The sequence below is a fragment of the Theropithecus gelada genome, chromosome 1 (genome assembly GCF_003255815.1).
Source record: "Theropithecus gelada isolate Dixy chromosome 1, Tgel_1.0, whole genome shotgun sequence".
Taxonomy (NCBI): Eukaryota; Metazoa; Chordata; class Mammalia; order Primates; family Cercopithecidae; genus Theropithecus; species Theropithecus gelada.
Window position 1 is genome coordinate 82,435,187 of NC_037668.1, and position 124,111 is coordinate 82,559,297.

A 124,111-nucleotide genomic window follows, 5' to 3' on the forward strand; every position below is an offset into this window, starting at 1 on the left:
CAGGCTGCAGGGAGCTATGACCATGCCACTGCACTCCAGCCTGTGTGACAGCAAAACCTTGTCTAAGAAAGAAAAGGAAAGAAAAGAAAGGAAGGAAGGAAGAATGTGCCAGAGGCATGTGAACCAGAGCAACTCTGTCTTGAACAGGAGCTGGGTAAAATGAGGCTGAAACTTACTGGGCTGCATTCCCAGACGGTTAAGGCATTGTAAGTCACAGGATGAAATAGGAGGTCAGCAGAAAATACAGGTCATAAAGACCTTGCTGATAAAACAGATTGCAGTAAAGGAGCCGACCAAAACTCACCAAAACCAAAATGGCCACGAGAGTGACCTCTGGTCATCTTCACCGCTACACTCCCACCAGTGCCATGACAGTTTACAAATGCCATGGCAACGTCAGGAATTTACCCTATATGGTCTAAAAGGGGAGACTTGAATAATCCTCCCCCCCTCATTTAGCATATCATCAAGATATAACCATAAAAATGGTCAACTAGCAGCCCTCTGGGCTGCTCTGTCTATGGAATAATCTTTTTTTTTGAGACGGAATTTCACTCTTGTTGCCCAGGCTGGAGTGCAATGGTGTGATCTTGGCTCACCACAACCTCCGCCCCCCAGGTTCAAGCGATTCTCCTGCCTCAGCTTCCCAAGTAGCTGAGATTGCAGGCATGTGCCACCACGCCCAGCTAATTTTGTATTTTTAGTAGAGACAGGGTTTCTCCCTGTTGGTCAGGCTGGTCTTGAACTCTCAACCTCAGGTGATCCGCCAGCCTCGGCCTCCCCAAGTGCTGGGATTACAGGCGTGAGCCACTGCACCTGGCTGCCATTCTTTTATTCCTTTACTTTCTTAATAAACTTGCTTTCACTTTGCACTGAGGACTCGCCCTGAATAATTTCTTGTAAGAACCCTCTGTTGGGGTCTGGATGGGGGCGCCTTTCCTGTAACAAAGGAAGTCAGGAAGGAGGGAGGGAGAAGGAAGGGAGAAGGAAGGGAAGGAAGAAAGGAAGAAAGAAAGGAAAGAAAGGAAGGAAAGAAAAGAAAGGAAGGAAGGAAGGAAGGAAGAAAGAAAGAAAGGCTAGGTGCTGTGGCTCATGCCTGCAATCCCAGCACTTTGGGAGGCTGAGGTGGGCTGATCACTTGAGACCAGGAGTTTGAGCCCAGCCTGACCAACATGACTCTACTAAAACCCCATCCCTACTAAAAATACAAAAATTAACCAGGCATGGAGGGCACAGGGCTTGTAATCCCAGTTACTTGGGAGACTGAGGCATGAGAATCACTTGAACCTCAGAGGTGAAGGTTGCAGTGAGCCGAGATCACACCACTGCACTCCAGCCTGGGTAACAGAGCTAGATTCTGTTAAAAAAAAATAAAATAAAATAAAAAAAAAGAGGCCGGCCGCTGTGGCTCACACCTGTAATCCCAGCACTTTGGGAGGCCGAGGCGGGTGGATCACGAGGTCAAGAGATCGACACCATTCTGGCTAACATGGCGAAACTCCGTCTCTACTAAAAATACAAAAATTAGCTCGGCATGGTAGTGTGCGTCTGTAATCCCAGCTACTCGGGAGGCTGAGACAGGAGAATCGCTCAAACCTGGGAGGCAGAGGTTGCAGTGAGCCGAGATTGCGCCACTGCACTCCAGCCTGGCTACAGAGCAAAATTCCGTCTCAAAAAAAAAAAAAAAGAAAGCCAAACTGGGTGTGGTGGCTCACACCTGTAATCCCAGCACTTTGGGAGGCTGAGGTGGGCAGATTACGAGGTAAAGAGTTTGAGACCGGCCTGGCCAACGTGGTGAAACCCCCGTCTCTACTAAGAATACAAAAATTAGCCAAGTGTGGTGGCAGGTGCCTGTAATCCCAGCTACATGGGAGGATGAGGCAGGAGAATTGCTTGAACCTGGGAGGTGGAGGTTGCAGTGAGCTGAGATTGCGCCACTGTACTCCAGCCTGGGTGACAGAGCAAGACTCCATCTTGAGGAAAAAAAAAAAGAAAGAAAGCTGGGCACAGTGGCTCATGCTTGTAATTCTAGCACTTTGGGAGGCAGAGGCTGGTGGATCGTTTGAGACCAGCCTGGTCAACATGGTGAAACCTCATCTCTACTACAAATACAAAAAATTAGCTGAGTGTGGTGGCAGGCACCTGTAGTCCCAGCTACTTTGGGAGGCTGAGGCAGGAGAACCGCTTGAACCTGGGAGGCCGAGGGTGCAGTGAGCTGAGATCAAGCCACTGCACTCCAGCCTGGGTGACAAGAGAGAAACTCCATCTAAAAAAAGAAAAAAAATTTTTGCCAGCTGTGGTGGCACACACCTGTAGTCCCAGCTACTTAGGAGGCTGAGGCAGGAGAATTGCTTGAACCTGGAAGGCAGAGGTTGCAGTGAGCCGAGATCATGCCACTGTACTCCAGCCTGGGTGACAGAGCAAGACTCTGTCTTGGGGAGGCGGGAAAAAAAAGAAAGAAAGAAAACTGGGCACTGTGGCTCACGCCTGTAATCCCAGCACTTTGGGAGGCCGAGGTGGGCAGATCACCTGAGGTCAGGAAGTTCGAGACCAGCCTGGTCAACATGGCAAAACCCCATCTCTACTAAAAATACAAAAAATTAGCTGAGCATGGTGGCAGGCACCTATAGTCCCAGCTACTTTGGGAGGCTGAGGCAGGAGAATCGCTTGAACCCAGGAGGCGGAGGGTGCAGTGAGCTGAGATCATGCCACTGGACTCCAGCCTGGGTGACGAGAGAAACTCCATCTCAAAAAAAAAAAAAAAAAAAAGAAAGAAAGAAAATTTTGCTGGTCGTGGTGGCACATGCCTGTAGTCCCAGCTATTCAGGAGTCTGAGCAGGATAATCACTTGAACCTGTGAGGCAGAGATTGCAGGGAGCCAAGATTGCGCTACTACCCTCTAGCCTGGGTGACAGAGTGAGACTCTGTGAAAGAAAGAAAGAGAGAGAGAGAGAGAGAAAGATAGAGAGAGAGAGAGAGAGAGAGAAATAAAAGAAAAAAGAGGCCGGGCGCGGTGGCTCAAGCCTGTAATCCCAGCACTTTGGGAGGCCGAGGCGGGTGGATCACGAGGTCAGGAGATCGAGACCATCCTGGCTAACATGGTGAAACCCTGTCTCTACTAAAAATACAAAAAACTAGCCGGGCGTGGTGGCGGGCGCCTGTAGTCCCAGCTACTCGGAGGCTGAGGCGGGAGAATGGCGTGAACCCGGGAGGTGGAGCTTGCAGTGAGCCGAGATCGCGCCACTGCACTCCAGCCTGGGCGACAGAGCGGGACTCCGTCTCAAAAAAAAAAAAAAAAAAAAAAAAAAAAAAAAAGAAAAGAAAAGAACAGAACTATGTTTAAAGGAGACAAGAGCTTCCCAGATCCAGGGGAACCAGGTCTGGAGAAGGCATGGAGTAGGCTGGCAGAGCCACCTGAATGCCTTTTGTTTCTTGGTGCCCCTATTTCTTTTCTTTTCTTTTTGTTTTTTTGAGACAGAGTCTCTCACTCTGTTGCCCAGACTAGAGTGCAGTGGCACAATTTCGGCTCACTGCAACCTCTGCCTCCTGGGTTCAAGCGATTTTCCTGCTTCAGCCTCCCGAGTAGCTGGGACTACAGGCGCCTGCCACCTCACGCCCAGCTAATTTTTGTATTTTTAGTAGAGACAGGGTTTCACCATATTGGCCAGGCTGATCTCGAACTCCTGACCTCACGATCCGGCCGCCTCGGTCTCCCAAAGCGCTGGAATTACAGGCATGAGCCACTGAGGCCGGCTGGTGCCCCTCTTTCTTTTCCTTCTTCATGCTCGTCCCTTTTATTTGCCTCTCTGCAGCCCAGTTTCCTCTGTATTTTCTGGGCTCCAAGGGGACCATAACCTCCCCTGCAGCATTTACACATTGCACATCTTGGAAGCTTTATTCCCAGGGTAAGAGAGAGAGTCCGATTGGCAGAGCGTGGACCACGGTCCATCTGAATCCCCTGTGATGAGGGAGGGTGTGTGGGGTACACACAGGAGAGCAGTGGTAGTGAGCTGAGCAGGTAGCTCTGCAGGCACCCACCATGGGCATGAAGAACCTGGGCACCAAACTAAGGAATTGATTTTTGAGGTGAGGCGAGTTTTAAGCCAAGGAGTAGCAGAATTCAGCTTGCAGTTTTGCTAGTTTTGGTGGCTCAGTTAGGGTGGAGGAGGGCTGGAGGGGCCAGCGAGGACACAGCAAGAAAGCTGCGCCTCCTGTGTAATGTGGTGTTTGGGGGCACAGAGTCCCCTGAGGAGGAAGCAGTGGCCACCCTGCCTCCCCTCTGGGCCATTTTTGCTCCCCCCACCCAGGCCTGCTCTGACTCATTCATCCACTCATTCTGAGAACTTGCTTCGCACCAGGCCCTGTGCTGGGGCTGAAGCCCTGCCCAGGAGCTCAGTGCCATGGGGGAGACAGGACAGGGACACAAACTTCAAGCACGTTAGGAGGTTGGTGTGCGAGAAAGGAGGGTCAGAGGAAGCGCCACAGGAGACCAAGGGGGCCAAAGTCAGTCGGGGGTGGTGGGAGCAAGGGTCTGGGCCATATCCCGCAGAGTTTTGATGCAGGCCTGGAAGAACAGGTGGAAGTTGAAAGCATGGAGCTGGGATGAAAGGCTTTCCAGGTGGAGGAATGGCACAGGCCAAGGAACAGAGCTGGGAACATTTGAGGCGTGGCTGGGGATGCAGGCAGTTCTATTGCAGGGTGTGTGGAGTGGAGTGATGGAGACGAGACTGGAGGAAGGTAGGGAGCTTCTTCTGTGGAAGTTCATAGGCACAATCATAGTGGCTATTCATAGGCACAATCATAGTGCACTATAGTCTTGAAGTTCAGAATTCTCCCACCTCAGTCTCCTGAGTCACTGGGACCACAGGTGTGCACCACCACGTCTGGCCTATGCTGTGGCAGTGGGGAGCCACTGGCTATGAGCAGAAAGGGATGTGGTCGGTGTTTCCCTTCAGGACGCTGATGGCATGGGTTCTATACATTAAACCAGGGGGAGAACCCTCGGGCCTTCAGAGTGCCAGGGTCTTGGGGAGATGCCCACAGAAATGCCCATTGCTGTGTCCCAGGGCATTTGGCAGCACGACTGGGTGGTTGATGAGGCCAGGAGTAGTATGTGCAGGTACAGGGTAGCCGTGGCAGCCGTCACATGGCGGAGGACCTGCAGAAGCTGCTGATGGCTGGAAGGTAATTAACAATTGTAATCACTCCTGTCATGACATCATTAAACTCCAATTGTGCTGGCTGGGTGGCTGATAGATGGGCCTGGGAGTCACAGCTGGGGGCGGGGGACAGTCAGCATCATTTGTCAGCAGGCAGAAGACCAGCAGTGGGGGCCAGGTCTCTCTATATGGGGGCGCTGGTGGGCCCTGAGGTGCACCCTCTACAGGCCCAGACTCCATAGTGTCTGATAGTAAGTCTGGGCTGGACGATTTTGAGAAATCATGTAGTAGAGGTGTCCTGGGTGGGGGTGCTGAGGGAGGGCAGAGGTCGTGGGGTGCCAGGCATATCCCCTTGCTTCAGACCTCTCAGAATTCTTTTTACTTTTTTTTTTGAGACAGGGTCTCACTCTGTTGCCCAAACTGGAGTACAGTGGCGTGACCTTGGCTCACTGTAACCTCCGCCTCCCAGACTCAAGCGATTCTCCTGCCTCAGCCTCCCAAGTAGCTGGGATTACAGGTGCACACCACTACCGCCTGGCTAATTTTTTTTTTTTTTTTTTTTTTTGAGACAGAGTCTCACTCTGTCACCTAGGCTGGGGTGCAATGTTACGCGATCTCGGCTCACTGCAACCTCTGCCTCCCAGGTTCAAACGATTCTCCTGCCTCAGCCTCCCAAGTAGCTGGAATTACAGGCACCCAATGCTACACTCAGCTAATTTTTTTTTTTTTTTTTTTTTTTGAGATGGAGTCTCACTCTGTCACCCAGGCTGGAGTGCAGTGGCCCGATCTCAGCTCACTGCAAGCTCCGCCTCCCAGGTTCATGCCATTCTCCTGCCTTGGCCTTCCAAGTAGGACTACAGATGCCTGCCAACATACTAATTTTTTGTATTTTTAGTAGAGACAAGGTTTCACCATGTTAGCCAGGATGGTCTCGATCTCCTGACCTCATGATCGGCCCACCTTGGCCTCCCAAAGTGCTGGGATTACAGGTGTAAGCCACCGCGCCCGGCTACACTCAGCTAATTTTTTAGTTGAGACAGCGTTTCACCATGTTGGTCAGGCTGGTCTTGAACTCCTGACCTCAGGTGATTCACCTGCCTCAGCCTCCCAAAGTGCTGGGATTACAGAGGTGAGCCACCACGCCTGGTCCACACCTATTTTTTCTTTCTCTCTATTTCTCTTTGGGAAGGGAGACAGAGTCTTGCTCTGTTGCCCAGGCTGGAGTACAGTAGCATGATCTCACTTCACTGCAACCTCTGCCTTCTGGATTCAAGCAATTCTTATGCCTTATCCTCCTGAGTAGCTGGGCCTGCAGGTGCGCACCACCATGCCTGGCTAATTTTTGTATTTTTGGTAGAGATGGAGTTTCACCTTGTTGGCCAGGCTGGTCTCAAACTCCTGACCTCAAGTGATCCACCCGCACTGTAACCCCAAAGTGCTGGGATTACAGGCGTGAGCCACTGCACCCACCCTCCTCTTTTCTCTTTCTAAATGGAAATGTCATCCCTGTTGATTTTACATAATTATTGAGAAAGAACTCCAGACAATATGAAGGAAGCATAAGTCCTCTATGATCCCATTCCCTAGCTATAACCATTGTTAAAAGTTTTGTTAATGTCCCAATTCCAAGGGTTCCTGGAACTACCATCCAGATTCATGCCAAGATCCTTACTGTTCTGTGGGGCTATCTCAGTAACCTCGCAAGAAATCTGCCTGTTTGGTTAAAAATAGGTTGATGCTTTTCCTTCCAGGTGTGGTCAAACTCAAGAAATAGGAGACTTTCCCTCCAGCTGCAATCTACCCACTTCCACCCTATCCACACGAGGCTGGTTGCATAGGTCAAAGCCTGCTATTTTCATTCCAGATAAGCTCAGGAACAAGCTGTAATGTCCCAGCTTCTGCTGGTTCTTGGTGTTGCCAAAAGTGGAAGCTGGACAAGAAGGCTCTGTTTCACCAGGTTCCTGGCTTGATTGCTTGGGTGGTGGGGAGGAAGGAGAAAGATCTAAATTGCATAAAGAAGCAGCAGGAAGGCTGAGTGCAGTGGTTCATGCCTGTAATCTCAGCCCTTTGGGAGACCAAGGTGGGCAGATCATGATGTCAGGAGATCGAGACCATCCTGGCTAACATGGTGAAACCTCGTCTTTACTAAAAAATATAAAAATTAGCTGGGCATGGTGGCATGCACCTGTAGTCCCAGCTACTTTGGAGGCTGAGGCAGGAGAATTGCTTGAACCTGGGAGGCAGAGGTTGCAATGAGCCGAGATTGCACCACTGCACTCCAGCCTGGCAACAGAGCGAGACTCCGTCTCAAAAAAAAAAAAAAAAAAAAACAAAAAAAAACCCAAAAACCCAGCAGGAATTGGGGATCTGTACCCAGCTGGGCAGAGGGTAGAAAGAAAAAAGGCATAGGTATGTAAGTGTGTGTTGCAGGGGTGTCTCCTCCTGCCTCTATTTCCCCTTCTCGGCCCATAGTTGAAGGTATGTTGGAATGAACATTCTCAGTCTCTCTCTCCACTACTCCTGTTTATTCCACATTTCATAGATAAAAATCACAGGGAGGTAGGTGATCTTGGGGTAGAATCACTGCTTTAAAATGTGGTGTATTTGGGCCAGCTGTGGTGGTTCACGCCTGTAATCCCAGCATTTGGGAGGCTGAGGCTGGTGGATCACAAGGTCAGGAGTTTGAGACCAGCCTGACCAACATGGTGAAACCCATCTCTACTAAAAATACAAAAATTAGCCAGGCGTGGTGGTGGGCGCCTGTAATACTAGCTACTCAGGAGGCTGAGGCAGGAGAATCGCTTGAACCCGGGACGTGGAGGTTGCAGTGAGCCGAGATCATGCCACTGCACTCCAGCCTGGGTGACAGAGCGAGACTCTATCTCAAAATAAATAAATAAATACATACAATAAAATAAAATGTGGTGTATTTGGAGCCAGGCGCAGTGACTACGACTGCAAACCCAGCACTTTGGGAGGCTGAGGCGGGCGAATCATTTGAGGTCAGGAGTTTGAGACCAGCCAGGCAACATGGCGAAACCCTGTCTCTCCAAAAAATACAAAAATTAGCCGGGCATGGTGGCGTGCACCTGTAATCCCAGCTACTGAGGTGGGAGGACCACTGGAGTCTGGGAGATCAAGGCTGCAGTGAGCCAAGATTGTTCCACGCACTCCAGCCTGGGTGAGAGTGAGACCCCACCTCAAAAAAAAAAAAAAAAAAGAAAAAGAAAAAAGCCAGGCGCGGTGGCTTACAACTGTAATCCCAGCACTTTGGGAGGCCGAGGCCGGCGGATCATGAGGTCAGGAGATCGAGACCATCCTGGCTAACACGGTGAAACCCTGTCTCTACTAAAAATACAAAAAGTTAGCCTGGGCCGGGCGCGGTGGCTCAAGCCTGTAATCCCAGCACTTTGGGAGGCCGAGACGGGCGGATCACGAGGTCAGGAGATCAAGACCATCCTGGCTAACACGGTGAAACCCCGTCTCTACTAAAAATACAAAAAACTAGCCGGGCGAAGTGGCGGGCGCCTGTAGTCCCAGCTACTCGGGAGGCTGAGGCAGGAGAATGGCGTAAACCCGGGAGGCGGAGCTTGCAGTGAGCTGAGATCCGGCCACTGCACTCCAGCCTGGGCGACAAAGCGAGACTCCGTCTCAAAAAAAAAAAAAAAAAAAAAAAAAAGTTAGCCTGGCATGGTGGCAGGCGCCTGTAGTCCCAGCTACTTGGGAGGCTGAGGCAGGAGAATGGCGTGAACCCAGGAGGCGGAGCTTGCAGTGAGCCGAGGTGGCGCCACTGCACTCCAACCTGGTGGACAGAGCGAGACTCTGTCTCAAAAAAAAAAAAAAACCAAAAACCCCAAACCAACCAACAAACAGAAACAAATAAAACAAAATGTGGTGTATTTGGAGAGAGGGGGTGTCTGGTTATTTTGTGCTTTGTATCAAGTTAGCCCAAAACTTAGTGGCATAAAACAATCAAGCATTGTTCTCGCAGATTATGTGGAACTGCGAGCTGGGCAGTTCTTACTTGGAGTCTCTCCCTTTGATTTATAGGCCTTCAGGTGAAGTGCAGGCAGCCTCTAGACGGCAGATTCTGTCCTTTTTTTTTTGACGGTTGTTGGGGTCAGAGGACTGTTGTCCTGCAGTCTGTGCCAGTAGCTGGGGATAGGTAGAAGGCCCCCATTGACCAACATAGCCTGATTAATAATACAGCCGATTGTTCCCTGCAACCTTCCCAGGGCTCCAGAGGCCCATGGGCAGCAGGTAGGTGATGGGGCTTCCCTACGGACAACATGGGTGAGGAGGGAAGGGTTAGCAGAGTCCTGTGAGCTTGTGAGAGGAACATGGCCTGAGAGAGGGACACTGTGAGGGGATGGCTGATTAATGTTCCTGACAGTGACATCTGACAAGGGCTTTGGAGACATTTCCTGCTGCAGACCCGTGTGCTTCTACTGCCCTGAATTCTCAGAATACATGACTACACACAGTAGTCTTGAGGACTTAAATTACGCTTCCTGTGGTAGCCAGCCTCCAGGATGGCCCCAGTGACCCACACGTCCTTGTGTAGTTCTGTCCAACACTGAATCAGGGCTGGCCCTGTGGGACCAATAGCATAAGATGAAAGTGAAGATGTAACCCCCAAGGCTGGGTCATAAAAGGCATTGTAGCTTCTTCTTTGGATCCTTGGGTCTCTCGCTCTGGGGGAAACCAGCTACCATGCTATGAGAACACTCAAGTGACCTTGTGGAGAAGCCCCCAGGGAGAGTAGCGGAGGCCCTTGGCCAGCAGCTGGCACCTGCCCGCCAGCCATGTGAATGGGTCACCTTAGAAGTACATCTTCAGGTCTGGTCAAGCCTTCAGATAACCGCAGACCTGGCTGACATCTGCCTGCAGCCGCATGAGAGGCCCCAAATGAGAAGTGCCCAGCTTCCTGAAGTCCTGACCCACAAAAATTTGTAAGCATAATAAACAATTGTGTTATATCACTCAAATTTGATATTATTTGTTGCACAGCATGTGATAACTGCATACCCCCTTAGTTCAGGCTGCTATAACAAAATAGAGTAGGGTAATATATAAACAATAGAAATTTATTGCTCAAAGTTCTGGAGGCTGGGAAGTCCAAGATCAAGGGACCAGCTGATTTAGCATCTGGTGAAGGCTCTCGGCTTTTTTTTTTTTTTTTTTTTCCAGATAGAGTCTTGCTCCGTCGGCTGGAGTGCAGCGGTGTGATCTTGGCTCACTGCAACCTCTGCCTCCTGGGTTCAAGCGAGTCTCCTGCCTCAGCCTCCTGAATAGCTGGGATGACAGGCACATGCCACCATGCCCAGCTAATTTTTGTATTTTTAGTAAAGACAGGGTTTCACCATGTTGGCCAGGATGGTCTCGATCTCCTGACTTCGTGATCTGCCTGCCTTGGACTCCCAAAGGGCTGGGATTACAGGCATGAGTCACCATGCCTGGCCCAGCTCTCTGCTTTAAAGACGGTGTCTTCCTGCTATATCCTTACATGGTCGAAGGGGCAAGCTAACTGTCTGGGGCCTCTTTTTTTTTTGAGACGGAGTCTCACTCTGTCACCCAGGCTGGAGTGCAGTGGTGCAATCTTGGCTCACTGCAACCTCTGCCTCCCAGGTTCAAGCAGTTCTCCTGCCTCAGCCTCCTGAGTAGCTGGGATTACAGGCGCCTGCCACCACATCCAGCTAATTTTTATATTTTTAGTAGAGACGGGGTTTCACCATGTTGGTCAGGCTGGTCTCAAACCCCTGACCTCGTGATCTACCCACCTCGGCCTCCCAAAGTGCTGGGATTACAGGCATGAGCCACTGCGCCTGGCCAGGGGCCTCTTTTATAAGGGCACTAATCCCATTTATGAGGGTAGAGCCCTCATGACCTAATCACCTCTTAAATCCTCCACCTCTTAATGTTATCACACAATATTAAGGATTCTGTTTTAACATACGAATTTTGGGAGGGGACAAACATTCAAACCACAGCACCCCTATTTCCAAATACCCCAGAGGAAGATTACCCTTGAGAGGGAGAGGGAGGGGAGGCAGATGAAGGGGACAGAAGGATAGAGTTCCCATATCCCCCATGATGCTGGGGGAGAAATCCAATACTCAATCAGCCTGGACCCCTTTGACACGGTCCTCTCCAATGTTGGGTTCATGCAAGAGGGTTCTGTAAAGTTTCTTAGGATGAGAGAGGGGTGAGAATTCCTGCAGCACAATTAGGCCAAAGTTACATTATCAGAGAAAATATGTAGACACAGTGAGGGTTTTCAGCAGGAAACTAGTTTTTGAGGTGTGGGATGTGTCTGATTTTTTTTTTTTTTTTTTTTTTTGAGATGGAGTCTCGCTCTGTCGCCCAGGCTGGAGTGCAGTGGCCAGATCTCAGCTCACTGCAAACTCCGCCTCCCAGGTTTACGCCATTCTCCTGCCTCAGCCTCCCAAGTAGCTGGGACTACAGGCGCCCGCCACTGCGCCTGGCTAGTTTTTTGTATTTTTTAGTAGAGACGGGGTTTCACCATGTTAACCAGGATGATCTCGATCTCCTGACCTCATGATCTGCCCGTCTCGGCCTCCCAAAGTGCAGGGATTACAGGCTTGAGCCACTGCGCCCGGCCAAGGGATGTGTCTGATTTTTTAGATGCATGCAGAGAGAGCCAACTGCAACCCATACACCATGGCCTCCTCCATTACCACCCACAGGACCCAAAGCTTCTGCCTCCCCTCAGTAGACAACCTGGCAGAGAAGAAAATGCCTTTGACTCAGAAGATGACAGGGACTGTGAATTCACAAGATTTAACAGGCGATCTGGGACATTTGGGACTTAATGGGAGCAAAGGAGAGGAAGGGAAGAGTCCTGGAGTGCAGGAGTGGGGAGGGGTAAAAACAAAAGAGACAGGGAAGAAAGGCATTTGAAAAAAGGGTTCTACTAGAAACATACTTGAAAATCATCTATCGGCCGGGCGCGGTGGCTCAAGCCTGTAATCCCAGCACTTTGGGAGGCCGAGACGGGTGGATCACGAGGTCAGGAGATCGAGACCATCCTGGTGAACACGGTGAAACCCCGTCTCTACTAAAAAATACAAAAAACTAGCCGGGCGAGGTGGCGGGCGCCTGTGGTCCCAGCTACTCGGGAGGCTGAGGCAGGAGAATGGCGTAAGCCCGGGAGGCGGAGCTTGCAGTGAGCCGAGATCGCGCCACTGCACTCCAGCCTGGGCGACAGAGCAAGACTCCGTCTCAAAAAAAAAAAAAAAAAAAAAAAAAAAAAAAAAAAAAAAAAAAAAAAAGAAAATCATCTATCTAGATGAATCCCTTCAGGCTTCCCCTACCCTCATTTTGTAGAAGAATGGGGGGTGCCTTAAGTTGTGTTTTCCCATAAACAGATCCCACTACAAGGATTAGAATGCAAGCTTGTTTGGGACAGAGAGGGGCAAGTAAGACGAAGGGAAGACAGTGATGAAGGGTGTGTGATCAGGCTCATTACCATATTGGGGCTCTGGGTAAAACAGACCCCATCTTGTAATCCCACCCAAGAGGCAAAGAAGCTGGGGTATATATCCTCCAACTGCCACTGGTCATTGCTGAGAGCTGATTCTGGACCCTTCTGGCCTGCCCTACAGCATACCTGGGGCAGAGAGAAAGCCCCCTGGGAGATTTGAGTTGCAGGCTTTCAGCTTGTTCTGGAGTGAGGACAAGATGGGATCCTGATGCTTTGTACAGCCAGCTGGCTCACATCCGAGTGCCCAGCCTTGGAGGTCTTTCTCATGCAGTCAGTAGGCCCATATCCTTGGCTGCAGAAAGCAAAGCCTGAAGAAGTTGGTGTGTCAAAGATTGGATGCCTGGTGAGTATTGCTGGATGCTTGCTGCGGGGAAGGGCTCAAGGTGGAAGTTAAGTCAAATTGGCTCAAACCCTGACTCAATTCCTTCCTCTGTAATTCATATTAGGCATATCTCCTTTCTCAGCCTTAGCTGCAAAATGGGGTCGATAATCCTTACCCTGCTTGCCTTTAAAACTTACAACACTTGGCTGCTCATGGTGGCTCACACCTGTAATCCCAGCACTTTGGGAGGCCGAGGCAAGCGAATCACTTGAAGTCAAGAGTTCAAGACCAGCCTGGCCAACATGGTGAAACCCCGTCTCTACCAAAAATACAAAAATTAGCCGGGCATGGTGGCGTGTGCCTGTAATCCCAGCTACTTGAGAGGCTGAGGCGCGAGAATCACTTGAACCCGGGAGGCGGAGGTTGCAGTGAGCTGAGATTGCCCCACTACGCTCCAGCCTCGCGAGACAGCAAGACTATCTCCAAAAACAAACAAACAAACAAACAAACAAAAACAGACAAGAAAAAAAGAAACCTTAGAACACTGTAGTGGATATTGGTAGTTTGCCTCCTGGTCCCTATCCAGTCCTCCTCCTTCTGACATTTAGGGGTCGCCACTCCGTATTGTCGGTCCAAGTGGTTTGGGTGGGACTCCACCCCTGGATCCAGCCAATCTGAACATACCATTCTGCTGGCTGTGGTGATTGGCTCAGAGATAAGCATGTGACCTGAGTCCATCCAATCAGAGTGAGTCCCAGTGCTACCTTAGGCGCTCTTGGAAAAGCCCCAGGCCGGGCTCCGTGGCTCACATCTGTAATCCCAGCACTTTGGGAGGCTGAGGCGGGTGGGTCATGAGGTCAGGAGGTTGAGACCAGCCTGGCCAATATGGTGAAACCCCATCTCTACTAAAAATACAAAAATTAGCCGGGCGCGGTGGCGGGCGCCTGTAATCCCAGCTATTCGGGAGCCTGGGGCAGGAGAATTGCTTGAACCCGGGAGGTGGAGGTTGCAGTGAGCTGAGATCGCGCCACTGTACTCCAGCTTGGGTGACACAGCAAGACTCCGTCTGGAAAGAAAAAAAAAGAAAAGCCCCTCTTTCCTGGTGGACTTGACTGAGATGTGATGTGAAGCTGGAGCCGCTGCTGCTCTGTCATCATTATGTGGATCCTTAGAGTGAAGCCAACACACAGGGGCCAGTAAGAGAAGGGGTGGAGAAAGACGGCTTGGTGACTTGGCTGGAGCCCCTGAATCAGCCATGCCTGAAGCAGCACAACACCCTTGGGCTTCCCAGTGATGTGGGCCAGTGAATTTCCTCTTTGTTGAGGCTTGCTTGTGTTGGATTTTCTGTCACTTACAACAGAAAGATTTTTAACTGGTAGTACTGGACGCCATGTTTCTTTGTTTTTGTTTTTTAAGAGATGGGATCGGCCGGGTGCAGTGGTTCATGCCTGTGATCCCAGCCTTTGGGAGGCCGAGGCGGGCGGATCACCTGAAGTCACAAGTTCGAGACCAGCCTGGCCAACATGGTAAACCCTGTCTCTACTAAAAATACAAAAAAAATTAGCAGGGCGTGGTGGCACATGCCTGTAATCCCAGCTACTCGGGAGGCTGAGGCAGGAGCATCGCTTGAACCCAGGTGACAGAGGTTGCAGTGAGCCAAGATGGCGCCATTGTACTCCAGCCTGGGCAACAAGAGTGAAACTCCATCTCAGGAAAAAAAAAAAAAAAAAGATGGGATCGCACACCTGTAATCCCAGCACTTTGAGAAGCTGAGGTGGGTGGATCACTTGAGGTCAGGAGTTCGAGACCAGCCTGGGCAACATGGTGAAACTTAGAACTTTAAAATTTAGTACTTTAAAACTCTATAAAAAATACAAAAGTTAACTGGGTGTGGTGGTGCATGTCTGTGGTCTCAGCTACTCAGGAGGCTGAGGTGGGAGAATCACCTGAGCCTGGGAGGCAGAGTTTACAGTCAGCTGAGATGGTGCCACTGCACTCTAACCTGGGTGACAGAGCCAGACCCTGTCGCAGAGAGAGAGAGAGAGGGAGAGAGAGAGAGAGAGAGAGAGAGAGAGAGACAGAGAGAGACAGAGAGAGACAAAGAGAAGGAGAGAGAGATGGAGTCTTGTTCTGTCGCCCAGGTTGGAGTATAGTGGCACGATCATAGCTCACTTCAAGCTTAACCTCTCCTGAGTAGCCAGGGCTACAGGTGTGTGCCACCATACCTGGCTAATATATACACACATACACACACACACACAAATTTTGTATATATATATATACACACACAAAATAGTAGAGGCGGGAGTCTCACTATGTTGCCCAGGCTGGTCTTGAACTCCCGGGTTCAAGCGATCTGCCTGCCTTAGCCTCCCAAAGTGCTGGGATTACAGGTGTGAGCCACCTCCCCCAGCCATGTTGATGTGAGCTAAGACTGGAACTGCAGGGTTTTTCTTTTCCGTCGAGACACGATCTCATTCTGTTGCCCAGGCTAGAGTGAGGTGGTGCTATCACAGCTCACTATAGCCTCAACCTCCTGGACTCAAGTAATTCTCCTGTCTCAGCCTCCTGAATAGCGTGCCACCACACCCGGCTAATTTTTGTATGTTTTTGTAGAGATAGGGTTTCTCCATGTTGCCCAGGCTGGTCTTGAACTCCTGAGCTCAAGTGATCTTCCCACTTTGGCCTCCCAAAGTGCTGGGATTATAGGCGGGAGCCATTGTGTCTGGCAGGTTTTTTGTTTTATTTTTTGCTTAGAAGATTGTGTATGAGACCCATCAGTCCTAGGCCAGAGGAATGCTCTGGAGTGTTTATTGAATAGGTGAATGTGTGAGTCATCTGACTTGTGGTCTTCTATTATCACTTTGGTGAATGGACATGAGAGTAGCTAAAAGGAGAGGCTGGAAGAGATTGTAGAATTTTGTGGAGAAAAATTCATTCTTTTCCTGAGGGAGGGCCAAAGCCTGCAGTCATGATGGAGTTGGAGAAAGGTGTGAAGGGCCAGGCCAGGAGCCCAGGGAGACGAGGCCTGAGAGAGGAGGCTGAGAGAGGAGGTGAGAGTTCCTTGCAGGCAGCCCAGCCCCTCCCAACTGCAGCAGAGGGAGGGAACCTAGAACAGAAAGAGCTTGGGCTCTCCATCTGACAGCCCGTTCAAATGCTTGCTCTTTTGGTGACAGAGCCTGTGTCACTCTGCCTCACATGGCTGTGACGTTGGATCAGTTCACCTTGTGTCCCTAGCTGCCTGGCACAGAGGGGGCCTCAGAACCAACTCATGGAGTAAGGTGGCTGCTGACTGGGCTAGTCCCTTCCTAGGGAGAACGGCATTTGTGTTAGAGTCCCAGTTGCATGTCTCTCTCTTCTATCCATCTTCTTTCTCATCAGTATTCAATTTTTCTTCTCAGCCCTGTGGAACGAAGCCTGTGAACAGCCCATTTTCACTCCTGAAGCAGTTGGTCCCCCACAAAAAAATTATTTTCTTCAAAACAGATGAAAATCCCCTTTCCCTCCCCCTGCTCCTGCAGCATGTGGTCATGGAGGCAAAGAAATCAGCCCTTCCTCTGCCACTTACCAGCTGTGTGGTCCTGTGCAAATGTCTTAGCTTCTCTGAGCCTCTGTTTCCTTTCTGTAGAGTGAAGATAATTCATTATTTGTGAGATTATGTAAGGATTAAATAATACTGTATGTGGAAGGGCTGAACACAGTACTTGGCACAAAGTTGGGTGCAATAAGAGAATTCCCTTCTTCCAGCCTCCATCAAGCGTAGCACTGGACTAAGAACGCTTCTGTGAATTGATCTCGCGTGATCCCACATGTCCATTACTTGTGTGTGTCCATGTGTGTGCACATCCATGTACATTGTACCTATGGATATGTGCGTGCTATGTTTGTGTGCATCTGAGTGTGGGTATGTGTAAACAGACACATGCGTATGTATGTTTGTCTGTGCACATGATCGTGTGTGTGCGTGTGTTTTCCCAGCACTATTAGTAGGAAGCTGTAATTATACTTTATGGCAGCAGCAGCAGCAACAGCAGTGGCGGTGGCAGCTCTGTTCCCCCAGCTATTAAGCTGCCTCCCTCCACTCATCTGGGGGTGGGGAGCTGGAGCCACTGCCCGCCCTCCCCATCCCTGCATGCTGCATGAACACCCAGCCACCCCACTTTCTCACCATATGCCTGTCTTTTACAGTTCTTTGGTGCATGGTGCTCATCAAGTGGCTAATTAGCTAAATGAATTAATTGACATCCATACGTGTAATTAGCAAATGGTTATAAGCAGCTATTCTCCTTGGGATGTCTAAAATTCTAAGGGTCAGATGCTGGGAGGGTTACTTTAGTGAGTGAATAAGAGATAAGAGCAGCCAGTGTAAGTGCCTGGGGGGCTCTATGAACTTGATGGCCTGGCTGTGGGGGGATGGGACCCAGGAAGGAGGGAGGAGGTGCTTATGAGCCTGGTAGGGGGAAACTGACTCCATTCACCAGGAATCAGGAGCCTCAGGTTCTGGCCCTATTTATGCGACTTTCTCTATGACCTTGAGTAAATCCCTTCCCTGCTCTGGGTCACAGTCTCTGCTTCTGATGGGGATGGACGGGACCAGCTGATCTCAGGACTCTCCCTGCTCTGATATCCTTCCTTGCCTTAAGCCAAAGTTTCTAATAAGAAACAGGGCTGTGTAGAGATGGGGCGAAGTGCCCCCTTTCTTTATTCCATGGCATACCACTACTGTGCTCTCCCACTTGTAGGTTTTGGTACATGCTGTGCCCCTGCTCCTAATGCCTGGTCCACCTTCTCTGCCTTTAAGATCATGTAGAGCAGCGCTGTCCAGTAGATTGTCCTGAATGACAGATATGTTCTGTATCCCTACTATCCCATATGGCAGCCACGAGCCACATGTAGCTGCTGGGTCCTTGAAATATGACTAGTGCAACTGTGGGGCAGAATTTTTAATTTATTTACTTTTAATTCATTTAAATTTAAATAGCCACATGTGGCTTGTGGCTATCGTATTGGGCAGTGCAGCTCGAGCTCCTTTAAGATCCAGTTCATTCATTCATTCATTCATTCATTCATTCATTTTCTAATTAATTCATTCATCCAACAAATATTTTTTGAGTATCTGCTGTGGCCAGGCACTGGGGAGACTATTGAGAATAAGCCGGCATGACCCTTGCCCTCATGAAGCATTTGTCGTGGGAAGGGATAGGAGAGACAGGAGAGAGAACAAGAACTAGACAAAATAATTGGAAGTTATAATAAAAGCTAGAAAGAAGCAAGGGGCTGAGACAGAGAATAGAAAGCCTGGGGCAGCCTTTTTCTTTTTTCTTTTTTTTTGAGATGGCAGCCAGCCTTGGTCAGAAAGGTGTCTCTGAGGAGGAGCCATTAAGCTGAGACCCAGGGGTGAGAAGGAGCTTTCCAAGGACAGTGTGTGTGTTTATGTTGGGGGGTGCAGGGGCTGCTCCAGGCAGAGGGCCCAGCAGTGCTGCGGTGGAGGCAGGAGAGAGCTGGGTGAGTCTGAGGAAATCAGTGGGGTTGGAGTGTAACGAGTGTGGGACGAGGCCAGGAAAAGAGGGGCAGGGGCCAGATGAAAGACCATGGGGAGGACTATGGATTTTGTCATAAGGGCAGCAGAGGTCACTAAAGGGCTCTAGACAGGGGCACATCTTCGGAAGTTGACCTGGCCACTTGCTAGGGCTGGGTTGGAGGGAGCCCTAAGTGAAGGTGGGTGATGGTCGTCTAGGGAAGGGGAACTGGCCAGGGTGGTACAAGATGCCACTACAGGGGCCAGGCGTGGTGGTTCACACCTATAATCCCAGCATTTTGGGAGGCCAAGGTGGGCGGATCATTTGAGGTCAGGAGTTTGAGACCAGCCTGGCCTACATAGTGAAATCGTGTCTCTACTAAAAATACAAAAAAAATTAGTTGGGTGTGGTGGCACACACCTGTAATCTCAGCTATTTGGGAGGCTGAGGGGAGAATCGCTTGAACCCGGGAGGCAAGATTGCAGTGAGCCGAGATCGTGCCACTGCACTCCAGCCTGGGTGACAGAGCAAGACTCTGTCTCAAAAAACAAAACAAAACAAAACAAAAAAACTTTGTTGGATTTGTTTCAAAAGAAAAAAAAAAAAGATACCACAACACCTCTACCTGGAAGCTTTCCCTGGCTTCCCCGGGCTGGACCAGGTTCCTCTCTGTGCTCCTGCCACCCCCAGGCCTGACTGTGTCATGGCACTTTCACCCCTTGCTATCACCATTTATTAAGGTCAGACCCACCAGATGTGGGCCTTCCCCCACGTGGCCATGTCTGATTCTCTGTCTCCACCTCGGTCAGCCCCGGCTCTGGTGCAGAGCAGTGTTAAGCAGACACAACCTCTCCCCAGCTCGGCCTGGGGGTCCTGCATCTCCTGGGAAGAGGCTGCCTGGGAAGCTAGCAGTGATGATGGGAGAGAGGCCTGGGTCTTTGCCAGCTCTGCAACCCTGGGCCCCTGCCTTCTCTGCTACCTCACCTGCCTTGTGGCAGCACTGTAGAGCTTATAGAGCCTCTTTTCCATCTGTGGCCTTAGCGACTCTCCAAAAAGCCCTGAGATGGAGGTGAAGAAGTAATCCTTTTCCCCATTTTACAGATAAGCAAACAGGAGCCCAGAGAGGCCAAGTGCCTAGGCCTAGAGCAGGGCCCCTCCAGCTCTCTGAAGGCTACCAAACACAGTGGTTAAGTGTACAGCTTTGAGGTCAGAAGCCTGATTTGAATGCTGGCTGTTACTTTCTTAGCCGTGTGGCTTCAGGCAAGGTACTTAATCTGTGTGAGCATGAGTGTCCTCATTCAGAAAATGAGTTTTTTAGTAAAAATACAAAAACATTAGTTAGGCATGGTGGCACAAGCCTGTAATCCCAGCTACTCGGGAGGCTGAGGCAGGAGAATCGCTTGAACCTAGGAGGCAGAGGTTGCAGTGAGCTGAGATTGTACCACTGCACTCCAGCCTGGGCGACAGAGCAAGACTCCGTCTCAAAACAAACAACAACAAAAACCAGTGCTAACCATAAATGATTGGTATAAGCTGGGCATGGTGGCTCATGCCTGTGATCTCAGCCCTTTGGGAGGCTGAGGCTGGGAGTTCAAGGTTACAGTGAACAGTGAATTATGATAGCGCCACTGCACTCCAGCCTGGATGACAGAGCAAGACCTTGTCTCTAAAAATACATACATACATACATACATGCAGACATACATAGAAGATTGATATAGTTGACTACATTAAAACCCAGAACTTCTTTTTCTGAAAAGGAATCTTAAAGTACAAACACTCCAGAGGGCTGGGTGAGGTGGCTCACACCTGTAATCCCAGTATTTTAGGAGGCTGGGGTAGGAGGATTGCTTGAGCCCAGGAGTTTGAGAACAGCCTGGACAACACGGTGAGACTCTGTCTCTACAAAAAAAAAAAAAAAAAAAAAATTAGCCAGACGTAGTGGTGTGTGCCCGTAGTCCCAACTACCCAGGAGATTGAGGTGGGAGGATCTCTTGAGCTTGGGAGTTCCAGGCTGTCCTGCACTGTGTTATTGCTACTGCACTCCAGCCTGGGAGACAGAGAGAGACCCTGTCTTAAATCAAACAAACACCACAAAGAAGATGTTTGTAATGCATACAACCAATAACAGATAGGTATCAAGAATATGTAAAATTATGTCTAGCCTTGAAAAAAAAAAGACTGGCCGGGTGAGGTGAGTCACACCTGTAATCCCAGCACTTTGGGAGGCTGAGGCGGGCGGATCACGAGGTCAAGAGATTGAGACCATCCTGGCCAACATGGTGAAATCCCGTCTCTACTAAAAATACAAAAAAAAAAAAAAAAAAAAAAAATTAGCCAGGCACGGTGGCGTGTGCCTGTAGTCCCACTACTTGGGAGGCTGAGGCTGAATAATCACTTGAATTCAGGAGGTGGAGGTTGCAGTGAGCCAAGATGGCACCACTGCACTCCAGCCTGGGCGACAAAGTGAGACTCTGTCTCAAAAAAAAAAAAGACTATAGTAAGAAAAAACAACCAGCCCAGTCAAAAAAAAAAAAAAAAAAAGAGGCAGTGGGGGAAAAAAATGACCAAATAGTTCAATATGTATAACCAATAAACTTCTGAAGAGATGCTCACCTTACTAGTAATCAGGGAAATGAAATTCAAGACAATTAAATACCATTCTACATCTGAATGGCCAAAATGGAAAAGTCTGACAATTAAAGAGGCTGTGGATCAATGGGACTGCTTATACATTGCTGGTGGGAGTATAAATTGGTACGACTGCTTTGAAAACCAATTTATCATTATTATTTTATACCACTGGACATTTTTATATATCCCAGGAATTCCACTCTAGATGTACTCAAGAGAAACTCTTGTACAGCACCAGGAGCCATGTATAAGAATATTCCTTACAGCAATCTGTGGTAGCAAAACAGCAATAACAAAACTCCCAACTCCATCAGGGAAAAAGAATAAGAAATATGAATTCAGGATAGTGATTCCTTGGGGGTGAGATGGGGAGAAGAATATAGGTAGATTAAATTTGTCACTGATGCTATAAAATTTTGGTGGTAGGTTCACAGATCTTCATTATATTATTAAAAATAAATGGGGCTGGGTGTGGTGGCTCATGCCTGTAATCCCAGCATTTTGGGAGGCTGAGGTGGGAGGATCACTTGAAGCCAGGAGTTTGAGACCAGCCTGGACAACATAGCGAGACCCTGTCTTTACAAAAAATCAAAAATTAGCTGGGTGTGGTGGTGTGTGCCTGTAGTCTTAGCTGCTCAGGAGGCTGAGGTGGGAGAATCACTTGAGCCTGGGATGTTGAGCCTACAGTGAACTGCCCTCCAGCTGGGACAACAGAGTGAGACCTTGTCTCAAAAAAAATAAATAAATAAAATAAAAATTAAAAATAAATGGATGCAGGCCGGGCGCAGTGGCTCATGCCTGTAATCCTGTAATCTCAGCACTTTGGGAGGCCAAGGCAGGTGGATCACAAGGTCAGGAGATTGAGACCATCCTGGCTAACTTGGTGAAACTCCGTCTCTACTAAAAATACAAAAAATTAGCCGGGCGTGGTGGCGGGCACCTGTAGTCCCAGCACTTTGGGAGGCTGAGGCAGGAGAATGGTGTGAACCCAGGAGGCAGAGCTGGCAGTGAGCCGAGATTGCGCCACTGCACTCCAGCCTGGGCGACAGAGCAAGACTCCTTCTCAAAAAAATAAATAAATAAATAAATAAATAAATAAAAAATAAAATAAAATAAAATAAAATAAATAAATGGATGCAGATGGTTGTGGAGAAGCTCTCTTGACAGGATCCGCAAGTTTGCCGGTGACGCAGTGAAGCTGGAGTGGATGCTGACAGAACAAATGTTCAATGCACAGAATGGAAAGTAGTGCAGCCCTGAGGCTGGACTCCAGTTCTGCACTGCCGGCCAGCTGGGGTCTGACTGCACATGGCTTCTGATGAATCTTGCGTTTTTTACAAATTGGAGCAGGGACAGATCATAGATTTCCGATTTTATGTAAAATTTTGCCATACATTAAAGCAGTCACTTAAAAAAAAGGATGCTTGTCAAAACCCAAAGAATGTATAAGAACCCTAATGTAAGCTATGGACTTTAATTAATAGTAATATATCAGTATTGGCTCATCAATTGAAATAAATGCACCCTACTAATTCAAGATTTTAATAATAAGGGAAATTGGAGTGGGGAATAAGGGTATATGGGAACTCTCTGTGCTTTTCACTCAATTTTTCTGTAAACCTAAAACTGCTAAAAAAGTCTATTAATTAAATAAATTAAAAAGTGGATAAACAAATGAAGAATAAATAAATATAAAAGACAGCTATGAGTGTGTTGAGCCAAGGATTATGATTAATCCAATTCTATGCATCTGAGAGTTATTAAAAACAAATAAGTAAATCAAAGACAAACAGATTCCCAGAATGGAACCCAGAAAAATCTAACATTATGAAATAAAAGTAAGATCCTATGCTTTGCACTCAGATATCAATTATGTAAACAGAATGTGGAGATTAACAGGGATTCATATAGGAAGAGTTCTAGAAGTTTTCATTGATAATGCAATGATCTTTTGTTGTTGTTTTTATTTTTTAATTTTTATTTTTATTTGAGACAGGGTCTTGCGCTGTCGCCCGGGCTGGAGTGCAGTGGCGTGATTGCAGTTCACTGCAAACTCTGCCTCCCAGGCTCAGGTGATTCTCTCATCTCAGCCTCCCGAGTACCTGAGACCACAGGTGGGTGCCACCATGCCTGGTTAAGTTTTGTATTTTTTTGTAGAGATGGGGTCTTACCATGCTGCTCAGGCTGGTCTTGAACCTCTGAGCTCAAGTGATCCACCTGCCTTGGCCTCCCAAAGTGTTGGGATTACAGGTGTGAGCCACTGTGCCTGGCCCGTTGTTTTTAAAGATGACAAAAATATAGTCTCAGGCTGTTTGAATATTATTACTAATTGAGTTTAAAATGGTGTTCTGACAATATTTATTTATTATTATTTTTTGAGATGGAGTTTCACTCTTGTTGCCCAGGCTGGAGTGCAATGGCGTGATCTCAGCTCATTGCAATCTCTACTTCCCAGGTTCAAGCAATTCTCCTGCCTCAGCCTCCCGAGTAGCTGGGATCATAGGTGCCCACCACCATGCCTGGCTAATTTTTTTGTATTTTTAGTAGAGACAGGATTTCACCATGTTGGCTAGGCTAGTCTCAAACTCCTGACCTCAGATGATCCACCCGCCTCGGCCTCCCAAAGTGCTGGGATTACAGGTGTGAGCCACTGGGCCCAGCTGACAATATTTATTTATTTTTAAAATTTCCCCTTCTTAACAAGACTACACTAAAATGACAGCAAAGAAAATAAAAAGGTACAAACCCACAATAATGAAGAGGCTGGAAGGGAAAGATATCAGTAAATAAGAAATTTCAACAAATTGTAGCAGTTAACCAATATAAAAGACATAAAAGAGATAGAGGAGTAGCCTAGCGTACTGCGGAGGTGGATGCAGCTAAGGAGGAAGGTGGTATGTCTTGCAGAACTGACTGACATGGTTTGGCTCTGTGTCCCCACCCAAATTTCATCTCGAGTTGTAATCCCCGCATGTTGGAGGAGGGGCCTGGGGGGAGGTGATTGAATCGGGGGGTGGTTCCCCCATCCTGTTCTCATGACAGCGAGGGAGTTCTCATGATATCTGGTTGTTTGATAAGTGTTTGGCAGTTCTCCCTTCACTTTCTCTCTCCCGCCACCATGTAAGACATACCTTCCTTCCCCTTTGCCTTCCTCCATGACTGTAAGTTTCAGGAGGCCTCCCCAGCCATGAGGAACTGTGAGTCAATTAAATTCCTTTTCTTCATATATTACCCAGTCTCAGGTAGTATCTTTACAGCAGTGTGGAACTGGACTAATATACCAATAGTCACAGGACTGAAGGTGAGGATAAGACTTGGGCAGAGAGTTAGGGATTCAATGAACGTCCTGTTGCATCTGAATGCCCAGAAACTAGGTATCTACCACACAGGAACACCATTTGAAGACTCTCCTCCAAATAAATTGGATGGTCCCAGAAAAAAGACCTTTGTAAAAAGCCCTCTGGGGTCTCCCAGCATCATGACCTGTTTCCTACCCCAAATCCTGAATCTGCCTGCTAGTAAGCCTCACCCTATTCAGACAGAGCTCCCAATCTATTGTCTCATTCTGAAATATGAACTGACAGCTCATCAGCATACATTTGAGAAAAGTCTGCATAAAGCAAAGGTCAGAAATAACCCTAGAGGAAACAGAACTCATTCAGGAGACAGAAGAGAACTCTAAAATACTTAATGTCTTCAGAGAGATTCAAAGTCATGCTTGCTTTGGCAGCACGTATACTAAAATTGGAGATTCAAAGCCATCTTTGAATAGATGCTTTGAAAAAGGAACAGACTGGCTGGGCCCAGTGGCTCACGCCTGTAATCCCAGCACTTTGGAAGGCTGAGGCGGGCGGATCATGAGGTCAGGAGTTCGAGACCAGCCTGATCAACATGGTGAAACCCTGTCTCTACTAAAAAAAATAAAAATAAAAAATTAGCTGGGCATGGTGGCACTCACCTGTAATCCCAGCTACTCAGGAGGCTGAGGCAGGAGAATTGCTTGAACCCGGGAGAGGCGAGGTTGCAGTGAACAGAGATCATGCCACTGCACTCCAGCCTGGGCAACAGAGGGAGATTCCGTCTCAAAAAAACCCAAAAAAACAAAAACAAAAAAAACCCAAAAAACAAAAACAAAAGAAAAAGGAACAGACTGGCCAGGTATGGTGGCTCACACTATCCCCAGCACTATGGGAGGCCAAGGTGTGTGGATCACCTGAGGTCAGGAGTTTGAGGCCAGCCTGGCCAACACGGTGAAACGCCATCTCTACTAAAAATACAAAAATTAGCCTGGTGTGGTGGTGCGTGCCTGTAATCCCAGCTTCTCAGGAGGCTGAGGCAGGAGAATCGCTTGAACCTAAGAGGCGGAGGTTGCCGTGAGCCGAGATTGCACCACTGGACTTCAGCATAGACGACAGAGCAAGACTCCGTTTCAGGGGAAAAAAAAAAAAGATAGAAAAAAGAACAAACTAAACAAGAATGGCAACCAAAAGAAAGTATCCTTGAAAAGTAAAAAGTATGACTGCTAAAATAGAAAAGTAAAATCATCTTTTAATGAAAATCAAATATTCCAGAAATTAAAATGAGACAAAACAATGGAAATAGCAGCGGAAAGATAAGAGATATAAAGAGTTCAATAACAAACTAATAGGCATCAGGGATAGAACAGAGGAACTTATCAAATAAATAATATAAAAGAATTTCCAGGCCGGGCGCGGTGGCTCAAGCCTGTAATCCCAGCACTTTGGGAGGCCGAGACGGGCAGATCACGAGGTCAGGAGATCGAGACCATCCTGGCTAACATGGTGAAACCCCGTCTGTACTAAAAAATACAAAAATCTAGTTGGGTGAGGTGGCGGGCGCCTGTAGTCCCAGCTACTCGGGAGGCTGAGGCAGGAGAATGGCGGGAACCCGGGAGGCGGAGCTTGCAGTGAGCTGAGATCCGGCCACTGCACTCCAGCCTGGGCGACAGAGCGAGACTCCGTCTCAAAAAAAAAAAAAAAAAAAAAAAAAAAAAAATTTCCTGGACATAAATCTATTGTTGGAAAGGGCCTACCAAGCGCCCAGAAGAATGAATGAAATGAGGCTCACATCTAGAAACATCATCAAGACTTCAGAAAACCTATGATAAAGAGAAACCCCTAAAAGCTTCTGGAGAGAAAAAAATAATCCAGATTACTTACTGTGTTAGGATTAGTTTCAGTTGCAAGAGACAGACTTCCTCAAATATCAATGGCTTAAGTAAGGCAAATGTTTACGTAATAATAAGGCAAATAAGGTAAAAGTCTTCCTCTTTCTCACATGCAGTAAACACAGGCAATTCAGGCTGGTATAACATCTCCATGACCACCAGAAACCTGGCTGCTTCTTTCTTGAGTTTCCACCATCCCCAAAATGCTGCTTTCACCTATGGTCCAAGATGGCTGCTTGGGCACCTGCCAACATGTTTATATTCCAGGTAGCAAGGAGGAGATAGCAGGGGAGAAAGGCATGACCCTCCCTGCTTTAAGAATGCATCCCAGAAGCTGTATACACCACTTTCATTGACATCCTACTGGTCAGATCTTGGTTATCTGCATATCTTCTGGTCACACTTAGATGCAGGGAAGGCAGGCACATGCAGTCTTTATTTTGAGTGACACATGCACGGTTAAAATTCAGGATTCTAATAGTGAAGAAGAAAAACAATAGATATTAGGGGATGATCAGAAGTCTCTGTGTCACATTTACAAAGGAAAATAGTCAGAATGGATTTGTTTTGGAGGCAGAGTCTCACTCTGTCACCCAGGCTGGAGTGCAGCGGTGAGATCACAACTCACTGCAGCCTTGACCTCCCAGGCTCAAGCAATCCTCCTGTCCCAGCCTCCCAAGTAGCTGGGACCACAGGTGTGCACCATTATGACTGGCTAATTTACAAAAAAATTTTTTTTTTGTAGAGATGGAGTCTCCCTATGTTTCCCAGGCTGGTCTCGAACTCCTGGGCTCAAGAGATTCTCCTGCCTTGGCCTCCCAAAGTGCTGAGATTACAGACGTGGGCCACTGCATTTGGCTCCTCCTTGATTTAAATGTGTGTATCTTGGTCCAGCAGCATTTGTTGGGTGTGCTGGTTGTTTTCCTATAGTCTCCCAGCTCTAAGCTCACCCTTGTGTATTATGGTCTGTTTTGACCAAAACTCAGCAAACCACCATTTCCCAGGTATCCTTGCCAGTTGGCTTTCTGTTAGATTCTTCCACTGGGAGGAACTGGCAGATGATCTTGAGGTAAGAGGAGAAACAGGACTTCCCTTCAGCAACAAGGGACAGCGATGGCTTCAGCCTCTGGCTTCTTTTGGCTGTCTCAGCACGAGCCATATCCAGTCCCCTCAGAAGTTTCAGTGCCATCTGGCCACACCTCTAAGCGGTGTGAAGACCATTTCCCCAGAGGTCACATCCCCAGCTACTCAGATGTCCACACACCAGCCGTGTGATGCCCCTTCAAGGTCTGTAGCAGCCATCCAGGGCCTCCCCTCCAAGCACTTAGGTTCTGGTAGCCATGCCTCTTCCATTTTATTCCCCTGATTTGGCACTTACTATTATCTGACTAATTCAGTCCCAGGAGTGGCAGCTGCTTTTTGCAGTTACTAATATCAGGGTGATATTGATATCCCGTTTTGTTTTTGCAAACTCCCAATATCTGTGTAACACTAGTTCCCTACATTAAATCACCTGTGTCTGAGATTCCTTAGTTTCTGTTTTCCTGGACCTGATACAGTGGGAAAGCCACCTCTTTAGCTCCCTTTCTCGGAATTATTTTGTCCAGTTGAAAGATTTACTGGATGCTATACTCTTTTTTTTTTTTTTTTTTTTTTTGAGACGGAGTCTCACTCTATCGCCCAGGCTGGAGTGCGGCGGCCCGATCTCAGCTCACGGCAAGCTGCGCCTCCCGGGTTTACGCCATTCTCCTGCCTCAGCCTCCTGAGTAGCTGGGACTACAGGCGCCCGCCACCTCGCCCGGCTAGTTTTTTGTATTTTTTAGTAGAGACAGGGTTTTAGTAGAGACGGGGTTTCACCGGGTTAGCCAGGATGGTCTCGATCTCCTGACCTCATGATCCGCCCGTCTTGGCCTCCCAAAGTGCTGGGATTACAGGCTTGAGCCACCGTGCCCGGCCGGATGCTATACTCTTAACTGGACCTTTACTGTGAGATGCTGTAATGCATTTAGAGGTTTTATTTTATTTTTTTGAGACAGGTTCTGCTGCCCAGATCATGGTTCACTGTAGGCTCAAACTCCTAGGCTCAAGGGGTCCTCCCACCTCAGCCTCCTGAGTAGCTGGGACCACAGGTATGCCACCATGCCTAGCTAATTTTTAAATTTTTTTGTAGAGATGGGGGTCTCACCATGTTGCCCAGACTGGTCTTGAACTCCTGGGCTTAAGTGATTCTCCCACCTTGGCCTCCCAAAGTGCTGGGATTACAGGCTTGGTCCAGTGTCTGGCCACACTTAGAGGTTTTAACAAGAGGGTGACGGCAATACTTCTGCTTCTGCTTAGGCTTTTTTACTCAAAAATCCCTTCACGTTCATCTGCTACAGATTGAGATTGAGAAGTAATCCTATAAATCCTGATTTCTGGATTCTTTCTGTTTCATTTCATTCTTGCTGGTAAACTGGCCAATTATTTTCTGAGGCTAATAATTTTTGGAGTACCTTGCCAAATATAGCCAACAGCAACCAATACACACTACTAATGTTCTGTTGCTAGCCCCCCCCCTTTTTTTTTTTTTTTTGAGGTAGACTGTCCCTCTGCCATCTAGGCTGGAGTGCAGTGGCATAATCTTGGCTCACTGCAACCTCCGCCTTTGAGCTCAAGCGATTCTCCCACCTCAGCCCTCGAGTAGCTGGGGCTATAGGTGTGCACCACCATGCTTGGCTAATTTTCATATTTTTAGTAGAGACAGCATTTAACCATGTTGGCCAGGTTGGTCTTGAACTCCTGACCTCCAACGATCCGCCTGCCTCGGCCTCCCAAAGTGTTGGAATTACAGGCGTGAGCCACCATGCCTGGCCATATTTCAGGTTTGGTTACAGTGCCACTCCACTTCTGGTACCAATTTCCACATCAGTTGGGAGAAGCTAGGTTATGAAGAGTTAACAAACACCCCTATAATCTCAATGGTTTACCACCAACGAAGGTGGTAATGAATGAGGGTATTTGTGAACAGCACTGATGATCACCATACCAGTAAACTTAGAAAGCAACCAGGCCAGATTGATTAGGAGGATGGAGGGCTCTGAGAAGATAAAAAGGGGATCCGTTAGACCATCTGACATGATAGAGCACGGAGAAGTGCAAGTGTCCAGACCTAATGAATGAGAATAACTTAAGGAAAACAGTACAAGAGAAAAGAAAGTGGAAACTCTGGGAAAAACAAACTGCTCTATAAGAAAGGAAGGGAAATGATAGTACCTAATTTGTCTCTGAAGTAAATTAGTTATTTATCAGCTATTCTCATAGCTGATAATAATGTAAATGCTGCCAGGTGCGGTGGCTCACGCCTGTAATCCTAGCACTTTGGGAGGCTGAGGCAGGCAGATCACTTGAGGCCAGGAGCTCGAGACCAGCCTGGCCAACATGGTAAAACCCCATCTCTACTAAAAGTACAAAAATTAGCTGGATGTCGTGGCACACACTTGTAATCCCAGCTACTCGGGAGGCTGAGGCAGGAGAATCACTTGAACTCAGGAGGTGACGGTTGCAATGACCTGAGATTAAACCACTGCACTCCAGCTCTGTGCAACACAGCGAGACTCTGTCTAGAAAAACAAAAAACAAAAAACAAAAAAAAAACTAGCCGGGCATGGTGGCGCACACCTGTAGCTACTCGGGAGGCTGAGACAAGAGAATTGCTTGAATCCAGGAGGTGGAGGGTGTAGTGAGCCAGGATCATGCCATTGCACTCCAGCCTGGGCGACAGCTAGACTCTGCCTCAAAAAAAAAATAAAAAAATAAAAAAATAAAAATAAAATAAAAAATAAAAATAAAATAAAAGTAACATACATTTTGTTTTGTTTTGTTTTGTTTGAAACAGGGTCTCACTCTGTCATCCGGGGTGCAGTGGTGTGATCATAGCTTACTGCAGCCTCGACCTCCGTGGGTTCAGGTGATCCTCCTACCTCAGCTTCTCAACTAGCTGGGACTACAGGTGGGTGCCACCACGCCCGGCTATTTTTTTGATTTTTTTGTAGCGACGAGGTTTTGCCATGTTGCTCAGGCTGGTCTCAAACTCGTAGGCTCAAGCATAGTGAGCTAGTTAGTGGCAGAACTGGATTCAAACACAGGTCTTTTGACTTTCAGTCTAGGTCTCGTCTCGCTTGCTCCACAAGCTACTCAATAAACATTTATTGAGCACATACTTTGGTCGGGATATGGTGCCAGGTGCTAGGGCCAAGATGAATAAGTCCTCTTGTATTGTTCATAGACTGCACACAGTCTAGAGCCTATTTTTTAAAATTGACCCATAAAAATCATATGTGGCCTGGCATGGTGGCTCATGCCTGTAATTCCAGCACTTTGGGAGGCCAAGGCAGGCAGATCATGAGGTCAGGAGATCAAGACTATCCTGGCCAACATGATGAAACCCTGTCCCTGGTAAAAATACAAAAATTAGCTGGGCGTGGTGGCGTGTGCCTGTAATCCCAGCTACTCGGGGGGGTGGTGGGGCTGAGGCAGGAGAATCCCTTGAACCAGGGAGTCAGAGGTTGCAGTGAGCCAAGATTGTGCCACTGCACTCCAGCTTGGCAACAGAGCAAGACTCTGTCTCAAAAAAAAAAAAAAAAAAATGTATTTATGGTATACTACATGATTGTTTGAAATATATATACATTGTGGAATGGCCAAATAAGCTAATTAACATACATATTACCTCACATATTTATGTATTTGTAGTGAGAACATATGTCATTGGTATTTTGATAGGGGTTGGATTGAATCTGTAGATTGCTTTGAGTAGTATGGACACTTTAATAATATTAATTCTTCCAGTTCATGAACATGGGATATCTTTCAATTTATTTGTGTCTTCTTCAATTTCTTTCATCAATGTTTTTAGAGTTTTCAGTGTACAGCTCTTTCACCTCATTGGTTAAATTTATTCTTAAAATAAAATAATACAGTTTGAAATAATGCATGGGTCAAGAAGTCATAAGAGAGATAAGAAATTATTTCAACCTGAGTGAAAATACAGTGTTGGCCAGATGCAGTGGCTCACACCTGTAATCCCAGCATTTTGGAAGGCTGAGGTAGGCAGACCACTTGAGCTCAGGAGTTTGAGACCAGCCTGGGCAACATGGCAAGGCCCCATATCTACAAAAAAATGCAAAAATTACCTGGGCCTGGTAGCATACATCTGAAGTCCCAACTACTCAGGAGGCTGAGGTGGATCACTTGAGCCTGGGAGGTGAAGGTTGCAGTGAGCCAAGACTGCACCACTGCACTCCAGCCTGGAAACAGAGCCAATCTGGTCTCAAAAAAAAAAAAAAAAAAAAAAAAAAAAAAAAAAAAAAAAAAAAAAAAGAAGAAGAAGAAGAAGAAGAAAAAAGTTAATTCAGCTAAGGCAGTGTTTGAGGAAATTATATAGCATTAAACACTTAAATTAGAAAAAAGGAAAGGTCTCTTATAAATTACCTAAGCTTCCATCTTTACAAAACCAGAAAGTGGCAGAATAGAGGATATAATAAAGATAAATTAATAAACATAAGACAAAAAGGCAATAGGCAAAATCAATGAAACAAAAATTGGATACTTTGAGAAGATTAATGAAATTGAGCAACTGGCTGATTAGGAAAAAGCAAGAAGACATAAATTATCAGTCTCAGAAATGATAGATTTCTACAGATTTGATGGACATTAACTAGGTAATAAGGAAATACCGTGAGTAACTTTATGCCAATAAATTTCAAATTTTTGATGAAGTAGAGAAAGATACAAAGCACCAAAGCTCATTAAAGAAGAAATAGGTAAGCCGGGCGCGGTGGCTCAAGCCTGTAATCCCAGCACTTTGGGAGGCCGAGACGGGCGGATCACAAGGTCAGGAGATCGAGACCATCCTGGCTAACATGGTGAAACCCCGTCTCTACTAAAAATACAAAAAACTAGCCGGGCGAGGTGGCGGGCGCCTGTAGTCCCAGCTACTCGGGAGGCTGAGGCAGGAGAATGGCGTAAACCGAGGAGGCAGAGCTTGCAGTGAGCTGAGATCCGGCCACTGCACTCCAGCCTGGGTGACAGAGCAAGACTCCGTCTCAAAAAAAAAAAAAAAAAAAAAGAAATAGGTAACTTATATAGCTCTATATCTATTAAATAAATTGAACATGTAGTATAAAAATTTCCCATGAGGCTGGGCGTGGTGGCTCACGCCTGTAATCCCAGCACTTTGAGAGGCTGAGGAGGGCAGATCACGAGGTCAGGAGATTGAGACCATACTGGCCAACACAGTGAAACCCTGTCTCTACTAAAAATACAAAAATTAGCTGGGCGTGGAGGCTCGTGCCTGTAATCCCAGCTACCTGGGAGGCTGAGGCAGGAGAATCGCTTGAACCCGGGAGGCGGAGGTTGCAGTAAGCCAAGATCATGACACTGCACTCCAGCCTGGTGAAAGAGCGAGACTCCGTCTCAAAAAACAAACAAACAAACAAACAAAAGTTTCCCACGAAGCTTACTTCACATAATGATGACTTTGCTGGTGAATTTTATCAAACATTTAAGGAATAAATAATAACAATTCACAAACTCATTTGGGAATTGAAAAGAAGGTAACACTTTCCAACTCATTCTATGAGGTTAGCATCACCCCGATATCACAACCAGATAAAAATATTACGAAGAAAAAAATCTGCAAAACAATATCCATAATTAAATAGATGCAAAAAATTTCAACAAATCAACACCACTAATATATAAAAAGTAAGATACATCATTATACAATGCATAATCCCAAGAGTGAAAGATTAGTTTAGTATTTGAAAATTATTCAGTGTAATTTACCATGTTAATTTACTAAAAAGGAGAAACCACATGATCATCTCAATAGATACAGGAAAGCATTTGGTGAAATCCAATATCTATTCATGACAAAAACTTGCAGCAAACTAGGAATAGAAGGAAGGGAACCTCTGAAACCTGATAAAGTGCATCTACAAAAAAATCTCTCTCTAATGTTATGCTTAATTATGAAAGAGTGAGTGCCCTTCTCCCTTAGATCAGAAACAATGCAAGGATGTCCTGCTTTTCCCACTTCTGTTCAATGTCATGCTAGAGTGTGTAATCATACTATGGAACTGTGATAATGAAATCCAGAATAAAGAAGATGCTATCCAGAATAAAGAAGGGAGTTAATCTCTACACAATAAATGAATTTCTAAATTGGGAGAAATCTAAAAATAAATAAATGAATAAAAATAAAGGCATACAGAGTGGAAATGAAGAGGTAAAACTGTATTTGCAGACAACATGGTCATCTATAAAGAAAATTCTAAAGAATGTACAAAGTACTGCTAAAAGTACGTGAGTTTAGTAAGTTTCAAGACACATACTCAACATACAAAAATCAATTGTATTTCTACATGCTGATAACCTTCTGCTTGAAATTGAAATGTTAAAAGTACATTTATGATAGTATTAATATGGGAAATACTTAGTGACAAATTTGCCAGAAGATACGCAAGACCTGGATCATTAAATTCTCTCTTCCCCCTGCCATCATGTCTAAGTCAGAGTCTCCTAAAGAGCCCAAACAGCTGCAGAAACTCCTCACTGGAGGGTTGAGCTTTGAAACAACTGATGAGAGCCTGAGGAGCCACTTTGAGCAATGGGGAATGCTCATGGATCATGTGGTCATGAGAGATCCAAACACCAAGTGCGCCAGTGGCTTTGGGTTTGTCACATATGCCACTGTGGAGGAGGTGGGTGCAGCCACAAATGCAAGGCCACACAAGGTGGATGGAAGAGTTGTGGAAACAAAGAGAGCTGTCTCAAGAGAAGATTCTCAAAGACCATGTGCCCACTTAACTGTGAAAAAGATGTTTGTTGGTGACATTAAAGAAGACACTGAAGAACATCACCTAATAGATTATTTTGAACAGTTTGGAAAAATAGAAGTGATTGAAATCATGACTGACCGAGGCATTGGCAAGAAAAGGAGCTTTGCCTTTATAACTTTTGACAACCATGACGGCGTGGATAAGACTGTCGTTCAGAAATACCATATTGTGAATGGCCACAACTGTGAAGTTAAGAAAGCCTTGTCAAAGCAAGAGATGGCTAGTGCGTCCTCCAGCCAAAGAGGTTGAAGAGGTTCTGGAAACTTTGGTGGTGGTTGTGAAGGTGGTTTTGGTGTGAATGACAACTTTGGTCGTGGAGGAAACTTTAGTGGTCATGGTGGCTTTGGTGGCAGCCAGGGTGGTGGTGGATATGGTGACAGTGGGGATGGCTATAATGGATTTGGTAATGATGGAAGCAATTTTGGAAGTGGTGGAAGCTACAGTGATTTTGGCAATTACAACAATCATTCTTCGGATTTTGGACCCAAGAAGGGAGAAAACTTTGGAGGCAGAAGCTCTGGCCCCTACGGTGGTGGAGGCCAATACTTTGCCTAACCACAAAACCAAGGTGGCTATGACAGTTCCAGTAGCAACAGTAGCTATGCCAGTGGCAGAAGATTTTAATTACTAACAGGAAAGAAAGCTTAGCAGGAGAGGAGAGCCAGAGAAGGGACAGAGAAGCTACGGGTTACAACAGATTTGTGAACTCAGCCTAGCAGGGCCTAGCTGCTATAAAGAAGACATGGTTTAGACCATACTTATGTGTATGGGCGAAAAACTTGAGGACTGTATTTGTCACTAATTGTGTTAACAGGTTATTTTAGTTCCTGTTCTGTGGAAGGTGTAAAGCATTCCAACAAAGGGTTTTAATGCAGATTTTTTTTTGCACCCTTGCTGTTGATGCGAAATGTAATGGTCTGATAATGATGCTGAATAAATGCATCTTAAAAAAAAAGATATGCAAGACCTGTAGCTTGAAATCACAATACACTGCTGAGAGAAATTAAAGAAAATCTAAATAGATAGAGAGATATACCATGTTCATGAATCAAAATTATTAATCTCAGTTCTCTCCAAATTAACCTATAGATTCAACATAATCCCAACCAAAATCCAAGCAGGCTTTTAAAAAAGAAATGGATGAGCTGATTCTAAAATTTAAGTAAAATGCAAAGGACTCAGAATAGTCAAAACAACTTTGAAAAAGAAAAACCAAGTTGGAGGACCTACACTACTTGATTTCAAGATGATAGAGTAATCAAGGAAATGTAGTATTGGCTTAAACATAGACATATAGGGCCAGGTGACGTGGCTTACTCCTGTAATCCCAACAGTTTGGGAGGCCGTGGCAGGTGGATCACCTGAGGTCGGGAGTTTGAGAGCAGTCTGGCCAACATAGCGAAACCCTGTCACTACTAAAAATACAAAAAAATTAGCCAGGCATGGTGGTGCACACCTGAAGTCCCAGCTACGTGGGAGGCTGAGGCACCAAGATTGCTTGAACCCAGGAGGCAGAGATTGCAGTGAGCTGAGATTGCACCACTGCATGCCAGCCTGGGCGACAGAGCAAGACTCCATCTCAAAACAAAACAAAACAGTAGACATGTAGATTAACACAACCAAAATACAGAGTCCAAAAACAGACCCAAGCAATTGAGTCTTACTCAAGACTGGAGCTCCTGTGCTTAAGCAGTCCTTGTGCCTCAGTCTCCTGAGTAGCTGGGACTACATGCCACTATTAGGCACTTATTTAAGACAAATAAAAGTACACGTCTGCTGGGCGCAGTGGCTCATGCCTGTAATCCCAGCACTTTGGGAGGCCGAGGCAGGCAGATCACCTGGGGTCAGGAGTTCGAGACCAGTCTGACCAACATGGAGAAACCCCATCTCTACTAAAAATACAAGATTAGCCAGGTGTGGTGGTGCATACCTGTAATCCCAGCTATTTGGGTGGCCGAGGTGGGAGAAGCACTTGAACCTGGGAGGCGGAGGTTGCAGTGAGCCAAGATCATGCCATAGCACCCCAGCCTGGGCCACAAGAGCGAAACTCCATCTCAAAAAAAAAAAAAAAAAAAAAAGCGCACGCCTACACACAGATTTGAACACAAATGCTCATACCAGCTTTATTTGTATGCTAGCCAGTAACTAGAAAAAACCAAAAATCCATCATCAATAGGCGAATGGATAAGCAAATTCTGTTATATTCATACCATGGCATTCTGCTCAGCAATAATAAAAGAGAACAAATTATTGATATATGCAACAAAACATATGAATTGCTAAATAATTATGCTGAGTGAACAAAGGCAGACAAAAATAATACATACTGTATGCTTCCATTTATATAGAATTCTAGAAAATGAAAACTAATCTAGGGAGAGAAGGCAGATTGTTATTTGCTTGGGGATGTGGGGAAGCGGGCAGTGTAGGGCCATGAGGAAACTTTGGCAGTGATGAATATGTTCATTACCTTGACATGGTGATGAATGAGATGATGGAGATATATACATATATATACACACACACACGTATATATATGTAATTTATATGCATATGTATATATTATAAAAGTATATCAAAACTCAAATTGCACACTTTAAATATGTGCAGTTAATTAACTATATCTCAATAAAGCTATTAAAAACAAAACAGGCTGGGAGTGGTGGCTCATGCCTGTAATCCCAGCACTTTGGGAGGCCGAGGTGGATGGATTACGAGGGCAGGAGATCGAGAGGCCGAGGTGAGTGGATCACGAAGACAGGAGATCAAGACCATCCTGGCCATCATGGTGAAACCCCGTCTCTACTAAAAATACAAAAATTAGCTGAGCATGATGGTGAGCACCTGTAGTCCCAGCTTCTCAGGAGGCTGAGGCAGGAGAATTGCTTGAACCCGGGAGGCGGAGGTTGCAGTGAGTCGAGAAAGAAAAGGAAAGCGATTGGCTAAATAAATGGAAATAAATCCACATAAAGAAATACTGTGTAGCAATAAAAATCATGGAAAGGCTCAGCATAATGGTTCACGCCCGTAATCCCAGCACTTTAGGAGGCTGAAGAGGAAGGATCACTTGAGGCCAGGAGTTCAAGTCCAGCCCGGACAGATGGGTAGATCCCATCTCTACGATTGAAAAAAAAAAAAAAAAGAAAGAAAATCATGAAAAGATAATTGTTTAATATTTGATAATTAAGAGAAAAAGCAGATTACAAAATAGTATACCCAATATGGTTAATCTGAGTATTCTCAGGATTCACCACTTGATGAGAGTGGCACATTAAAATTAAATCATGGTTTATGCAGACCAGATTCATCTTGCCAGTGTGGGAATTCCCCTTCTCAGCACAGTCCATCTGCCCCATATGTTTCTGGGTGTTCCCACATGTGCCTCACTTGCACTTGGAAAGTGATCTAAGATGTCCTTTTGTAACAGAACGAGCCACAGACAAAACTTCTTAGGCACCGGATTAAAGAAGGAAGAGGTTTTTATTCGGCCCGGAGCATAGGCACTTTGCTGTTGCTGACACCTGGGGCCTCTGCTGAGTTGAGACTCCAACACTGATGAGGACAGCTGAGCAAGAGACGGCTGGAGTGGCCATCCAGGGTGCTGCCAAAGCCCTGCGCACGGGGTGTTCATCATTCTGCCATGACGCTGAACCCTTACCGTGCTCTCAGAAGATGGTGGAAGCAAGTGACAAAGGCAAGGCCCCCGTTTTGGTTACACTGAGAGGCCCTCCACAGGAGGACTGCTTGGGCCCCAGGTGGCCAAGCTCAGAACAGCTGCTCTCTTTGTACATAAATTGCCCTTTTCTCCCCAGAGTTGCCAGGGCAGGATGAATTCAGGTGCCAGCCTTTGTGGGTGCCTGGAATGCCTAGCCCCCTCTGAATCCCTGGTTCTGGTGTGTGGAATGCACTCTACTTGCCAAGTGTCTCCTCCTCCGGGGATTCACTTCCTTCTTAGAAGGGATCACCACTGCGTTTTGTCAGGACCCTTCTAAGTTTGCCAGCTGAGCCTAGATCCCAAACATGACAATGATGGATGTTTTTCTTTTTCTTTTTTCTCTTTTTGAAACAGTTTTGCTCTTGTCGCCCAGGCTGGAGTGCAGTGGCGCGATCTCAGCTCACTGCAAGCTCTGCCTCTCTGGTTCAAGCAATTCTCCTGCCTCAGCCTCCCCAGTAGCTGGGATTACAGGCGCCTGCCACCACACCCGGCTAATTTTTTGTATGGTTAGTAGAGATGGGGTTTCACCATGGTTGCCAGGCTGGTCTCGAACTCCTGACCTCCGGTGATCCACGTGCCTCGGTCCCCCAAAATGCTGTGATTACAGGCGTGAGCCACCGCGCCCGGCCTGATGGACGTTTTTCTGCGCGGCTCTTTTGAGACGGTGATCACACATTGTAGATTTCATATCATCTCTTACATAACAATACATACACGGGGGAGGGAGGGGTACCACCGTCTCTTACCAACCGCGTCTGCGTCTGCCAGCTCTAGTCTAGCTTCTCTCTGAGGAAAGACATGGGCGGTATGCATTTGTTTTGTGCTGTGCAAAACTATCCACTTTTTTTCCCCCTTTCTATCAACACCCATGAGGGCAAGGACGGTGCATCCTGCTCAGAACGTCATCCCAGGACACAGTGCAGGGTCTGGCACATAGTAGGTGCTCAGTCAAGGTGTGAACGAATAGCAAATATCCCTTTGGAAGGCTGAGTGGCCGGTTCCGCATCGCAGAAGGCGGCTCAGGGGCGCTCCGCCCGGACCTTGCCTGGTGCGGCCGCCCGCGTTTCCGCCTGTGCCCAGCGCCCGGGGATTGACGCCTTGCGGGTGGGGAGCCTGGCGCCGGCGGGGCCCGGGCCTGTGTGATGTGCAGGCTGGGCAGCCCCGGGTGCCGCACCCTCGCCAGGGAGGGGCCGGGAGGGGCAGAGCCGTCCAGGAACTCTGCCGCGCCGCCGCCTCCGCGCCTCCCTTCAGCCTGCCCGCAGCTTCCCGCCTCCGGCTGTGCTCTGGGACGTCGCACTGGGCTTGTTTCTGAGCCCCTCCACGCGGACTCGCTCCCCCGACGCCCCCAGCGGGCTCCCTCGGCCTCTGCCCTGCACGCCGCCCGGGGCGGAGCCTCCCATCCTTTGGGTAAGAGCCGCTTCCCTGCCCACCGCCGGGGAAGGGCCACGTTTCTTGGGCTCCTCCTCCGCTCCAGCACGCTGCCTGGGGAGATCAACCTGTAACCTGGCGCTGGTCTCCAGACAGACAGGTGCTGCCTTGCACGGTCTTGCTGTCAGGCTGGGGCATGAAGCACCCTGGGATTTATGCTGGGACGGGTCTCTCACTAGGGTTGGGGCGGGCTGGGGTCACCCGGCACGGCGCGCTGCAGAGGCTAGCTCCGGAGAGGACCTGGGGGCGCAAGACTCAGAGGCCAGAGGGTGCAGCCTCTGCTGACTCATCTGGGGACTGGACGGCTGGGAGGAGTGCTAGCCCCCGTTGTGAGCAATTCGAGAGCCAGTGCCAAATCCGGGAAGTCACTCTGGATCCAGAAGGCCAACTGGGCCAGCGAGGGGATTCCAGTCCCCAAAGGAGGAGGTGGTGAGAGAGGGAGAGGGAGGACATATCTGAGGCCCCTAGGCAGGATGAGTTCAAGGCTGGGCCCCACAGCCTGCTCATCCATCCTGAATCTGGGCTCCCGGACTTGGCGTTCCCGCCCTCCATCCCCACCAGGCTGTGTCTTCTTTCCCCCTCCCCTGGCTTCTCACTGCTCTCCTTGCCCCAGCTTCTCCATAAAGAAACGTGGCTGTGAGGAGCTCCAGGCTTTGAAGCCAGGTCACCTCCACTTCCTCTAGTGCTGGTATCACTAACCCCTTCCTCTATCCTTCCTTCCTTTGTCCCCCTCCCCCACATTTATCCCACAACTTCCTTTATTCTGTCATGCCATGCCTAAGGGGCCCCTAGGAGGGGGCCAGGGGCAACTGGGAGTTTTTAGTTTGGAGAACAGGAGGGAATGAGAACGTTGTTGCGTCCACACATTCTCTTGAGCATGCATTTACACATGCATTTACTTCTTTTCACTCACACATACATTCCTTCATTCTTTTGCAGTTACTCATTCATTCATTTTCTGGACACTTACTGAGCCTCTACTATGTTCAAGGCCCTGAGTGTTCAGGCGGAGGGGCCAGGATACTCTGATGGGTCAGTCCCATCCCTGATGCTGGCTAGCTCAAGGTCAAAAAGGGGGAATTACCACAAATCAGTCCAATTTAAGAGAAAATGCTCCGAGAAAGGGCTGTGAAGTGTGTGTGTTGTGTGTGTGTGTGTCTGTGTGTGTGCACAGGCGTTGGGGCACATAGCGGGAGAATGTAATTCCACTTGGGAGGGGCCAAGAAGGCTTCCTGTAGGCAGTGGCATTTGAGCTGGCCTTGATGGTGGGCAGGGTTTAGATGTAGACTTATTAAATGGGCATCGGGGTGGAGGGAACAGAAGAAACAAAGGGCACTCCAGGGGTGTGAGGGAGCAGTGGGCATTTCTATTAATGGCATGAGGGGATCAGAAGAAAGAAGTCTGGACAGGGAGGCCAGGGCTGAGTGGAGGACAGGAGAGAGGAGCAGCCTTGTTCTGAGCAGCCCAGAGCCACAGTCATGGCAAGACCCTTCTGGCCCTTGTGTGTGTGTGGAGCTGTACGTTCTGGTAGGAGCTGCAGGAGTTCGGCTAGGACAGTACTGTAAGTGGAAGTTGGTGTAGATGGTGTCAGAGGTCCCTCCTCCTCAGAGAGTCTGTGGTCCTGTCTGGGAAGGCCAAAGACCCAGGAGAGGGAATTCCTGGGAGTTTGGTTATTTATTTATTTATTTATTTATTTATTTATTTATTTGAGACGGAGTCTTGCTCTGTCGCCCAGGCTGGAGTGCAGTGGCCGGATCTCAGCTCACTGCAAGCTCCGCCTCCCGGGTTCACGCCATTCTCCGGCCTCAGCCTCCTGAGTAGCTGGGACTACAGGCGCCCGCCACCTCGCCCGGCTAGTTTTTTGTATTTCTTAATAGAGACGGGGTTTCACCGTGTTAGCCAGGATGGTCTCGATCTCCTGACCTCGTGATCCGCCCGTCTCGGCCTCCCAAAGTGCTGGGATTACAGGCTTGAGCCACCGCGCCCGGCCCGAGTTTGGTTATTTATTCACTCATTCATTTCCTCTTTTGCCTTTAAACCCACTCATTCATTCATTTATTCTTCACTTAGTCACTAAACTCTTCCTCTGGGCAGGCCTTGTGCTGGAGACTCAGATGACTCAGAAGAGGTCCCTGCTCATGTGAGCTCCCAGTCTGGTGGGAGAGACAGACCCGTGCCTGACAGCGACAACCCAGAATCACTGTGGAATATAAGTGGAGATAATTTCATTGTGTTTTGTCACTGAGTGGGGAGGCAGAGTTAAGACATGGACCAGAAGAATTAATGCAGATGTTTGGCCTCCAGCCAGAAAGGCCTGATCTGTGGGGCCAGGTGAAGAAGGTTGTAGTCTGGGAAAATGAGTGTTTGAAAGAGAAAATCCTCTGGGTTCACAGGTGTGAAGAGGCAGGCTTTCTCTGGATGTGAGACTCCCCAGAGGCCCACTCAGGGACTGGGCCTTTGGGCTGAGGGCACCACAAGCTCCCCTCACACTAGAGATGAGCCTGTGGGATTTGGGAGCCCCTAGAGAATTTTTTGGCTGGTCAGCATAAGCTGTAAGCAGGTTGAGGAGGGTGATGGTAAATTTGTGGGCTTTGGACTTAGGTCAGGGTTCAAGTCCCGATGTTCCCTACCCATTGATGTGACTTTGGACAAATGACTTAATACTCTTTGCCTCCATTTTTTCCTCTACAGGAAAATAATAATCATAGTATCTTCCTTTTAGGGTGAGGCCTAAAGGCAATAACATACACGATGTGCTTGCACAGTGCTGGGCATTGAAAAGGGCTGTAATGACAGGGTTATAATGACAGTGACTATGATGATGACAGTGACATACCATCAAGTGCTGCCTTTAAAATCTCTGGGCCTTGGCTGGGCATAGTGGCTCATGCCTGTAATCCCAGCACTTTGGGAGGCCGAGGTGGGCAAATCACTGAGGTCAGGAGTTTGAGAACAGCCTGGCCAACATGGTGAAATCCCATCTCTGCTAAAAAATATTAAAAAACAAAATTAGCCAGGCCTGGTGGCACGTGCCTGCAACCCCAGCTACTCAGGAGCCTGAGGCAGGAGGATCGCTTGAACCCAGGAGGTGGAGGTTGCAGTGAGCTGAGATTGTGCCACTGCACTCCAGCCTGGGTAACAGAGTGAGACTCTGTCAAAAAAAGAAAAGGAAAGAAAAAAAATCTCTGGGCCTCATTGTCCCCGTGTGTAAAATGGGAGGGCTGACCTAGCTCGCCAGTTCTCCAAGCGCGGTCCCTGGATCAGTGGCATCGGCATCCTTTGGGATCTTGTTAGAAACACAGATTCTTGGGTGCTACTTCAGTTCTACGGAATCAAAAACTGTGGGGACAGGGCCCAGCAATCTGTATTTTAACAAGCCCTCCAGGTGATTCTGGTGCAGGCTAGAGTTTGAGAACCACAGACCTCTTCTTGATCCACTGTTCCGGACTGTGATCCAACCATGTGTGTTTCATGCCTCTTGCACAGAGTGTCCGAGTCTGCAGTGTGGTGGGGAGGGGCACAGAGATGGGTAAGATGTGGTCCAAGCCCTTGGGAGGTTCCTGGAGGAGTTGGAAAGGAGTGAATATACCCATGGGAACATTCACTGGAGTAACAGACTGCACAGAGCTGTCGCGGTGACACAGCAGTGAGCTCTGTAATAGACAGCGGAGAGAGAAGAGGGAACTTCGTGGGCTGCAGGGGGCCCTGTTGAAAGATCTAGCTCTCTGCTGCTTGTTCCTGACACTAAGATTGATTCAGCCTTTCTGGAAGTCCTCTTGTTAGTCTAACGGAAGCCTCTCTCATTTCATACCTTGCTGTGTGGGGGGTGGACAGGGCTCTGGACTTGAGTTCAGGAGTGTGATTCTAGCCAACTTCCTCACTGTGTGTCTTTGGGAGGCTCACTTTCCTCCGGACCTCAGTTTAGCCATATGTAAGATGTGGGGGTGAGCCAAATCCAGTGAGTGTGAGGCATTGCAGTTGTCTGGAGAGAGGGTAGACTTGGGGGCCAGGAGCTCTCTGGGTTTTCGTTCCTCCTTCTGCAGAGGGAGGATTCTGAAATTGCCCTGGCTGCCTGTCAAGCTATCTTGGGGACCCAGTAAGATGAACTGTCCCCTCTTTGGGCTGGTTTCCTTACCATCCAGGGAAGTCTCATGATACCTGTCCAGTCTACCTCACGTGGCTTTCCTCATGTCGAGTGTACTCATCATTCCATCATTCTCAGAGGCTCCTTGATGCCTAAACCCCAACGTCTGGCATTCGAACCCTCCATGACAGGTTCCCAGCTTTCCTGCAAGGCGATGCTCCTCACAGCCTGTGACTGCCTCCTGTTCTGTGCCTGTCAGGCCTTCCACCTCACCCCTCTTCTTAGCCTATCCAAGCCCATTCAGTCTTCAGGCCAGGTCTAGCACTACATCCTCCAGGAAGCCTCCAGGATTGCCCCAATCCTCAGGGCCATCCATGGGCCATCTTGCAGTCTTTTAAGGTGTGACTTTAATTTCTCATTTGTAGACACGGAATGGCTGACCACTGACAAGCTGTTTGAGGGCAAGGCCTGAGCTCATGGGGATGAACATTATTAAAGTCCTTGACTTATGGAGCAGGGAGGCCCAGAGAAAGGAGGGAACTTGCTCAGAGTCACGTGGTACATTAGTGAAAGAAGGAGAACCCAGGCCTCTTAGGCAAGACAGGCCCGGAGGAGGCATGATTAGATCTATGGTGAATGAGCGAGAGGCCCTGAGGATGGAAGGAAGGCTGTGGCCTCGGAATCCAGCTGGGCTGTCTCAGCTGGGCTGTGCACTCACTGGCTGTGCCACCTGGGGCATGTTACCTACCCTTCCTAAGGAATCTTGCCAGTGGGGTTGGAGGAGGACCAGTCCAAGGCCTGGCACACGGCAGGTGCTTGGTTATTACGGGGTGCATGCTATTACTTTCCATGTACTTGTCCATCCCAGCCCCCATGCCTGAATCCTTTCCCTGCCCCCCTCCCCACCCCTCACTTCCCTTAGCCACCAAGCACTCATTGTCCTGTCCTTAGTCCAACGTGAGTGTCAAGACCTCCTGATCAATCCTGTGGGCAGAAGTCAGAGAGAGAAGGGAAAACGCTGGTGGTCTCTCAGTTGGTGGTGGCTAGAGAGAAACTGGAGTGGGTGTCCCAAGGGGCTGAAGCCTGCATGGCCGCTGGGGTGGAATTTGGCAGATGCCACTTTTAGAAAAGTCACACTGCCTATTTAAAGGAAGTGAGGGGTGTGTCCTGTCCCCAAACAGCAACTGCTGGATGCCTGCGGCCTGGAGCTGAGAAGCTGGTGGGCAGCGCTCCCGGGGTGAAGAATCCTAGCAGGTGGGTCTGGTATCTCTCCGGGAGGTTGCTGGCAGCTCCCTGGCCTCCTGCCACCTTCCAGCCTGACCCTTTGTGGATGGATGGAAGCCTCATGGCTGTTTTGCCTATCTGCTGGCTGGGATGAGGGACCTGGACGCCCCCGCCAGCCCCCTTCCCCGGGAGTGATCACAGCGCCAAGAGACACTGTTGGCAGGATGATGGGCTTTGGGACTGGGGGTGCCTGGAGTTTGACTGGGGCTGGGTGCCCAGTGGGCGGGCACAGGCTCCTTGACGTGTCTGTGGCCTAGCTGGCAGTCCCGTCCTTCTTCTCCGCTAGGCGGGCACTGGAGCTTTCTGTGCAGGGCTCCTAGGAGAAGGGGGGCCGAGGGAAGTCTGAAGAGAGGCGGGACGCGGGGTGATCACAGCTGGCTCTGGTGGGCGGGCAGGAGCTGGGGAGGAGGAGCAGGAGAGGCCCACAGGCTTCATTTGGAGCGGGGCCTGGCTGTTGCTCAGGTGACCAGCTTTTGTCTCTGGGAGGGTGCTGCTTTCCCCGGCCACCCGGCGCGATGATCCAGAATGTCGGAAATCACCTGCGACGGGTATGGAGGGTGGGCTGGGGCAGCGGGAGGGCTCTGGAGGCTGGGCACCCAGAAAGAGATTGACGTTTCCATTTTAACTCATACGCTCTGCATCTCCTCACACTCTCCACGGGCCATTTTCTAGCTCTTTTGGAAGGAGAAATCGCAGAGCCCCTGGGCTGGTTTATTATCAGCAGCAGTCTCCAAACAGGCTCCAGGGGCTGTCAGATCCCCTACGGGCTGGCTGTGCTCAGTGGAATCACCTTCAGCAAGTGTTGGCCTCTGGAATTCTATTTGGTGGGCGTATGTTTCTCCCTGCAGAGTTCTGTACATGTTTCTGGGGGACATCTGAGCTCCATGGCCTTGCGCTGCTTCATGCTCAGAGCTCAGGACCCCCAAAGCCACAGAGCTGGTGGGAGAGACAGGGTGTGAGGTATGTGTGGGAGTGAGTATGTGTGGTGGGGTGAGGTGGGCGTTCTCGGGGAGTGGAACCTCTTTGGGAGAGCAAGCACAGGATCACATGAGGACTGCGGAAAGCTGTCCTGCAAAGTGACCTTGAAGAGAACTTTTCTCTGCACTTTGGAGCTGAGATTAGGTGCGGAGGCACATGGCAGACCTAAGTGCCCAGCAGCGCCTGGCAGTGGATGGAGTGTATGGAGATGGGCTCAGGACACACTGGCAGAGGTTGTAATGGGTGTAGTGTGGCTGACCTCTGAGGATATTTCCAGGAAAAGCCTTTTTTTTAAAGGGGCTGGAACAAATAAATGTCTTATCCGTCCCCTCCCTCCATCTGCACAGCCACTGCAGAACTCAGCATCCGCACCGGACCCTGTGCATCTTGTCTCCCCTGGCTGCCCTGTCCCATGTCAGCCCCTTTCAGTCCACTCTCCACACTGGAGGGATGCTTCTAAAAGGTAAATGTGCTGACCCCTCACCTGCTCAGACAGCTACCTGAGGATGATTTTCACATTCCTTACTTGAGACAAAGGGATATTGGCACTCTGGCCCCTGCCCACACCTCCATTTTCCTTCCACCATCCCTACCCCTCTGTTGTCTCTGCCTCAGCCATATCGAGCTGCTCTCCGCGGCCTCGGTGTCCCACCTTTGTTCTCTCCTCTGGGATGTTGTACTTGCTGTGTCTTCTGCTGGAGCTACCCCCAGCCTTCCTGCATCTCCCCAAACTTGTCTCCCTGGCAAGTTCCTTCTGAGTCCTCAGATCTCAGCTCAGGTGCTGCCTCCTCTGGAAGTCCTTCCCAGATTTCTCATGGCACCACGAGCCTCTGCGTTAACTCGTTTTCACACTGGATTGTGTGCTAGACTGGCACATACATCCCTCCCACCAGCCAGGGAGCAACACAAGGCTGCTCTTGGTGTACCCAGCACAGGGATGGGTGTGGCCAGAGGCCAGGGAATGCTTAATGAATGAACGGGGACAGGCAGCTTTTCAGCAGTGAGGCCAAGGGTGGGATCTGAGTAGCAGGGCCGCTTGCTCTTGTCATCTGAGTGCAGGCCAGAGTGTCTCCCAGGTGGGAGGGGCTGCTCGTATCTTCTCCTATGCCTTGTTGTATTTAACCCTTTATGACTTTTTCCTTCATCAGTAAATGGGGGCAAGGCGCTGGGGAACAGACATATCATTATCACTGTTTTACAGAGATAACAATGGTAACCAATCTTCACATAGCTTTTTTGCATGTATGAACTCATTCAGTTCTCTATGAGGTAGGTGCAGTTATCATCCCCGTATCCCAGATAAGGAATCTCACAGAGGGTAAGTGACTTGCTCAAGATCACACTGGTAGGAAGTGGCAGAGCTGGGATCTGAACCCAGCAGTTTGGCCCCAGAGTCTGAGCTCTTAAGGAATCTGAGGCTCAGCCAGAGGAAGGCGCAGATGTGGGATTCCAACCCACATGTCCCGACTCTGAGCCCAGCTGGCATTCAGCTTCCTTGCACTGCCTCTATTGAGTCTGGGGGTGGAGGTGGGTGTTGGGGGTGGAAGTTGGGCTCTTGAGGACACAGGTGGCCTCCTGTCAGCTAAGAACACTGTGGCCTTGATTGCCACCTCTGCACCACTGCCTGGATGGTGGATCTCTTTGGATTTCTCTCGAATTCCCTTAGTTCCTCTGGAATACAAGAGGGTTTGGGAACATTTTCTGGCTTGGTGCCAAAGCTGTTTTTAATGAAAAGCAAACAAGCAAACAAATAAACAATCCCTGGCCAGGCATGGTGGCTCACACCTGTCATCCTAGCACTTTGGGAGGCTGAGGCAGGTGAATTGCTTGAGCTCAGGAGTTTGAGACCAGCCTGGCCAACATGGTGAAATCCCATCTCTACCAAAAATACAAAAAAAAAAAAAAAAGCTGGGCATGGTGGCACGTACCTGCGGACCCAGCTACTTGGGAGGCTGAGGTGGGAGGATCACTTGAGCCCGCCTGGGAGGTGAAGGCTGCAGTGAACCAAGACCATGCTACTGTACTCTAGCCTGGATGACAGAGTGAGATCCTGTCTCAAAACAAAAACAAAAACAAACAAAAAGCCCCACCAAGCCGGGCGTGGTGACTCATGCCTGTAATCTCAGCACTTTGGGAGGCCGAGACGGGTGGATCACTTGAGGCCAGGAATTTGAGACCAGCCTGGCCAACATGGTGAAACCCTGTCTCTACCAAAAATACAAAAATTAGCTGGGCATAGTGGCGCGCTCCTATAGTCCCAGCTACTCGGGACACTGAGGCAGAAGAATCGCTTGAACCCAGGAGGCAGAGGTTGCAGTGAACCGAGATCGCACCACTGCACTCCAGCCTGGGCAACAGAGTGGTCTCAAAACAACAACAACAATAACAACAACAAACTCACCAAACTGTCTTTAATAGGGACTAAACTGGAAACAGAGAGGGGGTGTCAGATAATCCACAAACTCCACTTTGCATGGTTGGGGGCCATTTTCAGTGTCCTGTGGCACTGTAGACAGAGTCAGCATTGGAGTTCGAGGGCTCTGGTCCCTACTCATCCCTGGGTACCCAGCAAGTGAGTGGGTGACTGAATGAAGTGGCCAGCCTGCTGCCATGCTCGGGGCTGGGAGAACTGCTGAGTGCCAGTGTGGTGGTGCCAGAAAGGTCTCCCTGTCCTGCTTCAATCCTTGCCTCTCCACGTGGAGAACTCTTCTCCTTTCCCTATCCAAGACGTCAGTCTACACTGGGCACTGAGTCTCACATTTCTGGGCTAGCAGGGACGCACTGGTGCCCTTGTAGGAGGTGGGCAGGGGTCCTGGGAGGTCTGGGAGCCTCTGCCCAGCCTCAGGTCTAGCCTGGCCCAGGTCAGCTCTCAGTGGGGTTCAGAAGCTTTTTTCACTCCAGAAATGGTGATGGGGCTGGTTGTTTTTGTTTTTGGTTTAAGACGGAGTCTCACTCTGTCACCCAGGCTGGAGTGTGGTGGTGCAATCTTGGCTCACTGCAGCCTCCGCCTCCCAGATTCAAGGGATTCTCCTGCCTAGCCTCCCGAGTAGCCTCCCGAGTAGCTGGGATTACAGGTGCCCACCACTATGCCTGGCTAATTTTTGTATTAACCTCCAACCGCACAATGCAATCCTACTGCTTTACCTTGAACCTGAGGACAGCTGGAGAGCTCCCCACAACCTCCTCAGCTTCATAAGGGGTCTAACTCAGAGTGTGGGGAGGTTCAGGGCACAATGATTGGATGTTCACCCCACTGCTCACTGTGTGATCTTTGGCCAGGGGTTCCTCTCTCTAGTCCTTAGGGTGCTGGGTGATCCCTGAGGTCTTCGCCAGCCTGGACATCCTGGGGCTGTGAAATGTTTGTGAAGGGTTTGTCTGCCACCATGAGGTTGATCCTGACAGTGAGAGGCAGGGTCCCGTCTCTCCTGAGGACCCTACTCTGTGTTGGAGATGGGGAGACCTTAGACATAAAATGATGGACCTATCATATACAAGGAGTCCCAAAACTGCTGAATGAATGAGTGACCACGGGTGCTCAGAAGCAGATTGAGTTGGTCCCAGAAGGCTTCCTGGAGGAAGAGGTGAGACTTGAACGTGTAGCATCAGCCTGTTCAGGAGCCATATGTGAACCCCAGGCTCAGCTATGGGCAGACACTCTTAGTGTTTTTTTTTTTTTTTTTTTGGAGACAGAGTCTCACTCTGTCGCCCAGGCTGGAGGGCTGGAGTACAGTGGTGCCATCTCAGCTAACTGCAACCTCCGCCTCCCTGGTTCAAGCGATTCTCATGCCTCAGCCTCCTGAGTAGCTGGGACTACGGTGGGTGCCATCACACCTGGCTAATTTTTTGTGTTTTTAGTAGAGATGGGGTTTCACCATGTTGGCCAGGCTGGTCTCGAACTCCTGACCTCAGGTGATCCACCCGCCTTGGCCTCCCAAAGTGCTGGGATTACAGGTGTGAGCCACCATGCCCGGCCCACTCTTAGTGTTCTTAATTTATTTAGAGGACTCTTTTTTTTTTCTCTCTCCAAAATGTTATTTTAATATGCATAGCATAAGCGAATGATTACCTCATTAAAAAAAAAAAAATTAAAATGGGCCAGGCATGGTGGCTCATGCCTATAATCCCAACACTTTGGGAGGCCGAGGCGGGTGGATTACTTGAGGTCAGGAGTTTGAGACCAGCCTGACCAACATGGAGAAACTCCATCTCTATTAAAAATACAAAAATAAGCAGGATATGCTCAGTTGAACCTGGGAGGTGGAGGTTGCAGTAAGCTGAGATTGCGCCACCGCACTCCAGGCTGGGTGACAGAACAAGACTTTGTCTCAAAAAAAATTTTTTTAAAAATAAATGGACAGATAACAATCTATGTTTTTATCATGTACAAATGATGTTTTGAAGTATATATACATTATATAATGATTAAACCTAATAGATGCATTACCTCACATCGTTTTCATTTTTTTGGTGATAGTGCAGAACATCTACTCTACGTTTTTCAAGAATACAATATGTTGTAATTAACTACATCACCTTACTGTATAATAGGTCTCTTGAAATTTATTCCTCCTAAGTGTAATTATGCATCCTCTGACCAAGATCTCTCCATCCCCGCTAACAACCCCTGCCTCTGATAAGCAGCATTATACTCTATTTCCATGAAATCAACCTTTTAAGATTCACATCTGAGTGAGGTCATGTGGTATTTGTCTTTCTGTGCCTGGCCTTTATTTCACTTAACATAACATACTCGGGGAGGCGGCTCATGCCCATAATCCCAGTACTTCGGGAGGCTGAGATGGGCGGATCGCTTTAGTGCAGGACTTCGAGGCCAGCCTGGACAACATGGCAAAACCCGATCTCTACAAAAACCACAAAAATTGCCCGGTGTGGTGGCATGCGCCTCTAGTCCCAGCTACTTGGGATGCTGAGGTGGGAGGATGGCTTGAGCCTGGCAGGTGGAGGTTGTTGTGAGCTGAAGTTACTGCATTCCAGCCTGGGCAACAGAGCCAGACCCTGTCACACACAAGAACAAAACAAAACAAAAGAAAACAAACAAACAAAAAACCCACCATAACATACTCCAGGTTCATCCATGTAGTTGCAAATGGCAGGATTTTATTTTATTTTTATGGCTGAATAGTATTCCATAGTGTGTGTGTGTGTGTGTGTGTGTGTGTATATACATACATATATATATATATATATATTTTTTTTTTTTTTTTCTTTTTTGAGATGGAGTCTGGCTCTGTCACCCAGGCTGGAATACAGTGGTGCAATTGTGGCTCACTGCAGCCTTGAGCTCCCGGGCTCAAGCAAGCCTCCTGCCTCAGCCGCCTGAGTAGCTGGGTGTTAGAGGTATGCACCACTGTGCCCAGCAAATTTTTTTTTTTTAAGTTTTTGTAGAGATGGGTTCTCTCTATGTTGACCAGGCTGGTCTTGAACTCCTGGCCTCAAGCTCTCCTCTCCCCTTGGCTTCCCAAAGTGTTGGGATTGCAGGTTTGAGCCACCACACCCGGCTTTATACTACATTTAAAAAATTCATTCATCCACTGGTGGACCCTTAGTTGGTTCTGTATCTTGGCTCTTGTGAAGAGTGCTGCAATAAACATGGGAGTGCAGGTATCTCTTCAACATACTGATTTCATTTCCTTTGGCTATATACCCAGTAGTGGGACTGCTGGATCATATGGTAATTCTATTTTTAACTTTTTGAGGAACCTCCGTACTGTTTTCCATAATGGCTGTACCAATTTACACTCCCATCAGCAGTGTCAAAGGGTTGCCTTTTCCCCGAATCCTTGCCAACACATATTGTCTTCTGTTTTTGTTTGTTTGTTTGTTGTTTGTTTTTTGAGACGGAGTCTCGCTCTGTCTCCCAGGCTGGAGTGTAGTGGCGCAATCTTGGCTCATTGCAACTGCTGCCTCCCGGGTTCAAGTGATTCTCCTGCCTCAGCCTCCCAAGTAGCTGGGATTACAGACATTGTGACACCACGCCTGGCTAATTTTTTGTATTTTCAGTAGAGAAGGGGTTTCACCATGTCGGTCAGGCTGGTCCCGAACTCCTGACCTCGTGATCCACCTGCCTTGGCCTCCAAAAGTGCTGGGATTACAGGCTTGAGCCACCACTCCCGGCTCTGGTTTTTTGATAGTAGCCATTCTGACAAGTGTGAGATGCTATTTCATTATGGTTTTGATTTGCATTTCCACGATGATTAGTGATGTTGAGCGTTTTTTTCATATACCTGGTGGACATTTGTGTATCTTCCTTTGAGAAATGCCTATTCAGGTCTTTTGCCCATTTTAGTTTTTTGTTGTTATTGTTGCTATTGAGTTGTTTTACTTCTTTGTATATTTTGGGTGTTAACCTCTTGTCAGATGTATAGTTTGTAAATATTTTCTCCCATTCTGTAGGTTGTCTCTTAACTCTGTTGATTGGTTCCTTTGCTGTGCAGAATTATTTTAGTATAAAGAAATCACATATATTTTTGCTTTTGTTGCCTGTGCTTTTGACACCTTATCCAAAAAATTCTTACCTAGCACAACGTCATGAACTGTTTCCCCTATGTTTTCTTCCAGTAATTTTGTAGTTTGGGGGTTGTACATTTAAGTCTTTAATTCATTTTGAGTTTTAATTTTTTATTTCTTATTTATTTTTTTGAGATGGAGTCTCGCTCTGTCGCCCAGGCTGGAGTGCAGTGGCATGATCTCGGCTCACTGCAACCTCTGCCTCCCAGGTTCAAGCGATTCTTCTGCTGCCTCATCCTCCCGAGTAGCTGGGATCACAGGCACATGCCACCACACCTAGCTAACTTTTGTATTTTTAGTAGAAATGGGATTTCACCATGTTGGCCAGCCTAGTCTCGAACTCTTGACTGAGTGATCTGCCTGCCTCAGCCTCCCAAAGTGCTGAGATTACAGGGTGAGCCACCACGCCTGGCCTGAGTTGATTTTTTATACAGTGAGAGATAAGGGTTTGATTTCAGTTCTTGATTTCATTTCATTTGATTTTTTACATGTGGGTATCCAGTTTTCCCAACATCAATTGTTGAATAGACTGTCCCTTCCCCAGTGTGTGTTCTGGCACCTTTGTTGAAAATCAGTTGGCTGTAAATGTGTAGATTTATTTTGGAGCTCTCTATTCTGTTCCATTGATCTATATGTCTGTCGATTAATGTAGCTTTGTAGTATATTTTGAAATCAGGTAGTATAGTATGATGCCTTTGGCTCTGTTCTTTTTGCTCAAGATTGCTTTGGCTATCTGGGGTCTTTTGTGGTTTCATATGAATTTTAGACTTGTTTTTTCTATTTCTGGGAAGAATGTCATTGGCATTTTGATAGGGATTGCATTGAATCTGTAGATTGCTTTGAGTAGTATGGACATTTTAACATTAATTCTTCCAATCCATGAATGTGGAATCTTTTCATTTATATCTTCTTCAATTTCTTTCATTAATGTTTTATAGTTTTCATTGTAGAGATCTTTTTTTTTTTTTTTTTGAGATGGAGTCTCACTCTGTCACCCAGGCAATCTTGGCTCACTGCAACCTTTGCCTCCTGGGCTCAAGTGATTATCCTGCCTCAACCCCCCGAGTAGCTGAGATTACAGGTGTGTGCCACCATGCCTGGCTAATTTTTGTATTTTTAGTAGAGACAGGGTTTCACCATATTGGCCAGGCTGGTCTCGAACTCCTGACCTTAGGTGATCCACCCACCTCAGCCTCCCAAAGTGCCGGGATTTCAGACGTGAGCCACAGTACCTGGCCTTCACTGTAGAGATCTTTCATCTCCTTTATTTAGTTTTTAAGAGACAGTGTTTCCCTCTGTTGCCCAGGTTGGAGTACAGTGGTCTGATCATAGCTCACTGCAGCTATGAATTCCTGGGCTCAAATGATACTCCTGCCTCAGCCTCCCAAGTAGTTGAGACTACAGGCATGTGCCACCACAACTGGCTGATTTTTTTTTTTATTTAAAAAACTTTGAAAAAATTTATACTTAGGCCGGTGGTGGTGGCTGACGCCTGTAATCCTGGCACTTTGGGAGGCCTAGGCGGGTGGATCACAAGGTCAGGAGTTTGAGACCAGTCTGGTCAACATGGTGAAATCCTGTCTCTACTAAAAATACAAAAATTAGCCGGGCATGGTGGTGCGTGCCTGTAATCCCAGCTACTCAGGAGGCTGAGGCAGGAGAGTTGCTTGAACCCGGGAGGCGGAGGTTGCAGTGAGCCAAGATCGCACCACTGCACTTTAGCCTGGGCGACAGAGCAATACTCTGTCTCAAAAAAAAAAAGAAAAAAAAGAAAATTAGAATTCTTTATCTACCCATGTGAGCACTGAAAAAAAAAATTTTTTTTTAAAGAGATGGAGTTTTGTATGTTGCCCAGGCTAGTCTCATACTCTTGGGCTCAGCGATCCTCCCACCTCAGCCTCCTGAGTAGCTGGAATTACAGGCATGAGCCACCACTCCTGGCTTTTTACCTCTTTGGTTAAACTTACTCTCAGGTATTTTATTTTATTTCATTTTATTTTATTTTTGGTAGCTATTGTCAATGGGATTGTTTTCTAGATTTTCTTTTTTAGATAGTTTGCTATTAGTATATAGAAAGACTACTGGCTGGGCGCGGTGGCTCAAGCCTGTAATCCCAGCACTTTGGGAGGCCGAGATGGGCGGATCACGAGGTCAGGAGATTGAGACCATCCTGGCTAACACAGTGAAACCCCGTCTCTACTAAAAAATACAAAGAACTAGCCGGGCGAGGTGGTGGGCACCTGCAGTCCCAGCTGCTCGGGAGGCTGAGGCAGGAGAATGGCATAAACCTGGGAGGCGGAGCTTGCAGTGAGCTGAGATCCAGCCACTGCACTCAAGCCTGGGTGACAGAGCGAGACTCCGTCTCAAAAAAACAAAAACAAAAACAAAAACAAAACAAAGACTACTGACTTTTTTGTATGTTGATTTTGATCCTGAAACTTTACTGAATTTATTATTCCTACCAGTGTTTTAGTGGAGGATTTAGGGTTTTCTGTGTATAGGATTATGACATCTGCAAACAGGGACAATTTAAATTCCTGCTTTCCAATTTGGATGCCCTTTATTTCTCTCTCTTGCCTAATTGCTCTGGCTAGGACTTCCAGTATTATGCTGGATATAAGTGGTGAAAGTGGGCATCCTTGTTTTATTCCACATCTGAGATGAAAAGCTTCCAACTTTTCCCTGTTCAGTGGAGGACTCTTCTTCATCCTTCAAAAGCCAGCTCAGCTATCATTTCCCCTTTGAATCCTCATCTTGCCTGTCCCTATAGTTGATGACGTCTCCTCAGGATGGTGTACACGCTTCACTTGTTCCCTCCACAGGTACTTACTGTACCAGGGGATTAATAGGTAGCAGGTGCCGGGTATGCTGTGGCCGATGATGCAGCCTGTCTCCTGGAGCTGACAGCTAGTGCAGGGGAGATAGGGAGAAGGTATTCAAATAAACAATGCTGAAAATCTGCAATAAATGCTGTGAATAGTAGTAATAAGAGTAAATGCCATACAAGTGCTAGCTGTATGCCATGCCTGCATTAACTCATTATTCCTTATAACAACTCTGTGAAGTAGATAATTGTGTCTGTGTTAAAGATGAAACTGAGACAGACAGGTTAAGTAAGTTGCCTGAGGTCGCACAGCTAGTAAGTAGCATTGCTGGGATTAAATTGAGACTGTCTGGAGAACAGGGAACTGTGAGAGAATGATGAGGGGGCCAGCGGGGAGCTCTCTGAGCAGACGACAGCTGAGCAGAAACCTAGCAGCTGAGAAGGCAGCCTCGGGATGATCTGGGGGAAGAGCATTCCAGGCAAGGGGAACAGCATCCATTTGCAAGCTCCACGGTTGGGGCGAGCTTGGTGCATCTGATCAACTGAATAGGGGCCCAGCAGCCCCTGCTGCTGACTCCTCACTCCACTTGGAGTGGAGGAAGCAAAGGGAACAGTTGGAAGAGGCTGAGGGGAGGCTTCCAGGACCTGCAGGCTGGGGGTCCAGGCCTCGTAGGCTAAGTTTGGGCTTTTGAGCGCTGTGAGTCATGTTGTCCTGCCTACCTGACTGTGAGAGCCATGAGGGCCCTCTGGTCCCCAGGCTTAGTGCCAAGGTATGCAGTCCCTGCATGCTGGGCTCAGCGACCCAGGGAAACACATCATCATGGTTCCTCTTCTCTGTATGGCCAGCACCTTGAAGGTCTCAGCTGCCTCCCCATTCACCCTGACTCCTCACAACAGGGAGGTGGGTGAAAGGCTCAGCCCCCGTGAGAGACGAGGCACAGAGAAGTGAGGTGATGTGCCTGGGCTCACACACCTGGCGAGAGACCCAGAGCTCTCATCTGCTAGACTGGGTCCCCCTTTCCAGCCCTTGTCTTGGCTAGGGGGCATCTGGAACTTCTGTGTACCCAGAATGTGGCCTCACTGTTACATGTGGACCCACCCCATCCCAGCCTCCTCTGCCCACCCTCGCACACTGACAGTGTAGATTGAGGGCCCCAGGCTGAGCTGACCCCACCCCACACACCTCAGCGTCGAGGGAGGCTGCCCACTGCCCCTCACCTGTGCCTGGGCTGGAGCGGGGCCAAGCTGGCATCCCGGGAGCCTTCGGAGAGCTGCTCGTCACTCAGCCTGACGATGAAAAGGGTGCTGCCTTAGAGGCAGTAACTCACCTCATCTCTGTGGGCATCAGTTTCCTACTATGAACCAGTTCTCTTCCTGCAGATCATGCCAAATTGTTGGCAGGATTAGAGATGTTGGAAAAATGGAGAACTCGGCACATAATTGGCCATGGTGAATTTTCTCTCTTTCTTTCTTTCTTTCTTTCTTTCTTTCTTTCTTTCTCTCTCTCTCTCTCTCTCTCTCTTTCTTTCTTTCTTTCTTTCTTTCTTTCTTTCTTTCTTTCTTTCTTTCTTTTTCTTTCTCTTTCTTTCTTTCCTTTCTTTCCTTTCTTTCTTTCTTTCCTTTCTTTCTTTTCTCTTTCTTTTTTCCATCTCATGTGAACCTCAGTTTTCTCAGTGGTTCAATGGCAGGGTCAGTTGGTCAGATGAGATGGTGAAAGCAAACTTTTCTGTTGCGGACCTACTAAGTGTTGGGCATATTTAAACTTCCCAACAGCTTTGCAAGGCTTCTGGTATTTATCTGGCTTTACCGGTTAGAAAACCAAGGCTCTAGTATTAAGCTACTGTGATCTAATTAGAGAATTCAAAGCCTTGTCTGACCCCACGCCCCAGCTGGGCAGGGGCCCTGGGTGCTGAAGCTCCTCTCCTTGTCCTGGGCTGACCTGGCTGAGCCAAGGAACTGACACCTCTGCCTTATGCCTGCTTTGTCTCGTGGCTCCAGGGACAGATGGTGCTGCTGGTTGGGTCCTCTGCCAGCTCCCTGGCTGCAGGCCTGTGTGCTCCTGCCATTCCCAGGGGCAGCCTTGCAGGTTGGAGGTGACATTGGGGCAGTGACGGACTGGGGCAGACCAGAGTCTGACACTTTGGGGACACAGGGATGAGCCAGACTAGACCTGTCCTCAGATGCCCTCAGGTTGATGGAGAGACAGAGGGAGATACAAACCTACTATGGCAGCACAGCACGGCCAGGATGTGACAGAGGGAAGCACCAAGATAGCCCCTCACCAGCCCAGTGGTCAGGATGGGCTCCCTGGAGGAGATTATGGGTTAGGTCAGCCCTAAAAGCTTTTCTGGGTTTGGAAGAATGATCCAGGCAGAGGCACCTGTATGTGAGAGATGTGCCAGGTCCACAGAGAAATGAGGGAGTTAAGGGCACCCTCCTTGACCCCCTTGGCCATGTAATATGTATATCCTGCCTAGTGCTTCTTCAGTAGTAATAATTTGTCCCCAGCAAATGATGCATTAACCAATTAATATCAGTGGACATGAATTATTAAGCATCTGTTTTTGTTTTCTCGAGACGAGGTCTCGCTGTGTTGTGCAGGCTGGAGTGCAGTAGTGTGATCATAGCTCACTGCAGCCTTGAATTCCTGGGCTCAGGTGATCTTCCTGCTGTAGCTTCCCCTCTCAGCCTCCCAAGTAACTGGTACACCTGACCTAGCAACCAAAAGAACAATGTGTCAACTATGCTTGTCTACTTTTTCTCTTTTTTTTTTGAGACAGAGTTTCGCTCTGTTGCCCAGGCTGGAGTGCAATGGCCCAATCTTGGCTCACTGCAACCTCTGCCTCCTGGGTTCAAGCAATTCTCCTTCCTCAGCCTCCTGAGTAGATGAGATTACAGGCGCCTGCCACCATGTCTGGCTAATTGTTTGTATTTTTAGTAGAGACGGGGTTTCACCATGTTGGCCAGGCTGGTCTCGAACTCCTGACCTCAGGCAATCTGCCCACCTTGGCCTCCCAAAGCACTGGGATTACAGGTGCGAGCCGTGCCCGGCTGCTCGGCTAATTTTTAAAAAATGTATTCCAGAATGGGGTTTCACCATGTTGCCCAGGCTGGTCTTGAATTCCTGGCTTCAAGTGATCCTTCTGCCTTGACCTCTGAAAGTGCTGGGATTATAGGTGTAAGCCACTGCACCCAGTTTAAGCAACTTTTGGAGAGGCAGCCCAGTGAGTAGAAGTGGCTTTGGTATTGAGAAAAGCAAAATCTCAGCTCTATCGCTCACTGGCAGAGTGCCATTAGACAAGTCTTTTAGAACCCAAGCCTCAGTTCCCTTTTCTGTGCAGGAGGAATAATTGTCCCTCACAGGGTTTTGGTGAGGATGAATGGTGTTATGGATACAAAGCAATTTTATATAATGTATAGAAAGGCCTGAAACCTAGTAGGTGCTTAGTAAGGATGCACCAGGATTCCAGAGACACATGAGACGCGGCCGCTGTCTTCAAGGAGGTTCTTATTACTATATGTGTGTATTATTTTACAGCCTAGAAAGGTCTATGGGCCAGACTCAGTGGCTCATGATTGTAGTCCCAGCACTTTGGGAGGCAGAGGCAGGAGGATCCCTTGAGCCCAGGAGTTCCAGACCATCCTGGGCAACACAGGCCTCGTCTTACTAAAAATACAATTTAAAAAATTAGGCTTGGTGTGGTGGCTCATGCCTGTAATCCCAGCACTTCGAGAGTCTGAGAGGGAGTGGATCACTTAAGGTTATTAGTTCGAGACCAGCCTGGCCAACATGGTGAAACCCCATCTCCACTAAAAATATAAAAATTAGCTGGGTGTGGAGGCTTGTGCCTGTAATCCCAGCTACTCGGGAGGCTGAGGCAGGAGAATCGCTTGAACCCAGGAGGCAGAAGTTGCAGTGAGCTGAGATTGTGTCACTGCACTCCAGCCTGAGCAACAGAGTGAGACTCCGTCTCAAAAACAAAACAAAAAAACAAAACAAAAACAAACTTAGCCAGGCGTGGTGGTGTGTGCCTGTAGTCTCAGCTACTCAAGGGGCTGAGGTGGGAGGATTGCTTGAACCTGGGAGGTAGAGGCTGCAGTGAGCCATGAAGGTGCCACTGCCCTCCAACCTGGGTGACAGAGCAAGACCCTGTCTCCAAAAGAAAAAGAAAAACAACAACAACAACAACAAAAAAAACAAAAAGGAAGAAAGCTGTATGCAACGTTACCTCATCTGCTATTCAGAAGCCTGGTAGGTCGGAGCTTGGCTAACAGCACCTGGGCTGTGGCCTAGGGAGGATCACATTCAAGTTGCTTGCTGCGGGTGGGGAATCTCAGGTCTCTCCACTCCTTGGCATTGTCTTATTTACGACCTCTAGAATAGGCTGTGATCTGCCCTGGGGTGTAGCCCTGCCCAGGTGTGGCCCTGTTCCAGGCCTGGACTCGGTGAGAGGTCGGAAGGGGAGTGGCCTTGGGACTTCCTTTAAGCAGCCTCTGGTTTCCAGCACCACACCTGGGCTGAGCTGAAGCAGGTGGGTTTGAGTTTTCTTTTGATCTCTTAGGGAGGGTATGGAGAAACCCAATTCATCTTTTTCTTCTCCAGGGATACAGCCCCATGAGTGGTGGGAGGGATGAGTGGGAGGTCTGAAGCCGGAAGACTCTGGCTGGTTCTTGACCGGCTCTCTTCCCAAGCCTCAGCTTCCTCATTCATAGCATAGAGATGTGGGGGTGATAATGGTCCCTCCAACTGGAGCCTGCTTCGTGCCGGGTAGCTTAATGCCATGGCAGGTATTTACAGAGACGGGGTGTTAAGAGATCAGATGTACATGTGCCTATAGGCTTTGAGAGCAGGGCGAACATGGGAGAGGAAAGGACCCAAGCATTAAATGACTTTGGGGCCAAGGGAGGGGCCCCCTCTGAAGAGAGTCCGAGGGGAAAAGCACAGCCTTGCATCTCAGCACCGTCTTCCCCCACACCACCCCAGGCCCTCCTTGGCCTTTGAGTTTACTTGGTCCCCACCCTCCCTTTGCTTTTGAAGACTGAATTAGAGCTTCCAGGCAGCAAAGTGAGGAGAAGGTGTGTCTGTGCAGACTGGTTCTCAGCTGGGCAAACAGGAAGGCAGGCCTTCTGGATGGGGAGTGGTGGCAGTGATACTCTTTACCCGGCGGATCCCACTGCCTGGGTGGGATCCACAGGTCAGAAACCACTTCTGCAGTGAGCTCTTTTCCTATAGGCTCGTGTCGTGTAGAAGGTAGGAGTGCGGGGAGGCAACTGATACAAGGCGTCCAAAGTCCTAGGCTGTGTATCAGAAGTTCCAGTTGTTGGGTGACCTGATCTCCCTCCAGCTGATGTCCCTTCTGCTGCACTCCTGCAAGGCTCTGGAGTCAGAAGGATTCAGGTCCAGTCTCCCCTTTGCCTTTTACTGGCCAGGAGTGCGTGGGTGGCCCTTTCTTTGTTCCCTGTCCATTTCCTTTCTCTCATCTGTAAAATAAGGAATGAGGATTCCTGCTTCAGAATGAGAATTAAAGGCCCCCAAGAACGAGACCTGGCATACAGTAGGTACATGATAAATAGCAGTCATAGATTTCTGAAAAGGGATCTTTGAGCTTCTGCGAAGGCAATTCTTAGACGGCCCCTGTCCTGTAGAAAGCTCTCTGTCTCAGTAGAATCCCTCCTACTGGATCTGTCCCAGGACCAGATGAACCAATCAGCTCTAGTATCTCCCAGCCTCTAGGCAAACAAAGCCCCTTCCAGCTGCTACTTTCTTTCTTTGCTCCCTGTTTCCACACACATTTTGGAAAGAGTTTTCTCTGTTCCCACTGTATTACCTCTTATTCTTTCCCTAATTCACTCTAACTGGACTCCTCTCTTCCCTCTCCCTCCTTCCTTCCTGTCAAAAATCAGTGATAGCTTGTTTCCCCATCTGCCTTGACTCAGAGTTCATGCCCCAGCAGGGCCCCCTTCCCTCTGGAGAGCCAGACTCTTCTGGGGTCCTCCCACCGCACTGACTGCTTCCTCGCAGTCTCCTTTGCAGGTTCCTCCTCCCCACCTGACTTCTGAATAGCCAAGTGTGAGGGCAGGCATGGTGGCTCACACCTGTAATCCCAGCACTTTGGGAGGCCGAGGCGGGCAGATCACTTGAGGTCAGGAGTTTGAGACCAGCCTGACCAACATGGTGATACCCCATCTCTACTAAAAATTCAAAAATTAGCCGGGCATGTTGGTGCGTGCTTATAATCCCAGCTGCTTGGGTGGCTGAGGCACGAGAATCGCTTGAATCTGGGAGGTGGAGATTGCAGTGAGCCGAGATTGTGCCATTGCACTCCAGCCTGGGCAGCAGAGCAAGACTGTCTCAAAAACAAAACAAAACAAAAAAAAAACAACCAAGGGTGAATGTCTCTGTCAACCCTTTTTCTTGGATGATATCTGTTCTAGTTACAGTGGCTGTGTAACAAACTACCCTGAACCTTAAAGCAACAACTGTTTTATTACATCTTGTGATCCTATGGGTCAGGAATTCTGGCAGGGCTGGGCTGGCTGGTTCTTCTGCTCTATGTGGCATTGATGGAGGCTGCTTGGTGGCACTTAGTGGTGGATGGGCTGAACTGGGGGCTCCATGATGCCTTCACTGGCACCTCAGAGGGGAGGGCTGGAAGGTTGGGCTTAGCTGGGACTGTCATTCGGAGCACCCACGTGTGGCCTCTTCAATATGACAGTCTTGGGATAGTTAGATTTTCTACCTGGCAGCTGGCTCCACCAGAGCAAGAGTTCTAAGAGGCCTGGGGGGAAGCTGCAAGGTGTGTCAAGATCTAGTCTTACAGTCACTGTTGAAATGTCACTAAAAATGACTCAGATTCAAGAGGAGGCAGTTAGACTCTACCTTTCAATGGGAGGAGTAGCAAAAATTGGCAACCTTCTTTCATTTACTACAAGGTCTCAAAATCTTATGGATCTTTTTTTTTTTTTTTGAGACGGAGTCTCACTCTGTCGCCCAGGCTGGAGTGCAGTGGCCGGATCTCAGCTCACTGCAAGCTCCGCCTCCCGGGTTTACGCCATTCTCCTGCCTCAGCCTCCCGAGTAGCTGGGATTACAGGCGCCCGCCAACTCACCTGGCTAGTTTTTTGTATTTTTTAGTAGAGACGGGGTTTCACCGTGTTAGCCAGGATGGTCTCGATCTCCTGACCTCGTGATCCACCCGTCTCGGCCTCCCAAGTGCTGGGATTACAGGCTTGAGCCATCACGCCCGGCCTTTTTTTTTTTTTTTTTGAGACAGAGTCTCACTCTGTCACGCAGGCTGGAGTGCAGTGGCACGATCTTGGCTCACTGCAACCTCCACCTCCCGGGTTCACACCATTCTCCTGCCTCAGCCTCCCGAGTAACTGGGACTACAGGCGCCCACCACCACGCCCGGCTAATTTTTTGTATTTTTGGTAGAGACAGGGTTTCATCGTGTTAGCCAGGATGGTCTCGATCTCCTGACCTCGTGATCCACCTGCCTTGGCCTCCCAAAGTGCTGGGATAACAGGCGTGAGCCACCACACCCGGCCCCAATCCTGTGGATCTTAAATACCTATATATGTTAGTGTCTCCAGGTGTAGCCTCTTCTCCAGTGAGCTCCAGGCTGAGTTCCTTGACTTCTCTCTTTAAATGTTCAATAGGATCTCATAAATTCTTGTCCCCTACTTATTTCTACACTGATCTCCCCCAACTCAGTAACCAGTACCACCATCTGCCAGTCACTCATTCTAAGCTTGGATCCTCCTTTCTTATTTATTTATTTTTACTTTTTTCCTATTTATTTATTTTTACTTTTTTCCTATTTATTTATTTTTTGTGATGGCGTCTCACTCTGTCTCCCAGGCTGGAGTGCAATGGCGTGATCTAGGCTCACTGCAACTTCTGCCTCCCAGGTTCAAGTGATTCTCCTGCCTCAGCCTCTGGAGTAGCTGGGATCACAGGCACCCACCACCACACCCAGCTAATTTTTGTGTTTTTAGTAGAGATGGGGTTTCACCATGTTGGCCAGTCTGGTCTTGGACTCCGAACATCAGGTGATCCGCCCGCCTCAGCCTCCCAAAGTGCTGGGATTACAGGCGTGAGCCACTGTGCCTGGCCTTTTTTTCCTAATTTTTGTCCTGCCTACTGCCTCCCATCATCCCACCAAGTCCCCTAGCCCCTCGCAATCCCTCCCTCTACACTGCCCGCAGCTGTAGCTGCTGCTTCCCTCAACCACCCACTCCAACCGGCACCACCCTGTCCCTTCTCACACACGTGGAGTCCTTCAGCAAGTCCTGTTGCCTCTACCTCCCAAATACATCCTGGCTCCACTTCTTTGCCCAGCCAGCCCTCTCCCCTGACTGCAGTGGCCCGCTGAGGAGTCTGCCTGCTGCTTCTCTCCATCCTGAAGTTCACCTCCACACAGCAGCAGAGTGATCTTACAATGCAGGCCAGACCACCACCCTCCCCTCCAGCCTCCAGTTCTTCCCATCACACTTGGAATAAAATTCAAGCTCCATTGGGACCTACAAGACCTTAAGGGATAAGGGCCCTGTCTGCTCTTTGCATTTCTTAGGTGCTTCTCTCCCAACACCTCCTCGTTCTTCCTCTGACAGCGGGTCCCCGCGCTTCCTTGGGGTTTTTGCACTCTCTGTTCTCTTGCCCACAACCCTGCACACAGTCTTGTGAAATTGCTCCTTCTCATCATTCCTTCAGATCCTAGCCAGGAAGCCTCCTTGATTACACAGCCTAAAGAAGCTCCTCCCCATCCACCACCTTCTCTCTGTCACATCCCGTTTTTTCTTTCTCATAGCACTTTTCACTCTTCTTGTTCCTCTTTTGTTTATTGTCTGTTCATGTGAGAAGACACTATGTCTGTTTAAGGTGTTCCCAGCACCTTTTCTTTCTTTCTTTTTTTTTTTGAGACAGAGTTTTGCTCTTGTTGCCCAGGCTGGAGTGCAATGGCGTGACCTCGGCTCACTGCAACCTCCACCTCCCGGGTTCAAGCAATTCTCTTGCCTCAGCCTCCCAAGTAGCTGGGACTACAGGTGTGCGCCATCATGCCTGGCTGATTTTGTATCATTAGTAGAGACGGGGTTTCTTTATATTGGTCAAAATGGTCTCCAACTCCCGACCTCAGGTGATCCACCCACCTCGGCCTCTGAAAGTGCTGGGATTACAGGCATGAGCCACTGTGTCTGGCAGTGGGAGTTTTTAAAAAGATCTATGTTGATTCCCAGCTAGAATCGGGCCCTTCCAAACCTTGTCCACCCCTTTGAGGTCTTGGTTTTACACTTTACTAGGCCTCTTTCTGTCGTCTAATCCAGCCAGCCTTCGGATTTGCAGCCAGAGGCCTGACACCCAGGCCACACGCAGCCTGGCCCACTCACTGTCCCTCTGACAGCCTGGTTGTCATCCTAAGCCACTCCTTGTTCCCTCTGTTTTCCCCTTCACAGGACTGGGCCTCATGCTGCCTGCCAAATGCCAGTCTTGGGCTGTCTCCTCCCTGCGACTGAGTCATTCCTTCCCTAAATGCACCCCCTTCACCTCCCAACCCCTCACCACAGGGTGAAGCCTTCAGCAGACACAGGGTGCCCATTTGGTTACAGCAGGAATTGTCATTGTTAAGTGTGTGGACAGATGAAATAATAAGGCTGTTTTCCCGTAAACAACTATTAAACTGGAGCCACCCCAGCATGCGTACAACTTAAAAAGTGATAGCAACAGAAAAGCCTAAATGCAGGTTGATAGAATGAGTCTTTTTCATTTTCATCTGCTTGGTTTTAAGTTTATATTTTACAACCTTTCAAGTGGTCATCTAGGATCAGGTGCATCTTCAGGTAAGCCATTTGATCACATGTTGAATGGAGCAGGCACATGTGGTACATAGTTGGAGACAGCTCCCAGGTTCCATTGAACACATTTTTACTGAGCACTTATAATGTTCTGGGTCTATGCAAATGCAAATATGTCCATTCCTAACCCAACGGTCTGCTCCTGTGTGCCCAGCATGCCTTGTTCTCAGTGAACCCGAGCTGCTTTCTAGTGATCGTTGCCTTCTATCCCAAGAATCCATTTCCCTCATGAGGTGTCTTCAGCCTCTCGGGGGCCTGCGAAATGCAAAGGCTTCCCAGCAGTTGTGGAGTCTGGTTAGACCATATGTGGGCGTCTGTGGGAGTCTTCGTGGAGTGCCACAGACTCTGTCCTATTCAACATCTTGATTGTCGGTTGAAATGAACCGCAAACCAATGAATTCTGTCTTGGTAGAGAGGATGTGTTCACCTGCAGTGCCAGGAGGGAAAGCAGATGCCATTGTCATAGCCCAGGGCTGAAAGGCTCCATCTGACCCTCACTGCTCTGCAAAGGCCATCTGTCCAGTCACAGCACTTACCCTTGGGACCTGTTTAGGCCCTTCCTCACTGGAATGGTTTCCTGGGTCTTTCTACAACACCTTGCTCTTTTTATTTTTTGAGACCGAGTCTCGCTCTGTCATCCAGGCTGGACTGCAGTGGAGTGATCTCAGATCACTACAACCTCTACCTCCTGGGTTCAAGTGATTCTCCTGCCTCAGCCTCCCAAAGTGCTGGCTGGGAGTACAGGCGTGAGCCACCATGCTCGGCCTTTTTTTTTTGAGACAGTCTTGCCCTGTTGCCCATGTTGGAGTACAGTGGCACAATCTTGGCTCACTGCAACCTCTACTTCCCAGGTTCAAGCGACTCTCCCACCTCAGCCTACCGAGTAGCTGGGATTACAGGCACCTGCCACTACGCCCAGCTAATTTTTTTGTATTTTTAGTAGTGACAAGGTTTCACCATGTTGGCCAGGCTGGTCTTGAACTCCTGGCCTCAAGTTATCTGCCTGCCTCGGCCTCCCGAATTGCTTGGGTTACAGGCCTGCCTTGGCTTTTTCACAACATGAAGGGTTGTAGTTTTGGGCATTTCCTATGAGTCAGATCCTGTTCTAAGCACTCTACATGTATAACCTCATTGAATCTCAACTATGATATTCTCTCTCTCTTTTTATTTATTTATTTATTTTTTTAAGAGACAGGGTCTTACTCTGTCACTCAGGCTGGATAACTATGATATTCTTATTCCCATTTTACAAATGTGGACATTGAGGTTCATAGTGGCTCAAGTAAAATGGCTTAGGGTTATCTGGCCAGACAGTCTGAAGCCCTTGGGCCTTGCTGCCCTCTTTGCCAGCCCCCGTGCCATCCTGTTTTTTTCTTTCTTCTCTCTTTCTCTTCACCCTTCTGATTGTTTCAATAAACCTTTTTGTAGGCTCAAATTCCTCTGAGACAGTGTAGGAAAATATGGGGATGGGAGTGGAATTGGGACAGGTCTGATAGGGCTACTTTGCAGCCAGAGAGCTTGAGGCTGAAGGCGGCATCTGGAGTGTGGATGGTGCCCCGTAGAGAGTTGCTGGCACACCTGCTGAGCTCAGCTGCTTCTGCCAGAGACTAGGCTGTGCTCAGCTCTGGACCTCCTAATGCCCAGATTTGGCAGCTTGGGGCTTAGAAGCAGCCCCACTGGTCAGTGTTTCTCTGCTAAACCTTGTTCTGAGATCTGCTCTGCAACACCTGCAGTGTAAGGGCATGCATTCAGCGAGGAAAACCACAGCTCCTCTCCCTCCGCTCTGCTCTGCTCAGAAATGTTTTCTTGAACACTCCTGGGAAAATGAAAATGTTGTTGTGTTGTGCAAGGGGCAGCTGGGTAAGGTGGGAAGGAAGAGAGCCAGAGGATGGCAGGCCTGGGCAGGCAGGAGGGCCCTGGGTACCAGGGGGAGTGAGGGGGGTGCTGAGTGGGGAGGTGCTGCTGGAGGGGCTGGGAGAGGGGGCCCCACTTTCTGGGGAGCAAGAGGACATCATCCCCCAGCAGGAGGGGCCCGCAGGACCCTGGAACAGCCACTGGGGCCTTGAAGGGGCCCACTGGGCTGCTGGTTTCCTGGGGCAGGAAGTCCTGGCTGCAGCCAGAATTTGGCCAGGGAAGTGCAGCTCAGGCAGGAGGAATGTGCACAGTGGGAGAGGTCTGGAGCCTCTCCTCCCTTCCTGCTCACCTCTCTTTTACCAGCTTTGTTCCCTGCCCTTCTATTTTTCTCTCACTCTGACCTCTGCATTGTTCCTTCCCTCCTCTCTTTGCCGCTTTTCCTTTCTCTCTCTCTGACTCTGGTTTCTTCTCCCTTCCCTCTGCTCTCTCTCATTCTCTCTCTCTTGCTCTCTTGAAGGGGAATTGTGATGCCTGTAGCTGCTGTGCCCAGCTCCAGGGTAAATGGAGTTGCTTGCAAGATGGCGGGGCCCGGGTCCATTACCTGGCCACCTGTTGCCATGGTGACCCAGAGGCAGCACAGGCAGCAGCCTTGGCTGTCTGGCAGGGAGGGCAGGAAAGGGGTCTGAGGAGGGGAGAGGCAGGATCTGTTCTTCACAACCCCAGAACGGCTCACCCCACTGTCAGGGCCTGTGGCATGGGGGTGACTGCCTGTGAACGTGGGTTCTGTACTAGGTGCTGTCAAAGCAGCTCCCCTGAGGGGGGTCACACGGGAATGGGGGGTCATTCATACTTGGGATCAGACTGCCTGTGTTCTAATCGCTTCTGGTCACTTTCTGGGGTCTGCTGGAGGGAGGGGGTGGGAGGTGGCAAATAACCCCAAGGGAGGAAGCCACAGGGAGGCAGCTAGTGAGTGGGACAGAGGGAAGAACAGGCAGATTTGCTCTTCAGCAGAAGGGTCTCCCTTGGAAGGGAGTGAGCCCTCTGCTTCTGGGAGCAAACAAGCTCATGCTGGACAGCCACCAGAGGTAGTGTGGCGGCTGAGATTCCTGCACCTGAGAGGGGCCCATCTAGCTGAACATGAGGTTTCCTCCCACTCTGAGAGCTGAGGATTTATAAAGCACAGTTTTCAGCTCCTTGAGAGTTTGCAATTTCCTCACTGACCGTGGCCCAGTGGGACAGTGTTCTGGAAAGTGCCTTGACCCTGGACCATGCTGGAAAAAGGTGCTGGCACCATCACGGCCTCCTGCAGAGGACATGAGGGTACACGGGGTGGGGAGCTTCTTGGAAGTCCTGGCTCCAGGTATGGGTCCTGGCCTGACATGTCTGGGTAAGGAAGGGCCGGTGGCTGTCACAGATGCCCGGGACGCAGCAGCAACTGTCCTGCCTGCCAAATGAGAGAGAGACAGTTGTACAAAGTGGTCAAGCAGTCTTAGCTTTTGCGGTAAGCAGACTTGGGTTGATGTCCCAGCTCTGCCCTTTCCTGGCTGTGTGATTTTGTGTGTATATATGTGCAAGTTAACTTTTCTGAGACTTTGTTTCCCCATCTGTAAAATGGGAATAATAACAACATTCAGGTATTAAGGCTGTGTGATGATCAAAAGAGATAATGCATAAAAATATTCAATACAGGGTAGGCACAGTGGCTCACGCCTGTAATCCCAGCACTTTGGGAGGCCAAGGCAGGAGGATCACTTGAGGTTAGGAGTTCGAGATCACCCTGGCCAACATGGTGAAACCCCATCTCTACTAAAAATACAAAGAGTATCCGGGCATGGTGGCACACACCTGTAATCCCAGCTACTTGGGAGGCTAAGGCAGGAGAATAGCTTGAACCCTGGAGGTGGAGGTTGCAGTGAGCCCAGATGGAGCCACTGCATTCCAGCCTGGGTGACAGAGTGAAGCTGTCTCCAAAAAAAAAAAAAAAAAACCAGTGGCTGAGCGTGGTGGCTCACACGTGTAATCCCAGCACTTTGGGAGGCCAAGGCAGGTGGATTATCTGAGGTCAGGAGTTTGAGACCAGCCTGTTGAACATGGTGAAAACCCATCTCTACTAAATACAAAAAAATTAGCCGGGCGTGTTGGCGCATGCCTGTAATCCCAGCTACTCGGGAGGCTGCGGCAGAAGAATCGCTTGAACCTAGGAGGCGGAGGTTGTGGTGAGCCGAGATTGTGCCATTGCACTCCAGCCTGCGCAACAAGAAACTTCATCTCAAAAAAAAAAAAAAAAGTTCAGTACAGTGCTTGGCTATATTAATTAAATATACAAGGGAGAATGATTGTTCTCAATCTTACCTGTACACCCACAACTTTCAGTTTTATAAACTGAGGAAGCTGAGTCTGGAGAGGTTGAAACACTTGCTCCTGTTAGGTTGTTAGTTCTGGGCATGCTGCAGGGCAGCGCCCAAACAATACGGAGGAGCTGAACCCCGGCTCACCCAGCCTGACCCCTGTCCTGCAGGTTCCTGTCCATCTGCACACAGGGTCAGACTCTGCTCACACTCTGCAGCTCTGCTGCCCCTTGGCACAGCAGATCTCCTAGGGAACTTCTTGTTCAGTGGCTGTCTCCCCATCTAGACCTTGGCTCTGTGAGGGCGGGGCTCGGGCTTGCCCACACTCCCCATTCCCTGCAGGCCTGACAGTCTCTCAATACGTTCTGGCATAAAAGGAAGGCAGGACCATGGCAACTTACAAAGCTGTTCATGTTCCCTCCTCTGCACCTCACGATGGTCTGCAAAGCACTTGGGATTCCCATTTTACAGATGAGGAAACTGGTCTGTGGGGGGTGCTCACTTGCTGAATGAATGAATACAGAGAGGGGAAGCAAGTTGCCCAGAGACCTCCCCACCATCCCCACCCACCTCCCCGTACTGAGGGTGGGGCTGGGATTCAAATGCAGTCTACCTGTCTCAGGAACCCACTGTCCCCCCGCAGCCCCTCTTCCCACATTTCCGTTTCCCAAAGTGAGAACAAACGCTGCCAGAGTCTGGTTGTTTAGGCAAGACAAGTCCCCATCCAGCCCAGCTGCTGTGTCCTCTCCAGCCTCCTTGACACCGCTCCCTCACGTGTGCACAGAACTGCACAGTTAGCCAGGTGCCTTTAGGTTCTCTCCTTTCATCCGCATGCAGCTCTTGCATGGAGCTGGGTGGGAGTGCTTGTCCTTCTTTAACCAAGGAGGGAACAGCTTCTCAATAACTTGCCCAAAGTATGCCTAATTAAGCCCTTGCACTTAAGACCTTAGACAGAGAGCTCCCTGGGCCTCAGTTTCTCCACCCATACAACCAAGCAGGTGTAATCAGTCTTCAAAGCCCTACTCACCTCGTAGTGCCGAGGAAAGGGCTGCGCTCAAGCTCTGGCTGGGGACCTTAGGCAGGACTCAAGATGTCTCTGAGCACGGGTTCCCTGTGTACCTCACCAGTGATAGCACCTCACATATTTGCTCATGGGTCAAATGAGATGTGAATGGGAAAGCATTCAGGAAATGCCCTCCCTACTCCCCCAGGCCCCTGGTGGTCACCTCTGGGACAGGGGTAGTTCTCAAGATGACCTGCAGAGGGTAGGTGTCAGGTTTCAGACAAGGTTATTTTTACCCTTGGGGGTGGAGGGAGGCAGGTGACATTTGGACTCACAGTTCTAGAATGGGGTGAAGGGGCAGGGATGGGAGCAGGGCCTCTAGTGGATAACCTTGTCTGACCTCAAGGTCCATATTCTCCCTGCCAGCGTGGGGTGACACTAGTGAGAACTGGGAATGCACTGAAAAAAATCTCATGCGTTTGGTCCACAGCGAGCTAGGCTCTGTCCCCTCTGGGCCCTGGAGATACCAGAAGTAGAAAGAGAGGGTTTCTGCATTGTAGATCTTCTGGTCTGGTGTCAAATTCTCCCACAATTAATTGAACCTTGTCACAGTGGAGAGCACTGCAGAAACCAGGTACACAGGTGCCCGGGGTGCTGAGGGATAAGGAGCATTACAGAGATGGCAGAGCAGGACAAGTGTTCCAGGCAGAGGGAGTGGCACAGGCAAAGGCCCAGTGCTGGGAGATGGCAAGCTGCACTTGAGGACCTGAAAGAAAGCCAGTATAGGTGGGTCACACCGTGGTGCTATATAGGACCACGAGGTTCATGTCCGCTGTGTGTGCAGTAATGGAACAATGCACCAAAACAGCAGGAACTGTAGCAGAGAAAGTTTCATAATCAAAAGGCAGCCAAACAAGGAGGTGGGAGAGAACCTCAAATCCACCTCCCTGGGGAGTTTCTCAGACTAGGGTATTTAAAGGAATTTGGAGGAGCTGGGGGTTGCTTATTGGCCAGGGAGTGAGGGGTGGAGTCATGAGACAGGGAAAGGAAGAAACTGCATTCTTGTGTTGAGTTGCTTCTTTGGACGAAGTCTTTAGACTGGCTGGTGACAGTGGACCCATTGAAATGCAGGATTTGGGGCTGGGTGCAGTGGCTCACGCCTATAATCCCAGCACTTTGGGAAGCTGAGGTGGGCAGATGGCTTGAGCTCAGGAGCTCCAGACCAGCCTGGGCAACAAAAAATTAGCTGGATATGGTAGCACGTGCCTGCGGTCCCAGGAACTCTGGAGACTGAGGTGGGAGGATCACCTGAGCCTGGGAGGTGGAGGCTGCAGTGAACTGAGGTCACACCACTGCACTCCAGCCTAGGTGACAGAGCAAGACCTCAAAAAAAAAAAAAAAAAAAAAAAAAACAAGGCAGGATTTTGTAAATATCTCAAAATAGAAACTTTGAGGTTTTTTTAATGTTAGAGATGTTATCTGTAAAAGTTAGGACCTTGTGGCAGGGGCTATGTGACTTTTAAGCAATAAGCAGCTATAAGAAAGTGGGCTATAGGGTAAGCTGGTTAATGCTTAGCTATGCTTTACTTACAGCTTACGCTCTTGTTAAAAACTTAGTAATTCAGCTTGATTAATTTTGTGAGGATGGCTTCAGTGTGAGCGAGACTGGAGGTGTGGGCAGGGGTGGTCCATGAAGGGCCTCAGAGACCTTGTTAAGGAGTTCTTCCTGTAAGCCAAACCCTTTCAGGATTGGAAAGAATCTTAGAGACTCTCTGGTTAAATGCCCTATTTGACAGATGAGGAAACTAAGGCATAGACATCTAATAATAAAACTCACCTTTTTACAATCACTTACCATGTATCAGAGACCAGGCTATACACTCTGCTTTCTGCTTTCACCATATTTTGCCCTTAAAATATAACTGGCATTTAACATCTAATTTAAATTACCAGACTGACTTGATATGTGCCAGAAATGTTTTCTCTTAATAATTAAAAAATTAATTAATTGAAGTAAAATTCACATAATGTAAACGTAACCATTTTAAAGTGGCCAGTTCTGTGGTATTCAGCACATTCATGGTGTTGTACAGCCACCACCTCTGTCTAGCTCTGAAAATTTCCATCACACCAAAGCCCTGCAATCCCTTACTCATTAGGTAGTTTTTCCCCATTTCCCTCTGCCCCCAGCCCCTGGCCACCACCAGTCAACTTTTTGTTTCTGTGGATTTATCCAATAATATGGATACACACAATATATGACTTTTTGTGTCTAGTGTGTTTCACTTAGTATATCTTTTTGAAATTCATCTATGTTTTATCATATATCAGTACTTCATTTGTTTTTATGTCTGAATAACCATTCATTAAAGATACATATATAGATATACACAAATATCACAATTTGCTCATATATTCATTTATTAATGGATATTTGGGCTGTTTCTACCTTTTGCTTGCTGTGAATAGTGCTGCTGTGAACATGTGTGTGCCTGTATTTGTACTTGTTTTAGTTCTTTTGGGTATATAACTAGCAGTGGAATTGCTGGGTCATGTGGTATTTCTATGTTTAACTTTTTGAAGAACTGCTAAACTGTTTTTCATGGCACCTCAACCATTTTACATTCCCACCAGTAATGTACAAGGGTCCCGTGAATTTCCTGGCAGCAGGCCCAGGCCAGAGACCTCACGTGACTGTGAGGCTGGAGCAAAGCCGCCTGTGTACTGCCCCACGCAGCTCTGGTCCTGTTCCTCTTTCCAAGTTTTTCAGTAGCAAACAGCCCTGTGTACCGGTTTTTCTCCCATTCTACATGTCCTTGGTTCCTTGGGATCCCTCTCGGGGCTGCATGAGCCAGGCACCAGGGGTCATGATGCTTCAGCCTACCCAGGCTGTGCAGGGAGAGCTCTCTCCTTCCGTTGACACTTAGAAGTCCTGTGTCAACAGTACCAGTTCTATGAGTGGGGCTGTCACATATGCAGACTCCTTTCTGACCCCCATACCAAGGAAGATGCCAAGGTGACAAGGGAAACAAACACACTGGCCTGGCAGTGCTGGAACAAACACACTGGCCTTAAGAATCGGGCTCAGCCTTAGCCTGGTGACCCTAAACAGCAATGGCAGGGTCTGGGTCAGCAAGACACAGCTGTCTCCATGCAATGTTGGAATGAGTGTCTCCAGTCTCTTATTGCTGATGGGAATCTTGTGAAAGGACCTGCATCTCCTGGACAAACGGAGATACCCATGGCAGTGCAGGCCCCACCGCCTGAAAAGCCATCACACTACTTGACTGACCATGTCAGCACGATGGATAAACCTCAAGCCTTTTAGGTTAACTCCTGTCTGCCACAGATTCTTGGGAAAAGATATCATCTTTCTAAATCCAGATTCACAGGCAGATGACAGTCCATGACCTGAATAACCTCTTAGTGAAGATTTTCAGATTCTCACCAGGAATTCAGATTTAGGAGGAGAAAGGTTTTTTTTTTTTTTAATTTTATTTATTTATTTTTTATTATGACCTCTATCCAGGCCTTCTTTCCTTGGATGCAAAATCAGTGTGGTAGAAAGGAGAATGAACAACAAGCATATTGTGGTACTAGTGAAAGAAGCACCTACCATTTGGAAGCCCAAAGGGGAGTGTTTATTTTTTTAATTTTTATTTTCACTTGTAAAAATAAAATATTTAATTTATGATCTTGAAAAAAAAAACCCAAAAACACAAAAACAAAGAATTGCTGGGGTAATACATATGAGAACTGCTAGCATAGGATCTGAGACTTAGTAGGTGTTCAATAACTGTTCACCAAGTGAATACATATAGGAGGAGCTTCATAAAAATGTTGGTTCAATTCTCTACCTTTCCAGCTCCCAAATCTTGAAGAATGTTAAGTGTGAACACACTCAGTAGCTAAAGGAAAATTAAGATTTTCCCTTTTTTTTTGAAAAATCTATTTTTTTTAAAAAATAGAATGAAGATATGATCTGATATTATATGACAATCAGAAGCCTGTGAAACAGCCCCCTGATATCCTTCCTCTTACCCCTGGGGCTAGCTTTGAGGACATATGCTCCCTCTTTTACCCATAAGTTTGCCGCCCACCACTACTACCCTTTTTTGCCTTGTCTGCTGGGAACCTCAAGGCCAATGTAGCTCTCTTTGGCAGCATCTGGATTCATAACAATCCTCTCCTCTCTTATTTGGTTCCTTAACTTTATTTGTTTGCATTTTGGTTCCTAGTGCATGTGCATCCTGTGTGTGTCCCGGGTGTGTGTGTAAGCTGCTTCAGAGCCTTTTTTGGGACGAAGGTAGAGAATAGACCAAAAGAGGAGATTTGGAATGTTGACACATACTCCTGCCTTGCTGGTGGGGAAAGCGCCAGGAGGCTGCCCTTGGTTTCTCTGAGAGGCTGGGGGAGGGGGAGGGGGCTGGGGCCACCTTTGTGGGGACAGAGCATGGAATTTAGTCAGCTCCCTCACACTGCTCAGAGTGACCTGGTTCAGACAATGGGGCCTTTCATGGGGCCTGGCCCACAGCTCCGGGGTGGGTGCAAGGCCCCTTCTCCCTGCCCGCCCCTGGGGCCCGCCTTCTAGTACCTTGTGAGAGGCAGGGGCGGGAGAGTGGGAGGAACAGGGGCTTTGCAGTTTTGCACCCTGGGTTTGAAGCCCTGCTCCATAATCACCGGCTTTTTGAATTCTCACAGAACCTCTCAAACAAGCTCGTAATTTTGCCCTGCACAGGGTTGCTGTGAGGCTCTGGTGAGCTCATGGGTAGAAAGCACTGTGGCAACAGTCTACTTTGGACTATGTTTGGGTCCCTCCCAGCTGTGTGTCTGTAGGAAGCACAGACTCAGCTTTGTAATGCTAATTGTAAGCACTCAATACATGTTAACCACAGGGTATATGTGTGCTAGGAGCTTCATATACTTGGTGTTGTTTAATTTCCTCTCTATGATGATTCTTGGAAGTGAGTATAATAATCCAATTTTTACAGACAGGAGACCGAGGCCCATAGAGGTGGAGCAGCTTGCTCAAGGTTATCCAAGTTAGTTGTGGAACTGGACTTGAACCCAAGCTAGGCTGATGCCCAAGGCCTGTGCATAGCCTGTGTCATGGTGGGTTACTCCAGAGGTCACCCAGGCCTGCTCCTCCCCTTCAGGGCAGGTAGGTCTCCTTTGCACCAGGCCTGTTGCTCCAGATGGAGCCTGCAGGCACTGTGATCGCAGCCAGCTTATCAGGCTTATCACTGTAGTCCATGCCTTCTCCAGTAGTCTTCCATGGTTTCTGGGGACCTCTTGGCCTGGCCCCCAAGCCCCTCTCCCTCTGTCTCTGCCCATCCGGGTATGTGGAGCATTTTCCCACCTGCTCTCATTTGCCCCAGTGTTCACATCACCTGAACCCTTTACCCTGACATTCCCATCACCTGAACCACAGCCGTTCTGTTTCTCCTTTTTGCTGTTCCTTATGGCCTCTCTGCACCTCAGACTTTCCTCCCACTGCGAGTCTCAGCTCTCAGGCCATTAGTCTTTTCCTTTCTGTCTTCCATGGGCATTTATTTAGCTCTGACTCTGTGCCAGGCCTGTGTCCCTGTCCTGTGGAAGCATCTGTCTGATGGGGGTGGCAACTATGAGGACAGTGACTACCCAGCTTGGTCAGTGCCGTGATGGAGATGGTGAGGCTGCAGGGGCATTGTAACTCTCCCTGGGGAAGAGAGACGCAGGATGAGGAAGGGCTCACTTAGCAGATGGGGAAGATAAAGGGATTCTAGGTGGAAGCGGCACCTTCATGGTGGGGGAAGACAGCGGGAGTGAGAGTGGTGCTCTAAGGAAATGCATATGGTCTGGAGCTGAGAGAGTGGCTGCTAGGGTGAGTGGCAGGAGCTACAGTGGCTGGTTCTTGATCCTGAGAGCAGTGGGGAGTCTTGAGCAGGGGAAGTACCTGGTGAGGCTTGCTCTTTAGAAAGGTCTGTGTGCTCCTAAGGGGCAGAGCAAAGTCCCATGGGGTGGAGTTATGAGGACCAGGTCTCCCTGAAAGGCAGGACGTAGTAAGCAGTAGTTGTTGAGTTGGATTTGCTTTTTGGAAGGATCCCTCTGGTGCTGTGTGGAGGCTGGAAGGAGTTAGACCAGAGGCCTCTTTGAGGTCGAATCACTGGGACTTGGATACTGGGCAGAGGGAGGATACCAAGGTGAAGCCTTGGGCCTGTTTCCAGCCCCAGTAGCCTGCGGGCCTGTTGTCAACTTGCCTAGAAGGAGCCATGACCCAGGGGGCCTTATCTTGGCCCCCCCACAGCTGGGTGGCCCTGGGGCAGCTTTTCCCTCTGTGCCTTAGTCCCCCAGGCTGTGAAGGGATTGGGTGAGGGGGTCTCTCCTGCCCTGACCCCGCAGGTCTGTGACATGACTCTGGCTCAGGAGGAGGGACACGGAGCCCATGGTGTGGCTAGCTGGGGCCTAGTCTAGCATGATCAACTCTGGCCAGGTCTGCCAGGGCCTGCGGCCAGCACTTGGCACAGCTGCTGTCTGAGAGGGCGTGTCTCCGACCTCTGGGTGCCCTCCTACCCTTGCAGTAGTTCAGCCCCCGCCACCCTGGCAGCTCTCTTGGCTCAGCCTGCCTGTCCGCCCAGGCCATGACTCCATCCAGGGCCTCTGCTCTCCCTGTGACTGGCCCTGGGAGGAGTGGCGCAGCTCTGGAGCCCCATTGGCCAAACCTTGCCTGGGCTGCATACATCCCTGCCTCCCAGGCTGGCTGCCTGCCCACCTTGGGACTAAGAGGCCTGGCCTCGCCTGCCCTAATGTGGGCAGACTGCCTTGGAGCCCAAGGAAGGAGTGGAGTCTGAAAGGCTATGCCTGGGGCCACCTGCTGCCCTGTCTCTGCTGCCTGTGCTCCAGCCCAGGGCTTCTGCACCCCTCTCTTTGAGGGGAGTGGTGGGGACAACAACTGCGAGGCTTGTCTCTCAGTGTGCTTCAGGGGCCCTGCTCAGAGGCGCACACAGTATTTCCATTCTGACAGGGTTCTAGAGCTTCCTCACTGGGAATCTCAGCTGGGTGTGCAAATTCCAGGCTGAGTTAGGTCCCAGACTCCTGGAACCAGGGGTACCTTAGGGACTAGCAATTCTCTGTCCTACCTGGTGAGTGACAGATGTAGCTTGGGAAGGGAGAGACCCTGCTCAGGATCACACAGCACCTGAGGGACACAGCTAGAATTTGAACTCAAGTCCGTCTCTGGCTGTCCCTCCACAAACCTTTGACAATGTCCTCCTGTGTGCCAGGCCCCTCTAGGCCCAATTTGTCGTTGTATTCTCCATGTTTGGCCCAGGGCCCCATACGGAGGAAGTGTTTGGTGAATGAATAAGTGAATGAATGAACCAGTGAGCAGGGCACAGATCTTGGCTCCTATGGCATAGGGTCCAACAGAAAGGTAGGGACTCCTGATTCACAGAACAGGAAACAGGAGCGCATGGGAGGAGGGGTCGACCAAGTGAGAAGCAGAGAGAGGACCAGAGCTCAGGCATCATGACTGCTGGTCCAGGGCTGTGTCCATGTTCCCTTGTTGGTGAAATGGGTCAGTAGTTCTCATTCTCATCCTTGTGAGGACTCAGAAAGGTGGAAGTGCCCAGGCTGGTAAAGCGGGGACATTGTGTGTGGGCGTCCCTGTGTGTGTGTCCAGACTGCCCAGAAACCCCAGGCGGTCTACCCCAGGCGGTCTGCCCCAGGTGGTCTGCTCCAGGCAGTCTGCCCCTTTTGGTCTGCCCAGGTGCCCTCTGCAAGTGGGCATTGTCTCCCCATTTCCTCAGCTCTCTCTAGGGCTTCTTTCTGGAATTTCTTCCCAGTACCCCTGACTGTGGGAGGGGTTTGGGAAGAGTGTGGGCAAATAGAGTCTTGCCTACCTCCTCCCTCTACCCGCTCCCACACCCGGAAAGCCAGCCACCTGTATCCATGCAGGCCCCCAGTGCACCACCAAGCAGGAAGTGACTTGGCAGTGGTTACCATGGCGACGGGTCCTGCTGCTTGAACCACATCAGCCTTCCAGCTACCTGTGAGGGCCTGCAAGCCAGGCAGCCTGGCACCCTGTAGGCCTCCACCCAGGCTGAGAGCTCCTGGGATGGCTGCCCTCCTGTCTCCCCTTGGTGCCCAGCTTCCTGCCCAGGGGCTCTTGGGAATAAACAGTGTTTCTGGGAACCCATAAGCCGTTCTGGGTCAGACAGGCCTGGTTCAAATCCTGGTTCTACCACGTAGGGGTCAGTGACCTTGAACAAGCTACCTCGGTGCATTTGGAATTGATTGAATTAGCTACGGGAGGCTCACTGGTGGGAATTGTCTAAGGAGTATAGACCAGGTGCAAGAGCTGCCACGGCCATCATCCTGCAGCCGTGGCAGGCTCGCCATTGGGCCATGGTGCTCTTTGCCAGTACAGTCAAGCCCAGGCCCTGGACTCCTCATCTCAGCCCCAGGAGGCCCTGCAAACAGTGTAGTGTTGGGGGTAGGAGTTCAGACTGCAGCAGACCTCTGGGGTCACAGCTGAGCTTTGTCACTTACTTGCACTCCTCATCTGTAGGATGAGGATAATAATGCATCTGTCTCATAGGTTTGTTGTGAGGATAAAATTGGATTAGTACACATATAGTGCTTGTAAAAATATGTGACACCTAAGTGCTATATAAACGTTAGTGGCAACTGTCATCACCACCACACAATTGGCATTGGCCATGAGAATCAGAACCCATATGCCTGTCCCTGCTCATTTTTCTCACACATGCGGGTGTGCCCAGCTCTTGAGTTCATGGTCTACTTAGGGATGGCAGGCTGCTAGCCCCTTCCCTCTTCCTCCCTTCCAAAGGACTGATGGGCACACCCCACCTCTTCTGCCTGCAGAGTAAGACATGCTGACTCCAAGCAGAAACCCCGGCTCTAATTCATGAGTTGGAGAATTTTCTCAGCCAGTTTTCCAGCTGGCAGCTGCTGTACCCAGCCCTGGATCAGACAGCTGGTCAGTGACTGCCCACGGCCCTCCCCGTCAATAGATCCAAGTGCTAGACATTAGCAGGCCACAGAGGCTGTCCTGATGGCCTCTGAAGATGGAGAGAGCCCAAGAAAGGAGCCCTTTGGGGATGAAATCAGAGCAGCTTCTTGAAACACTGTATTAGGAACAGTTCCCTGGGTTTGACCGCTAAGGAGCTCTCTAGGCCTCCCTGCACCGAGAGGGGACTCTTTCCAGAACGAAGGTAAATCTAAGGCAACACTTTAAAAAGTTGGCCCAGGAGCTGAAACGAGGACTGACTTCTCCGCATGGTTTTGTCTCCACTGCCCCACTCGGGTGCAAGGCCGTGTTCATGTGCAGTTCTTGGCCAAAAGGAAACTTGGCAGAAGCAGCATCCACAGATTCCCTGGGATCCAAGACCATGGGCTGCAGGGTGGTGACCACTCTCTCGTTGGGGTCTGGTGGGAGGTGTCTCTAGGTACTCTCTTTCCCCCAGACCCTGAGTTCTCAGGGCTGGACAGACCTGGGAGACCCTGCAGCAAGCAGACCTCTCTGTCCCCATCTGTCCCCCAGGGATTGGCCTCTGTGTTCTCCAGTCGCACATCCCGGAAGTCAGCCTCACGTGCAGGGAACGACGGTGCCATGGCAGACGGCGAAGGATACCGGAACCCCACGGAGGTGCAGATGAGCCAGCTGGTACTGCCCTGCCACACCAACCAACGCGGCGAGCTGAGTGTCGGGCAGCTGCTCAAGTGGATTGACACCACGGCCTGCCTGTCCGGTGAGGCTGCGCTCCCCATGGCTCCCCACCTGCCCCTCAGGCCCATAGCAGGGGCTGTGCTTTCAGAGATGGTCACTGTCCACCTAAGTGCCACACTTGTTTCTCATCTTGGCCTTTGCTTATGCTGGTCCATCTGTCTGAAATGCCCTTTCCAACATCTCGATGCTCAGCACAGCCCACCTCTCTCTTACTCAGACCCCCTCAGCCCTGAGTGTTGGTCCCAGGCCCTAAGTCCCTGCCTCAGCACAGTGCAGCCTTTCACATGGCTGCTTCAGATTGGCTCGGAGATGCTGTTGAGCAAAGCCCATGACTGCCTGCCTTGCGGCGCTCCTTCCCTTGAGTTGAGGTGCACCGGACCGAGCCCATTTCATTTCATTCCTTTTGTTGCACCGGTGTTCTCCAACCCACAGAGCTCACAGCCTGGTGGGGTGGGGGTGGGGGACAGGCACGTGACCTGACTGTCCCCCAGCACTGTTTCAGAGGCCCTGACCCAGGCCTGGGGGCAGGGAAGGGATTCCTGAAGGGCTAAGGCACCTGAGTGGAGTCCTGAGGGTGAGAATGACTCAGGCAGGGAACAGGTGGTTGAAGGGACGGGGGCTCCAGAAGGCTGAGAAGCAGGCCAGTGTGGCATGATCACTCATTCAACAGCTACTTACTGAGTGTATACTATGTGCCAGACACTGTTCCAGGACTGGGGTACTGCAATGAACAAGACAGGCAAAAATCCTCGTCCTCAAGTAATTTACACTCTAGTGGGAGGAAGAGAAAATAGACATGAAAAGCAGATATACAGAAAAGGGTCAAGGGTGGTGTCCATGGTGAGGGAGCGTAGGGAAGGGTGGTGGCAGGATGTGGTGGGAGTTGTGGCCTTGACTTGGGCGGCTGGAGAAGCCTCTTGAGGAGGTACCATCTGAGCAGAAGCCTGTAGTGGGGGGAGGCCACTAATGTCTGGCTTTCTTCTCCTGACACCAGCGGAGAGGCACGCTGGCTGCCCCTGTGTCACAGCTTCCATGGATGACATCTATTTTGAGCACACCATTAGGTAAGTAGCCCCTCTGCGTTAGGGTCCTCTGGTCTCTCTCCCATCAGCCTGGGGCCCGTGCTCCTGACTCCCTGCCTGGTCAGCCTGTGTGCTGCCTGGAGCCTGACTCAACTGACTGAAAATGAGATGGGGGCAGCCTCTGGGGAAGCATGAACACCTCTGCAATGTTTCTGGGGGCTAGGAGTTGACCGGCTGTTCAGTGCGGTGGGTGGGTGGGTGTTCCCTCAGCCAGGGTGTGGCCGAGATAGCATTGTGGGGTGCTGCGTGACTTTGGGGAAGTCAATCTCTCTCTGGGCCTCAGTTTTCTCATCTGCAAAATGGAAGGGGTTAGACTTAATCAGTGAATGCCTTTTTGAGCTTGGGCATTCTCTTTGGGTCCTTGGTCATTGGGCTATAGGGAGGCCCCTAGACAAGGTGCGTTGGCCAAGTCTGAGCCAGAAGCTTGGGCCATCAACCTCTGCTCACATACTTCCAGGGATGAGGAGCTCAGTACCTCAATAACAAAGTAGCCTTTTTTCTTTCTTTTTTTTGGAGAAGGAGTCTCCCTCTGTCACCCAGGCTGGAAGGCAATGACATGATCTTGGTTCACTACAATCTCTGCCTCCCAGGTTTAAGCAATTCTTGTGCCTCAGCCTCATGAGTAGCTGGGATTACAGGTGCCTGCCACAAGGCCCGGCTAATTTTTTTGTATTTTTAGTAGAGTCGGGGTTTCACCATGTTGGCCAGGCTGGTCTCGATCTCCTGACCTTAGGTGATCCACTCGCCCTGGCCTCCCAAAGCACTGGGATTACAGGCATGAGCCACTGCACCTGGCCTTTTCTTTTCTTTTTTTTTTTTATGGCTGTACAGAATAGAAGAATATTCATCACACACACTGGGCTTTGCCTCCCCATAGCTTTGCCCATAGATCCTGCTTCTGGAATCCAAGGAGCAGGCTGAGCCCTTGGCTCAGGACAGGCTGCAGGGCCACACACAGAGCTCTTGTCTCTGGACCTGATCCTAAACTCATTAGCACTACTAGGACATCAAGTGCCAAGGGCTTATTTGGGACTCACTGGGTGCTCAGTGTGTCACCATTAAGGAAGAAGACTGGCCAGTCTCTGTACTCACTCATTCAGTCGTCAGTCATTCCCTCACCACACACTTAACATTAGATGAGCACCTTTTCCGGACCAGGGGCCTTGCTGAGACTGGGCATGCAAAGTCCACTGGAGCACAGCCTCTTCCCTGGAACTCCCAATCTTCAGGGGAGGCAGATGTAGGAACGTTATTCAATTCGCAGTGAGAAGTTCTGTGCAATAATGAGCTCTGGGCCAGGTGGGGTGGCTCACACCTGTAATCTCAGCACTTTGGGAAGCCTAGGCAGGTGGATCACGAGGTCAGGAGTTCAAGACCAGCCTGGCCAACATGGTGAAACCCCATCTTTACTGAAAATACAAAAAACTAGCCGGGTTTGGTGGTGGGCACCTGTAATCTCAGCTACTCGGGAGGCTGAGGCAGAGAATTGCTTGCATCTGGGAGGCGGAGGTTGCAGTGAGCTGAGGTCACACCACTGCACTCCAGCCTGCCAGCTTAGGCGAGAGGGCGAGTGAGCGAGCCTCTGTCTCAAAAAAAAAGGGCTCTGCTTTGTAATTTTTTTTCGTTGTTGTTGAGACAGAGTCTTGCTCTGTTGCCCAAGCTGGAGTGCAATGATGTGATCTTGGCTCACTGCAACCTCCACCTCCTGGGTTCAAGTGATTCTCCTGCCTCAGCCTCTTGAGTAGCTGGGATTACAGGTGTGTGACCCCACACCCAGCTAAGTTTTGTATTTTTAGGAGAGACATGGTTTCACCATGTTGGCTAAGCTGGTCTCGAACTCCTGACCTCAAGTGATCTGCTTGCCTTGGCCTCCCAACGTGCTGGGATTACAGGCGTGAGCTACCCTGCCTGGCCTCCTTTGTAATACCTTTTATTTTAGAATAGTTCTAAATTCATAAAAACATTGTATCTCTAAAGATAGTACAAGGCCGGGTGCAGTGGCTTGTACCCGTAATCCCAGAACTTTGGGAGGCTGAGGCAGACAGATTACTTGAGCTCAGGAGTTTGAGACCAGCTGGGCAACATGGCAAAACCCTGTCTCTACCAAAAATTAGCTGGGCATGGTGATATACGCCTGTGGTCCCAGCTACTTGGGAGGCTGAGGTGGGAGGATCACTTGAGCCTGGGATGTAGAGGTTGCAATGAGCCAAGATCACACCACTGCACTCCAACTTGGGTGACACAGTGAGACCCCATCTCAGGCTAAATAAAAAAATAAAAATAAAGATAGTACAGAGAGTTCCCATATACCCCACACCCAGGTGCCCCATGATTAACATCTTACATTTGTAGGGTACCTTTGTCACAATTAGTGCACCAATACTGATACATTATTTTGATACCTTTTAAAATACATTAACTTATTTGATCCTCAAAACAATACTATGTGGTCAAAGCTATTAGTATCCTCATTTTACAGATGAGGAAACTGAGGCACAGAGAAACGAAGTACCTTGTTGAAGGTGGTACATCTAATGGAGGACCCAGGATAGGCAGTATGGCTTGCTCTTAACCAGTGGGCTGTATTTCCTATATGTCTGGGGGTAGGTGTTGTGGCACTGAGGGTAGTCAAGGGGGGGCTTCCTGGAGGAGGTGTTTGAGCTGGCTTCAGTACTGTCAGCTCTGTACATAGTGATACTTTGAAGCCAGTGGAGCTGTGTCTGGGCCAGGTTCCCGTAGCCAGCACAAGTTCTTTTACTTAGGGGAGCAAGGAATAGAGAGGGCTAGGGGTACATGCATGATGGCTGGACCTGCTGCAGGGCACAGCGGAGTGAAGGTGAATCTGGGCGGAGGAGGCTGTGGGTGGAATGGAAAGCCAGAGAGGATGCCGGGAAGAAGGACAAGCTGAGGAGGGGCCTGGAGCATGGTTGGTGGCCAGGGAAGGCCTGGACACACCTGAGGAAAGATTAAGAAGTTTTTTTGTTTGTTTGTTTCTCCTTTTGCCACTTAAAAATATTTCCAAATGTATCTCTAAGGGCTAAGAACTCTTTTTATATTTATTTATTTATTTATTTTTTGAGATGGAGTCTTGCTCTGTCACCCAGGCTGGAGTGCAGTGGCGCAATTTTGGCTCACTGCAACCTCTGCCTCCCAGGTTCAAGCAATTCTCCTGTCTGAGTGTACCGAGTAGGTGGGATTACCGGTGCCCGCCACCAAGCTGGGCTAATTTTTGTATTTTTATTAGAGATGTGGTTTCACCATATTGGTCAGGCTGGCCTTGAATTCCTGACCTCAGGTGATCTGCTTACCTTGGCCTCCCAAAGTGATGGGATTACAGGTGTGAGCCACCATACCTGGCCCTCTTTTTTTTTTTTTTGAGAGAAGGATTCTTTTTAAACAAAACCTTAACATTAACATCATTACCACATCTAAAAAATTAACAATAATTTTCACCAACATCACTAGTCAGTGTTCAAATGCCCAAACTGTCTCATGAATTTGTTATTATTTTGTTTGCTTTGCAGTTATTTATTTTTTCAAGATGGAGTATTGCTCTGTTGCCCAGGCTGGGATGCAGTGGCACCATCATAGCTCAATGTGGCCCTGAACTTCTGGGCTTAAGTGATCCTTAGCCTCCCTAGTAGCCGGGACTACAGGCATGTGGCACCATACCTGGCTAATTAAATTTTATTTTGTTATTATTATTTTGTTTTTGTAGAGACGTGGTGTTGGTCTCACTATGTTGATCAGGCTGGTCTCAAATTCCTAACTTCAAGTGATTCTCCCACCTCTGCCTTCTAAAGTATTAAGATAACAGGCATGAGCCACCACACCCAGCCTGCAGTTATTTTGTTATTCAAGTCAAGATGCAAATAATTGTAATTGGTTGCTTCTTAAAAAAACTCTATAGGGAGGCCGAGGCTGGCGGATCATGAGATCAGGAGATCGAGACCATCCTGGCTAACATGGTGAAACTCCATCTCTACTAAAAATACAAAAAATTTGCCAGGCATGGTGGCGGGCGCCTGTAGTCCCAGCTCCTCGGGAGGCTAAGACAGGAGAATGGCATGAACCTGGGAGGCAGAGCTTGCAGTGAGCTGAGATAGTGCCACTGCACTCCAGCCTGGGCGACAGAGTGAGACTCTGTCTCAAAAAAAACCCCAAAAAACCAAAAAACTCTATAGATACCCACCAATCCTCCACCAGCTCTCTGGCACGCTCTGTCTCTCTCTCAAAATGTATTTGTTGGGGAAAGCTGGCCATTTGATCTCTAGAGTCCTTCATCATCTGGGTTTTCTGTTTGAATTTCTGTGGTACAATTAACATGTTCCTCTGTCTTCTGAGAGTAAATTGGTCTAGGGAAGGTCTTGATGGAGGTCAGATTTGTTTATAGGGGGTTGCTTGTCTGCATTGTGAAGAACACCTGGAGGGGTGTCCGGGAACTCCGGGGCCCCTGAGGAAGCTGGGCAGTGGCCCTGGGGAGGGATACGGTTTGGGCCTGAGCTGTGCGGACAGAGGGCAGTCAGGAAGGAGGAGGAGCTTAGCAACCTAGATGGGTGTCTGGTTGACTTTGGGGGAAGGTAGAGAGAGAAGGAGGGAGAGGAGGAAAAATCACAAATTCCTCTCAGCACCAGAGAAAATAGACTTTTATTTTTATTTGGGGGACCACAGAAATTTTTTGCCCTAATGTTTGATCATGAAAGCTTTCAAACATATAGAAAAGTTGAATAGTACAATGATCACCACCACTGAGACCCAATAATTAACATTTTTCTAAATTTGCTTTATCTATGTATGGGCAAATAAATAAATACATACACTTTTTTTCTTGTTAAGAGACAAAGTCTCACTCCGTCACCCAGGCTGGAATGCAGTGGTGCAATCTTGACTCATGGCAACCTCTGCCTCCTGGGTTCAAGCGATTCTTGTGACTCAGCCTCCCAAGTAGCTGGAATTACAGGTGTGCCCTACCATGCTTGGCTTATTTATTTATTCATTTATTTTTGTAGTTTTAGTAGAGTTTCATCATGTTGGCTAGGCTGGTCTGGAACATCTGAACTCAGGTGATCTGCCTGCCTTGGCCTCCCTAAGTGCTGGGATTACAGATGTAATATATATACACTTTCTCTTTCTCTCTCTGCTAAATGATTTGAAAGTGAGATGCAGACATCATGATGCTTCATCTGTCACTATGTCAGCATAGATCTCCTAAAAATGACCCTCCCCTCCGTGATCATTAGTGTTACTAAAAAAATGAACAGGAATCATATCAACAAATGTCTGGCAAATGTGAGCTTGTGGTATTTATTGAGCTCCTGCTGTGGGCCAGGCCTGGTGCTTGGCTGAGTCCCACTGTCTCTCACTTGACCCTCAGAACCACAGGCAGTACTTTACACAGGAGGAAAGGGACTCAGAGAGGCAAAGTGACTCACCCAAGGTCACACAGCTCTGTAGTGTGATGGTCAAGGTGGAGCTTGACTGGAACGCAGGCCTGTGTGGCCATTCCCACTGCGTTCATGGTGGCCCCTTGACCAGCAGGCCCCTTGGAATGGACCATTCCTAGACTTGGCCAGGAGACTGTCATTTGAGAAAGAAGTCGGCATGGCACTCTCCATGTTCATGAGCTAAGGCTGACGAACCTTGAAAGTGAAAGGACCTGCTGGAGATCACACAACCATTGAGTGGGGCCAGCCTTTAGCCTCCTGCCCCTCCTCCCCACGGTCCATCAGCTGGGCACCCTCTGCCGCCTCCATTAGGCACGGCCCAGGCTAGGAGGCTCCCCTGGGGATTCATTTGGATGTGGGGATCATTCTAGAAGAATAGGTTGCAACTGGAAAGAGTGGGGCTGGTGCAGTCAACAGAGTCAGTCTGGAAGCCTGGTGCTGCCAGTTTTTAGCTTGGTGACCTTGGGCAAATGACTTCACCTCTCTAATGCTCAGTTTCTCCTAAACCTACCTGCCAAGCTTATTCTGAGGCTCCAATGGGGCAGTGCACAGTGCCTGGCACCTAGCAGGCATTCTTTAAATGTTTCCATTTCTCTCCCCGCCCTTTGTTTATAGCATCTTGCCCTTACTAGACATTCAGTACATGTGGAATGCGTTAATTCAGTCAGCTACCCTTTATGGGACACCCACCCTGTGCCATGTGCTAGGCCTTGGAGAGTCAATGGGGAGCAAAACACATGGCCCTTACCCTAGTAGAGCTTAAGAATTGTGGGGGACAGAGGTCAGTCTGCCAGGAGAGTGCTGCAGGGTGGGCCTCTGCAGGGCCTCTGTTGGTGGGTGGGCCTCTGCAGGGCCTCTGTTGGTGGGTGGGCCACTGCAGGGCCTCTGTTGGTGGGTGGGCCACTGCAGGGCCTCTGTTGGTGGGTGGGCCTCTGCAGGGCCTCTGTTGGTGGGTGGGCCTCTGCAGGGCCTCTGTTGGTGGGTGGGCCTCTGCAGGGCCTCTGTTGGTGGGTGGGCCACTGCAGGGCAGGGAGGGCTCCCCTGAGGAGGGGACCATTGAGCCAAGTGCAGAAAGAAGCACAGGCATTAATTGGACAACAGGGAGTAGGGAACGGGGGAGCAGATGAGTGCAATCATGCTACTTCTCTCTGCCTCAGCTTCCCCATCTGTGAAATGGGGTGCTGACACTATCTTGCTGGCTGGCTTTGAGGACTTGGTGACATCGCAGATGTGAATATGCCCTGCAAACCATGAAGTTCTCCTGCCAGCTCCCCACAAGAGAGGCGCTGCAAGTATCTGAGGCCCCTGTTCCTCACTCTGGCCCCTCTGGAAGGCTCACCTCCTGCTTTCCTCTCCCCAGTGTTGGACAAGTGGTGAATATCAAGGCCAAGGTGAACCGGGCCTTCAACTCCAGCATGGAGGTGTGTGGGGTGGGCACTGCTTGGGAGTGGGTGCGTGGGTGGGTCCTCTACCTCTTCTATCCATTCTTCTCCCTGCAGCCCAGGGCTACTCACCCTCGCAGGGCCCTGATTAGAACAGCAGAGTTCTGTAATGATTGGCAGAGCAAGGGGAATCCCAAGGATCTTCCTGTTCCAAATCCCGTAACACAGACAGGAAAATCGAGGCCCGGGAGGGGAAGGGACTTGTCCCAGGTCACTGAGCTACATAGATTCCAGCATGGGACTTGACTTCCAGGCCCCTGAGTCTTCACATCCAGCCTCAGCAGCCTAGTGTTTGTGGGAATGGAGGGAAGGCAGCAGGAGCACCTGATCTTGGAGGAGGAGCTGGGGCAGGAGCGTGCTGGGTTGGCCCATGAGCTTGCCTCCCACAGCCTGTCTCCGCATCTGCAAAAGGGAACATGATTCCTATGTGGCAGAGTTGTTGAGTTAATGGACTGCTGGTGATGCCCAGGGCTCTGTGAGCTGTGGGGGAGGGCTCTATTTCCTGCCTATGGACTTCAGGCCCAGGCAACTTCACCAGCTGGGCCCGTGGTTCCTGACGGAGCACTGAGGCTGGGTGACGTAGTCCTGAGTATGCCTCTGGGCACCCCATAAATGCTCAGGTACTCCCAGGTGCCTGTTCTTGATCTTTTATTTTTATTTTTATTGTTTTTTTGAGATGAGGTCTTACTCTGTCACCCAAGCTGGAGTGCAGTGGTGCAATCATAGCTCGCTGTAACCTCGAACTCCTGGGCTTTAGCAATATTCCTGCCTCAGCCTCCTGAGTAGCTGGGACTACAGACATGCGTCACCACACCCAGCTAATGTGTGTGTGTGTGTGTGTGTGTGTGTGTGTGTGTGTGTGTTTTCTTTTTTTTTTTTTTTTTGCAGAGACAGGAGTCTCACTGTGTTGCCCTGGCTTGTTTTGAACTCCTGGCCTCAAGGGATCCTTCCACTGCAGCCTCCCAAAATTCTAGGATGACAGGCCATTGAGACTGGCCTATCCTTTAAATGTAGCCAACATTCTACCTATAGTAAGCCCTGTTGTAGACATAGTCTCATTTTAATCCTCTCAACAATCCCACAAGGGTAGGTCTGATCACTCCCACCTTGTAGATGAGGAAACTGAGGCCCAGAGAAGGGAAGTGTTTTGCCCAAGGTTTCCCGGGGACCCAAGGGCAGAGTCAAAACCTACCTCAGATCTCTGGCCTCCCAGACCTGGTAGGTGGTGCAGAAACACCGGAGGCCTGGGCTGGGCTGGGACTTGCTGTCTGGCGGAGCTGTGGGCCTTCTCGCTGGTGAGTGCAATGTTGTCCCTCATTCCTTCGCCCTTACTGTTCCTCTCCAGGTGGGCATCCAGGTGGCCTCAGAGGACCTGTGCTCTGAGAAGCAGTGGAATGTGTGCAAGGCCTTGGCCACCTTCGTGGCCCACCGAGAGATCACTAAGGTAACTGGGTGCACCTGGCTGCTGGACGCTGCTCAGCGACCTGGGCACCTGCCATGGCAAGTCTGGATCAGGGTGGTGAGGTTGGGGGTTGGCAGAGGGGATGAGGAGGGACACAGCAGGAATCCACAGCTCCCAGAGGAAGGCCCACCCCCCATTGCATTCGGACCCCCAGCCACCTCCCTACTCCTTTCCCCCACCTCTCCCTGTGCTTCTCCAGCGAAGATTCTTCTGGTCTCACCATTCTGCATATCCTACAGTGACACTCCCTATCCTCTGAGCCTTTGCCCAAGGAAGGGACCTGGGTGGGAGCTGGAGGATGAATATGTGTTAGGTCATCGTGGAGGCAGGAAGATGGGGCAAAGAGGGAGGAAGCCTTGGAACTGAGCAGCAGCCCAGGCCTGCCGTGTGCTAGCCTTGGGCATGGGATGGTGCTGGGGACAGGCCCTTGTGCTATTTCAGGAGACTTGCCCTGAGTGTCCCCCACCCTGTCCCCTGGCCGACAGGTGAAGCTGAAGCAGATCATGCCACGGACAGAGGAGGAGAAGATGGAGCACAGTGTGGCGGCCGAGCGCCGGCGCATGCGCCTTGTCTATGCGGACACCATCAAGGATCTCCTGGCCAACTGCGCCATTCAGGACGGTGAGCAGCTGCCAGCCGTGCATGGGGAGGGTAGCTGGAGTCCTGCATGGCCTCTCTGCCCCGGGTCCCCACTGGGCAGAGGCAGGAAGGGAGGCTCCGGGGACTTCCACCCACTGGTGGCCCTGGACCTCTCTAGCCCTCTTGGCCCTGAGGTCTCCTCTAGGGAAAGGGAGTGTTTGGGCCTCTCTACCAGCTCCCAGGAACCATGAAGCTGCAGTTAGGTCATGTGGAAATCCCTTTTTTGTCCACAAAACACATTTGGGTCTCCAGAAGCCAAGGTGTTTGGGAAGATAGTATTGAGCTACACCTTGAAGACTCTGTAGGATTTTTTAAAAAGCATATATATACGCTTATGTATATGCATCTATAAAAAAAGCATATATAGGCCAGGCGCAGTGGCTTATGCCTGTAATCCCAGCACTTTGGGAGGCCGAGGTGGGTGGATTGCCTGAGGTCAGGAGTTCAAGACCAGCCTGGCCAACATGGTGAAACCCCATCTCTACTAAAAATACAAAATTAGCTGGGTGTGGTGGCAGGCACCTGTAATCCCAGCTACTCGGGAGGCTGAGGCAGGAGAATCGCTTGAACCTGGGAGGCGGAGGTTGCAATGAGCCGAGATTGTGCCATTGCACTCCAGCCTGGGCAAAAAGAGCAAAACTCTGTCTCAAAAAATAAAATAAAATAAAATAAAAAGCATATAAAAACATACATAAAAAGCATATATATATGCTTATGTATATGTGTGTGTGTATATATGCATACACACATAAGGTGTGTGTATATAAAGATATAAAATAAAAAGCAAGACTCCTTTCTATCCCAGAATCCAGATCCTCTCCCCAGAAGCAACTACTATTACCCATTTTAGGGTATCTTTCCAGAAGTATTCCCTGCATATCTAAGCATAGCATGTATTATTTAGCCCCTGAAAAGGGGCATTCAGTACATACTGTTCTGTATCTTGTAGTTCCCCTGAGAAATATATCTTGGGGGTTGTTCTATACCAGTACAGAAAGATCTACTTTGAATTGGGTGGGATTTTGACAGGTGGGATATAAGGAAGGGTTCTTGACAGAGGGCACAGCCTGGGCAAAGGCCCAGAGGGGAGACCTTGGACTTGTTTACTCATCTCCAGAATGTTCAAATTTGGGTCTTCCTTGAAACCAAAAGCAGGCGACTTTAGGAGAAAATCTCCTCGGAGTGGGGAGAGAGCAGGCAGAACTTGCAAAGCCCAGTGGAAGCAGCAAGCTGTGCCCTGAGTTCCATGTGCCCTGGTTATGCTGGGCTTGGAGGCTGGAGCTGGGGAGGCCCAGCTCTTCCTACAGTCATCAAGTCCCCCTTGATCCATCCATCCCCTTGCAGCCTTCCTATATATCTTCTGTCCTAACAGCCCTCCCACCTAAGAATCAGCTCAAGTGCCTTTGCCTGGCACTGGGCCTTCTGGCTGGCCACTCAGCTTCACTGGGTACTGTCTCTTGACCCACTGCAGCTCCTGCTAAGCCACAGGCCCCATTGCCCTGTGAATACCCTCCCCGTCCTGTCTCCAGACCTTGGCTCAGGCCACCCTCAACTTCCCCTCCTGTCTGCCCTGACCCTGTCTGTGGCATCTCTGAGAGTCTGCAAGCCAAGCCAAGGGCAATGCCAGCTCTTTGATGGACCCTCCCTGAAGAAGTCTCTCCATGGGAGATGGGAGACAAATGACACCGCCTTGGATTTGGTGGAGCATGCCAGCATCTGCTGCCCTGAAGCCCAAGGCCCCATTCACTGCCTGGCCTCTCCTACTAAGGATATCCTAATGCCGTTGCTGCCAAGGATACCAGGGCAGAGGGCGGGGAAAAACCGTCCTTTTTGAGAGCATATTTACTGGAGCCAAGCACTTTGTGATTATTATTATTTTTTGAGACAGAATCTCACTCTGTCACCCAGGCTGGAATGTAGTGGTGTGATCTCGGCTCACTGCAACCTCTGCCTCCCAGGTTCAAGTGATTCTCATGGCCCAGCCTCCAGAGTAGCTGGGATTACAGGCGCCTGCCACCATGCCCAGCTAATTTTTTTGTGTTTTAGTAGAGACAGAGTTTCGCCATGTCGGCCAGGCTGGTCTCGAACTCCTGGCCTCAAGTGATCTACCCGCCTTGGCCTCCCAAAGTGCTGGGATTACAGGCATGAGCTATTACGACTGGCCTTGAGTCAAGCACTTTGTGACAACAATAACATTTCATCTTCACACAGTCCTGTTGGGTCGGAGTTCACATCTGCCTTTACAAATGAGGCAACTGAGGCTCAGAGGGATTACTCGATTTGCCCACTGCCATGCAGGCAGTCTGGAGTGGAGCTGAGACTCAGACCAGCTGTCTTGTCTCAGAGCTGGTGATGGGTCCACGGCACTGAATGGGCTCATCTCTCACCCAGGGCCACCCTCTGCCTCATGTGCACTTGGTGCCGAATAAATAAAAGAACCTGAGTGGGGTGGAGTGGTGGGGGTCTCTGGGCTGCCTGTGGGGAGGGGCTGCCCTTGGGAATGTTCTCACCTCCCCGCTTCCCTCCCTCACCCCATCCCCGGTCAGATCTGGAGAGCAGAGACTGCAGCCACATGGTGCCAGCCGAGAAGACTCGTGTGGAGAGCGTGGAGTTGGTCCTGCCTCCCCATGCCAATCACCAGGGCAACACCTTTGGGGGCCAGATCATGGCCTGGATGGAGAATGTGGCCACCATTGCAGCCAGGTGAGGGCAGAATGTACTGCCTCTGCCTCCCCTCCTTTCTCCTCCTCCTCCCCTTGGCCACCTCCCTCTGGAGGGGAAACCCCAGCTTAGGGTTGGCATTCAAGGCTTCAGAAGCTTGGCTGTTCCAAATCAGATAAAGAATTTTTGTGAACTGACTATTTCTTGTTCTACTCAAAAAGCTCTCATCTTTTACGTGGGAAACAACAGCTCTCTTGGCCTGGCACTAGATCCTCCCCTTGATCTGGCCCTACCTGTACTCCTTCTAGTATCTATGTTCCCTTCACATCAAGCCATTTGCTGCTCTGTGTTGCCATCCTCCACTTTCCCAGCCCCTGCCTTTGCCCCTGGTGTAGGCTCCTGCTGTGTTTCCCCTACTCTTCTTTGTCTGCTAATATCCTGCCCACTTCCTCCATAAAGCCATCTCTCCCTGTTCCCTTCCTCCAAGGGGTGAAAATTGTTTTCTCTCCTATAACCTCTGTGCCTGTCTGGGGCTTGTTCTACCCTAAATATCAGGGTGTTTTTTATAGTTATGGTAACTGACCTTCACTAATTGACACTCTCACACCTCCATGACTTTGCTTTTGCTGTTCCCTTTACCAGGAGTGCCCTTCCCAGCCAGGCGGATTCCTCCTTATTCTTTAGAGCCTGGCTTCGATGGCCCCTCTTCCAGTTTAACCTGTGGGAGACAGTGCATAAGCAATGCTCTTTTGGGCAGCCTTGGCTATAAGTGCAGGAAGATCCCAGAGGAGGGTAAGAGGCTGATGGTCAGGGAAGGCTGCCTGGAGGAAGAACACTTCAGCTGGGCCTTGAATGCCAAGTAGCTTTGGGTTAGGGGAGGGCTTCTAGATAGTAGGAACAGCAGCTACCAAGGTATAAAAGTTGGAAGGAAAATGGGAAAGGGGTTTACCCCAAACCCTGCTTTCTTCTGTCTCCTCAAACTTGGCTCCTTTCCCACCATGCATAGACCTCAGTATTCTAAGCTATGAAATGAGACTTCAGTTCTGTGCCTCTGAGCAGAACTGCCACTGGTTTGGGTGGCAGTGGGTGGGTCAGAATGTGTAGTTCCAGGCTGGGTCTGGGGATGGGACTAGGGTAGAAGGCCGGCCCAAGCTGGCCTAGTGTGGTGGCTCATGCCTGTAATCCCAGCACTTTGGGAAGCCGAGGCCACTTGAGGTCAGGAGTTCAAGACCAGGTTGGCAACGAGGTAAAACCTCATCTCTACTAAAAATACAAAAATTAGCCAGGTGTGGTGGTGTGTGCCTGTAGTCTCAGTTACTTGGGAGGCTGAGATGGGAGAGTTGCTTGAACCCGGAAGGTAGAGGTTAGAGTGAGCCGAGATAGCACCAGTGCATTCCAGCCTGGGCAACAGAATGAAACCCTGTCTCAAAAAAAAAAAAAAAAAAAAAAAAAAGGCCAGGTGCAGTGGCTCATGCCTGTAATCCCAGCACTTTGGGAAGCCAAGGTGGGTGGATCACCTGAGGTCAGGAGTTTGCAACCATCCTGGCCAACATGGTGAAACCCCGTCTCTACTAAAAATACAAAAAATTCGCCGGGCATGGTGGTGGACGCCTGTAATCCCAGCTACTCAGGAGGCTGAGGCAGGAGAATTGCTTGAACCTAAGAGGCAGACGTTACAGTGAGCTGATATTATGCCATTGCACTCCAGCCTGGGCAATAAGAGTGAAACTCCGTCTCAAAAACAAAAAAAACAAAAAACAAAAAACCTGGCCCAAACTAGTGGCTAAAGCACTGAGGGCATTCCTTCTGTCTCCCCCTCCAAACCTCCTCAGTCGGCTCTGCCGTGCCCACCCTACGCTGAAGGCCATTGAGATGTTCCACTTCCGAGGCCCGTCCCAGGTCGGCGACCGTCTGGTGCTCAAAGCCATCGTGAACAATGCCTTCAAACATAGGTGAGGGTCTGGGATGGGCGCGGCCAGGGTCATTCGGGGCTGACCCTAGAAAGGACCCTACTGCAAACCATCCAGGAGCCCTTTGGCCTGCAGACAGGGTCTAAATCCTCGCCCGGCTCCTGGGTTCCTTCACTGTCTCTGAAATTCAGCTTTGATGTTCCCTTCTTGGAAGCCTTCCCTGGCTCCCAGTCCTGCCTATCCCTGGCTGGGTCAGGGACCCCTCCTGTGGGATCCCCCAGCCCCTGTCTCCCACTGTCTCAGATCAGTGTCTCTGTCCCTCTCCTTGGCTCCTGGCTCCAGGCCTGGACCGCTATATGCTCAGATCACAGGGCCACTTCTTGCCAGTGTTTGGTTGTTTATCAAACCCTTTCCCACACATTTCCTAAAACAATTAGTCTACAGAGTCGTTGCCTTTGCAATGAATTCTGATACCTACTCCCATGAAAACTGACTTTAAATAAGTAAATTTTTTGAGAATTTCAGAGATCATTATTTAATCATTAAAAGTGAGGGATCAGAGCCAGGCTGCCGGGTTCGAGTTTGGCTCCACCTCTTACTGGCTCTGTGACCTTGGGAAGCAACTTAACCCTCCTGAGTCTTGGTTCTTTCACCTATAAAATGGGGCTCATCACAATGACCTCAGAGTTATGAGGATTCAATGAGCTGTTGCTAGTAGAATGCCAGAGAAAATGTCCGGTAAAGATCAGCCATTGCGGCTGCTCTTACTATTACTGTTGTTATTTGCAGTCTGACTTCACGCATTCTGCCGCGGTGCAGGGGAAAAGCCCTTTCGTAGGAGCTGTGAAGCCTGGTTTTTAGCAGATTCCAGGAATCTGGAATCCTTGGAAAAATTATTGCCCAGTTCTAGGCCTTGGTTTCCCCATCTATATAATGTCCACATTCTGCAATTATAGAACTTCCCAAGTGAGGGGGAATGGTGGTAGCTATTTTATAATTAATAAAGATGGTAAGTGACTGGGTGCAGTGACTCATGCCTGTAATCCCAGCACTTTAGGAGGCCGAGGCAGGCAGATCACTTGAGGCTCAGAGTTCAAGACTAGCCTGGCCAACATGGCGAAACCCCGTCTCTATTAAATAAACAAAAAATGGGCCACATGTGGTGGCACACACCTGTAATCCCAGCTACTTGGGAGGCTGAGGCACAAGAATCCCTTGAACCCAGGAGGCGGAGGTTGCAGTGAGCTGAGATTGTGCCACTGCACCCCAGCCTGGGTGACAGAATGAGACTGTCTCAAAAAATAAATAAAGGAATAAAGAAATAAAGATGGTAAGATACACATGAATAGCAGCAACTGAGCTGTTGGAAGCCAGGCTGCCACAGCACTTGTAAATATGCACATGATGAACATTTTCTAATTAGGCTGTGCACCTCCACCTCCTGGTTTATGTCCTCATGCCCCTTCGTGGTTTATGATGGCATATTTATACCTTTGCTTTCTTGGTTGCCTCCTCCCCCGGCCGTTAGCCCACGAGGCATGGACTGGATGGGTTTATTCACTCCCGCATCCTCACAGGGCCGGACACACACAGGAGGTGCTCTGTAAACATTAGTGGAGGGTGTGGTCCCAGGTATCCTGTCATTGGGACTCTGATCCAGGTTGCTGGAAGAACTGCAGGAGTGTGTGTGCATACGTGTGTGAGTGTGTGTGTGCATGCGTGTGTGTGCGTGCATGTGTGTGTATGTGTGTGTGTGAGTGTGTGTGTTGGGGAGGAGGCATGGCCCATGGGAAGGTCTGTCCAGGTTGGAAGCCGCACTCTTTCCCCTCAGCATGGAGGTGGGCGTATGTGTGGAGGCCTATCGCCAGCAGGCTGAGACCCACCGGCGCCACATCAACAGTGCCTTTATGACCTTTGTGGTCCTGGACGCAGATGACCAGCCCCAGCTGCTGCCTTGGATTCGGCCCCAGCCTGGGGTAAGTGGGACCAGTGCCCTGCCCCACCAGCAGCTCCCCTCCCCTCCCTCTCTGCCTGCCAGCCCCCTACAGCCTAGAGGCGTGAGGGGCCCACCCTACCTCTGTGCTGGGGCACGGCCAGCTCTGAGTGTCCTGGCTGTGAGCCCCGGGATGCCGCTTGTGCAGGGCGGGCTTGTTCTGCCTGACAGAACTTGGAATATGTGTGGGTCTGGCTCGGAGTTGGGGATTAATGGACTGTCATGAGCCACAGGGTTGGGAGAGTACTGGCTTTGGAGTCAGATGTGGGTTGGAACCTCGCCTCTACCACATTCAAGTGATGTCCCCCCGAGCTTTCAGTCCCCATGTGTAAAATGGGCGCATCTGCAGTCCCTGCCTCACAGGACTGTGGGGCGATAGATGCAGTACTGACTCCATGCCTGGCTGCGTCCTGGGAGCAGTCAGGAGGATGGTGAAAGCCACGCGAGGGGCACGGGAAGACAGTCAGGAGCCTGGTGCAAAGGTCCTCTTTAACAAAATGCTCCCTGTGCCTCCTGTGGGCCAGGCCTTGGAGAGGCCGCTCCCTCGCTCGGGGGAGGTCCCCTGCCTTCCAGAGCTTAGCGTGAGCTGTAGAGTTGGGTAGAGCCTCGGGATCGGGAGCTGGGGGTCACAGCCACAGCCGCTTCCCAGGCATTTTCCGTGTCGTGCTTGGGACTGGGGGACGTTAGATGTGGTGGTAAAGAGGGTGGGCTTGAGGCAGGCCACTGGGGTGCTGATCCTGGCCTCGGCCCTTACTCCTGTGGCCTTGGCAAGCCCTCACCCTTCATTGTCTCAGGTTCCTCCTCTCTAGAATGGACACAGCACTAGCCCCAGCCTCAGAGGGTTATTTTAGGATTTGGTGCAATTCCGCATGGAAAGGCCTTGAAAAGAGTGGCTGGTGTGTAGCAAGTGCTCAATAAATGTGGACTGTCATTACCATTGTGAGGGGCCTGTAAGGATCCCATTTTACAGAGAAGGAAACTGAGGTCTGGCCAGGGGAGATGGTGTTCCCAGGTCACTCAGAGTTTGAGGGGAGCTGGGGCTACAGCTTAGTTTCCCACTTTCCTGGCCAGGAGGTTTTGATTCCAGCTGCCCCAGTGACACCTGAACTCCACGTTAGGGCTGCAGAATCTCCTTGGGCCCTGGGGGATGGAGAGGGGGCAGGACAGAGGGTTGGGGTAGCTGGTTGCTCCTCCCACAGCACAGCCTATCCCGACTTCTTCCCCAGGATGGCGAGCGGCGGTACCGAGAGGCCAGTGCCAGAAAGAAGATCCGCCTAGACAGGTGAGCAGGGGCTGAGTAGTGGGCAGAACGCTCCACTGACCCCAGGGCGCTCGCTTTTCTTCAGAGCTGCCTGTGCGCTGGGCCCTGGGCCAGGCCCTTTTCATCCTCTCGTTTCGGTCTCATTACACAGCTGTCTTCTGGCCTGTTGTACAGGTGAGGACGCTGGGGACAGAGGGGTTAGGTGGCTTGCCCAGGGACACACAAATAGCATCAGCAGAGTCAGAATTTGAACCTGCCGATTTTAAATCCTGTGTTCTTCCCATTGATTCTGATGCCCACTTGGCAGATGAAGAAACATTCAGAGAGGAGATGCAGTTGTTCAAGAGGTACAGCCACTTTGGGAGGCTGAGGCAGGCAGATCCTCTGAGGTCAGGAGTTCAAGACCAACCTGGCCAACATGGCAAAACCCCGTCTCTACTAAAAATACAAAAATTAGCTGGGCATGGTGGTGGGTGCATGTAGTCCCAGTGCACCTATAGTCAGGAGGCTGAGGCTGAGATAAGATAATCACTTGAACCAGGAGGTGGAGGTTGTAGTGAGCCGAGATTGTGCCATTGCACTCCAGCCTGGGCAACAGAGCAAGATTCCATCTCAAAATCAAGCAATCAATCAATCAATCAATCAGTCAATCAATCGAGGTGTGTCTCACTCTGCTGTGAAAGCATTTACGGACTTTGGAGGCTATAAGCACACCAGGGATCACAAGCTGTTGTTAATAAGAAAGTGTGCATCTATGGCATTTACTGAGCATTTACTGTGTGCCAGGCACTGTTCTCCTTGTGATGACCCCTGAGGCAGGGGTGACTGCTGGTTCCATTTCACAGATGAGGACACAGCAGCATCAGGGTGAGGTCAGTCAGCCAGGATGTGGGGTGTGGGGACCGAGCCTTAGACGCCACACCCTTCCTTGCTGGCTCGCTCCCACCTCCGAGCTTTCCCTGGTGTAGGGGCCAAGCTGGTGTGCTCTCAGCTGCTGTGTCCTGTGTGACCACCCAGCCTCCTTAGCTGGACAGGAGTCTCCCACTCTGCCGGGCTCAGCACAGGGCCTAGCACACAGTAGGCCTGCAGTAGTCTGTGGAAAGTGCTGGACGTCCAGGGGACCCAGGTTGTCATCTTCCCTCCTTCCCAGGAAGTACATTGTGTCCTGTAAGCAGACAGAGGTGCCCCTCTCCGTCCCCTGGGACCCTAGCAACCAGGTAAGGCCCTCTGCTCCAAGGGGACAGTCTTCAGACCCACTGGGGCCCCCACCCTTTCCTGCCTGTCAGAACGGGTTTGGGGGAAGGCCGGGGAGAACAGAATATGAATGACAAACCTCATGGTTGCTACCGTTAGCAAAGAGCTTGCCTGTGTCCATATTTGGCAGGTGGAAGCGGAGACCTTGAAAGGCAGAGCAGCTTGTCCAGGGTCACACAGTGGGTCTAGCCAAGCCCAAGACTGGACCTCCCTTCCCAAAGTCCAGGACTCTTTCCTCAGCACTGCCCCCCATGCCCCCCATTCATGGTCCAGGTTCCTCTCTGGCACACCCTTAGCCTCGGCTCAGGGGCCTTGGAGGAAGGGGGCATGGTAGTGGTAGCACCTGTGTGCTCTTCCAGGTGTACCTGAGCTACAATAACGTCTCCTCCCTGAGGATGCTCGTGGCCAAGGACAACTGGGTGCTGTCCTCGGAGATCAATCAGGTAGCTGACCCCACCCACCCAATTTTCCTTTCTCTTCTGAACCAGAGGTGGCTGATGGCAAGCAACAAGAACTCTCCTATACCACTTATGTCAAAAAAGGATCTCTTCAAAGAATTGGGTGAGATCAAGAAACCAGTCCAGTTATGGAAACGTACCCACCTCTGCAGGGTCTAGAGTTGAGAACCCCTAGATCCTTCTCTCCTGCCTGCCCCACTTCCTGTTCTCAGCCACTCAGGTCTGCTCCTGTCTGACCAGGCACTTCCTCTCTGTTCTTCTGCAGTGATTGCTGCAGGGATGGGGGCAGCCAACAGGCACGGGCTTACAGGAGACCTAAGCTCTGCCAGCTGCCTGTGCCCTTGGACAAGCCACCTCCTGCCTGTGACGCTAGGGCTTGGATTCTCAGCACAAATGTGCTGAATTCATGGGGATGCAGCGGAGACTCAGAGAGGCTGAGCTGTGTATTCACAGTCACACAGCAAGTCAGCCATAGCCCTGAGCTTCCAGCCTCAGCCTCCAGCATCCCCATCAGTCCACTCCACCACCCAGCAAATGAGGCTGCCCTGTGTCCCATGCAGGTCCGCCTGTACACTCTGGAGGATGACAAGTTCCTCTCCTTCCACATGGAGATGGTCGTGCATGTGGATGCAGCCCAGGCCTTCCTGCTGCTCTCGGACCTGCGTCGGAGGCCAGAGTGGGACAAGCACTACCGGTGAGGGGCCAGGGTGAGGGCAGGGCAGTGTCCCTTCTCCAGCCTGATGAGGGAGAGGATGTCTTCTTCTGCAGGTCATCCTCCATGATGCTCTGCCCTGCTGGCCATTAGCAGGGGCTGGGAGTGGGTTGTAGTTCCATGTTGGGTGGGGGGTCAGGGTCGTGGGTATTTTGAGCCCTTAGGGAAGAGACTGAGCATGGAATTGGAGCTGGAGGCTTGAGTTGAAGTCCTGCTTCTGTCCCAACCAGCTGTGTGATGCTGGATAAGTCAAAGTCACTTCCTTTCTGGCTTCAGTTTCTCTCTTCTTAAAACGCATGCTTTTTAAGAAGAGTGGGTCATGGATTCACACTGAGAGATACTGATTTTCAAACCATGTGCTCTGGAGTTCTGTGTTTCCAAAGGGGCTTCCAGAACTGCTTGGGGTGGAGTCAGAAGGCTGAAGGGTGAGTGGGATATAGCATGGCCAGTTTGCTGAACTTACCAAGTTTGCTGATTTTCCTCACAAATATGTTATTTTTGAATATAATGAATGATTATGAATAGAAATATATTATTCCTTTACATACATTTGTTCCTCCAAATTTGTTGATTGTTCGGCTGACTATCTTCTTCTCGAATTTAGTCAAGGAAGATAAATATGTTCTTAGGAAAATAGCAAAATTTGTGTTTTTCAAGTCCCGTTAAAGTCATTTTCTATTCTGCCAACACCCTGGCTTGGGGGGGGGGTTATTTGATAATCGCTTGTTATGAGGAGCCTACATTCTGGAAGATTTCCATAAGGAGGTTCTGTGTGTTTGGAAACTCAGTGTGCCGGTCGTTTGGCGAATTGTGTTTTGACAAACTGGCCTTCCCCTTCCTACCCCATCTGTCTTCTCCCGAGCAGGCTTGTAGCTCTTTATACACGGGCTTCCTGCTGAAGGTTTCTTTGCAAAAAGGGCCATGTTGCCTTAAAAATCCCTGGCCCAGCTGACTCAGGCCTGCTGGTTGTCCCCTTCCAGAAGGCAGAGAGGTGATTTGGTGGTGGGTGTTGTGTAGGGGGAGGGCGGTTGTGCAAGTGATAGGTGGGCTTCTTAGAGGGAGGCTGGGGTGGGCCTTGAAGGCCAGACCAAATCTTGATACTTGATCGGATTTGTGGGGGAGTGGCCTGAGGGGAAAGAGAGCCCCTAGTTTCTTCCCCATACCCTGCCTACTGCTGAGTACGGGCAGGGGATTGGGGAGGAGGAGGTGGGTCTGGACGTGGCCATGTCTGCCTTTGTGTGGGTGTCCTTGTGTGGATGCACGTGTAGATATGAACCTGTGTATGCCCATGCATGTATGTGTCAGGTGCCTGGGCCTAGGGATACATCTCTGCCACCTGATAGCCTGAACACACCCCAGCCCTGCTTCCTTATTAGCTCTGTGGCCATGGGCAGGTTATCTTCCTCATCTATGAGATGGGAACACTAAAAGTGTCTACAGCATGGGGCTGTTATGGAGATTAAGCAACAGATGTAAAGCACTTAGAACAGCACCTGGAACTCAGTGGGCGCTCAGTAAATGTTAAGAACAACTGCTAAATCATCACACATCCTTGTAGTGTCTGTACCTGCGCAGACATGTACAGACACACGTGGGTCTCTCTGTATACTGGTGTCTGTCCATGTGCCTGTGCACATATGACCACGTGTGTTCATGTATGTGCACATCTTTGTTCCCGTGTCTGTGTGTATGTGTTCATTTACTTGCATGCACGTCTACGTGTGCCTGTGTGTACACACGCACATGTGTGTCCATCTTGACTGGGCCTTGCTGCCTTCCTGCTGGTCCCTGCTGAGCAGTACGGGGGGTGACATCCCACCACAGAAGCTGCTCAGGCGCTGCACTGTGGCAGGGCGTGGGCAGACCGGCTGCCTGCATGGGAGCTGGAAGCTTCCTGGGGCCCTGAGATCCCGACCTCCCCACAGGAGCGTGGAGCTAGTGCAGCAGGTGGACGAGGACGATGCCATCTACCACGTCACCAGCCCTGCCCTTGGAGGTCACACAAAGCCACAGGACTTCGTGATCCTGGCCTCGAGGCGGAAGCCTTGTGACAATGGGTGTGTGCCTATCTGCTGTGGGGTGGGAGACACAACTGGACGGAGTGGTAGGGTGGCCGCATCTCCCTCCCAGGGAAGGCCATCAGCCTGGAGCCAGAGCTCTGCTTCCCATTGGCTGTGGGGCCCCAGGCACCACTAGACTTTTCTGGGCTGCTGTGGCTTTACCATGGGTAAAATGGGGGACAGGGGCACACGCTTCCCTTCTTGTCACATTTCCTACAGCAGGGCTGCCCTTGCCCAGGGTGGCTCAGGCTGCCTCGATGCAGGCCTTGGACAGGATATTTCTCGGGTGGCCACGTCCTTGGCCTCCTCCCTCTGACAGCCCTGTGTGGGCTGGAGGGCCTAAACATCTCTTTTGCTGGAGAGACAGGGACAGAAAAAAAATCCCAAAGCCCACGAGTCTTCCCCCGAGCGTTGAAGTAGAGTGGCTTTTCCAGAAAGTCCACCGTGGAGGCAGGTTGGCTCCTGGTGAATTTGGTGCTAACCCACAGGTGCCTCCTCCCTCCAGCCTGGCCCTGAGCCCCACATCGGGGCTTTAAGAGTCGATGTGCCTTGCATCCCCTGAGGAATCTGTGCCAGAGGGGGCAGGGTCTGGGCTTTGGTTGGGTGGAACAGGCCCCCACTTTCTTCTGTGGCTGACCCCTGTCCCCTTGCTACCCTTCCTTCACTCAGGGACCCCTATGTCATCGCGCTGAGGTCGGTCACGCTGCCCACACACCGAGAGACGCCAGAGTACAGACGCGGAGAGACCCTCTGCTCAGGCTTCTGCTTCTGGCGCGAGGGGGACCAGCTGACCAAGGTGAGGCCGGTCCCCCTCACCACGCCCCCAGCCTGGCTTCACCCCAACACCACACGTATATTGAGCTTAGCACTGCTGGGCTAGGATAGTCCCAGAGCTGGGCGCCCCAGCAGGCTCCTGCTTCCAGCCTGGGGGAGCCTGGAGTGTCAGGGGCTGAAAATGATCTCATCTGTGTAGAGGTAAGTCAGAGGCTGCTGCATGGTCTTGGAAAAAGCTCTGGGTGCTGAAGTCAGAAGGCCTGGTTTCTGAACTGAAATTCCATCTCACTCGTCATTCCCTTGGATAGCCCTTCTCATCTAGGAAGTCTTTATATGGGCTCTGAGGGCCCATAAAACCCAGCAGTGCAGTCCGTGTTGATGGGCAGGAGGCTGAGGGAAAGTGAGGGTGGGGTACTGCAGCCTCCCCACTCACAGCTTCTGTTAGGGCCCTGCAGCCGGGCCCTGAGACTCACCCAGCAGAGACTCAGCTGGTGTTTGCTGAATTCATATGCTTGAACCCATGAGCGCCTCAGAACCATCCCTGGGCTAATGTCTAACGTGTCTCTATGGCCAAGATTCAGAGCTGGGCCCTGGAGACGCAGCCGCTGCCCTCCAGGGCCTCTGGCTGGCGGGGAAGATGCACGATGACAATGTCGTGTGTGGTGGCGGGAAGCCAGGGTTGTCAGCGCCCCCGGAAGGGTTGGGGGAGATCAGCTGGAGGAGGCCATGCTGGCCAACTGTGTAATCTAAGACCCTGGGGAGTTGGGTTGAATTTTCTGCCCTCCCAGAAGACAAGCAAGGCTGACTCACCACCAGCCTGTGCCCATTGGGCTCCCACCCCTTCCCAGTACCCTCCCCTAGCTCGGTCCCCCTGAGCCTGGCTTCCCACCCTGCAGGTGTCCTACTACAACCAGGCTACCCCAGGTGTTCTCAACTATGTGACTACCAATGTGGCCGGCCTCTCCTCTGAGTTCTACACCACCTTCAAGGCTTGCGAGCAGTTTCTCTTGGACAACCGGAATGATCTGGCCCCCAGCCTCCAGACCCTCTAGATGCCCTCAGTGGCCACATCATGCCCACTCCCACTCCATCCTGCCCCCAAGGACTCACATACAGTGCCTGGAGAAAGCCAAAGGCCTTTATTTCTTCCTGCCTCCCCGTGGGAAGCCTCCGCCCTGGAGCCCGCTGGGCCACCACCCCGGGGTGCTCAGTTTCTGCCAACATCGGCCAGCAAGTCCTTGCGGTGCCCCTGGGGCAGCCTGTAGTAGACTCGGGTCCTATCCACAGCCCTGGCTGCCAGCAGCGCTGTCCTCACAGAGGCATAGTCGCCCCCCGCTGGGCTGTGCTCCACTGTGACGGTGGCCCGGGGGGAGGATGCCAGCAGCCTGGCTATGACTCCAGCTGTGCTGTGGCCCAGCAGTATTGCCTGCATCTGGAAGGACACAGGTTGCCAAAGCCCCTGGCACAGCTCTAGCATATCTGTAAGCAGATGTTCTCTGTAGCCACTGCCCAGCACCTCCTCAGGCCAGCCTGGTGCCACAGTCACGTGGGGGAAGACCTCAGCCACAGCTGTAAGCAGCTCTCTGCCAGCCACATGGCCAGGGACCGAAAAACTCCTGTGGGAGATTTTGGCCCCAACCCACACAGGCCAATGCAAGAGGCCAAGGCTGGAGAGGTGTGCCAGCAAGGCCAGGGACGGCCGGAGGGCTGCGGGCTCTGCTATTTGCAAATGGATGCCCCAGTGTCCGGGACGTGTGGCCAGCTGTTGCAGGCAGGACTCCAGCGTCAGGATGCTGCCACTTGGAGCATGAACAATGGGCACGGGGTTTTCAGCCACAGTTCCCTCGAGGCCAGTGTTCAGCAGGATCATGCCTTCTGTGTCTGGAAGAGGCGGCAGGGGCAACAGGGTTTAGGATTTGGGTTATCATAGGTTTTAGAGTACCTTGTTAAAGGGGCAGTGGGAGTTATGGAGTCATCAAGGATCTTGCCTCTCTGGAATCTGTCAACCCATTTTTGGGCTCCAGGTGGATGGGTTGATTTATAAATGTGCCTGGTGCGTGAGAAACTCTTGCTTCAGCTCTTGGCCTTTACCCATGACTCAGTCTGGGGGCTGGTGCTGGCCTTGCCCGTAGCACTGTGGCTGAGGACTGGTCTGAAGGCCAGGAGCCCTGTGCTCTTGACATCACTGTACTCCCTCTCCCTCTCCCGCAACCCTGCCCCACCTTGCATCCAGGGTATGGTGTAAATAAACCCGTGTTGTCATGGCAACAGAGACTGGCGTTACCTGCCCCAAGCAAAGGACACCCCTGCAGATGAGCTAGGAGCACCAGGGTTGAAGGGTAGACCTTACCTGGGAGGGTCATTGTTGCTGTTTGACCACTGCCCTGGACGTCAGGAACCAGCCACTCCACATTCAGACCATCATCCCCAGGCAGCTGGAGAAGAGGGATCAGGCTGCCTCCCGTGTAGTACATTGGTTTCCGTGTGGCATTCACTGTGGGGCCCCAAATTGCCAAAGTGAAGTGGCTGCCATTCATGGAACACCTTCTATAGGCCACAGGTCTACAGGCATCCTCTCTAAACCTCATGGCACCCTGCCAAGTAGCTATCCTTTCCTTGTTTTGTAGACTAGAAGAAGTGACTTGCCCAAGGTCTTATAAGCAGTAAGCAGAGTTGCTGGGAGTGGAACCTGATGGGGCCAGGTCTGCCTGGCCCCAGAGCTGGTATCCTTCCCCCTCGCTTAGGTGGCTTCCATGGCAGGAATGCAGAGTCTTGTGGGGCCCCTTTGAGATGGCTTAACTGCGGCTCTTCTGGGTTCGGGGACAAGGGAATGAGGGGTTTGGACGGTGGCATCTGATCACTGTTTAGCAAATACAGTGGAGGCCTCTGAAGCATTAGAGTAACCCACAGTGGAGCTGTGCACCAAGGGAAATAATGGGGGGTTTGGAATTTGCTGGTTTCCTGTCTGCTGGGCCACATACAAGCTGAGTGACTGTATTGAGGTGCTGTTTCTCTATAAAATGGAATCCCTCAGTTTCTCTATAAAATGAATGTGTGGGTCAGGCAGGTGGCTCACGCCTGTAATCCCAGCACTTTGGGAGGCCAAGGCGGGTGGATCACCTGAGGGCAGAAGTTCAAGACCATCCTGGCCCAACATGGTGAAACCCTGTCTCTATTAAAAATACAAATTTAGCCGGGTGTGGTGGTGCAGGAGAATCACTTGAACCCCGGAGGCGGAGGTTGCAGGGAGCTGAGATTGAACCGCTGCACTCCAGCCTGGGTGACAGAGCCAGACTATGTCTCGAAAAAATATATAAATAAAAATAAAATGTATGTTTGAAGCTTAGCATACCATCCCAGGGCCTGGCACACAAAATGCAGCTGCCTCCTGTCCCATCCTGGCCTTCCCCCTTCTGATATCCCTTCCGCCCAGCTCTGCTCTAGTGCCCACCAAGTGCTGCCCCATGCAGAATCCAGCCCACACCGCCCTTCCCAGTTTCTCTCCTTACAGGCCAGCTGCTTGAACTGTGACAGGAGAGGCTCAAAGATGTCATAGTAGACTTGGTGGACAGCAGTGTTATCCCGGACGTAGAGCAGATCCTCCACCGACATGGGGTCCGAGGCAGCCTGCCACAGTGTCAGGCTGTACCTGGGGCCACGAGAGCTGACTCAGTGCCTGTCTGAGCCCAGCAGACCCTCAGCCCCACTCCTGTGCTCAGAACTGGATGTCAGCTGGGCCCAGGGTAGAGCATCTGTCCTGCAGTTGCCCACCCGCCACTTCTCCCTGAGTCCTACCCCTTCCCAAGGGCAGGAGCCAGAAGGAATTCAGGAAAGATGACAGAAAGCAGAGGCCCAGGAGGGAGGGGGAGCCTGTCTTGCCTCCTCATTTGCAGTGTCTATTTCTGAGTCCTGTCTTAGGAAAGGGGCAGGACAGATGGGGCAGGGTGTGGAAGGGTAGATCAGGCATCAAGACGGGGAGGGGGCAGCTTTGGGAGTACTGTGGAAGGTAGGGGGGAATAGTGGGGGCAGAGAAGTCTCTAAATTCCTGTAGGGCTATCCTAGGGCAGGGGTTGAAGGCACAATCTGTGTAGCCCCAGGGGTACAGCTGGCTCCTATTGGAGGAAGCTGTGGGGAGACAAATTGTGTCTTGGTATAAATATTTTCCAGAGGGCAGAGAATTACCCACCAATGAAAAGCCTCTTGCAGGAGGTAGTGAGTAGCCCATCACCAGAGGTATGCAAGCAGAAAGCAGGGACTCTGTAGACGGCATGAGCACCAGCAGGGGTTGGACGAAATGACCGTTAAGACCCTTCCAGCTATGAGCTGAGCTTCTGGGATCTTGCTGGGGGTATCAGTGCCTCCAGGAGGGTGGGGGTGGGTTTGGTGGTTTTCACCTTTCAGATTGGCTCAGCAGCCAGCTGAAGTGGGGCCAGGCGGCCCGCACCATGGAAGACCGCACAGGGAAGGTGACCCTCTGGGGTACCACTCCCACCAGCTCGTGTATCTTCTCCACCATGGCTCGGGTGTAGGTCCTGTTTGGGAATGTGGACATGTAGAAGGTGGTCCAGCCTGGAGACAGGGTAGCCTTGGGATATTTCTCCTGGACCAGGGCCAGGAACCTGCAAAAAAAGTCAGAGATGTTGGTATCACGGAGCTGCGGCGGCCCCTTACTCTCCTCTGGGTTCTCATCACAGTGTTAGGGAGTGGCAGGGCCTATTGGATCTATGATAAGGTCAGAAGCAGAGTCCCAAAGAACAGAATGGCTTGTTTCAGGTCCCATAAATTGGGCGTGGACTTTGGAGTCAGGGAAGTCTGGGTTCAGATCCTGATACTGATCTTGGGCAGGTAAGTCAACCTCATAGACAGCATCCCTTCTAGCAGGGCTGGCTTCTTAAACATCCACATATAGACAGGAAACTGACTCAGAGCCCCAGCCTGTGGGAATCTGAGCTCTGCCAGCTGGGAGTCTCTGAAGTTTCTCAGGTTTTCTCTAAAAATTTCCCTCCTGCTGGGCGCGGTGGCTCACGCCTGTAATCCCAGCACTTTGGGAGGCTGAGGCGGGTGGATCATCTGAGGTAGGGAGTTTGAGAGCAGCCTGACCAACATGGAGAAATCCCATCTCTGCTAAAAGTACAAAATTCGCTGGACGTGGTGGTGCATGGCTATAATCCCAGCTACTTGGGAGGCTGAGGCAGGAAAATCGCTTGAACCCAGGAAGCGGAGGTTGTGGTGAGCTGAGAGCACACCATTGCCTTCCAACCTGGGCAACAGAGTGAGACTCCGTCTCAAAAAAAAAAAAGTTCCTGCCTTCTTGCCTTCCTGCCTTCCTGCTTTCCTTCCTCCCTTCCTTCTTTTCTTCCCTTCATATATTTCTCTCTTTGCTTTCTATATGGGGTCTCGCTGTGTTGCCCAGGCTGGTCTCAAACTCCTGAGCTCAAGGGATCCGCTCACTTTGGCCTCCCAGAGTACTAAGATTATAGGTGTGAGCCACTGTGCCCAGCCTAAAATTGTATTTGAACTTTGCCTTGATGAAAATATTTTAATTTTTTCTTTGTACTTTTCTTCTTCAAAAGATGCAAATTTTAATAGGCAAATTATGTTGCCACCCACTGCCCACCAAAAAAAACCTACTGAGTAAAATTAGCACTCCAAGAAGACAGGTCATATTTATCTTGGGTCATTGATTACATTTTCCAAACTGCTACTTTGGGAAGGCACTTCAGCTTGAGAAGCACAATAATAAATACTAGATGGATGGATTGCTGGCTGGTTGGATGGATGGAAGAAGAGATGGATGGGAAAGAGCCTGGAGCTTAGAATCAGAAAGGCCTGGGTTTGAATCTTTGCTCTGCCACTTACTAGACTTAGGCAGGTCTTTTAACTTCTATAATATAGTTCTTGCATTAATAAAATGGAAATATTAGTACCTACCTCATTCTCGTAAGAGTTAAATGGTGTTCTGCGAGTCAAGTGCTTAAAACGCTTCTGGGACACATAATATACATTGAACGAATTGAGCTTCCACTATTGTTAGCTTTATTATCTGCAAAATGGGGAGAAAACCTTAACCTGGCAGTGCTATGTAAGGACCAGATCAAAGACATTCTCTTCTTTTATGTGGTCTCTTTGTAAACGGTAGAGCACTGTGCAACTACTGTATGTGAGTGCTGTGAGCAGCGGTGCTGGAATTCATGAGGCCTGGGGAAGGAGTCAAGCTATATATAGTATGACTGGAGACAAACTCAGAGGTCCCCTAAGATCCCCATCCGTGGTAGGTGTTGACAGAAGAGGGCTGGACACAGCTGGGACAGAGAAGCAAACACTCACTGTGTGGCATTGACCTCAGTTGAGATGAGCATGTTGGGGCCCTTTAAGATGTCAGCATTGATCCACACGGGCCGCCGGACTTTGCCTTCCTCTGTCAGCCGCCGCAGGAGGTCCAGGGAGGGGCCCACGGCCTTGATGTTCTTGAAGTCCAGTTTGATGCCTGTGGGGAAATGGACAAGGGCTTGGGGAACTGGCGAAGGAACCAGGAAGATGTGACTCCCTGGGCAGAGAGCAGAGAGCGTGTGTGTGTGTGTGTGTGTGTGTGTGTGTGTGTGTGTGTGTGTGNAGAGAGCAGAGTGTGTGTGTGTGTGTGTGTGTGTGTGTGTGTGTGTGTGTGTGTGTGCTGTGGAGTCAGGGGAGGGTGGCAGGACAAGCACCACATCCCTGCAGGGTGTGGGGAAGGCCTTTCGAAGAGACAGAGCTAACTCAGAGAAGAAGGGCCTGCCTCTAGAGGAATTCCCATCTCCTGCGGGGAGGAAACAGAGGCCAGGTAGGGACCTGGGCTTGTGGCTGCTGCAGCTGCTGAAAAGGGGCTGTGGTTCCTGAGCAGGGTAGACTCAGAGGGTCCTAAACCACCAGAGCCTGTAGGGAGGTCACTCAGCGGCCGGGAAGGTGCATTTGAGTAGAGGAGGAAATCTCTGCAGAGGAAGGACCCGGTACTTTTCAGGGCGGTGAGGAGATGAGGCTGGGAAGATAGAGAGGGATGTTGAAAGCCAGGCCAAGATCATACTTTTTCCTGAGGACAATGGGGAGCCATGGAGGGTTAAAACAGAGGTGTGGCATGACAAAACTGGTGTTTTGAAAAGATTCCTCAGGGGTGTGTGTGTGCGTGTGGTCATGGTAGTCAAGGGAAGCCTGGAGGGGCTGAATTTGGGGCAGGAAGCCGGTGAGGAGGGAGGTCCTGGAGAGATACAATGTGGCTGCGACTAGATGGGGGCAGGGTTAAAGGTTAGGATTGGTGGATGCAGCAATTAAGTGGCTGTGAGGATGAGGGAGAGGGAGGCATTATGGTGACGCCTGGATTCTGACTGTGACTGGTGAAGGGGCGCAGAGGGGAAGGGTGGGGCTGGGCTTTGAACATGTTATGTCCAGTTCTGTGGATACAGGGGGAAGCACTCTGAGCATGCGTGACACTTTGCAGTTCACACTGTACTGCCCGCTGTCTCCCCTGTGTGTCCAGGAGAGAACACCAGGACCTGCACTGACACGCTCCCCATCTCGCCTAGTCCTCACTGAGCCTGAGCATCTGTAACATTGTGATGAGAAAGCCAAGGCAGTGAGCACCTCGTGTCAGGGCTGGACTTGCTTCCCAGGGAGGGATCTCTGCACATGCTGCCCCAGGGCCAGAGGGCTGGGGGCCGGGGAGGGTTTCCAGAGAGACCCTTACCCTTTTGGGAAGAGCCCAGCACAGCATCCAGCCACTGCTCCAGTGTATTGTCGCTGTAGATAGCCGGGGGGTGTGCCATGATGGGAACTCCTGTCTCATTGGCTGTGCCGAGCCCTTCTACATTGACGTCAGCCTCCAGGACCGTGATGTTGCCTGTGGAAGAGGCAAAAACTCAGTTTCTTTTTTTAAAAAAAGAAAACTTTTTTTCTCATCATAAAAGCATTACAAATTACAGAACATTTGAGAAATACAGAAAAGCAGAAGAAGAGAAAAATATTCACCCACACTTCCATCATAGTTTCACATTCTGATGGATTTTCCTTCCATTTTTTTCTATGCATAGGTTTTTTTGGAGACAGAGTCTTGCTCTATCGCCCAGGCTGGAGTGCAGTGGTGAGATCTTGGCTCACCTACAACCTCCACCTCCCAGTTTCAAATAGTTCTTGAAATTCTTCTGCCTCAGCCTCCCAAGTAGCTGGGATTTACAGGCGTGTGCCACCACATCTGGCTAATTTTTGTATTTTTAGTGGAGACGGGGTTTTACCATATTGGCCAGGCTGCTCTCAGAACTCCTGACCTCAAATGATACGCCCACCTCAGCCTCCCAAAGTGCTGGGATTACAGGTGTGAGCCACCGCGCCCGGCCCTATGCCTAGTTTTTACACAGTTGAGACTCCACTGCATTTATAATTTTTTATGTTTTTTTCAACATTATCACACATTTCCAGATCTTTTTTTGATACATCTCATTAGAGCAAACAAGGCAAAGAAACAAAAAGCTTCAAAAGCCCTGGTTGATGGTGTTCACTACCATGTAGCTGATCATCCCCCATTCCTGAGATGCTTTGGTAGTTTCTGATTTTTGCTATTAGTCCTGCTATGTTGCCCTGTCTGGTCTTGAACTCCTGGGCTCAAGCAATCCTCCCACTTTGGCCTCTCAAAGTGTTGAGATTACAGGTGTGAGCCTCAATGCCCAGCCCACGGGGTCATTTTTAAAGCCCATGTTATCAAACTACTTTCCAGAAAAGTTGTTCTGATTCCTGTCCTCGCCTGTAGTACACAAGGTTGCCCATCTCACCGCATCATCACCAACACAGAATTATCTTTTAGCTTCACACAGTTAACTCAATCGGGCGGACATCTGACTCCTGCCTTCAAGAATTCAGTCTTGTAGGGAGCCTACAAGACTGAATTAGGACCTTTCTAATGGGAAGCAGTCTCTAGAAAACCATGCAAGGGGCACTCACACTTGAAGAGTGTAGTGGAGGGAGAGGGGTCGCTTTTGGCCCTTGCGGCATCACAGACAACTGATGCCAGAAGGGGCCTTTTCTCCTGCTTTCTCCCCGACTCCTGACCATTCTTCTCACCTCTAGCAAGTCTATTCTCTACAGAGCCACCAGAGTGAGTGTCCTAAACATGTACCTGATCATGTCACTTCCTGTTACAAAAGGCCAGAAAACCTCCCCATTGCTCTGAATATGAAGCCCAAACTCTTTATTATAGTCTTTGAGGTCTCTACAATCAGGGCCTGCCAGATTTTCCATTTTCATCTCACGTTCCACTCTCCTTCATTCTCTGAGTTCCAGGCACCCGCTTCTCCAACTTTAATGTGCACATACATCCCCCAGCGACTGTAAAAATGCATGTTCTGATCACTAGGTCTGCGGCAGGGCCTGAGATTCTGCATTTTTTTTTTTTTTTTTTTCCAGACGGAGTCTCGTTCTGTCGCCCAGGCTGGAGTGCAGTGGTGCAATCTCGGCTCACTGCAAGCTCTGCCTCCCAGGTTCACGCCATTCTCCTACCTCAGCCTCCCGAGTAGCTGAGACTACAGGCGCCCGCCACCACGCCCAGCTAATTTTTTTGTATTTTTAGTAGAGACGAGATTTCACCATGTTAGCCAGGATAGTTTTGATTTCCTGACCTCGTGATCCACCCGCCTTGGCCTCCCAAAGTGCTGGGATTACAGGCATGAGCCACTGTGCCCGGCTTTCTTTTTTTTGAGATGGAGTCTCGCTCTGTCGCCCAGGCTGGAGTGCAGTGGCACGATCTGGGTTCACTGCAACCTCTGCCTTCCGGGTTCACGCCGTTCTCCTGCCTCAGCCTCCCAAGTAGCCGGGACTACAGGTGCCCACCACCATGCCTGGCTAATTTTTTGTGTTTTAGTAGAGACAGGGTTTCACCATGTTGGCCAGGATGGTTTCAATCTCCTGACCTCGTGATCTGCCGGCCTTGGCCTCCCAAAGTGCTGGGATTACAGGCGTGAGCCACTGTGCCTGGCCTTCTTTTTTTTTTTTTTTTAGATGAAGTCTCACTCTGTTGCCCAGGCTGGAGTGCAGTGGCACGATCACAGCTCACTGCAACCTCTGCCTGCTGGGTTCAAGCGATTCTCCTATCTCAGCCTCCTGAGTAGCTGGAACTACAGGTATGCACCACCATCATGCACGGCTGATTTTTGTACTTTTAGCGGAGATGCGGTTTTGCCATATCAGTCAGGCTGTTCTCGAACTCCTGACCTCAGGTGATCCACCCGCCTCAGCCTCCCAAAGTGCTGGAATTACAGGCATGAGCCCGAGATTCTGCCTTTTTAACATACTCCCCAGGGGTACGCGTGCTGCTGGTCCACGGACCACATGTTGGGTAGCAAGGCTTTAATTTGTTTTGTCCTCCCCATCTCTGGGCTGTTGCCTGGCAACACTCTTCTCTCAACTTTACTGCGGCACCTCCTGCTCATCCTTTCGTGTTGGCTTAAAAAAAAAACTTCCTCAGCCGGGCGTGATGGCTCACCCCTGTAATCCTAGCACTTTGGGAGTCTGAGGTGGACAGATCACTTGAGGTTAGGAGTTCAAGACTATCCTGGTCAACATGGTGAAACCCTGTCTCTACTAAAAATACAAAGATTAGCCAGTCGTGGTGGTGGGCTCCTGTAATCCCATCTACTCGGGAGGCTGAGGCAGGAAGAATCACTTGAACCTGGGAGGCGGAGGTTGCAGTGAGTGAAGATCATGCCACTGCACTCCAGCCTGGATGACAGAGAGAGATCCTGTCTCAAAACAAACAAACAAACAAACAAACAAACACTCTCTTCACCTTAAACGTTGTGACTTGCCTTCCAGAGGCTGAACCTGGAGGCTGACTTGCTTGAGGCTGGGAAGTGAAGAAGGAGCAAGAGATGAGAGGAAAGGATTGGTTTCCTATGGCCATAGCAGCAGCCCTGGTCCTCAGGGAGCCACATAGTCAGGAGGGAAGGGGACATGCAGTCACTAGCCTTCCTCGTGCCAGCTTTACCCATCTGCAGGAGAGCATGGTGGCTGTGTGCGGACTGTGAATTGACACTGCTGGCTTCCAGTCCCCACCCTAACACTTTCCAGCAGTGTGATCTTGGGAAGGTTGTTTGACCTTTTTGTGCCTGTTTCCTCATCTACAAGAATTAAACAATAAAATATCCCTGGTTAGGCATTCACTAAGTGTTAATTATTTATATGGAGTTGCTTGCTTAACTAGTATAAGGGGCCGTCTGGTATATTTCTGTTGCTTCAGCATAATTATTAATAATGACCTCAAAAGATCCCTGCTTTGGTTGATTTGGTCATTCTACCAACCCTCAGACCCCAGTTTCCTTGTCTGAAATGGAAGGAGTTTGCTTGAGCAGTGATTCTCAAAGTGTGATCTCGGGACCAGCAGCCTCAGCATCACTTGGGGGTGGGGCCAGCAGCCTGTGTCTTCTGAAACGTGTCCTGGTTTGAGGACTGTTCCCTTCATCTTTTATAGCTACTGCTTTAAAGTTCACTAGCACGTTCATGAACGTTATCTACTGAGCTTCCCAACAGCCCTGAAGGAGGGGGTGGGGGTCAGTGGCTTGGAGTGTGCACTCTGGGGCTGACCACTCTGGGCTCCAATGTTCGCTTAACTGCTTTCAGAGAGTGTAACCTTGGCTAAGTCACCTGACTTTTCTGAGACTCTATTTTTCTCCTGTGAAATGGTACCCATGAAACAGGTTGCATGGTAGTTCCAGGAGAACCTGTGTGAAATGTGCATACCGTGAGCCTTGGCCAACTGGTTACTATAACCATTTTTGAAGTGCAGATTTCTGGCTTCTTGAGGCTTTGAAGGCAAAGGCTTCCTTACAGGTCGGTCCCTGACAGGTCGAGGAAAGGGTAGCTGGGAGAGAGGGCAGTATAGTCATGACTTCGGAGTCAGACATGTGGTTTAAATCTAAACTCAGAGTTTGTCAGCTGCACAACCTTGAGCCGGCCGCTTAACCCCTCTGAGCCCCTATTTCCTTGTGTGGAGAGACATGTAAACAGCCATCATGCCACCACAGTGACCGGTGGCTGATCCTCGCTTCTCTCCCTCTGTCTTCTCCATCCCCTGCCCTGGCCTGCCTCAGTCTTGGCAGCTGGACTTACTGTTCAGGGCAGCTGTCATGGCTTCCTTGCTGTTGGCTGCGTGGTACCAGGTGACCTCCAGGGCATCTCGGCGGCTGATCTGGCCCAGGCTCAGCAGGTAGTCCAGCATGTCGGCATCGGGGCTGCAGGCCTCCAGCTCACAGCCTGGAAGGAATCCCAAGGGGCTGTTAGGGTCTGTCCTCACGCCAGCCCAAGACTCATGTTGTTCATCCCATGACCCTCCCTGGGCTCCCACTGTGTCCAATACCCCATCTGGCAGAGGGACGGTGAGGCTCAGACTCACTGGTGCTGCAATAGAGGGAAATGAATGGGCTCCTGGGGCCCATGGAAGCCTCAGTACCAGGCTGGCAGTCAGGAAAGGGGGGTAGGTTCACAGAGGAGGGAACACTTAAGGAAGACTTGAAGGATGGGTGTAAATTTCACAGAAAAAAAGGAAGAATAGGTTATTCCAGACAGAGAGAAAGCAAAGGCTTGGCTTCAGGAGAGTGCAGTTGCCTGAAGGAAGAGCCATTGACCTGGTAGAGATGGAACATAAAAGTGGAATGTGGAAAGATTGGAAGAGGGGGCCGGGCGTGGTGGTGGCTCACGCCTGTAATCCCAGCACTTTGGGAGGCTGAGGCAGGTGGATCACCTGAGGTCAGGAGTTGGAGACCAGCCTGGCCAACACGGTGAAACCATTTTGTATGTGGTGTAACCACATACAAAAAGTAGCTGGATGGCTGTGGTGGCAGGAGCCTGTAATCCCAGCTACTCAGGAGGCTGAGGCAGGAGAATCACTTGAACCCAGGAGGTGGAGGTTGCAGTGAGCCAAAATCGCACCACTGTACTCCAGCCTGGATGACAGAAAGAGACTGTCAAATAAAAAAAAAAAAAAAAAAAAAAAGGCTGAGTTTGGTGGCTCACACCTGTAATCCTAGCACTTTGGGAGGCCGAGTTCAAGACTAGCCTGGGCAAAATGGTGAAACCCCATCTCTACTCAAAATACAAAAATTAGATGGGCTTGGTGGCATGTGCCTGTAATCCCAACTACTGGGGAGGCCGAGGCAGAGAATCACTTGAACCTAGGAGACAGAGGTTGCAGTGAGCCGGAGATCATGCCACTGCCTGGTTGCACTCCAGCCTGGGTGACAGAGTGAGGCACTGTCTCAAAAACAAACAAACAAACAAACAAACAAACAAACAAACAACTCTTCTCAGTGGCTGAGGCCTGTAATCCCAGCACTTTGGGAGACGGAGGCAGGCAGATCACCTGAGTTCAGGAGTTCACGATCAGCCTGGCCAACATCGTGAAACCCCATCTCTACTAAAAATACAAAAATTAGCTGGGCATGGTGGTCCATGCCTGTAATCCCAGCTACTGGGGAGACTGAGGCAAAAGAATTGCTTGAACCTGGGAGGCGGAGGGTGCATTGAGCCCAGATCATGCCACTGCACTCCAGTCTGGGCGACAGAGCAAGACTCTGTCCCAAAAAAAAAAAATTATAAGATTGGAAGAAGGTTGGGATCAGGTTGTGAATGGCCTTGAACTTTAGCAAAGGAGTTGGTGTGTGCTGAGGGCAGCGAGCGAGGGTTGCTTGGAAAGATCTGGGTTGCAGAGCTAATATGAGCTGACAAAAGCAGGCAGAGGGACCTTGTAAGAGGGGTCCAGGAGGAGACTTTGAAGCTTCTCAGAGGGCAGGGCCGGAGGGATGGAGGACAGAGGGTGGAAAGGCAGAGCCCTCGAGGCTCAGGACTGAGGAGCACAGGCATGAGGTGGGGGCATGGTGGCTACTCCAGGTAGCTGTGTGAACGGAGGAGCCCTTCACTGAGAGGCTGCAGGGGTGAGCATCTGTTGGGGCTTAGAGATGAGCTCAGCCCAGCCTGCTGAGTTTGAGGTTGCTTGTGTGACTCCTAAGAAGGGCACAGGAGGAAGGTCTGGGCTGAAAGCCAAGATCTGATGGTCTTCAGGCAACTGAAGAAAAAAAAGTTAGAGGGGGCCAGGCACAGTGGCTCATGCCTGTAATCCCAGCACTTTGGGAGGCCAAGAAGGCAGATCACCTGAGGTCAGGAGTTTGAGACCAACCTGGCCAACGTGGTAAAATCCTGTTTCTACTAAAAATACCAAAAAAAAATTGGCCCAGCCCAGTGGCTCACGCCTACAGTCCCAGCACTTTGGGAGGCTGAGGCAGGCGGATCACCTGAGGTCAGGAGTTTGAGCAGCTTGGCCAACATGGCGAAACCCTGTCTCTAGTGAAAATGAAAAAAAATTAGCCTGGTGTGGTGGTGCCCACCTGTAATCCCAGCTACTTGGGAGGCTGAGGCGGGAGAATCGCTTGAACCCAGGAGGTGGAGGTTGCGGTGAGCCGATATCATGCCACTGCACTCTAGCTTGGGTGACAGAGTGAGACTCTGTCTCAAAAAAAAAAGAAGAAAAAAAGGACCGGGTATGGTGGCTCATGCCTGTAATCCCAGAACTTTGGGAGGCCAAGGCGGGCAGATCAGGAGGTCAAGAGATCAAGACCAACCTGGCCAACATGGTGAAACCCCGTCTCTACTAAAAATACAAAAATTAGCTGAGCGTGGCAGAGCACGCCTGTCATCCCAGCTACTTGAGAGGCTGAAGCAGGAGAATCGCTTGAACCTGGGAGGTGGAGGTTGCAGTGAGCCGAGATCTCATCACTGCACTCCAGCCTGGCGACAGAGTGAGACTCCATTTCAAAAACAAAACAAACGAAAAAAAACCCACAAAAAATTAGCCGTATGGTTGCACACGCCTGTGATCCCAGCTACTTGCAGTGCTGAGGCAGGAGAATCGCTTGGATCTGGGAGGCGGAGGTTGCAGTGAGTTGAGATTGCACCATTGCACTCCAGCCTGGGGGACAAGAGTGAAAACTCCGTCTCAAAAAAAAAAAAAAAAAAAAAAAAAAAAAGTTAACGGGACTTTCTGCTGGGGATGAAGTCAACGGGACTTTCTGCTGGGGATGAAGTCACGTAGGGCTGGGGGATGGAAGAGAGAAAAAACTGCAGGTGGGGAATGAGGCTTGGTAGGGACGAGGGCTCAAGAAGAGCTGGTTGGCCTGGCGTGATGGCTCACACCTGTAATCCCAGCACTTTGAGAGGCTGAGGTGGGTGGATCACCTGAGGTCAGGAGTTCACGACCAGCCTGGCCAACATGGTGAAACCCCATCTCCACTAAAAATACAAAAAATTAGCTGGATGTGCCTGTAATCCCAGCTACTTGGGAGGCTGAGGCAGGAGAATCGCTTGAACCCGGGAGGCGGAGGTTGGAATGAGCCGAGAATCGCGCCATTGCACTCCAGCCTGGGGCAACAAGAGCGAAACTCCGTCTCAAAAACAAAAACAAAAACAAAATGGAAAGCTGGTCAGAGCTGTAAGTCAGAAGTGGGGATAAGGAGCGAGCAATGCGGGAAGCCACTTAGGATGGGATGGGGGGAGGCACCTACCTGGCCGCCACAGGGTGATGGCAAGGACTGTCGTGGCAATGACCACCACAGACACACAGGTAATGCCAGCAAACACCCAATTGACCTGATTCTTTGATAACTGCTCCCTCCAGGCCATGGCGATGCTGTCTGGGGAATGCCCCCAACTCTGCACGGCCCAGAGTCCCTGAGGCTCCCTGCAGCTGGGATGCTGTGGAAGGCAGGAGCTCCCAGCAGCAGCTAATTCTCCACCAGGTCTGGTCCACTCTGCAGCCCTGTAATATCTCTGACTGGAGATAACCCCTGAAGCCCCTCCTCCCTCCCCACCCCACTCCTCTTTCCCACACCCTCCCAGGATCTTAACAGGCTAACCAGAAAGTCTGCCATCCCTAAAATGACCTTTGAGCACAGTAAGAGGCAGCAGAGAATGCTGAACCAAGCCCCGACCCCTGGCTGTCTGCCCCTGCCTGGGAATCAGGAGACCAATCCCAGCCCCTGTTGCTTTTCTGGAGTCCTGGAGCAAGTGTCTGCCCCTCTCTGGGCCTCATTGCCTTCTGTGTAAAAGGAGACACTAGACTGAGTGATCTCGAACATTCTGTTCTTTCCCTTTCTAACTCCAGGCTTTCTGCCCTGCCCTCAGGGAATCCTGTATTATCAGGCAAGGGGGACAAAGACAGATTAGATCTGCGTAAGGGGCAAAATCTTCCTTTCATCTGAGATTATGGCTAATAGATTATCTACCTGGGATATAAATTGGTAGTCCTGGCATGCTGGCATGGGTTACTGCAGGCCGGTTCTGGGGCAGCGAGTCCACGGGGAAGGGACTGAGTCACCACTTCATGCAGGCAGAGGGAGTTCTGGGGGCCCTGGTATGGGAAGTGAGTGAGAGGCTGCCCCTATTCTGAGGACCCCAGAATTTAAATGAGTCCAGGAATCACCTGTAACCTGCACGGAGACTTCAGCGTCTACATGCTGGGGCTCACGGAGAGATCCAGACTGTGAGGCTGTGATAGGCCACCCGAGGCAGAGCAGGGCACTTGGTGGCTTTGATTGTGTGTGTGAAAGGGTGTCTAGAGTGATGTCCAGGTGGGCAGACGTCAGGGACTGAGGGTGGTGGGCAGGGCGGGAGGGATTTTGGTCATGGGGCTTGTCGTGGATCATTCCTGAGTCGATTTTCCCGCCTCAGCCTCCCCAAGGAGAGAACTGGATATAGAGGCTGTGGGCTCAGGACTGAGATCAGGGCCAAAGACAAGGGCATGAGCATCATTTTCTGGCCAAAGCAAAGAGAGAAAGGGACGGAGGCTGACTTCTGGGGACCACTGACAGGAGGACAGGTGGAGGAAGAGGCATCAGTAGAGGAGAGAGGACAGCAGAGGGCGGTGGGGGGTGTCAATGGAAAGGTCAAGAAGAAAGGAGTGGTTAGCCAGGCCGGGAAATGGAGCCCAATAAGGACAGCAAGGCCCCTGATGCTGGCCAGGACCGTTTCCCTGGATCAGTGGGGAGGGCAGAGGTCAGAGCAGAGCCTGTTTAGAGGGGCCAGGAAAGACCAGAGAGGATGAAGGTACGGGAGGGAGAGGCCCTGGGACAAAGTGAGGATGGGAGCAGGAGGACCTGGTGCTCAGGGGGTGCTATTCCACAGGATGTGGGGAACGGTGGGCATTGTGAGTGGTGAGTCTGGGGATGATGGTTGGCAGGTGATGTGGTGAAGGGGGACAGTGAGGGAGAGGTTTGGGATAGGCAGTTTCTGTTGGCTGGTTGGGGCATGTGAGGTATGCCTACAGGGATCCAAAGAGACCCAAGCTGTGGGCTGCTAGATGGACAGGACCCCACTGAAGACCCGCTCCCCACCACTGTACATTGGGAAATGTGAGGCTGTGATGGGCCACCCGAGGCAGAGCTGGCCCTGGAGCCCAAGCTCAATTCTCGGTTCTTGGAGCCTCTGGAGAAAGGGAGATCTAGTCTCTCTGGGCTTCTGGTTCATTCTCCAAATCAACTCAACAAACTCAGCAGCTGCCAGGAGCCAGGCCCTGGTGGGGTGTCAGGACTGCTGGCTGGAATGGAGCAGGGTCAGTGCTGTGGGATCTTCTCAGGAGACAGTAAGGGGGCTATAGACAAGCAGGAACATGTCTTGTGAGTCCCCTTTCTTAGGGGGGCTGCCTTCCCAGGCCACCCACTCCGGATTCCAGAATCTACATGGTAATTGGGCCTCACCCAGATCCCTTCTGTAATAAGGCATGGAAGGGTGTGTTAACTGGAATATTATGACAGCCGCAAAAAGCTAACAGAATGACAGAAGCTACATCTTGAGTAACAACCACATATGCTTTACTCTATAGTTAAAGTCTAGAGGAAATTTCTGTGTAAGAGCTGGCCATAAAAAAAAGAAAAATGAAATGGCCGGCAGGGTGGCTCAAACCCATAATCCCAGCACTTTGGGAGGCTGAGGCGGGCGAATCACTTGAGGTCAGGAGTTCAAGACTAGCTTGGCCAATACAGTGAGACCCTGTTTCTACTAAAATACAAAAATTAGCTGGGCGTAGTGGCACGAGCCTGTAATCTCAGCTACTCGGGAGGCTGATGCAGGAGAATCGCTCGAACCTGGGAGGTGGAGGTTGCAATGAGCCGAGATTGCACCATTGACCTCCAGCCTGAGCAACAGAGTGAGACCCTGTTTCAAAAAAAAGAAAAGAAAAGAAAAGAAAAGAAAAAAGTCTAGAGGAACACCAAACCACCAGAATTATACAATGTGACTCCAGGGTTGTCCCCAAGCCCCGTACTGATAAGTCTCACCTAGTCTGGCTTGCATTTTTTCTGCTTTTATTAATAATATTATTTGTGATTTCCTACAAAGTGTCCCACATTTTAATTTCATCCACGTGTCACACAACACTGCCAAATGACTCTCACGTCCCCATGTTGCAGGCAAAGAAATCAAGGCTTGGAGAGGTCGAGACTTGTCCCAAGTCACCTCAGTGTTAAGTTCAAATGCAGGTCAGGCTGACTGTGGGCCTGTCTGCCTGATTTTATCCATCTACTTGTCCCTTCTTATTCACACCCATTTACAATGGGACAGTCACTTATTTTGGCAAGAATATTTAACAGTAATGCTGGACAAATCTGTTTTTGAAAGAAAAATCAAGAACTTAGTTCTTACAGTTCATGAGGGCACCCCCCGCACAAACCATCCTCATTTTGGAGCTGCTGCTCATTCAGTGTTCGTGACACACTTATGAGGGAGGCATTCTTTTTTTTTTTTTTTTTGTTTGTTTGTTTGTTTGTTTTTGGCAGAGTCTCGCTCTGTTGGCCAGGCTGGAGTGCAATGGCACAATCTTGGCTCACTGCGACCTCTGCCCCCTGGGTTCAAGCGATTTTCCTGCCTCAGTCTCCAGGTAGCTGGGATTACAGGCACGCACCACCATGCTCAGCTAACTTTTGTATTTTTAGTAGAGACGGGGTTTGACCATGTTGGCTAGGCCGGTCTCGAACTCCTAAGCTCAAATGATCCACCTGCCTCAGCCTCCCAAAGTGCTGGGATTATAGGCGTGAGCCACTGTACCCAGCCAAGGAAGGCATTTTTATGCCCCTTTTTCACAGAAGGGAGCCAGAGTCAGTTTGCAGCAGAAAGGGATGCCCGTGCCCCGTCATTCCTACTCCACAGGCCGTGTGTCACTTATCGTCCCTGGGAAAGAAGCCGGGGAGCTGAGCTCTTAGGCGCGGAGCTTCGCCACCTCTCTTGGCTCCGAAGAGCTCTGCAGACTGTCTGGGAGGAAAGAGACTTCATCTGGCTCTGGTTTTTGGCAGGAGGAACAGCCTTGGAACCGACTCCAAGCTGCAAAGACTCCTCCATTATCTGTGATACTTCTCGTTGGGTTATAAATCACTAAACAAGTTACTGAGCACACATTCTGTGCCAGGCACTGTGCTAGGCTCTGGAGATCCCTCCCATGGCATACTGTGGGAGAGAAGAAAGCAGGGGCTGTCAGGAGGCTCCAGCATTTCAGATGTGAAACAGCCATTTTATTAATAGAGTTGGTGCACATCAAAAACACAGAGCAGGCTTATAGCCTGTAAGGATGTCAGACATGGAAAGTGGCAGTAGGCCCAGGTTGGGACATGCAGGATGGAGAAAACACAGCTTAGAAACCCCAAACTCCTGGGTGGGCCAGGAGGCTTTCAGAAGAGGCTTGGCTGACTCAGAGAACCATCAGGGACGGGGGCTAGGGAAGACCTTCCAGACAAAGGGCGCAGTGTGTGTGGGAGAGGGCCCAGGCATGAGGGAGAAGAGCCTGTTTGGGAGTGTGAGCAGTGTGGCTGGAGCACCAGGTGGGAAATGGGGGGAAACAGAGTGGGAGAGAGATGAGACTGGGGATCCCTGGAGGGTTGGGTCACCCTGATGAAGAATTTGGCTTCAACCTGGAGGGGTGGGGGAGCCCTTACCCATGGAATAAGCAAGGAACGCCACACTCAGCTTTGCATTTGGGAGGTGGCTGGAGGCTGGAGTTGAGAAATGACTCCTGGAGGCCTGACTGCCTCTGCATCCAGGCTGTCCTGTTTAGCACTACCCACCCCTGCACCCCTGAAGAGCCACAGGACTTCCCACACTGCATTGCTCAGAACAGCAAATGGCCGAGGGAAGTGTGTGCCTCAGGCTGTGTTATGTGGGTTACTCTGATACTCTCCCCACTTCCACACCATGATGTGTCATAGGGGAGATGAAACCAGGGGTGGTTCAGAGACTCCAACGTTTCAGATATGGAGCTGTCATTTTTAGAACTGGTGGTTCACACCTGTAATCCCAGCACTTTGGGAGGCTGAGGTGGGAGTTGCTTGAGCCCAGGAGTTCGAGACCAGCCTGGGCAATGCAGGGGGATCTCGTCTCTACAAAATAAAAAAATAAATTAGCGAGACATGGTGGTGCATGCCTATAGTCCCAGCTACCCAGGAAGTGGGAGGATGGTGCCACTGTACTCTATCCTGGGCAACAGAGCAAAACCCCATCTCTAAAAAAAAAAAAAAAGAAAAGAAAGAAAGAAACCCATTTGCCTATTTTGACACTATCATGTTGTAGGAGAAAAAAAAAATTCCTTTAAAAATTAATGACCACAAACTGGCCCTCACACAGCTATTTGGTCCTAATTTGTGCTGCTTAGGTGGTCTCAACACTCTAAATGGTGGAATTTTATTTAAAGTAGTTTCATATTGGTGGTGTCCCAAGATAACTACTATAAGCAAAAACAAGTTTTCTCCAGAGGAACATAGAGGCTGGGCGCAGTGGCGCACACCTGTAATCCCAGCACTTGGGGAGGCCGAGGCGGGCAGATCACTCAAGGTCAGGCATTCGAGACCAGCCTGGGCAATATGACAAAACCCCGTCTCTACTAAAAATACAAAATTACCGGGGTGTGGTGGCTCATGCCTGTGATCCCAGCTACTTGGGAGGCTGAGGGAAGAGAATCACTTGAACCCAGGAGGTAGAGGTTGCAATGAGCCAACATTGCACCTCTGCACTCCAGCCTGGGCAACAGAGCAAGACTGTCTCAAAAAAAAAAAAAAAAAAAAAAAAAAAGCTTTAATCCAAACCTTA

At 50.1% G+C, this 124,111-nt stretch overlaps 2 protein-coding genes and 1 pseudogene across 2 annotated transcripts; 2 read left to right on the forward strand and 1 right to left on the reverse strand.

Annotated features, from left to right (window-relative positions):
- Positions 1-33,867: 33,867 nt before the first annotated feature.
- LOC112607813 lies at positions 33,868-34,830 on the forward strand (annotated as a pseudogene).
- Positions 34,831-45,056: 10,226 nt separating this feature from the next.
- On the forward strand, positions 45,057-106,316 carry ACOT11 (acyl-CoA thioesterase 11). Its single transcript, XM_025396747.1, has 16 exons — positions 45,057-45,265; positions 79,648-79,855; positions 80,828-80,897; positions 87,720-87,780; positions 89,147-89,245; positions 89,749-89,884; positions 92,449-92,605; positions 94,396-94,515; positions 96,305-96,449; positions 97,693-97,748; positions 98,878-98,944; positions 99,341-99,424; positions 100,000-100,133; positions 102,077-102,208; positions 102,881-103,007; positions 103,882-106,316. Exons 1-16 carry the CDS (start codon positions 45,233-45,235, stop codon positions 104,035-104,037), a joined length of 1,785 nt encoding a protein of 594 aa, XP_025252532.1. The 5' UTR covers positions 45,057-45,232; the 3' UTR covers positions 104,038-106,316.
- FAM151A (family with sequence similarity 151 member A) lies at positions 104,102-118,822 on the reverse strand. Its single transcript, XM_025396760.1, has 8 exons — positions 118,549-118,822; positions 115,106-115,249; positions 110,700-110,852; positions 109,313-109,472; positions 107,380-107,604; positions 106,495-106,634; positions 105,336-105,479; positions 104,102-104,866 (listed from the first exon to the last, which is right to left on the reverse strand). The coding sequence occupies exons 1-8, from the start codon at positions 118,664-118,666 to the stop codon at positions 104,193-104,195; spliced, it is 1,758 nt and encodes a 585-aa protein (XP_025252545.1). The 5' UTR covers positions 118,667-118,822; the 3' UTR covers positions 104,102-104,192.
- Positions 118,823-124,111: the final 5,289 nt, after the last annotated feature.

Bases quoted from the DNA above. Each gene is read 5' to 3' on its own strand.
- ACOT11 (XM_025396747.1), top strand. From the start codon at position 45,233: ATGATCCAGAATGTCGGAAATCACCTGCGACGG. The intron at 92,606-94,395 runs GTGAGGGCAGAA...AAACCTCCTCAG, and splicing joins GTGGCCACCATTGCAGCCAG to TCGGCTCTGCCGTGCCCACC. The intron at 100,134-102,076 runs GTGAGGGGCCAG...ACCTCCCCACAG, and splicing joins GAGTGGGACAAGCACTACCG to GAGCGTGGAGCTAGTGCAGC.
- FAM151A (XM_025396760.1), bottom strand. From the start codon at position 118,666: ATGGCCTGGAGGGAGCAGTTATCAAAGAATCAGGTCAATTGGGTGTTT. The intron at 109,473-110,699 runs GTAAGGGTCTCT...ATTTCCCCACAG, and splicing joins GCTGGGCTCTTCCCAAAAGG to GCATCAAACTGGACTTCAAG. The intron at 104,867-105,335 runs GTAAGGTCTACC...CGCCTCTTCCAG, and splicing joins AGCAACAATGACCCTCCCAG to ACACAGAAGGCATGATCCTG.